This window comes from Seriola dumerili, unplaced genomic scaffold (genome assembly GCF_002260705.1).
Source record: "Seriola dumerili isolate Sdu_G_001 unplaced genomic scaffold, Sdu_1.0 BDQW01000478.1, whole genome shotgun sequence".
NCBI lineage: Eukaryota > Metazoa > Chordata > Actinopteri > Carangiformes > Carangidae > Seriola > Seriola dumerili.
The window spans coordinates 909,774-1,036,862 of NW_019174733.1; the positions used below are offsets into that span (position 1 = coordinate 909,774).

General features: G+C 41.4%; 4 protein-coding genes across 7 annotated transcripts; 2 read left to right on the forward strand and 2 right to left on the reverse strand.

The window, feature by feature from the left end:
• Positions 1 to 10,068: 10,068 nt before the first annotated feature.
• Positions 10,069 to 33,399, reverse strand: LOC111235236 (semaphorin-4G-like). Its single transcript, XM_022763633.1, has 16 exons — positions 33,260 to 33,399; positions 28,224 to 28,559; positions 23,783 to 23,931; positions 22,207 to 22,269; positions 21,988 to 22,086; positions 21,797 to 21,890; positions 21,601 to 21,714; positions 20,406 to 20,560; positions 19,307 to 19,482; positions 17,901 to 18,045; positions 16,906 to 17,128; positions 16,226 to 16,341; positions 15,989 to 16,143; positions 15,563 to 15,621; positions 12,585 to 15,030; positions 10,069 to 11,070 (listed from the first exon to the last, which is right to left on the reverse strand). The coding sequence occupies exons 2-15, from the start codon at positions 28,369 to 28,371 to the stop codon at positions 14,021 to 14,023; spliced, it is 2,706 nt and encodes a 901-aa protein (XP_022619354.1). The 5' UTR covers positions 28,372 to 28,559; positions 33,260 to 33,399; the 3' UTR covers positions 10,069 to 11,070; positions 12,585 to 14,020.
• A 6,588-nt stretch (positions 33,400 to 39,987) lies between these two features.
• On the reverse strand, positions 39,988 to 67,544 carry tp53bp2 (tumor protein p53 binding protein 2). 3 transcript variants are annotated; one of them, XM_022763761.1, is made up of 21 exons: positions 67,480 to 67,544; positions 67,026 to 67,183; positions 56,724 to 56,871; positions 54,961 to 55,074; positions 53,455 to 53,525; positions 52,549 to 52,650; positions 51,225 to 51,399; positions 50,806 to 50,987; positions 50,505 to 50,669; positions 50,222 to 50,260; positions 48,578 to 48,625; positions 47,221 to 47,404; positions 44,619 to 44,741; positions 44,346 to 44,467; positions 43,826 to 44,234; positions 42,165 to 43,012; positions 41,255 to 41,392; positions 40,956 to 41,089; positions 40,549 to 40,715; positions 40,203 to 40,402; positions 39,988 to 40,100 (listed from the first exon to the last, which is right to left on the reverse strand). In XM_022763761.1, the coding sequence occupies exons 2-21, from the start codon at positions 67,050 to 67,052 to the stop codon at positions 40,059 to 40,061; spliced, it is 3,438 nt and encodes a 1,145-aa protein (XP_022619482.1). In that variant the 5' UTR covers positions 67,053 to 67,183; positions 67,480 to 67,544; the 3' UTR covers positions 39,988 to 40,058. The 3 variants fall into 3 exon arrangements, with proteins under 3 accessions (XP_022619482.1, XP_022619484.1, XP_022619483.1); XM_022763763.1 differs by lacking the exon at positions 50,222 to 50,260 and having other exon boundaries at positions 47,221 to 47,401; XM_022763762.1 differs by lacking the exon at positions 50,222 to 50,260.
• A 1,371-nt stretch (positions 67,545 to 68,915) lies between these two features.
• xpo5 (exportin 5) lies at positions 68,916 to 80,657 on the forward strand. Its single transcript, XM_022763834.1, has 33 exons — positions 68,916 to 69,108; positions 69,635 to 69,756; positions 69,848 to 69,920; positions 70,021 to 70,158; positions 70,440 to 70,622; positions 70,783 to 70,809; positions 70,946 to 71,131; positions 71,762 to 71,838; positions 71,925 to 71,969; positions 72,092 to 72,182; positions 72,338 to 72,421; positions 72,527 to 72,652; positions 72,800 to 72,890; positions 72,988 to 73,116; positions 73,333 to 73,448; positions 73,557 to 73,712; positions 73,857 to 73,898; positions 73,992 to 74,081; positions 74,233 to 74,432; positions 74,529 to 74,631; positions 75,370 to 75,551; positions 75,811 to 75,911; positions 76,018 to 76,114; positions 76,227 to 76,363; positions 76,564 to 76,661; positions 76,793 to 76,839; positions 76,982 to 77,088; positions 77,829 to 77,888; positions 77,988 to 78,082; positions 78,166 to 78,273; positions 78,828 to 78,965; positions 79,297 to 79,461; positions 79,752 to 80,657. The coding sequence occupies exons 1-33, from the start codon at positions 69,007 to 69,009 to the stop codon at positions 79,896 to 79,898; spliced, it is 3,663 nt and encodes a 1,220-aa protein (XP_022619555.1). The 5' UTR covers positions 68,916 to 69,006; the 3' UTR covers positions 79,899 to 80,657.
• Positions 80,658 to 103,737: 23,080 nt separating this feature from the next.
• LOC111235383 (EGF-containing fibulin-like extracellular matrix protein 1) lies at positions 103,738 to 121,301 on the forward strand. 2 transcript variants are annotated; one of them, XM_022763831.1, is made up of 11 exons: positions 103,738 to 103,984; positions 104,591 to 104,694; positions 104,895 to 104,940; positions 105,132 to 105,413; positions 116,050 to 116,172; positions 116,317 to 116,436; positions 117,405 to 117,524; positions 117,723 to 117,842; positions 118,753 to 118,879; positions 118,979 to 119,171; positions 120,144 to 121,301. In XM_022763831.1, exons 2-11 carry the CDS (start codon positions 104,614 to 104,616, stop codon positions 120,303 to 120,305), a joined length of 1,374 nt encoding a protein of 457 aa, XP_022619552.1. In that variant the 5' UTR covers positions 103,738 to 103,984; positions 104,591 to 104,613; the 3' UTR covers positions 120,306 to 121,301. The 2 variants fall into 2 exon arrangements, with proteins under 2 accessions (XP_022619552.1, XP_022619553.1); XM_022763832.1 differs by having other exon boundaries at positions 103,738 to 103,974.
• Positions 121,302 to 127,089: the final 5,788 nt, after the last annotated feature.

The window sequence follows — 127,089 nt, forward strand, 5'->3', positions numbered from 1 at the left end:
TAAACTCTGCTCTCCATCCATCCTCTTCCTCGTGACCCTTTATTTTTCTTACGATGGCATCTCTCTTCGAGCATCTCTTTTATTTTGTGTTTGTGTCCACACTGTGCACTTCCCATCAAAAAGCAAAGACCAGGAGCTTCTCTCCCTGAGGAGATGGATAAGGGCGAGCGGAGACAGCAAGGCAGCAGCTCTTTTTCGACAGCCCAGGGTCAGTCAGGGTTGCTCTATTTAATAGCAGAAGGCTATAAAAATATTGAAGTGTTATTACAGTGGGGGCCTGAGAAATAATTCAAAGCATGTGTGTGTGTGGACCATTATTACATAAGAGATTAGCATTTGCAAAGGAAGTAGTGGGGCGGGTCAGAATGCAGAAACAAGGATTGGAAAGAAATGAGGGGAGGTTTTAGTCTCCTCGTTTACTTCTCATTGCCATTCAAAAGGGAGGAAATCTGGAGATGATTTGAGGTCAATCAACTTCAATCACACAACAGTGGCTCATTAATTTAGGAATTATTTAATAGCTGCTGGAATTCAGCCACTTGAACTCTGCTCTCTGTAAAAAGAAAAACTTCTCGCCAAGTCATGCATATGTCCTCCAATTTCAGTATACAAGACACGCTTGTCTTGCTCCTCCCACGTCCTCAACTGAACCCCACAGCTATTTTGCTCTGTTTGCCCAAGGCTTGAAGGCTCCAAGTGGCCTCTCTGGACGACTACATCATTTCATCTTCATAGTACTTCACATGAGATGGCCTGGGAGAGAGTAAAAAGAACATATTCATGTTGTTACTGAAGCCCCTGGGTCGACCCTGGGTTCGTTTCACTGCAATACCACTGAAACTTACATCAGCCATGATCAGGAAGGAAAGAGAAGAAAAAGTCTCAGTCCAGTGCTGCACTAATATCAACCCCAGAGACTGTTTGACCTTCACTTTCAGAGCAAAAAAAAAACACAGTAAAAACACAAGCAGCAGTAACAAGCAGAGTCATTTTTCAGAAATGTAACTTTGGCACATGCAGCCGCTCTGCTCGATCGCATATTTCTCTTCAATCCCTCCTCTAATGTTTAATATGAGCCGCGCTAATGCAAGACCTCCCCGCAGATCCCCATGATTAAAGTTGATAGCTTTTCAGCTTCCTCATAAAATTAGATGAATCTCCAGCGAAGTATGATGGTTGTTCCCATTAGCCAGTTCACTAACTGCATCATTGGTTATTCGACCAGGTATTGATGATATTGCAACTGCTGCAATGCAGATCTCACAGGAACATGCATCACTGAGCCTGGAGTGAAGGTAACAAGTGGATTCACAGGCTCACACACACACACACACACACACACACACATACACACACATACACGAACACAAAGTCATTAATTGTTCCCTGCTGACTGGACACCTGGTACTGTTTCTATTAATCAATCACCAAAGCAGTGATACCCACACAGGTCTCTTCATTATTCTATGCTGCAGTTTTGTGCTTTTGTCTGTGTATCATTCCCCGCTGGTGCTATGCTGCTGTTTTGCATGCGTGTGTGTGTGTGTGTGTGTGTGTGTGTGTGTGTGTGTGTGTGTGTGTGTGTGTGTGTGTCTGAACTGGGTCAAACCCCTGTGTTGCCTCTCAGATGGTCCATTGGGAGATAAACACAGAGAGATGAGCTTTAATCCAGGATTGGAGCTGGATCCTCTAACTCAATTAAACATCTCTGTCTTGCAGGACACACACACACACACACACCTACACACACACACACAGACACACACACATGTGCCTTATAGACATATGTTCATCAAATCTCCTACCTATAACCTAAACCTAACCTTACTAAACTAAGCCTAACATTGCCTTATCTTAACCCTTCATATTTGGTTACACACATTCGTGCACCATCTCACACACTCACACATAGTGTTTGTTGGTCTTCCACTCACCCACACACACACACACACACACAGTCAGTGAGGGTATTAAAACTGATATCTCCATGTCATCTGTGTCCTACTCTGGTGCCTGTGTGTGATGTAACACCACTCTGTCACAGATTGTGTTTTACAGTCTTTTGGTCTAATTCCATGTCCTCAACGCTAATGTCACTTTGTTATAAAGTAAGCACAGCAGTGTTGTACATGGAACAAAACGTATGAGATTATTTAGTTATTTCAAACAAAACCATCTCAACTCGAGGTTTTCTTACTTACTTGTTCTGGAGCTCTTGACTATCTTACATGGTCTTCATTAGCATACTGTGTTTCACTCTCTGAATTTACATGGCCAGAATTCCCCTCTTTAAAATGTTTGTCGGTTTCAAGTTGTGCTGTTTCAAAAACACTCCACAGTGATATCCAACACTTAAAACTGCTTACATGCATGATCTGCCATAAAACTCATTAAAGTTATAAAAAAGTCACCATCATCACCAGGTGTTGCAGGGTTGCTGATGCTCATGGTTTTGGCAAGCAGTAGTTTTCTCTCTTTTTGCTGAGCTACTTCCCAACCAGACTGGACTGTATTATTTGTTGATTTACTGTATAAATCACCTTTTCTCCTGTTGAGCCTCTCAGTCTCGGCTACTGACTGTTCTTATCCTCTCCTTCTTATTATTATTCAATAAATGTTCATGCTGTCTTGGTGAAAACATGTCTTCACTTGGTGATCCAAAAGCTAGAAGAACAACACATTCCACTCTCTAAAAATTTGGATTTTATTACATATTTCCCTAACACCTCATTTAGAAGCTGGACCAAACAGTGGCATAAATACAGTGCTGGATATTTCTGCATCAGGGCTAAATATACACAAGTGGCACGAGGAGAAAGTGGTTAGCACCTGCGACACAGCGGGCAGGTCTGTGGAGTTTACACAGGCTCGCTGTGTTCATGTGCAGGTCACGTTAACTGGAGAATCTAAATGGGCTGTTGGTGTGACTTTGTTTTTGAGTGAAAACTCATCCGGTGTTTTTCATTTTAAGGGCACTCAGAGAGCGTAGACCTCCGCCAAGGCCAATGTCAAACAACATGCATCTGACTTTAGAGGAAAAAAGAAAATTCATAGTAAATGATCCAGATCTGCCCCAAAATATAATGGCTTCTCCTTTGAGTCAGGCCCCATCAATCTGCCAGATTTGACAAAAATCACATTAGTACTTTCAGTGTAATCCTGCTGACAAACAAACAGACGAGTGAAAACACAACCTCCTTGGTGGAGGTAATAATGGATTCATTTAAGACTTTATATGTAACACATAAATTATTATGTAAAATATGATTCCGTGCTTTACTTTTTAACTAACCAATGCTATATTAAGTACATAAAATTGGCCACACATTCACAAATTATGTTATTCAGTATTAATTTCCAACAATAAAATGGATTATTAATAATATAACAAAGTGAATAGTGAACTTTGACTGAAGTACATTTTGCTGATAATACTTTAGTACTTTCACTTAAGTAAAATACTTTTCATATGTATTGTAGCATTATGATAGCATGGTACATTTTACAAATGCACTATTTTACTATTTTATAGATTTGTGCTTAATCAAGTTACCACAAAAGAATCAGTGGGAAATTGATTTTTGTTCTAAATTCAAAGAGAAGTAATAAACACTTGTGATCTAATGTGAATGTGACAGAAGATGACTATCAGACCAGCGTATCCTCCACTCACCATCAGTGTTATTCAAAAGTGTCAGGAGCAAAGATTATTCCAGAGAAATAATTTGACAGCCTATTGACACTGGGAACATGTGCTTACAATGAATGGCGGGACAAAATCATGGAGAGAGGTAGGAAATGGTGTCAGTCAGCAGAAAAGAGACAAACATGCGTGCGCCCACACATGCATGAGCACACACACATACACACACACACACATTATGTCTGACTCCTCCATTCACCCTAAACAAGAGTGACACCGAAACACAGACAAGTGTTCTCGCCGCTGAAGCCTGAAATTGCCTTTCCTTCCTGCTGTTGATTGTGTTTCACACTCAGTGAAACAAGTGCTGGGACCCCATGACAGATTCAATGTGTGTGTGTGTGTGTGTGTGTGTGTGTGTGTGTGTGTGTGTGTTTGTATGTGTATCTAGTCTTACTCATTTGTGTAACGCTCACACCAGTTTGAAAGAATTTGATATTCTGCTTGCAAGATTGAATTTATGTATGGAGGATATATACGCACCATTCAACATGAGAGCTTTCCAGTCAGTTAACCAGCCACCCGCCTAACTTCTCCAGTTAGCAAGGTGGGACTGCACCGAGTCCCGAGGCTGTGCAATACTGCAAATAGGGTTAAACATCATGGCAAATTAATTTGTCTGCAACACTGTGTCCTTACTAACAGTCACTTCCTCTCTCATTAAAAAGGAGTTTTACCTTTATTGTTCTCTGGCTGTGAGTACTACTGGGCCTTCACAGCCACCACACACTTGAAGAAAGACTATGTCACTTTAAAAAGAACAAATAACACGGTTTTTCCTCTCACAAATTAAAAGTTGAATTTATAAGCAATAAAACAAACAGTTGCTCTGTTCAAAAATGCTCAGGGGCTTCGCCAATGTAATCCGATGCTTTTATAAATATCATTGTAACAGATGTTGCCGAGTCTTTTCACTGATTCTTCTCCATGTGTGCTTCTCACTGGTGGAGAGTAATAAGAGCATTTACTCATACAAATTTGATACTTGAAGCATATTTTTGCTGATAACACTCGTGTGTCAGTGTGCTTTTATTTCAGTACATTCCTGAACAGTGAACTTTTACATTTACAGATTGTTTTTACATTGTGGTATTTCTCTCTTTACTTAGGCCTAAGTAAAAAAAAAAAAGATTCATTCTTCCACCACTGGTATCATTGATTCACATTGTTCATGATTATCCTGTAATTGTCTCTTGTGGCAGCTGTTCAGAGAAACAACACGTGTAATTTTTTTTTTGGGGGGGGGGGGTTTCCTTATTTAAATCTTAAATTCTGTGAGTTCCAATTGTGCGTGAAATCTTTTCAAATCCCAAATACAAAACTCAGAGAGTCAGAGATACAAATTTCCCTTGCAGTAACAATGGAATGTTTTAAGTTGATGTAATGTTTAATTTTTGTATTTCCTAAGGGGTATTTTCTATTTGCACAGGAAGGTCAGAGGTCATGGATCTGCTATGGAACAGCGCCTCTGGAGCTGGCAGGAGCTCAGCATCACTGTTGTTCAGTGACACATTCATCAGGGTGGACACTTGCTGACATGGAGGATGGATGCCAGGTTTTCTGGGTCAAGGTCAGTCTCCCACTCACCACTGCCAACCTGCAGCCTCGTTTTATTTTGCCAGATGGGGTTGTGTTTGCCTTATAGGACGGTACAATGAGAGAGTCAGACAATCCAAGGAAATCATTTGAGGCTTATCTGCCATAATCTCAATGAATCTCATGTAGAAAAAAACAAACCTTTAGCTGTCCCATTCAGGTTAAAACAAAGACTTTCATCACTTACTGAGGCCGTTTGATCCACGTCTGCGCCACAATCCAACCCTGCATCAAACATATAGAGAGAGGTAATCCTGCTCCTGCAGCCCAGATGTCATCCAGCAGGCAGCGAAAGCTTTACACGACTGGAAAAAAATCACAGTTAACACTAATACACATATATGACACACAATTAGATCACATACATCTCAGACTGCTTTGTCTCCTTCAGATTATCTCCACAGATGTTTGAGTTCAGACTTCAGACGTGTGTTTACTGACAACATGGAAAATATGATGAAACGTGTACATAGAGGTGAAAAAACGAGCTGAATTCAAAAGAAACTTTTATCTTATATGTTTACTTGTGACTTGTTGTGATTTCATAGGTCATACTGGGAGAATGGAATATATAGTGATATGAGGATTTTCCATAAACAGACTGGCTATGACCTCCAGTGGTAAACAGCAGAAGTACATTTGACATAACTGCAAATAGAGAACCACTAGGTGGCGGCACTGGTGCGAGAATGAAATGTTAGGGTGTGAGATTTATTGTCCAAAGGGTAAAGCAGTTCAAAGCCCTGGAAAATAAACACATACTTAAACCCACACACACACAGAGGAACACACTAATTACTGAGTCTCACATGATGAACATACAACCACAGCATGCAGCACAGCTCCCTGGGGCCCGGTTTAAAATGAGTGCTCTCTTCTGTTTGTCTAGTTTTAAACATCAAAGGCAAACAAGATATGTGCACCAGGCTGGAGGATGTTTACACACTATCAATATTTCAAAAGTCCAAAAGTCAAAGATCAGACACTTTGTCCCCGCCACAGCAGGATATTTGTCTCAACGGCCGCTGGTCTGTGTGAATCCTCTATGCATCTACATACTGCAGGTACACAACAGCTGTGCAGTAGTCTGTGTTTGTCTAAATCACTTTAATTGATATAAAATGAGAAGGAGAGGAGCAACATCACATGAAAGAGCAAGTTTCAGTGTTATTACTCACAAAGTTTCAAGTGAAACTGCAGTGAGCGGCTATCAAAACATCTATCTGGAGTGAAAGTGTAATCTCCGAAACACTTGTGACACTCAGTTGTTGTGAGTAAGCGTGTGTGTATGCGTGTGTGACTGAGAATGTTGTTGTCAAGCTGATTGTCCAGGTGACGTGTCAGAAGGATACAACTACCTGGGTGTGTCTGCACCCTCCCTGGTGGCTACAGCTCTGATTTCCTTCTCCTATTACTTCCTCTTGCGTAAACAGAATGCCACAGGGCATCTTTGAATGTTCTTGTTTTGAAAAAGCTGCCTTTGTATTGATTGTGTCGGCCGCTGTCAGGAAAAATCTGACAAAATTTGCTGCTGTTTAACTGGAAAAGAAAACGCCAAAAGGTTTGTCCTGTTGCTTACGTTACAATTTAAACAATGAGCTTTAAAAGCCAGATGGCCAATTCAGTAGTAATTTTAATCTCCTATAATTAACCCAGTATTTCGGGGGGGGTTCCCAGAACAAAGCTTATAATTCTCCGCTGGTTTATCTGGTTTATCTGCAGCCTGTCTGACTTTGACAGGCATGTGTCTTGTCTGAGGAAACAGTGACATACAGACAGACAGTAAGCTGGTCAGGAGGTATGGAGCAAGCAGATAAAGGGTTGATTGATATGGAAGTGTGGTGTGTGTGACAGCAGAAGCGCGTGGCTTTTTCTGGTGTCAAACCGGTCCGGGAGGAGGCAAAATGCTGGTTGTTTGCCTGAACCAGCAACAGTGTCTGTTTGTTTTGGGGAAAGAAAAGTGCAGTGTGACACATTTTGCTTTGTCAGTTTAACAGACAGGCTTTCCATAGTGGTGACATCCACAAGCCAACAAGCTCTGCACATAGACATGACAGTGTACTCTGAACACCATCAGTGTTTTCATTCAATCTACACACTGAATGAATACAAACTTTTGGTTTTGTTTATCCATTTTTTGGACGTGAGACAACAGTGAAGGACTTAAAGACGACACTGTGTCGCGCTTGTCCCAGCAGCTTTAGCGGTACCGTACTTCACCAAGGCTCCAGATCCTCTTAATTTGTCCAGACTGTCAAAACCCTAATACCACATCTCTGTCTGTGTGATATTTCCAACATCACATGGGCAGCAAAGATTCAGGCATCACATGGAGAGTCGGGTGGAGGCTTGATGGGTAAATGGTGGTGGTGGTGGTGGTGGTGGTTGGGGGGGTTGGAAATTAACCTTTAGACATGAAACATTACACATGAAACAGTGAGAGCATTCAGCAGTTTTGCTCAATAATGGGCAGATAATCATGAGGAAGCTGTTTGCCTGTTCCTCAGTTTTAATGAGCAACACTGTCTTTGCCTCCTGACCCTTATGACATTTGCTGTGACTGTTATTAAATCAGGACACACACACTCTTATAGGTGTGTCTTTTCATTCCTGTTGTTTATCAAACTCTCTCGGACAAACACGAAAGCGCCGCTGCTGACGTGCAAATGAGAATTGAGAACAACTAATAAACAAAACAAAGAAGAGCAGCGATAATAGAGCCAACAAAAGGAAGAACAAGAGGAGTGGGAACTATCAGCCACACAGATATAATTCCTACACCTCCCAACACTTTCTACTCTGTCTCGCTGAAGGTTACCTTGATATATGATTAATGTCTAGAAGCTAAAATCTATTTTTTATCCTCATCTGTCACTGAGGGCCCTTTCATCTGTCTCCCCTGGGATGATATTTATCAAAAATCTACAGCTTGGATTCACAAGGAAGAAAAAAAGAAAAGATGTGAAGTGATTTTTCTCTGAGATGTAAATCTAGTCCAGGAATAGAACAGATGTTTTAATCCCCGATTAAGTTACCTGACAGGATATTTCTGAGATTCACAAAGAGCACAGGCAGTTGAATCACATTCAGTGTGTCTGAGCAACAATAAAACTGTGCAACTCGAACCGATAAGAGACAGCTATAAGCTTAATAATGATTATAATCATTAAAGTTATAGTGTCCAGTACTTATATGATAATGATTTTGCCTTTTATAAGCAATGTTACTGTTGATTGTAAAGTATAAAGAATGTTTGTACAAGTGTCCATTTAAATGAACTCTGTTACTGTTTTTGTTTTTTATAGCTACTTATTTTTTTAATGCAGTATTTTGTCAAGACTATGTTTCATTATATGCAATGAAATATATGTATATAGGTATAATGACAATTAATATGTGAGAGTGAATTCAAGAGACTTGAACCAAATGAGCTTTGGGGATGTTTTGCCCAAAATGTAACCACCCAGGCAGAGTTTTATCTCACCTCCTTCACCTTATCCCCACCCAAATCTAATCTTCACTGGCTAAAACCTAAATAATGGCATTGGTACAGATTGATGGAAACAGTTAGGGTATCTCAGATACCAATCTTTGGGAAGAGATTCATCAATTCAAGGAAAAGATTTAACAAACCCCACAAGATAAGGCCAATCTATAACAAGGATTCCCAACCATTTTGTGTCTTCTTGCAACTCTTTATCACTGATTGCATTTGTCTGCCAAACCTGTTCGCCCGAAGAGCAGATATTTTCCCTGTTTCATTTGAATATATTTCTGAAGCCTGAAGAGGTAAAATTATCCATCAATTCACAAAACAACCGGACTAAGAGGGAGGCTGTGCAGCAGTGCTACCATCTTAGTTTAGCATGCTAATATTTGTAATAAGCACTACACTCAAAGTACACCTGATGGGAATGATGGGAAAATCTCATCAGCGCACCAGCGTTTTATTTAATCTACACATTTAAGTGAATGAAATGTAAATATTCAAATCTGCCACTCATGAGGCAGAACAAGCTCTTCCTGCTGACCCTGATTAAACCGAGGCAGTGTTACGTAAATAACACACAACCCGTGACAGTTTGTTAATCTCATGTCAAGGTGTAGGCACTGCAGGCATCTGGCACTATTACAAATCACCCTTTGGCTGTGCTTCTCTGTGCGTGGCTGTCCTATTTATGGGTGTTTTGTCGTGCTGCTGATAATATAAGCAGCGAGTTATTGTTTGAAAGCTGGGTGTTGCCCTGTCACCCAGGAACACGAGAAAAGGTCATGTGGATGATGGAAAAATCTGTAAGTCTTACGTACAGTGACTGTGGCATTTGTGAAAGATCAGTTCAAAAGGCTCGGATTCAAAGTAAGAATGGTTGCTCTTTTGAAAAAGCTGCATTGATTGAGGTGACATTTTCTTCTTTAATGCCTCCACAGGACACAGCACGTCTGCTGTATGTTTGGGTTTTGTCAACACCGTCCTGTTGGATCTGAACCAGTCCTGGCACATCAACCTCCCAGCAACATTTTCCATACCAGTCTGTGCCGTGCTGCAGGAACTCGGGCCTGCTTCCAGTAACAATGCAGACGCCTCCTTTTTCCTGACTGTTTGACAATATTTACCACCTGATACAGCTCGCTCTGCCTCCTCTTATAACACGCCACAGCTCTGCTCCAATAACTTCACAGGGGGAAGAGCCTGTTTCATCTAGCTATCGTTGTGAAATGTGAGAGGCAAACTGTAAATATACACAAGCAATGATGAGGAGAGGAAGAGGTTGAAGTACAAAGTTTTATTTTAAAGACTGAAATGTGAAGGAACCCACTTCCCTGTTATTTTTTGTGTTAGCAGAGTAAAAGAATTTTGATTTGCTGTGGGCACAAGCATGGTGTAACATGCAAATAGAGATCAAAACTAACATGTGGACATTACAGTGCCAGAAAAGCTGAATGGTACCTAATTAATAGGTTATAATGAATAGGTGAATCGGTGTATTTTACTGTATATCCCATTAGTAGGTTATAAATATTAAATTCTGTGGTGCTGGAAAAGCCTCCGCATGCTTTTGGTTACAGTTTGCTTCTATTTATCACATTGTGTGCAACACAGGCAAATTGTGACCCTCCTATTGGACAGATAGGTGTCTCACAAGTGGCACTTAAACAGCAATATTGACAATAAGTTCCAAAACACAATGTACAAAATTACAAAATAAATATGCCTCTCTTTTTTTCTTTTTTTTTTTTTTTTAAATCCTTTTCTACTGGTTGTGCAATAAAATAGGCTTACAAAGCAAAACATAAACCTTGGCACTTTTCATTAATATCAAGATGAGTCATCCTTGTTATTTCCTTAACTTGAAGAAAAAATAGTGTTGAAACATAAGTCATGCAGCAAGTGTGAGAAAAAGGTCGTATATATACGTCGAGTTTTGGTCTAACAGGTTTGCATCAAACAGAAGCAAGGATGCTGTCTGCACACAAAGGGGCCGCTGTCTGAAGAACAAACGCTGCTCGGTGAGTCACTGCAGCCAACACTTTTCATTCCAGTTGTGAGGAAGCAGAGCTGCGCCGTAGGTGCAGAGACTCTCATGCCGTAGCCCTTATCCAGCCTCTCTTTCTCCTCTGGCGTCGCTGTCCACTAACGATGGTGAATCTAATTTCACTGCTCATTAGAAGAACATCTTCGCAGCCAGTCCTACCATCTGACGCTAGTTGGGAGATGGGTGTCCCCGGGAACGAAATTAAGAGAGGTTCAAACTGACCTGTGCTAATCAGACCTGCAAATGAGAGCGAGAAAGAGAGCGAGAGCGAGAGAGAGAGAGAGAGAGAGAGAGAGAGAGAGAGAGAGAGAGAGAGAGAGAGTGAGGGGGGAAAAAAATATTCAGGCACAGGTGTCAGCAATGTATCTACATTGTAGCCTCGCTTTTGGATGTTACTTTAAAAGCAGTCACACCATCAGACCTGACTATGACCTGCGCTAGACTCAGACACAGCTCAAAGTATTTCCATATTAGCAACGCTCATTAGAAGTATTTTTGCAGGAATATGGAGTGAAAACCTGACAATTAAAACCCCTGCTGTTGTGCTCGCCATGTCTTGTGGTTTGCAATGGGGTCAAAGGGCTTTAATGAAGGCTTTTAACGTGTGAAGTGTACAGCTACGTCCTTCTCCTTTCATGTCTTTGATCAGTGCCACTGAGCGGAAAGCTTAGCTCGACGGCAGCAGCACGTACAGCCCAGCATCTCAAACTCTGACATCACAGGCTGGTTAGATTCGATCAAATGTCCGATTACACAAGCGTACCATAGGATCATGTATGGAAATGTATGATAGCTCGGCTTCATGTGCCTATAAGCATATGGTGTACACTTGAGTTTGGATGTATAGTAATAATTTACAACATCCTGAGTTTTGATGGAATGAGAAAATAATTGGGAGCTCGAGAGTGTTAGGTAGTTTAATCTCTGGGGAGATCTCTAACTCGCTGTCTCTTCTCCCCCTCTTTCTGCAATAAGGTCAGACGTGTCATAAGACGAGTGTTTAATTAATGCTGCCCTCTGACAGAAGAACAACAGTGAGCTGCAGCAAGGGCAAGAGTAAATAAAACAGATGGAGTGTGAGATGGAATGAGATAATGACCATACTATGATCAATAGATAATTTAAGTTGTTTTTCATGCAAAAATGCCAAATATTCTCTGGTTCCAGCTTCTCATTTGTGAGGATATTCTGCTTTTCTCTGGTTTTATTTCATTGTAAATGAAATATGTTTTAAGTTTTGGACTGTTGGTCAGACAAAACAAGCCACTCTTAACACGTGAACTTGGACTATGAGAAACTAGGATGGACATTTTGAAACATTTTACAGCCTGAGATAAGAATTTGCATATTAATCCATAAGCATGAAGTTCCTCTGCAACGACGATTACAAGAAAATGAGGCCTTGCTGTTTTAATGTCTGCTGTGGTTGGGTTGCTCTCACGAATGAATTCTGTTGTCAGGCGGTTAATTTGTCTGAGTGAGTCAGGCTATAGCAGATGTTTTAATTTGGGCATGACTGAACCTAAACTTATCCACAAATTATAAACAACCCAGCAGTCAGACAAACACACCGTTAGAATGCGAGTAGTAACAGTGATAACAGTGCGCTGTCAGTGTTCTGTATGTATCCAGTCTTTAAAACACTGATGCACTCCCCCTGCACTCTTAACTCCATGATCCATTTCTTTAAGTGCTTGTTTGGCGAAGTGCCTGTGTAGGAGATGTGTTGGTAAGATATAAAAACTATTCACCTTGGAAACATTTTCCTGCCCCTCACAGTCAGTCATCCTGTATTATGGTCTCACGCACGGTGTCACTCAGCAGTGGATTCAGGCTCAGTTGAGAGACAATCAATGTTTCCCTTTTAATCCGCTTGTGTCAAACAAGGTCCAGTGGACGCAGCCATGATCTTCACCGCTGCAGCTCTTCACACTGAGAAACAGCCAATCAAAAAGCTCCGCTGGTTGCAGTGCCAAATTCCATAGTAGTGTCCAATAAGTTTTCAAAAGCGCTTTAAAACTGGTAAAGTGCATTAAATTAATACTGTCATATTTTCATCAGGTTCTCTTTTAAAATCTGGTGAAATAATCACTATTTAATATTTCTTCAATAAAGTAAAAGATAAATAACATTATTTCCTTGTTTATTCATTAATATTGTATGAATTTCATATATGATATGAACCCTTCACTGTTTATGTTAATTCATGTTTAATGGCCAGTTGTGTCTTATTTGTAGACATAAGGCTTCAACAGCTTCAACCATTCAGGATGGATTGAGTGAACCTCAACTGTGACTTTCATTAGGGTTCTACATACGTTGATGCTTATTGTGGCAGTATAACGTTTTGATACCACCATATTAATGATTGTTTAATTTTATTTTTTATAAAATAATATGTGACTCATTAATAATTACATAACATACATTATGTCATTAATAATAAAACCATGCAATAAGTTAATAAATCTTCAATTTGGCTAATGATTTACTCCAAATCTTGGTTAATAGTAATATTAAATAACGATTAGTTCACCATTTCTCAGGGATGGCTGGTGTAAAGTGTTACTGTATATTATTTTGTGTTTGTAAAGTCAGTGAAAACCAAATTCCCGTGCTCATCACATCCATTCCCTCAATATTTAAAATGTGTGAATGTTGTGTTTTAAAAATGCATAGGCCATCTGTGCACTTGTCAGTGCAAACAAACTTTGGCTAGCTGCCCTCTAGTTTGAACGGAGCCAAATATGGCCACCCCATAGCAGAAGTCTTCACATGTATTTATATTCCCACAGGGCTCTGCTCCTCTTTGGAAGTCTGTGTATCTGAGCGTTGTGCATCAGAGCTCTTTCTGTGACTCAGATATCAGCCCTGATACAAGGATCAGACTACAGGTTGACTGCACATGTCCATCTGGGCAGTATTGAGGTGAGGTAGATCATATTTTTCTTTCCATTTCATGCTCGGTCCTTCACTGGAAACCTGTGTTGGGAAATTTGGGAATTAAGGTTGACAAAAAGCCCAAAGGTTCAAAAAAGCAGGGATGTCTCAATGTGGAATAAGTAAAGACTGTAGATAAGACTCTCTCATTCCTTTAGTGCGCAACAACAATGAGTCATATGAGAGGCATTTTCAGCACCGGGTAAAAACACAGCAGCTCTCCCACCACAGGGGGAGTTACATCTCTCTATACAGAGCTCTCGTCCGGCCTGGGCAGCAGCTGAGTGTGTTTCCTCTTCTCTAAGATCCTGTTGAGCTCCTCAGCAAAGGAGTAGCAGAGCGGTGACGTGCTTTCAGATTCGCTCTGCCTCAGCAGCACGTAGCTGTTCCCGTTCATCCTCCGCAGGACGCTGGGCAGCGTGGCCGACAGCCCGTTGGGGAAGTCGCACTCTGGAGAGGGAAGTTGCGGCGTGGGAGGGAGAGGAGGGGCAGGGGGAGGAGGCTCCTTATTGGGTGACGGGTGACCCTCGCCGGGGACGATCTGGAGGAAGCCTCCGTCCTGTATGTCGCCGTTATGTTGCTTTGAAACTCCATTGCAAATGCCGTTGCCGTTACAGTGGCTTGAGATGGTCTTCAGCTCCATGTGAGAGGAGCTTCTGTGCTGTTTCTTGTTCCTGTTGTGCTTCTTACTGTTCGGGTAGGCAGCAGCCGCCGCACGTAGTGAGTACTTCCCTCTGTGGCCCACACGCAGGCAGAAGCCCACATAGACAAGGACCACGGTGAGGACCACACACAGGCCTCCGAGGATGGTGATGAGGGACAGGTACATGGCCTCCATGTTCCTGGGGGAGAGCAGCTCTGAGTGGGGGAGGAGAGGAGCTGGGGGTGGTGGCAGGGGCCTCTCGGAGGATGGATGCTCTGTGGGTGCTGGCGGGGTGGCGAAGAGATCATAAGGCTCTTCGGTTGGCTCAACAGGCGGGGGAGGGGGCAGGTCCAGGCGGATGGTGACATTGAACGTAACGATGGCGACCTTGATATTGTTCTCAACAGCGTAGCAGGTGTACAGCCCGCTCTGGTCCTGCCGGGCCTCGATGACCAGCAGGCCGTCTGTGCCGGTTCTGAAGCCAGAGTTGAGGCCGTAACCCTGCAGCTCGCTGCCGTCCAGAGTCCAGAGGGGGGTCGCCAGGTTGGAGCTGAGCTCACACTGTAGCAGCACGTCATCACCCACCCGCACAGAGCGGCTCCGCTGGACAACATCTGAGGGACACATATTAATACGGTGAGAAAGTCTGATTTCACATGAGGTTTAGAAGAAAACTCACAACTTAGACTCTGATTCATTTTATATGTTAATTGCTTAACACCTCCTAAATTTATCAAAGGCTGTCCAAAGTAATTAATGAAGCATAAACTCCCATTACAAATCTCTTAATTCCAGCCATCATATTACCTTGTACAGCGAGAGAACAACGAGGGGGCAGAAGATGCTACATTTTATCAGCCTGAAACTGTGAAGTGAGAGAAGGCAGTTGCCTGCCTTGAATATCAAACAGATTTCTCTCCAGAGATGGTAAAAATGTGATTAAAGAAGGGAGGAGAGAATTTTGCCAACACAGTGTGCATAATCAACTTTCAAAGACGCCTTCGTGCCATCTCATGACACCTATGCATCGTTCGAGTCCTTCCTAACATTCTCTATTTTTAATATTCCTTTCATCATTCACTGTGCTAAAAGTAAACTTTGTTTTTTAGGCAGTAGCACCTAGCAGCAGATGAGATTCATGCGTACCATCTTGTGTGTTCTCACATCCCCTGCTGCCATGCTGGATGTCCTGGATTAAAGTGGATCTGTGGAGAGGGAGAAAACATAATAAGAATATTAGTGCAAAGAATAAACATTTGTTGTTTTTCCTATTTCTATTTTACGCTGTGTTCTGATCTATTCATATATCTCATGTCATTTATTCCTTACATAATGGCTTTCTACTGCGACAGCATTGCTGCACAGGTTAATCAGTACACTTTAAGTACACACCTGCATGCTGCGTTTACTATCACAGCCAACATTATGCAACAGTTCTGGGAGCTGACACTGTGACAGGGCTCCATGACACTTGAGGGTTACTCAAATCAAACACACAAAAGGGCACCTGTAGCACTTTAATCACATGATCGAATCTCACACAGACACACACATGCACCCTACAGCGCCCACCTGTCCACGTGTGACATTATGTTCACGCACTGGGCTCCATTCCAGGCACAGTGAGGGTCCCTGGCAAAGATGCAGTCATAGCAGGAAGTGTATCTGTGGCAGTTAGAGAGTGGCAGCTGCACCACGCCTGATGGAGAGCCCACATACACACTCATCTGGAGGAAGAGAGAAGATTTGAATACCCTAGGATGGAGATTACTCACACGTGTGTATGCATGTGGTGGTCAAACACGCTACCTGTTTTGCAGATATCAGTAGATTCTTAACAGGCTGTGGTTCCTCAAAGAGTTGCAGCTCCTCGATAATGTGCAGTTGACCCTCGACCTCTACAGCTTTGTGTAACCAGCCTTCATCTGAGTTAAACCAACAAAGAGGAGAAACATGGATCTAAAATGCATTTTTGTCGGCCCATCAAAACACATCACTCTGTTTTAGCTTGATTTCCCACTGTTTGGGCAGTCATTGATTTTTATTCACATCAGTATGCAATCTGAATTAACTTGCAAACACTTGAAACTGACTGAATATAGTTAATTCCCTTTATTGCCTTGGTTCAGGCATTTAAGATGTGGAATACATTTTAATACAAGAAACCTATTCATGTTGTTTATATTGCAATTTTTTTCCTCCTGGTTTTGACTTTCTGAAAACTTGCAAAGCACTGCTTTTTGGCAACTGACTCTAAAATCTCCTTGAATACAACAATACAACAACCCAATAAGAATTTGATGGAAACAAATAACAGTGACACAATGATGGGCTGCCATAGTGAAATGAATGGAAGACAAATAATATGTCCACAAATACATGCGACTAGTAATCAACATTCAACAACAATAACAGAACTCCAGCAAGTCACAGCATTCAGACAAGAAACAGTCCAAGACAATTAATACCTGACATGAATTCATACACACCTGTGCCCATGTACAATACATGGTATTTTTGTCCATCTAAGCCTTGGATCATGTGTACAGCCATGTGTGTGTAGTCAGTGGTCCTTCTGAACAAAAGGGGGCGCCTGTCTGAAGGTTGGACGTGCTGGGACATCAGAGGATGCCGCCTGACAAAGTTCAGCACATCATCAGGAAGGGAGGTGGAGACGTTTATGCCCTTGGCCCTCAGAGCGTCAGTTATACACTGCAGGAAAAGAAGCCAAGCAGAGGGATGATGAGCAAGTATCACAGCATGATATGGGCTACAGGAGAAAGAGGGAGACGTTTTTGGTTCATTTGTAATAAAGTTCCTATATATAGGAACAGATAGTGGAAGGGAGAGAAGATGTCATGAGGCTTAGTGAAATGGTCTGCAGGGAAAATTACAGGATCAGGAGGAAAACGCGAGCCTGTGGGAAGACTGTGTCTGGGGAAAACGCAACTTTTCACTTAGACAACAATGAGCCTGTGTGAGCCCAGCAGCCAGTTTGTGCTGACATGTGGCCGACTCAGCTCTCTCTGCACCTGACTAAGGGAACAACTTCCCTTCTCTCTTTATGCCATCCAAATGACTTGAGCCAACTCCTCTAAGAGGCTTTCACGCTCCCAAGTTTAAACCTTTGACCATTCCTCCTTTTCATTTAATAGCAAAGTTAAAATTAAGTCCTACAAAGTGTTGAAGTGACACTGCAGTGGATAATGTCTGCTCCTGCTAACGATGCCACGGCCCTGGCTGCCACACTAAGCCACCGTCTCCAAAGCTACGGGCTGGAGTTAATCGCCATGGAAATGGGTTTCAGTGACATAAGCTGGTTGTGTTTTGAGCCTCATCCTCTAGGCTGCCACTCATCTTCTCTATCGTCTCCCCTCCATCTTTTCCTCGGAGGCTGAAGAAGGAGGAGATGTTTTTTCTGTTTCATCTTGTGCGGTGCCCTCTCTGTGCGCGTGTGTGTATGTGTGTGTTCATGTGTGTTCACCGTTCCAGGTCGTGGGTCAGGGATCTTTCCAGTGTATTCCTTCCACTTAGAGTCAGAGTCCTGGTTCTCCATGTAGGGTCCCTGAAAGGCCTCTTGTACTTCAGACAGAGAGAACCGACACACAGCAGACGCCTTCACATTTTTCCTAAAGACACACACACACACACACACACACACACACACACACACACACACACACACACTCACACACACACACACACACACACACACACACGTGAGAAAGACCAGAGCACAAGCCGCGAACAATAACAGCAGTAAACCCAGTGTTGCCATAGAGACAGCAGTAGAGGTACAGTAGATCAGTGGCTCACCTAGCTGAAACGATGGAAAGAGACATATGGGAGAAACGCATGAGTGGAGGGTGGGGGTTATGAACATTGACAGAGGTTGTAGGAAGCTGATAGGAAATCGTGCATCTCTGTGAAGACTAGGATGGAAGAGGGAGAGAACTACAATGTGGTTCCAGAGAGGTGTGGTTGGAGTGGGAGGTAAGAGACAGGAGAGGTGGAGGTGGAGACAGAGATGCTCAAGATAATCACTGTTTGTTTATGCTTTCTCTGACACAAAACATTTTTGCTTTGGCATAACATTCACTTTTTAACTGATGCGTCCTTGTAGTGAATAGACTCGTTGAAGCGTGGAAACATGTTTCAACCCAGTTTCTACAAAAGGCCATTAAAGTTATAATTGAAAAATTTCCATAAAATTAAACCAGTTGTTGTTACTACTATCTATAGTTGACATTTTTCCTGTAATAACCATACAATACTGCTGATTCAAACATGTCCTACTACTTCACATTAAAAGCATTTACAATGGGCTGGCTTTTATGGTAAAGCAGCCACAGGAAAAGTGTCCAGTCCTTTTTGGCCTGTTTGTCATCAACGGATCATTTTTTACTTTTGCAAGGAAAAGAAAGGGAATAAGAGGAGTGCGTTTGTTTGGTTGCACTGTAAACAGATGTCACCAGTTGCTCTTGTGTTGTAGTTCTGGCAAAGTAGCGGCTCAATGTTTGCTGTAGTATTAAAACTCTCTTGCTGTTACCATGGTAATCACAGGTACTGCTAAATCAACCAGGACTGAAATCTTAGGGATTACAACTTCAGCTTCTTTTAAGTGGATCTACATTTACATCTTTAATTAATATTCTGTCCTCAAACTGCTGCAAATCTCCCCCGCCCAACTTCTTTTTTTTCACATCGTTTGGATAAAAAAAAAAATTCACACTTTGTCTCTCCCCTCTCTTTCATCTCGTTCCTTCTTGTCTTCTTCAACTGTCTCAATATATCGATTGCTGCCTTTCATCTTTGTCTCGCTCATTTACATTTGCATCCTCAAAGCCCCCGTCAGCCGGAGGTCTCGACAACACACAAGTTCCCACTCACCACTCTAGGCCAAAGATGCCGTAGAACAGTGTGTCCTGCGGCGTGTGTCCAGGCATGACGAACACGCTGCGCAGCATGTTGAAGTGGAAGTCATACTCGGGCAAAGAACACATCAGCCTAGCCTTGAGGAAGGACGTCCACCGTTTCTGGAGAGTTAAACGACCTCCTCGGTCCCCCTGGAGGAGACAGGAGAAACAGAGGAGGAGGAGGAGGAGGAGCAGGTAGAAAGGGTCATATTAGGTAAAAGAAAAGAAAAACAGACTGATGGTGGAGCACATGGGAAAGTTAACCTCCTCAAAAGCGCAAAAGATGGCAAGGGGAAACAATAACGGTATGTTCAATAATGTTAACGCCCTGTTGTGATCCACAGGTTTGTAGAGTGTGTGTTTGTCCTCAAGAGGTTGAAAGCACCGACTGTGGAGTGAATATCTTACAGGAGGTGACAGTCTCACGCTCTCTCACTCACACACACACACACACACACACACACACACACACACACACACACCTCAACACCCACTCTCAATCCAAAAAAAGATGCTCTGACAGATTTACAATGGTAAAACTTGACTCAAGGCCACAATTCTTTTGGAAACCCAATGACTGACATCAGCTTGCCCTTTGATTTTCACTTATAAACATATTCAGCCAGTGGCAAATTGAAAATGTCACATATGTCGCCAAAAGGCATTTCGATTGGGATAAAAAAGTAAATATGTTGCCAAACTTTCAGGGAGAGAAGCGGTGAGCTGACTTCACTTTTAGGTGCCACAGGAGAAAACACCAAGGTTATTATACTGTACAGGTGGCTCTCGTGATTCTTAACTCCTTCTTAGGCAGCAGGGAATGTAAATCATTCGCACTTTAGGCAGCAGAGGATGCTAAACATTCTGTCTCTCCCCTGCAGCCATCCATCCCTCTCGCTGTGAGACACACCGACTCTGCAATCCATTCATCAGCAACACAGTCTGCTCCTCTAATCACACTGGGTCCTTGTTACCAATGCATTCCCCCATCTAGCTCCTTCATCTATTATAGTACCCTCCCTCTCACTCCCACTTGCAAAACATTCCCGCATCTCTTTTTAATCTGCTCTCACCTTGCAAACCCGAGCCACCCGTGCCACCCTGCTGTGGCTGTAGGTCGTCGTCTGCTCCTGGCTCCTCTCGGTGAAGAAGAAGTAGATCTTGTCGTCATCGCCATTGCTGGTGCCCAAGCTCTCCCTCACAAGTGCAGAGCCCACAAAGTCTGCCTCTGCACGGGGGAGAACAAGATGCACTGACTCACACTGTGAAGCAACAAAGTCTTTTACAAATAAATGTCAAGTAATTATCCACTGAGAGAGTTTACATCCAGAGACGGAGTCTTATCTAGGTAAGCTGCTTGACATCAGCCTTTGACACCCTGAAACTGGTTATAGTAGCTGCCCTTAACAAAAACAGTTCATAATATTCAACCCGTTTCACCAAAACATAAAATAGTCAGAAATGGAAAAAGGTGCATTATGGCTTTATTATTGCTATCTATAAGTTTTCTCTGCCGGTGAATGTGGTTTCCTGCCGGGAGCAGGTGGTGATTGTCACATGACAAGAGCTTCAGCCACTGTTGTGTTTACAAGACAAGAGGATATAACAAGCCCTCTGAGCAGCACTACTTCTTCAGGGGAGATTGGAGGCTACAGTGAGTCACTATCATAAAAGTGATGAGATGGGCCAGGGCTAGCTGGTTAGCATGCTAACTTCAGTTGAAGAGAAGACGTGACAGAGACAACACTGACAGCTATTGGCAAGTAAAGGAATGAAGTTTGACGCTGAACTTGCACTTGTTTCTTCTAGGCTGGTAAGTAAACAGCTGTTAATGCTATAGGCAATAGCAAAACGTACAAATAGCTCCTTTAACTGAGCGGTTGGCGACCTGCATTATGAGGGGAAAGGTTTGGTTATTACCAAAAACCAAGTTTCAGGAGGGATTTATTAACGAGACTAAGTCTAAAGCCATGCCAGCAGCTCTGTGAGGCTGTACTTAAGCACAGCGGCAAACTGGGACTAAAAACAGGATTGTCTATACAAATAAAACTAAGCTGTACTGCTTCAAGAATAAGTCGAGTAATCAGCCGCAGGTTTAATGACAGTGAAGATAATGCATTATTGATCCACTGAGTACTGCAGATGCTTGCTGATATGGAGGCTTAACCTGGGGTTAGCCGGTTGACGGGGCCAAAGCTCTGACCTCTTGGACCACCCTGCTATCCAAACACATTAAAGGGCTTTTATCATTCCAGGAGATTAACTTACCATTCAACCAGCGAGTGGGGGCATCTTCTGTCTTCAGTGTGGGAGACGGAGAGTTGCGGCGGATATCTGGAAAGCTCCTGAACTCATACTGGGAAGCTGTATACATCTGCTCGTCTGGAGAAAAAAACAATGTATCGGGTCATTCCGTTGTTGAGTGAAGCTCTAGAAATGATTGTTAACTGTTGAAGGGTCTTACCTATGATGAGGGCAGTGTAGCCTGTTGTCGGGCCATAGGGACATTTGTCTCTGCCCTCCTCGGGCTGAGATGACATCACAAACATCTTCTCTTCCTATACAGGACAAAACATTTACGTTATAAGGAAGACATTTATTTAGCATCAAATGTATTTAAGAGCAAGGTCTGTGATTTCTTGTGCATGGACGTACTATGTATGCACAGAGTGGTTTGAAGGCATGAGTCCCACACATGTAGAGATGAGTCGAGTTGAATCTCTGGAGGAAGCGGATGTGGTTGAAACACTCAGTCTGGAAGAGAAAGAAGGAAAAACATTTTACAGTGAGGGAGCGATTATGAATCCAGGAGAGAACCAAACGCAAAAAGATGAAACAGAAACACTGAGGGAGAAAGAAAAACAAAATGCCTACCTGATTGTCTTTTCCCTTGAGCAGACACTGGTGCTTTTGCTCAGGAGAGGCCTCCCACTCAATCTATAACAGAAAACGAAGAGTTGGATGGATTCGTAACACTAACTTGCATAGATTTTTGCAAAATCCCACAAATCTGACAGCAGATAAATTGAGGATAATATCTTTTTTGTTTTAATAATTCATCTATTAGGAATTTTGCCATCACAGCATCTGAATTCACAGTGTTGTTGAACAGCAGAATGTTTTTTTACTCTTATGTAATACACAAAGTTGACTTAATACATTTGTATTTACAGCAGAATACGGAGGAGTGGTTGCGAGGGAGTGTTATGCGCACACACGCGCGCGCACACACACACACACACACACACACACACACACACACACACACACACACACACACACACACACACACACACACACACACACACACCTTATGACAGACACCACTGCTGTATTAACATAATTAGCATAACAGCTTACTGTCAGGTTGTCACCAGGTAACAAACACAGCAGCATGTCAAGTGAAGAGGCTTTTCAGCTTCTATTGCTACTTAAAGGAACGTCCTGCAACGTGCCATAGTTTGAGGACTAGACTCAATCGCAGCAACACTGCTGACAATACACTTTAGGGAAATGGAAACAGTACACAATTTAAAAGTTTTAACCCTAAAGATTTCAATTCTACTTATTTAATATTAGAGTTATGTTTGAGATGAGACGTTGATCACTGGGGGCTGGGCAGCTACCTGTGAGAAATGTGATAGAGGACACTATGAAAAAATACTGTATAGAGAGGTAACTGATGAGTGCAGATACTTTTGATGGTGATTGGTGAATAAATTCCAGCCATAAATAGTATCAATTATTGGGTATGACATGAAGAAAATTGTAATGATTAGAACTTTAACATTGGTGATACGAAAGGGAAAAGGGCTAAATGTCTTCTCATAATAACCAAACCAAGGTATGGGGTCAGCTGTGCAGAAAAGACTGTTCAACCCATAAAATTTATTCGAAATACAGAAGCTCCCAGAGTTTCAAGAGATACCACAGAAGTCAGAGAAATGTGTGTAAAATGATGAATGAGACATTTAGAATTTTGCATGTGGCACAGTTTTTAAGTTTTAATTTAAAAAGTATGGTAAATACTGAGAGTATTGGGTTGAGGTAAATAGTATGCTAATTGCAGCATTAATTAGGAACAATTTCTGTTTCAATAGCTGGATGATATTAACATGAATACTGAATATGTAAAAGATACAGTAGATGGTTTTCCAGTTTTTTCTCATTAACTGTACCATGGCTTCATTTGCATTCTACAACTTTTTGAGGCAACAATTTTTCATTTTGAGGTAAATGTATTTATTCCCCTGCAGCCCCTTGTGTGTGTGTGTGTGTGTGTGTGTGTGTGCGTGCGTGTGTGCGTGCGTGCATGCGTGTGTGTGTGTGTGTGTGTAGCAACAATAACTCACAGTTACACCACAGGAGCGTCTTGCTGCATAAACTTACATATTAAAGATATGGCGGCCGAGGCACGAATACGCAGCAACACAGAAACAAAGAAACTCACAGTGAGAGCAGAGCTGGCTGAGATGTCAGAGGCATTGAGAGCGAATACAGCCCCCCGGGCCCCGACGTAGAGACGCTCGCTTTCAGCCTCCAGCAGCATGGTGCTGTAGTTGACTGCAGAGGATTGGAAACGCCTGCAGCCCTGGAGACCTGAGAGGAGAGGAGAGGGGAGGCCGTTAATGAAGGTGACCTTTTGTAGCCCCCCTGACAGCTTCTGCTACATCTGTTTATGCAAAACAGTTCCAAATGTCCTTAAAAAAAAACACATCATAGACATCCATACACCACACATGCTCTTGAGAGGCTGAATCACTGCAATGGAGGACTGGTGAAATTTGTGACGCACACATCAGCAGGAGCAAAAATGATCACAACAACCTGGTTTAACCCTCTTTTGCTGTTGCATTCGCTCAGATACAGAACGTCCACCGGTGCTATTGATTATGGTCAGCCTCTATGGGAACAACTGTGGGTTAATAAATAACCTTTTTTCAGGGAGAAGCACCCTCTTTTCACATTTCATATTCTCTCAAATACTCCAGGAATTGACTTATTTATCCTCTATAGCACCACTGGACTGATTACTGTATTGTGCACATCCAAATACATACAGGTTCTATTGTCATCTGGATTTTGATGTGATAATTTGAAAAAAAAAAAAAAATCCAGACTGATGGAAATCAGTATACAATAACATCTCTCCCACAAAGCCTTTAGATAGTCTCTGAATGTGCATAAAGCTATTGCCGTCACGGCGCAGCATACATTAACAGCTTTTTCAATCAAACCTGAGAGTATGAGACTAAAGGGAGAAAGAGAAATCTATTCGTCTTCTGTGATGGAGTTCTCGCTGTACGACTGTGGAACGTCAACACAAAGTGGTACAACGGCCTTGCTCTTTGATTATGAGGGACTCATTTTAAAATCTGAGATTCTTTTTATGGACTGCTTGGGAACGAAAACTCTGCTATTAAACTTCATTGAACTGTAGATGCACAGAAAATCTCTTTGTGTGGCTTCACAGTTGCTTATGTTCACGATTCACAATTCCATCCACAGTAATAAAATGGGAAAGCGCGACACCTCATCAACAGCTGCTTTTTGACAGCTGCTTTAGGGCAGACATTTCCTTTAAGACCATTTATCTCCTGATTTTCTCATTTTTAGTACTTAAATTGATTAGTGAGTTATTGATTTGATGATAGACAGTAAATTGTTGCTTAACCTGTTTTGATTAATTATCTAATAACTGTGGAAGCTATAAATGCCACAAATTTGTTGGTTCCAGCATCACAAACATAAGGATTTTCTGCTTTTCTCTGTTATACAGGATATATATATATATCACTGGCAAAAATGATATTACAGCTCCACCATGGACAATAAAACCCACAGGATTATGGTTATCCCACTCAGCTCTGCTGAGGAAGAAGAAGATAATGAAAAGAAGCCCAACACAACATCAGATTTCAGCGATCCACTTCTACTTAATGTGGGTTTCTGTGCTTTGTGTTTCTGCCCCATGTCCACTGTTCCAGGCTATATTGGGAAGCATCTGTTTGACAGGACAAGATACTAATGAGGTTCAGTCATACAAACACTCAGCAAAGAAATACACTGTACAATGTGCGCACACACACAGACACACTAACAAAGCATGTCATAAAGTCGCTTGCTGCAGTCATCACATTGTGGAGAGTTATGTAGTTAAGTTCTAAACATGCGATCTGTCAGGACTCTACTTAGCTATGGTAAACATGACACCGCTGTCAACACACACGCATACATCAGAGACAACCTTTAGGCATGTCATAACCACAACAATAGCTCCGCAAGACTACGTAGGTGTTGTAATAAAACAGTGTTGTGAAAAAAATAACTGCAAAGTTGTAATTTAATGTCTAATTAAAATATCCGATGTGACTAATGCTAAGCAGATTTTACTATAATCTGGGGCGGGGTGGAGTTTTGACAGCAATTAAGCCATACAAACCTGTAAGTGAGCCACTTTTTATGTCTGTTGATGAGTACAGAAGCTCAGCAGACTTTCTGCATCCCCAGCCAACCCACCTCCCCCTGAAGACTGCATGGTTATCAAGTAAGCTGTCATTAAGATTCCTATCAGCTGCTGCAAAACACAATCCACTCTGCTCACTTCAGCGGCGGCAGCGGCGGCAGTCAGTTCCCATCCCAGACTGCTCCTGGGTGAGCAGGTGTCTACTTTTTTCCACCTCATTCTCAGCAGGAGGAAGAAGAGTATTACCTCCGAGGGATTTTCGGAACAATAACTTTTCCTATGTGATTTGAGTGTCTCATTGTGGGCGATGACAATGCATTATAATGGAGACAATGCCAAAGTTTCCTCAGTGTAATCCGAGTATTAGGACAGACAATATCCTCTGTGTGGGTGAGGGCCTGACAGCTGGTGCCAGGTAACTCAAAACAACCTTGCTGAGGGAATGACGCAGCAGAGGGAGATTCATCTGGGTGATATTAACTATATATGACAATCCCATGGCACATTTTAGCCTCAGTTTACAAGATCGTGCATGAAAAGACACTTTGATTTATTCTATAGGGAAAGAAAAAGAGAAAGAGAGGCAGCAAGAGAAGCCCAGAGGATAATATTTACTGAGCAAACACTTGGAGGGACCTCAGCTGATCAGCACAGTACACAGTGTTCAGGGACACGCACACACATGCATGCACACACAGTCGCTGAATCTCCAGGCGTTGGACTGTGACGTGACAGCCTCTCACACAAATTCACACTCGAGCGTCAGGCCTGTTCACAGTTCAGATATTCTGACGTGCGAACGGGCCGAGCAGAATAAACAAAGTTTAAATTCACTGACTGGAACTGATGTCAAAGTGCGGCAAATTTAATACTTCAAAAGGTTAATGAGAAGGTATTTAGATGTTACACTAGGTTTCATTCTTTTTAACAGCCTGCTCTCTCCATGTTGCTGGCTTTTAGCCAGAATTCGTCATATTAATGACCCTTAACAACCTCCTGCAAATCTTTTCACCTAGTCTAAAGGGGAAGTGAAGTTGCAATGAGGAGAGAACACAGATGTGTTTTTCTCAAGTGCATGCATGTAAAATATCAGATCCCAACACAGGTTTGACGGCTTTGGCTTTAGGTTGCTAAGAAACACAGAGATTAAATGGATTAGTTGCAAGTTTGTATCTTTCTCAAATTAAGAAACAAAGACAAGTGGTAACGGCAAGGCAAGGGAATTAAAAGAGGGCAGTGCAACCATGAAAAGCATAAACTAATGAAGAGAAACAGAGCTTAAGTGCAAAGTTAAGCTCTGTGGACGGGAGAGGAGGGGGAGTGGATGAGAGAGTGATGGGGTGGCAGACAAGGAGATGAGTGCAGGAGAATCTGTGGGTTGCAGCATTAACTGATGAGTTACAGAAACTGAGATAAAGGTATCAGGAGAGGTTCACAGCAAGAGGAGTGACTGTGTAAAAAAAGAGATGGGTAAGGAGTGCAAGCAGGTGATGCGTTGTGAGAAAGACAACTGTTTAGAAAAGGAGTAGAGGAGAGGAGGGATGTTGCTCTACAAGTAGATCACATTAGTGAATTTGGCTGCAAGTCAAACTGGAGACATGAGAAAATTTCCTCCACACGTCTGTGAGTCAACAAATAAAGTCCAGGATCAGATAACACCACCACACACACTCTCTCTCTCTCTCTCTCTAACACACGCACACAGACACACACTCTTGCCCACACATGCACAAAGGAAAAATACCGTATACGACCATCTTGCGCCATACTACAACAGTTGTCATGGTTACGGTGCTTCTCAACTACCTACAGTGGTGTCAGTCTCCCTGGATGCTCTGCAGGGATCCCAGTGTAAGCACTTCACTCATCTGCCTCAGTCTCTGTGGCACCTCAGGCTACATGCCAACACTCACACAAGATAAATGAATGATAGTCATAGTTTATATTAAAAAAAAAAAATTCATGGTTAACAGAAGGGGCAGGTGTGAGAATTACCAGAGGCAGGCAAATAAGATTGAGAGGAGTGAAAAGAGAGTGGAGGGCAAAGAGAAAAGAGCTGTGTCAGGAGAGAGTAAGATAGTGAGGAATGAGGGGAAGCAAAGGAAGTAAAAGAAACTGAAAACTAGATAAAGAAAGAGACAGTGGCTGCAACATTACAGAGAGGGGAAGCATGTGAGGAGTTTCTTTCCAAAAGGAGATATTCTCTATATTTAAAAACCTGACAGCTTCTTCCACAAAACGATTGTTAGTTTGAATGTAAAGGACTTCATCAGTATTTGATTTCGAAGTCATCTTAAAGTGTTAAGCTACAAAACAGTTCAATGTTCAAGAGCAAGATTTGAAATTTCAACCACTTGACAGGAATGTGTTGCGCCAGAAACAGAATGTGGAGCAAAACCGTCTGTGTGTTTTTGTCCATGCTTACCGCTGCTCAACACGGTGACGCGCGGAGTCACATCCAGATCCAGGGGAGCTTTAAACGGGTAGCCGGCCGCCGCACACACACAGCAGCTCAGCAGCAGGAGCTGCAGCGCAGGGGATCGAGCTCCCTGCATCTCAGCCGGGCGTCTCATGGGACAAACACACTCCAACCAGGGTATACACACATGCAAAGGCACTCACACAAACATATTCACCTTGCGACAAGCATACACCCCTGCAAATGCACACACACACACAAACACACCCACTCGCTCTGACAAAACACTGGCAGGCAAGCAGGCAGCCTCTTTCACCGTGCTGTAGAGAGGACTGAAGAAACCTGGAAAGATAAAACACAAACACACACAAAACCAACAGTGTTAGAAGTCACGTCTACACGAGAAGAAACCCAAAATGCTGTGCATGTGGGCGCTGTAACTGAAAAAGTGACACCTCGAAAAGTCAGAGGAGAAGTTAAAAAAGAAGGGAAGCTGGTGAAGTTGAACGGCAGAGCTCAAACATTAATAAGCTGATGTGGAGGATTTCACCAGGATGACGACAGAGATACGAAAGAGACACAAAGAGACACAAAGTGCATCTGCTCAATAAAATATTGGCTGTTGTTGTAGATCAATGGCGTTCTGTGAGACTGGGCTGTCTCTCAGTGTTGTTAAGTCTGTAGTGTGTGAGCAGCAGCTGCCTAGTCTAAACACATGACTGAAAATATCATTAACCAAACAATGACTGTCAAATAGAGCTACGTGCTGATATCACGGGCAAACACTTGAGGATTTAACAGCAATGTGGAGCAATCCAGATCAATAAGGTGTGAAACCGTTTCAAACAGCAGACGTACCTGAGACGAGCAAAATCCAGAAGGAGAAAGACTGTGAAATATGATAATCTCTAAGATGTGTGTGTTGTGATGTGAATGCCAATGTTGTTCCCGCAGAACAAGACCCTCTTTTGGAGGAGTGAAGGGAGAGATGGGGAGAGGAGGGAAGAGATGTGTGTGTGTGTGTGTGTGTGTCCATCACCAGTGCACACACCAACCATATCTAAATTTATTTGGGGGAATGGTGACATCTCTCTTTCTCTTACTCTCTTTCCTTTTGTCTCTTTTTCACACACACACACACACACACACACACACACACACACACACACACACAGTCTCTCTTTAAAAACTCCACCTCTGTCTTTAAAATGCTTTCCCAGTTCCAAATGTAAACAGTCACACTCTTTAGCGCTTCCCATTATACAAAGCATGCCACTAGCGCCCTAAAGAACTGAACGTCCTGCTCGTTCCTTCTATCGCACACACACACACACACACACACACACACACACACACACACACACGATAACACAGATCTATTCACATACACATATGGATGCAAAAAAAAAAGGAGCAGGAAAGTGGAGCCATTAGCACAAGTGTTTGTGTGGCTGCACAAGTCCCAGCAGTGCCTCAGGGCTGACACCATGACAACGGCTGGCTGGAGCGCTGCGTAATGTTACGGTCATTCAGCAGCATGCAGGTGTGGATATGAGAGATACTCTGCTAACTGTGATTTAAACAGAATGTTGTGACTGTAAGATTCTCAGGCTCATAGAAGTACTGTACGTGCTGTATACACTGTGATATTATTGCATTTTACCACGCACTAGTATAATGTAAGACTTCAATTGACTAAGTTACATTTTAAACTAATTTTCAATCTTCCTTCTTTCAGCTGCTTTCCCTATAAAGTAAAATCATTAGAAAGACATGGAACCTCTAGTAGATTTGGTAAAAAATCCAGGTGAGATAGGTAAAACATCACAATGGACATTTAGTCCTCTTCATTTTTAATGAAACTGCACAGTCATGCAATTGCGAGGTAGATCATGAATACAATAAGAACAATTAGTCCCCATGAATGTCCAGGAAAGGTGAAGTGAAAACATTGAATGCTGAATTGATTAGTTGATGGACAGAAAATTCGTCATCAATTTTGATTGATTTATCATTTTTCATGGAGCCCCAGCTGCTCAAATGTGAGGTTGTGCAACTTTTCAAGGTTTTATATCGTTGTTGCTTGAGGTTGTGGACTATGGGCAAGCAAAAGCATCAACTTGCAAATAATTTTTTTTTTTTTTTTTAAATCACAAAAATAACCTGTTTATTTTTGCATTTTGATTTGAAGATTCATTGCTTTGACAGAAAGGAAGTTTGACATAGAAGTAAAGTCAACTAAATCTTCACAGTGATGAAGCTCAGGTATCTGCAAATGGATGTTTCTACGGCACTGGAGTGAATTTCAACCATTTGCCAGAAGGTTGGAAATCAACCTTAATGCTTTGGAAAATGTAAAGTGTATGTGCCTTGTAGAAAAATGTGGTACAAAACTACCTTGTGGTCTCCAGGTGTGGAGAAAAATTTACAACTGGGCCTCTAAAACCACACAGTGAAAGCAAGGCTGATTTAATGAGTTCCTGAAATGCAGCCGTTTGGGAGATATTACTTTTTCCCACTTTTTTAAGGTGGCAGAGGAGGCGCACTGAGAGGCTCTTTATAAGTCATTTATCTGACTCATGCCCACCAAATCACTCAAATGGGTTGTCAGGGTCTAAATCAGTCAGCCACAGTGGTCATGATGTGGTCTTATAATCCTGGGAGAAAGATGAGTCTATTCAGATGGAAATGTTTCACAGGAATGTGACAGAAAGAGGAGGAAAATATGAAAGAATAGAGAGAAAGCAGGGAGGTAAAATACTGTGTGAAAGTCCAGCAGCGCAGAGGGAAGAACCAGTAATTGTGACATTCCTAATTCTCTGTCATCTATAATCCATTACTCCTGACTTGCTCTGAGTACCCCGGGCCCCCTAAATGCAGAAGCTTTCAATTGTTAATTGGCCATTGAGCGCACCAGTCGAAACTTTGAGAAAATATAGAAAGAGAGATGTTGAAAATAAAATGAGGTGTACCCAGAGGAAATCAGAGTGACTCCACCACTCACCACCTAACCTTTCTAATCTGTCTTCCTCCTGATCTCGCTGCCAGCTCTCAGTCCCATGACATTCATTCAGGGAAATGGATTTTATCAGGCAATTATAAAGTGTCTATATACCTGCCTGAATAGAAGAGATTGGGGTGCTGTGGTGGTGACAGCTCCATCAACAGACAACATTTGTCCCAAAGGACTCAAAACTCTTTTTTGAGTGGGATGTGTGTGTGTGTGTGTGTGTGTAACAAATGGTAGAAAAGATTACAGTCAAAGCCATTGAGCTGTGCTTCAACTGAGAGACAGACTGCTTTAAAACACAGACACACAAAGGGAAGTAAAGTCAACTGAACTCTACTTGTTCCTAGTACTGTGCCACACTTTGTACAGTTGCTTTGTGAATGTAACACTGGACTCTGTAAACCGACCGTTAACATTACAGTTACTGAAAAAAAAACAGTGCGTGGTCAGTGCATTATTGAAATGTTGTTTTTGTGCATTACACAACTTCAACACAACTGTCAGAATCTTTCCAGTCTGCAGCCGGTTCTCTCTGGGTTTAATGACACTCCAAATGTAGAAATAGTTTAGTGTCTAAAGTCCAAAATTCATGGTGTTTGAGGATCTAGAGAGATAGATTAGACCCTCATGAATCAAATGTAAGAAAACTAGAGGCATACGATCAATTCAGGCATGTACGGAAAGGGTTTACGCCAACAACAACAACAACAAAAACCTCTGGAGTCAATTTTGTCAGTAGTCAGTAAGAACAACAGAGGAAGAATCCCTTCCAGGACAGACAGACAGGAAATAGTGGTTATATGTACAAAGTAGACAGAAATAACAACAGTTAACAATAGATGTACCCAGGGGAACACATCCCAATAGAAACCATGGTCCTTTCACTGATATTACTGACAGACTTAATGTGAGCTTCCTGTTTTCATTAAGATTTATCATAGATAATGAAAGGCTTCAGCAGAATATTGAGTTACTATAGCTAAACTAAAAGCACCTGTGAAGTCATTATAAAAGCGCCATTATAAATGACCAAAACCAACACATGATTAAGGGATGAGTTGAAAACCACTGAACCTATCCTTTGAAGAATGGGGTGAAATAAATGAGAGAACATCAAGGACTCTCTCTACATAACAGTAACATTATCTTGTGTTAAATGGCCACATCTTTGCATATCTTAGGAGCATTTCCTTCCCACTTACCATACAACAAAGTCATGAATTTTTAAAGACTAAACAGGCAGATAAGTGGGTTCACTAGGTTTACATGGGTATCTCTACAGGCCTAATGATTAGATCACAGTTAAGACCATCAGCTTGGACAGTAAATGGCTGATTACCCATCTTTCACAGATCAATCATGCTCCTCAATGCACCTTGGGCATCATCAATGTGTGTTTACTGCTCATTCACTGTAATCAGAGCAGCTCAGATGGCACCTTCCCATTTGTTTCCAATTCCAGAATACAGCTTTACTTTGCATGTTGCCCAGTTCTTCCACATCCATGTTGATATCTGACTGATTGAAAGTCACTCCACCAATGCAGCCCCAGATGACTTATAACGCAATAATGCAGTAAAGTGAAGCAGGAAGGCACATAATGGGCCACTGGGTATTTTTATTGCAGCAATTAGCCAATTTTATACATGTTTATCAGTTGGTTATATATTTCACTTGCCTGGACTGGGCTACAGAGAAACAGGTAAACAGCTCACAGGCAAATATCCCACAATAAGACTTGAATAAGGCCTTTTTTTAAAAAAAAAAAAAAAAAAAAAGGAGGAGGATATAGTAAAAATATCACAGGAAACTGTAGAACCATTACATAGGCAATTGTTGTAATGAGATTTTGGGAGATTAAAAATACAACCCGGCGACACAGAATTATACATCACAATTATCACTGTAGGACCATTGCAGAAACACCATAAAGGCACCACAGCGGAACGAAAAAATTAATATAAACTCACAACAAGTGAAGGGGTTTTTCTTGTATCTAAGCAGCGGTCGTGTAATGTTCAGTGTGTCTTACCTGAATCACGCACAAATTCCTCGAAGAGAAGGACGTGTACGTTTCCTTGAGCACAAGATAATCCAACTGGACTTTAAACGCCTGCACACACTCTCAAACACACAAACACCCACTGGATGTCACACACAGTACACTCAGCACTAGCTTCTCTCCGTCACAGGTGGCCCGCCCTCCCAAAGCGCTCCTCGCTTCTTTTCCTTCTTCTTCTTCTTCTTCTTCTTCTTTTTCTTTTTCTCTCTTCTCTCTCTCCACCAGCCTCCTCTGACTCAGGTAGTCTACACCGGTCCGTTTGTCACGAGCTCATTGTTAATTCATGATGTGACGGTTCCTCGTTCGTTGTCTCACCTTTGTTTCAGGTGTATCCTGAGCTGCAGCCCGCGCAGGGGCAGTTACAGTTATGATGAGGCCAAGTGAACAACCAAAAAGGTGCACAAATGTAACCTGTCCCGTTCAGTGCTGCAGGGTGGCGTCACACTGACACCTAGCGTGCATAGAGGGAATTACAAGCTACCAGGTATTTACCGTTGGTATTTATCATTAACTTTTTAAATAACACCACTATTAAAATGTGTATCAAAAACTGCTTAAACGGAGCTTAAAATGATAAATGTACATATTTATCACTGTGTGTAGTGCTGCTTAAGGGGCCCAGACCCCCAGGTGCAACAAAAGCCCCTGGTTCACTCCATATCATTTCACCATAATTTGATTAATCAGAAATTGGTTGGAAATATACACCAGTGAAGTAGAATATTAACTACGCCAGATTATCCATCCTCCCTCTGCCAAAATCTAGTTTTAAGATTCTAACTGTTTTATAGTTTATATTGTGACTGTTTGTCACAATAATGTTGTGTCTCTGGTTCCATCAAACTGCTTCCACTTTTTCTGTGTTTCGAGCCTCAGGCTGGTAGAATAACTCAAATGGGAGAACTGTCAGGCTGCAACCAACAATTATTTTTATTATCAATGCATCTCACAATTATTACTAAAATTGATTGATTGTTTAAACTACAAAATGTCATAAAATAGTGTAATCATTATTTCCTGAAGCCCAAGTAACATATAAAAAAAAAATCACATAAAGGATTAATCAATCACCAAAGTTGGTGACAGCCAACTTTCTGTTGATCAATTGATTCAGTTCTAGAGTACTAGTTGGTTTGTAGAGATGTATAGGGTGGGGGTTAATATGGGCCCAACAACAAATTTCTAACTTGGGGGCCCCTTAGGAGGTTAATCAAGCAAAGGTGTTTAATGTCTTTTTCTTTAGTCTCTCCTGATAAAAGAGAGAAAAAGATAAAAACATGACTCTCTAGAGTTTTGAGTGTTTGATGCAGCTTTGTAAATTCAATCAATAACTGTTTCTTTCAAACCTAAAAGTTAATTTTCAAATCTTAGACTTTTTTGATAATATGACTAAAAAAGCAACAATCAAGTTAAAGTTTGGGGACAAAGCGTCTTATGGTATTATTTACCAGGAGTTTAAACCTGCAGTAACTGCACTTTGGTGCAGCAGAAACAAGCTGTGAACAACACTGATATTATGACCTGATAAGCTGATCTGGTAAATCTGAAGCAAACATGGAAGTATCTTCTTTGGCTATAAATGCTCATATTAAGGCTAGTTGCTAACTTTTCATGTCTGTTGTTTCTGGTGCTGGACAGGTGATATACAGTTGGTGTATCCAAGCTTTTTCATGATCCACTTTCAAATTAAAATATTGATTATAGCAGCTTTAAGTTTTTGTTGATAACTTTAAATAGTCAAAGCGAAACTAAACACACCAAAAATGCAAAGTTCTTCTTTAGGTATTTAAAGAAAACTCTCAAAAACTCTAATCTGCTACATTACGATTGTGTGGGTGTGGTTTGATCAGAAAACTACCCACCAACTGTGATCAGATTTTTGATTCATATATTGCTAGATTTTGGTTGTCGAATTTAAATATAAGCCGGTGGCTAGCTCTGCTTGCTGGGCGCAATGCCTGTGCCGGGGGGGGGGGGGGGCGCCGGCGGGCCGCCATGGGTCATCTCTCATATGCTGAGGTGCCACACCATTAAGACTAGTGTGAATGTCACAACGGAAAAGTTTGTCCAAAGTCCACAAGTTTGGTGTCTACGGACTCGGCTCGTCACGCTGAGTTACATATGTCAGCCCCAGCCTTCTGAGTCGCTCCCTTCCGAAGGGCCGCCATGGGTCATCTCTCATATGCTGAGGTGCCACAGTTGATACTAACTGCAGGTTTACAGAGGACAATGGATGTTACACTTAAACTAAAGATGTCACTGTATATTTTGCTTTAGGTTTTTTCTTTATTAAAACACCTTTCAGTTGCTTGTGAAAGACTCACATTACTCAAATTCAGGCATGCAGACATAATTGCACCTGCAGCTCCTCATCTGTTTTCCCACCTCCTTACTTCCTCCACTCAAGACCCTCAGGCAAAAATATTATATTTTGATTTCTAGACTAGGTGAGATTCAGGGTGAGGCTGATCTTATATCCCAGTAAATGTCGAGGTTGTGTATGAAGGAGCTCAACACTTAACAAAGGTGCCTGTGAGGAAAACTGGCTCCATCATTCTCCACTGTTCCTATCCCCAGAGATACACAAACCCAATGAAATAACATGCCCAGAGGGCCAATACATGAGATGTGAGTCATTATTTTGTACAAGGAAACAGTAACAACATAGATCAGATCTTTATCTGTGTGCATACACCCTATGGGTCCTCACACTGTTCATGAAAACACAAAGTGTGCAGCAGAGATAAATGAGAACTCTGAATTTGATGGGATACAATGGCAGCTACCTGTCATACCACATATGACTGCTTCTCTCATTTATACAGAACTTTGAATTCATTATGAATCTACGCATCAATTATAAATGCAGTCATGTTCGGTGGGCAGTGCTGATGTTGAATTCAGCATTTTATCTCATCTCCCTCTTGCAATCCAGCAGGGGATTTGTGCAGCGTAGGGGCTGTGTCTTGAACATTCAGCTCCATTAACCCCATAGAGCTCACAAAGGGACACAACAAAAGAACTTCAGCAGAGTGAATGGAGGAAAGAGCGTCACAGCTGCTGGTTACCATGGCAACAGTGGTACCTGAAGAAGGAGTGGCGTGGTTAGTTCATATGTGGTCATACAGACATATATTGTGGTTACATCACAAGATTCAGCACTTGTGTTTCTCTCCCAGTGTGTTGTAGCTAATAATAACAAGAATCCAGGACTGGGAACTGTTTCACTCTGCCTGTTATTCTGCTACAGAGAGATCTGCAGAGACCTGTACACAGCATGCAGAAGGACTTCACACCAGTCTATTTAAATTCCAGTCATGCATTGTTTTTTTTGTTTTTTTCCTTCTTCTTCTTTCATACCACATGTATCTAGATGTAAATAAAGTGTATGTTATTTGAATAAGCTTACACAGCACAATCTAAGATGGTCATCATAGTAAACATTATACCTCTGTGGATGGAAATCTGCCAGTCCACCACTTTGGTCCAGCCTAAAATTTCCCTAAAATTTGATTTTGGTGATCCCATGCCTTTTCCTTGAGTACCACCATGAGGTTGTCATTTGTGGTTAAGATTGAAATGTCTTCACAACTTTTGGACCTATTTTCGTGAAGTCTGGTACAGATAGGCTATCCATGGTGACCAGAGGATGAATCCAAACAAAATTGGTGACATCTAGCACCGTCATCTGGTCAAAATTTTAATTTGCCCCTTTTGACCAAATACTTGCAAAACTAGTGAGATCCTCATGCGCTTGTGTTTAGTGCTAATTAGCAAATGTCATGGCGAACATGGTAAACATAAACTCAAAGTCTCACAGAGCTGCTCTCATGGCTGTAGATGCTTAGTCTTGTTCAAGCGGTAATTTATTTTGCCTGCAGAAAATGGAGCACCCCAAACATTCATGATTACAGATAAAGACAAACACATGCACAGTACTTAATACACCAATTATTTTGTTGTTTCCTTCTGAGAATGTTGTCTTCCACTCCTAATTCATACTGATGCTGTTTAAATTTTAAATTGTTTAATTTCTGTTGGGACCATGCTGTTTGTTCTCATTTGGCGACTGAGATGATTAAAAGGAAATGAAGTTATTATTCTGCAACGTTCTGTAATTATTTAGTCTCGGGACAGTGAGGTAAAATTGAAATGGGAACATTCTTTAATGTCCTGCCTACTCTCCTGCAAAGAAAGAAAACAATCTCCATTGATAATAGGTTGGTTTGAGCTGGCTTTGACAGAGGCTCAATAATATGGAGCACCCTCTCCTGCTCGTACTAATACTGAATACATAGGCCTACAAGTATACAAAAATATCCAAATAAAATAAATCATGGCTCAGTGTTTTTTTTTCTTTGTCTATAGTGATGTCTTAATGACAGTGCAGTAAAAACAAACAGCGTTACTTCACAATGTTGTTATGTATACAGAAAGGTCCTAGATGCATGACTCAGACAAGGTGAGGATTTATTATGGAAAGGTTTAATGGATTTGGAAAGGCTGGTATAGAGTTGGGTGACTGGGAATGGGGGAGTGGAGTGCGGCCAGTGTGGGTGGGGAAGGTAGGGGGAAACGTGGCTGGTGCTGACTGGACACAGCAGAGAATCAGATAGAGGAGCAGGCTGAAGAACTGGCAGGCGAGTAGTGATCCTGAACATAGGGAAAGCAGTATAGAAGCGCAAAGTCAGCAAAACAACAAGTATTGGCCTGAAACATTGACTACTACAGTAGTGGTAGTAGCAACAATGATCTGGCAACGAATGCATGGGAAAGCAGGGGTAGATATGCTGCAGCTGATGAGCTGATTCTGGAGCCAGGGGAGGGGAGCCATGCCAGTACAGTGTGGTATACAGCAGAGTGCTACTAAATAATATGCTCAGATATCTTTTTTCATGTTTCCAGATTCAAGTTTCATGTATGGCATCACCTAATCAACAAGATCCACATATAGTTGATAACTTGCTCCTACTACAGACTCCATATTCTAATTCTTGCCCTGGGAGGTGAGAGAGTCACCTTCTGTCCAGCAGAGGGCAGCAAATGTTAATGTTAAAATTAATCTGGTGTCCATTCCCTGTTATGATAGTGATAAAAAAAAAAACCGGATTAAAGTCTGCATCTGTGGTTAGTAACAAGAAGACGATATAAACGTAGTACAAAGTATTTTATTGTAAATGTTTGAAATACTACAGTACATTTGTGGTTATAGTTTTGACAAAAGGGCTAAAGAAAAAAAGTAACAAAAATAAATACATCTGCACTGACAGATATGTGATGAGTTGAGTTTTGGGAACATTTGGGAATGTAAGTTCCATTTTTTACTTTTTTGCTTTTAAGACATGATTTGACGTAGAAATTCTTCTCTGACTGTACAATATAATGTGTCATCTCTGAGTGGTTGCTACAAAAAGTAAAGGTTTCTGGTATTAGGCTTGTCCTCTTACATTACTGTACTGTCATGGAATGGCTGTAATAAAACATTAAAATTCATACTGCATGACCCCTTCTTGATCAAAGGGCTTCTTAAGAGTCCATTTTCATAACAACATCATTCCTGCAGTAACATTTCACTAGTCTGTGAGACAGAAATACATGTATACACAGTATCTATGGCATCTTAAACATGTGCCAATGCAGGAAAATTTCTGGGTATCATAGACCACAGAATGAACAGCAATAGATCAATTAGAAGCTTTAATCACCGTTTTTCCACTAGTCATTACCAGCTGCAACTTTACAGGTATGTAGTTGAGATCCAAATGAAGTCTGAGTTTGAAGATGTGTGTGGTTTGACCCATGAGTACTGAGTACTCATGAAATAATGTAATAATGACTACTGAGAACTCATTGGTCGACGTCGCAGCTGGTGTGATCCCATCGCAATGTTTTCCATTTGTTTGCCAGAACAGTGGTGGTCACAACTGAAACTTTACATCTCCAGTGCAGTTATACGGAGGCACAGTCACTCAACATAGAAGATGAGAAACAAGCCCGCAAAGATTGTCATGGTAACAGCATTTCAAAAACATCATCACCATTATCATCCACTCATTCACCTCATGCAATGTAGAGCCCCACGTATGTTAGAACTAACAAATATCACAGAAAGCAAATTGTAAAAGACTGTTGAAAAGTGTAAAAATCACTTCCTAGAAATAAAAATACTGCTTGTTCCATTTACATCCCAACATTTGAGTTTCTGTCACTTTAGAGATAGTAGTTCAGACAGTAATTACAAAAAACAACAAAAACAGTGGAATAAAGGAAAACAATGCCATTAGTGTCAGAAGTACAAAGTACACTGTGTGGCCTGGAAAAATAAGTGAGACAGTCCCCCTGTGGTAGATACAGAAAAGTGCCAGAAAGAGTTCATAGCTGATCCTTCATATTGTTTGGTCTGTCCTTGTCTCTTCATTTCAGCAGTGTCCTTCTCTTCTCCAGTCTGTTAAAGCCTGTGTGTGTGTGTGTGTGTGTGTGTGTGTGTGTGTGTGTGTGTGTGTTTTGGAGAGTTCTGGCAGACTGGAATGCACAGGAATCTTTGTGTTTTAAGCCAGGGTCCTCTGTCGTGGCTTTATTCTGGGGTAGAGCTGTTAGGGACAATAACGTGGATATGTCAACANATATTGTTTGGTCTGTCCTTGTCTCTTCATTTTATCAGCGTGTTTGTCTTAGCCTGTGTGTGTGTGTGTGTGTGTGTGTGTGTGTGTGTGTGTGTGTGTGTTTTGGAGAGTTCTGGCAGACTGGAATGCACAGGAATCTTTGTGTTTTAAGCCAGGGTCCTCTGTCGTGGCTTTATTCTGGGGTAGAGCTGTTAGGGACAATAACGTGGATATGTCAACATGACAACTGTAGATAAATGCTTCTGCATGAAATAAACTTATTATTACAATTTCATTGACTCATGTCTCACCCCGAGGAGGTTACGAGGAATGTAACCCTCAGTGTCGCCCATACGTGCCCACCACCATTCGATCTCGTCTTCGTCTTCTCTGCGGATGATGGTCATGCAGTCTCCCTCGCGGAATGACAATTCATCAGGATTTTCACCACTGTAGTCCCACAGACCATAGACCACACCCCTGTTCATGATGCCCATCTTCTCTTGTACACCTGAGGGTAGACCGATTTAGAATAACACATATCAGAGCAAGAACAGTTCAGGTATAGTGTGTTTTTGTCAAGTAAAAAACAGACGCAGGACATAAAAAAAGATGAGAAAGTAAAAGGACATATAACAAAAAACAGCTTTCACTGACCATAGAGGAACTGAGAGCACTGGGTGTAGCCCTCCTCCATCTCTTCACATTTATCAGCTGCTGTCTGCATGTCGCTGTAAGTCATAGCAAACACTGCAGCACCGGACTCCACCAGGAACTTGCAAACTTGCACATTGTTGCAGGATGCAGCACAGTGAAGAGGTGTCCTGTGATAGAGGGTGAGTGGGAAAGGAAAACAGAGTAAAGAGGAGAAAAGAACAGGGGAAAAGAATTAATTAGAAATATGAAAAGAAACACTAACTACAGTCAGAATGAAGTACACTAGTTTCCGGTTTTGTTGTCAACCTACTAACACTGCAGGTTAATATTCTAACATGACAGACTTCAGTTTAGTCTGAGGGTCAGATCCTAGAATCTATTATCAACCATCTCAGCATTGAACTTACCAGCCGTCGCTGTCTGCAGCATTGACATTGACACCAAACTGAACCAGAAACTTGACGATCTCTGTATGTCCAGCGCAGACGGCATTGTGTAGAGCTGTGATGCCTTCATCATTGGGCTGACTGGGATCCTCCACCTGTGATTAGAAATTACAAGACAGACTAAATAAAAGTTTGATTTTAGTTTCAGCAAAAAGTGAAATACAATGACTACTTACTTTAGATATTTTAACCTAAATAGCTATGATACCATGGTAGCTTACTAACACAGCAGAAAAAGCCAGAGAAACCACATTTCTTACTTCATAGATGATTCGCTGGACCAGGTCAAACTCTCCCTCCAGAGAAGAGTCCAGCAGCAGAGCCAGTGGGTTGAACTTCACTCTCATGCTGTGATCGATGCGTTCAGAGCCAGGCTTGCGCAAATTGGTCCTCTTTCCCTAAACGCACAGTCATAATTGTGAATCACACAAATGATCTTAAACAGCCATTACAGCATAAAGAAAGAAAAACTTAGATGTGAGACTGCTAGAGTCTCATCCTGATGTCTGTCCTGCTGAAGTGGAAGCGTCCACTCTCTGTTGTGCTCAACCTGGACTGAGAGCAGAGGAGGGACTTGTTTTTCCAGCTCTAAGTGCTAATCCAGTTTATTGGCACAAGCGGTAAGACACAAGTTCATTTCTCTAAAACCATTGATTATGCAACCTGATTAGGAACAATTACCCTCAGTGAAGTAAAAAATGCTTTCTTCAGTTCTTAAAAGGGTCTTAAATGGGAACGGGACAGGGGGTAAAATAGGTCATAAAACTGAAATTTCATTGGTTTGCTCTTTTTGGGTACAACACTGTCACCTCACCATAAAGACTCACATTAAGAGCTTAACAGCAAGAAAATATAAACTGGTGTTTATTTTCAACACAGATTGCATCGAAGTAATTGGGGGAAAGTGGGGTGGCTATCCGCTTAGTGTAAGCTGAATAAGGCCCATTTTCAAACAATAGCAGTACTTACTAGGGATCATTAATTATATAACATCAGACCAGGTTACTGCTGTTGAAAAGCAGAATGTGCATTAACTGTAACTCATGATCTGGCCCCTTGGAACTAACAAACAAACATGTGAGGGGTTTTAAGAACACAGGTAGCATAAAAGCAAACAACTGAGAGCCACATAATAATTGTGATTCAGCAGTTAATGTTGGTGATTCATACCGGTGGCAAAGTGACCTGGCCAGTGACCTCAGGTGCCTTCATGTTAAACGTGTCCTCTCCCAAGCTGTCCTGCTCTGCGCCACTGGGGTATGGGGGTGGTGGGTAGGGAGGGAACTCTTCCAGGAAGCCTTCTGGAGGCGGAGGGGGCAGGTTGGGCATTGTTTCCTCCAAGCCAGCAGGGGGTGGAGGTGGGAAAAGAGCGTCATCTGGCCTTGGGGCTGGGTGGGATGGGGGAGGAGGGGGGATAATGTCTTCGCTCTCTAGGATGCCTGGAGGTGGTTTCATTTGTTCAGCAGGGGCTGGAACGGAGGCACTTGGGATGTGAGATGGGAGCTGTCCGCCCTCCAGAGTCTGTCCTGTCTCCGATGGGTGGTTCTCTGCACCACTCAGAGGGCTTGGGACATGTGGCCCCACAGATCCCTCTGTTGCCTTCTCTGCTTCACCAGTGTAGGTGGGAGTGCTTGGTGTAGTCACAGTGGTCTCCATAGCTGCCAGTGTGGTCTTCTGATAGAGGAGTTTCTGAATGTTGGGCCCTGCAGGACCCTCTGGTTCAGTGATGGAGCTGCGTTTCTTCAGGGGCCTTGGGGCATTGTAGAGCTTCTTTCTCAGGGCTTCCAGGTCACCCTCACTCTGATGTCTGTAGGGGTTGGAAATGAAAGGAAGCAGCTTGGTGGGGCTGAGGGGCCGCGGGATGCGCTCTGTTTCTGGTTGGGGGCCCTCGGATGAGCTGGGACCCACATTGTTAGATCCATTATGGTCAACCTCAGATTCTGGAGCAGGGGAGCGGCGGTCCATGTAAGGGTTCTCTGGATGAAAACCTCCACTGGGGATCACTGGTTTACCATACACTACAAACAATGATAGTAAACAAGTGTTAAGACACTTGGCAACAGCTACAGAACAGCTACAGAAATACAATCTTGTGTTACTTGATGTCACATGGGAGAGTAGGTTATGGAATGTATCGCTAACAAATTAATAACCTAAGTCTGAGGCCTGAGTGGCCCTTTACTCTCATTGCTTATTGTATAAACTACCTGGCCCAGTTTCACTGCTCCTCTCCCCACTGCCTTTCATATGTCACTTCTCAGTGTAGTGAAATGGATTTGTAAAACTTGCACATCAAATTATGACTGAAAAATTAGTAGCATGCATTACAAGAAAATCCTTAGAACAGACTTGGGGCAAGATAAACATTCGTCCCATTTCATTTCCACACTTCCAGTCAGAAGCAGCAGGTACGGTTGCCTGTGATTCTGTTTGTAAAGGGAAGATGTAACAGATGGCTTAGCCTCTCTATCTGTTCCTCTGGTCATTGGAGTGTGAATATTTTCTTGCTGAAGAAAACTGCAGCAGGGAAGATTTACCTTACAGTGAATGTATCTTGAGTGACGTAAGATACTACTTTCCATTACCCTTGTTTATATCTCGACTCACTCATTTGGATTTGACATGAAATTGTTTTTTTACTCCAGCATTAGTCTTCAGATTTAAGATTGTTCTGACACAGCACCCTCTCAGATGTAAGGTTAGATTAAGCAGTAAATCTATACACAAAGCACAGACTACCACTATTGAGTCCATTAACCAGGATCATCTGGGTCACCTCAACGACACTGTTCAAACACTAAATTTAAGAAGTTGCAACTGGATATTCTTACCACTGACAAATCCATTGGTGCGGTTCTGGCCCCTGTTGAGAGTGCCCTGCAAGCCAGGCTGGAAGGGCTTGCCTGAGCCAGGTTGCTGTGTGTACATGGAGTATATGGAGCTGGCTGCTAAGGTCTGGGGTTTGCTCAGGCTGGCGTCTTTGGAGGAGGGCAGCTCTGGGGTGAAGGGCCGTACTGTGGCCGCAGGTGGAGTGTCCTGCTTGGAGGGTAGCGGGAGTGTCTGGCTCTGTGAGGGTGTGAGAGGGCTGCGGCTCTGGGCTGACTGGGGTTGCTGGCTATGAGGCTTGGCTTTAGGGAAGGTGCCTGTGTTGAGGCCTGGTTTGCCGTAGGGCACAACACCAGGGCCTTTCGGTTTGGTGGGGACAGGAGGAGGTACCTTGACTGGACCCTTGGGAGCAGACTGGAGATAGGCGAAGAGAGAGATAGCAAATTAAATGCCAGGGTATATTCTTGTGGTAATAAACAAATCTAACTAGTGATTAAGCATGTAATGGTTTTTGTTCCCTCTCACCTGTGCGTCCCTGACCAGGTCATCACTGCTCTGGTTTTTGCGGAGGGAGGTTGTGGGAGCCTCTGTTGGCTCAAACATGGAAAATGGACGCACCTTCCTGTCCCTCTTCATTTCCGTCTCATCTATTCACAGACCACACATAGAGGCAATAATCAGTATCATCTCATGTTCAGATAGAGTGCATTTCTAAAAAATGACCATGACAAACAAAAGCCTATTTGGAAGCATTTGTTCTGCCATTTCAACTGTAACTGTTGTTACTGTGTACCCTACCCTGTTCTGCGTTAGAGTTGGAGTGAGAGGTCATTCGTGGCAGTGTTGAAGAGGGACCATGACCGTTGGTGTTGGATTCTGGACCTGAAGAGCTCCAGTCTGCCAGCTTGGATGGCTGAAGGCCTAGGGGACCCGCAGAACAGGAGGGAGTGAAGAAGGGGAAAAAAAGAGGCAGGGAGTATTTAAATGTTAGCATGTACCATAGGACTGTATGTAGAAATAAAGAAACAAAGCACCAATACACATAGTGGAAACTAGCTTCATTATCTATCCAGAAAGACGTACACAGACCTATGTGCTTCGCAGAGTCACACAGAGCAGAAAATCATGAATTTTTGAAAAACAACTGTTTGTAATATTTTGCCTCCCTCTCTACTCATCACTTGTTTTTTTGGTTTACTGACTAAGATCCAGCCAGTGGCCATGCATGTCCACTTACATCCACAGTCAGATGAGCCACAAAAGCATGAGGATCTTGTAGCTAGCAAGATCCGCATCACATCAAAGATGGTAAAAGCATGATGATTTCCATCACAGTGCTCACAGACTGTAGTTAGACACTCCCTCTCAAGAGGTGCTGGACAAATACACCAACAAACACACACATTTCTTGAACAAGACCTGATTGGGTTGGTCAGAATCCACACAGAATGTCAGTTCAACTGAAGGTTATGTGTTTGTTCCAACTGACCCATTTAAAGCAGCAGAACAAGAACAGGAGAAAGCTCAATAAACGCTTTAACAAACAGCAGCAAAACAAGCAAAAAGGACTAAAGATCCAGCAAAGAAATTATGAAAATATCTAAACAAACACATCAAAACAAAGCTGTTGAGGTACGCACGCGCACACACACACACACACACACACACACACACACACACACACACACACACACTCTCACACACACACACACACACACACACACACACACACAGGTGTGTACCTTTTCTCTTAGCCCGCAGCTCTTTCAGAGGCTTAAGCAAGAACATGGCTTCTGAGGAAGATGCATTTAAAAGACAAGAAAAACGAAGTAGTCTTAGAGCTCCTGATCTCCCTTCTCTCTAGACATGCTGTTGGCTGGGCCCAATCAGGGGGCCCCCCTGAGGGGCCACGCAGAGACCAGCACAACCCTCAGGTGCCTGCCTGGTACTATGCACAACGTTCCTGCTATAGAGGAGCTGTGAATGTCTGTACACCAAGAGCAGATTCCTCAGCGTCCCCGCCCATCCCTATCTCTCTTCTTTCCATAGTGCACATCAACTCAGCATGCAGAAATAATTTTGTGTAACATCATGACAGACTGGGAAAAATCTGTTACTGTTACTTCCTGTATGCAGGACTGCTTTAAATAGGAAAACATGGGCTGATGAGGAGATAAGAGAGGCAACAAGGGAGGGGAATCCCTTCTGCTATTGTTTTGTAATGACTAATTTTGGTGTCGGATCATTCATTTTTAATAACATGAAGCTCACTGCTGGCCCACCATCTACTGGGGGACTGATTTAGGCTGGGAAGAGTGAGTCAGTAATGAAGAGCATGAGAAAGAATTACTGCATACAGGATGGCACAAAGAACATCCTCAAATGGGATATGTTGCTCTGCTCCATCATCGGTTTGCGTGGACTTCCTTCCCCTCCATTACACTGCACACATGCTACTGCAGTGCAACAATAGCCTATTCTGTGTAGTTATTTGGTGTTTACTTTGAAGTACAAAGAAGAGATTTGAAAAAAAAAAAAAAAAAAAAAACTTTTAGATCCTGTGTGTTCAAAATAAATGTCAGATAAGCATGACTGTGTTTTTCAGTTTTCAAATCAGGATCAGTAATTAATTCAAATAAACATTCTGGAGTGACCCTCTGAAAGATGCTCAGTATGAAGAGTATTAAGACCACCTGAATGCTGGAAGCTACGTTCATATTTCTTTTCAGTCCGGTTATTACAATAAGCACTCATTTTAACTCCTGCTAATTTGCCTGTGTATAAATAACCCCTTACGCACATTTGAGACCAGCACAGTGTGAAGTGATATGAAGAATGGCACAAAGACACACACCATTGCAATAAAAACACTGGATCAAAAACAGGTTCACCCACTACAAAACATATCAAAAATTCAGAAAAGTGGAAAAAAGATTGTGATGTTCAGGCTCAGCAATAGTAGGTCACAACACACCATCAAGGAGGTAACTAGCTACCTTCTGAGCTCAGAGTGACATCGCAACCAGCAGGTGTCCCAGACTCCTCTACTCCTGCTGGAGGCCATACAGTCAAAAAACAAAACATAGCCAGCTCCATGATGACATACATACAGAAACAAGGAACAGCAGTTGAGGACTCTTCCCTATTGGTTTCCTTAAATATTTGTGATCTGAGAATTTAAGCTTCACTTTTTTTTTTAACTATTCTGCAGAGTGAGATGTTGCAAACTCAGAAATAGCCACATTTAGCTGACCAAATCATATGTGAAACAATAAAAGGGACAAAGTTATGGCCTGCTGCTGAGCCAGCTCCAGCAGAGATCTGAGTCATGGTCAGGAACCAAAAGGCTTGAGTTAAGAAGTGAAAGGCTTCAGACAGCATGTTGTCTTTGGTTGCTCACCTGCACCGGCCTTGGTCTGTGGGTCGTGGGCTGGCAGGGTGGCAGTGCCGTCAGGGTAGGCTGGTTTTACAAGCAGGTCATGTCTCACTGGGCCCCGGGGCATGGTGGATGACTGGATGTATGGGCCGACTGCTGCCACACGAGATGGACCTGACTGCTGTCCGGCTTGGCCATCAGAGGGCTGCTATACAGCAGAAGGGTGGGAGAGACAAAAAAACAAAGAGGAGGCTGTTAGAGTGGCAAAGGTCAGTGAGAGTACTTTGAATTATCTTGCATTACAGTAGGCAGCAGAGTGAGAGAGAACACATTATTTAGACACATAAATATATAAATAACAGAATGGTAACCAAAACTTTATCTGATGTTTTGGTAATGATACAAAAAAAACAGTTGAGATTGAGATGAGTCACAGAGAGCATGCTAAAATGATTGTTTATACTGAGGAACTAATCAATAACACTGTAAGTCTATAACAGCCCTATAACAAAACCATATGATGGATAAAAAATGGTGAGATAACTTTAATATTCTTAGATCCTTGTCACTAGAGAGGGAAAAGTATAAACATTGGCCGCGGGTGGCACCACAACAGTGTTCAAAAATTCTTCATTTTTCTGACCTGTGGGTGGTGCTAGTAGAGCGGTCATTACAGAGAGACATGAGGGTTTTTGAGGTATAGTGTCATGAAGTGACATCTGAGACAACTGGAGACTTAGACACACTCGAGGGGCTTGATGACAAGCCAGGGAATCAAAGTAATTAAGATTCATTCTGAGGACATTGAATGTCTATGGATGCAATAAGCTGGCAATCAACCCAACAGTAACTGGGATATTTTACTCTTGACCAAAAAGTTGTAATGACAGTTTTTACGTTTTTTTAGCACTCATTCTGTTTAGTTATTACTGAACAGCTACATTATATAATAAACAGTTACTGAGTAAAGAGTTCAATTGTGCAGCTTAATTTGAAGCTTAATTATACAAAACCTTGATGTTAGCAGAAAGTAACTTTGTAAGACGCAACATCTTACAGAAGAAATTGAATGCCTTTATGCTTTCCAAACCCCACAAACAGACTCATTAACTTTCACTTCAAACTTAATACTGAAACCAGCTTTAATATTTTCCTGGTCTGTTCAAAATATAGCTCAACCCTTGGACAAAAACTTGCAGATGATGTCATTATAACAAGCTGTCCATTCAAAACAAGATGAACATGGTGCTCATTGTGGCCTTCAAAAGTCTGAAGCAAAAAAACAAAAACAAGAATTGATGGAATCTGGAGTCGAAGTCAAGAGATAAAAATCAGACAGAAAAGAGAGACATATGTTCAGCTCCAATACTAGTTTAATTACCTGAAGATGAGTGTCTTTTGAAGCCCTCTCTTTACCAGGATAGCCATTCTTGAGAAAACAAAAGCACAAACATGCAACAGCAGTTCAAAATACCAAATAATCCCCTTTTTCCAACCTAATATTAGCCTTTTCTAAGTGTTTCCTGGACTATGTGACCAAGGCGATGCAGGATGACTGGGCTGGCAGCTCTCAGACTACCTCTCTTCAGTCAGTGTGGTTATACGTGCTTGTTGGGTGATGTCAGCCAGACACTTGCTGTTTGGTTGGAGGAGAGAGCAGCTTGGTTGGAGTGCGTCTTTGTGCTGGTGTGAAAAAGGCCCACTCATTATGATTCCAGGCAGGGTGTGGGTAAATCACCTCCTCACTAGGGCCTATTCAGGCCTTCATCTCTAAAACACACGCATGTACACATGCAAACACAAACACGCATCCATCTGTCTTTGTTCTGTTTCTTATTTATTATATATGTCTAGAGGACATCAAAAGAGAAATTGGATTAGAGTGCAAGTTGCTCATTTAACTAAAAGACTTTGACCAGAGATTGAGACGGGTATATTAAATCTCCATCATAACATTTATTATTTATGTTCTAACTTAAAGGCCACTTTAGATCTTGTACAATTCATTTGCTTAGTGCATATTGCATGCTGCATAACAAAGCCATTTTTTGTATCTACAGCACAGAAAAAAAAATTATGAATAAAAATCAAATAATAAAAAACAATAATTAGGGTTAACTGGTTGAATGTTAATTTGGTTGAAAGAAAGAAAGTTAATGTTGAAGGCCAATGAAACACCCCAATTATGTCTGAGATGAAATTGACCTGATAGGGAAAAAATTTAGAGAACTATGTAGAGGACAGAGTAAAATAACTCATAATCTCAGGAGGTGAAAACATAAAATCATCCATCATCCAATCAGGATGATTATTTTTTCTTTTTGGCCACCCCTCACATCCTTGCTCTCCCTACACAAGCATTCAATTTCAGGCAGTGAACGTGTTAATTTTTCTTCCTCACAGTCTGCTTCATAGACGCGTCTGTTGACTCTTATTTACAGTCCCATGGCAACTGTGTTCAAAACAACTCCTGCAAAGGGCAGAGAGGAGAAGAGGAGCAGGGAGACACCAGGCAGAGAGCTTAGAGCCAAACCCTTAACACCCATTAGGGCTAGAACGAAGACTGTATTATTCAGCCTGCTGATTTGTAGTATGTTTTGAATCCTGTCATTTATTTTATCCTAAAATGTGTTTTGAAAAGCCAGAGTTTTTAGCAAGATAGTTGTTTACCTTTAGTAAACTGGTTATTCGCCCTTTCCTGTTTCTGTCAAGAGAGCAGCCAGAAAAGATAGCATCTCCCCTGACATTCCTGCCTGTCTACGATGTCAGCCTGCACTCATTACTCCTCTCTCATTCTCTGGATTTGTTTGCGCCAAATGGGACTGAAAACACAGCTGAGTGAAGAAGTGGGAGTGTAAAATCAGATGCAACTCTGTGACATGATCAAAACAACGATCAATCCCCACCAGCTATCTCAGACAAGAGAGATCAAAGAATGGAAAAAGACAGATAAGAGCTGACTCCTTCAAATAAGGAGGTCACTAGATTTTCCCACACAGAGGATAGCAAGTTTGAGGAGCCTTACGTTGGCATGGGTGAGATCTGAATGCTGGGGCATCTGAGGCTTCCAGAGGTAAAGACAGATACAAACAGCCTTTATCATGAGGCCACTAGGGGGAGCTCTGATCAAAACCATTTCCATCAATTATTAGCATATATAAATATCACTGTCCTGACAAATAGTGAGAATGTCACACTAACAATTAAAGATATGTCAACACCTTTCACAGAATATAAATTATATGTAAGGGTGTTCTGTATCAGTTTATGTGAATGTTTTTATGTTGCTGTAGTTTGATAATACTTACGGGCAAGTTCTCTTTTTGTTGCAGTGCTGCCTTCTTCTTCCACAGCCGATCTCGGAGCTCATTGATTCGTTTGTCCATGGCAGCCACCTCTAGGTTGCGCTTGTTTAGGCTCTCCCTCTGCTGCTGCAACTTAGAGTTCTGGTCCTGGTTGAGCTTGTTCCTCAGCTGACCACCAAGAAGGAACAAGACACGAGGATAAAGAGAACAGATCAACATGTATGCTCATTTAAAACAAATAATGTCTTTGGAATATTCAATATATGCTATTGAATTTAATTTTATAAATTTTGTTTCTGCACACCTGTAGCTCTTTGTAGAGGCGGTCTAATTCAGCCACAGAGCTCTGATTGTCATGGAAGTTGTCCATCTTGCCATTTTTTAGCAACTCTAGCTGTCGGCTGAGCTCCTCAACTTTGGATGCAGCCATCACTAGTTCTCTCTGCTTCTGCTGGAACAGGTTGTTCATCTGCTCTATCTCCTCCACTGGAGAAGGAGTGGGATGAAGAGGAGGGGGAAGTGGAGAGAAGGATCAACAGGCAGAGAGAAAGTGAGTGAAGATGATGATGGAGGCAAGGGGGTGAGAAGAAAAGATGCAAGGAGAAACAAAGAATAACATGAAAAAACAAAACAGACATTGTGTCATAGTTAAAATAAAATCTTCCATGCCTCCAGTCATACAATACTCTGAGCTGGCATCCATTCATGAATTCAATAGCTCACCCAGCTTGCCATTGCTGAGGCGTTTCTGCTCCACCTGGCCCTTTAGGGCCCGCACCTTCTTGAGCCGAGTTTCTTGGTTCTCGATGTTCTCTCGGAGGCGCTGCAGCTTCTCCTGCTCAGAGGCCTGCTGCTGCTGACGCTGCTCCTGCTGCTTCAAGTAGCGCAGCCGCTGCTCCTGCAGACAAAAGAGAGGAGAGAGGCAGCACAGAGCAAAGGTCAGAAACATGATTAAACAAACACTTCCATGTTACTTTCATTTATGAGTAATCCATGGCTGAGTATACTTTCCTCAGCAGCTACTGTCCAAGTGTCCTCAGGCAACAAACTGAACTGCATACTAAGGTGTGTAGGGACTTGCAGAACTGTTGGTTGTTTTAAAAATAAGATTTCTTCCTGTTTTTGTTTCTATAAGCAGGAATGCATTTCATGTCAACATGCCTGGTTAAATATGGGTTAAGAAAACAGAATGTGGAGCTAAACAGTGTTAAACTTTCAAATGCGTTCATCACTCGTTAGCTATGGCGCAGTGTGCTATAAACCTGACAGACCTCTCCCAAACAGGTTACCAAGATAAATACAACATAACCTCTATTTGGAAGTGCTGATGGTAATGACTGTTTGTTTACTTGACTGCTTCAGGTTACATTGCCTGGCTTTCTATATCATCCCCAGGCATACACAGTCCTTGGATCTGAATGCTAAAGTGGCTCAGAGGCACAGGTTGCAGCCTGAAGCAAAAAAAAGACACAAAGTGAAGTTTTTTTGTTATCTTAATACAGTACATGTGCCTGGATCAGCAGAAGGGAAACATTTCAAGATGCCTTTTCTATGACCAGAAATGCCCAGGAGGAAAAATCCTCCAATTATTTCATCATATAAATACCTTTTTTTCGTCAAATGTCTTTCTTGCTGTCACTAAGTCCTGAGCAAACTGAGAAACAAGTCCCAAGCAAGAGAAAATAGATCTTCAAATACCAGATGAGTCCGGCGCAGTGAGAATTCAAGGCAGGCGGCTCTCTCAGGCGTCTCGAATTATAAACACTTTACCTGCAGCCATCTACAACTCATCTCACCTGTCTATCACAACCTCCTAATCCCCTCTATTTTAGCACCTTCATTCCTATAAGTGCACTAAACTTGTTTTACCACCTCTGTTTTGTTTACCATCTCCTCACTTTCTCTCAATAACCTTCTCCTTAATCTTGCTCTTCTACTCTGGCTTTTACTTTCATCTCCACCACTTAATCCCTTCACCCCCTGTGTATCCACCCATCTCTCTACCAGTCCCTGTCTCCGCTTTCATCTCGCACTTCTTCTTATGCACCTTGGAAGCGAGGAGCTGTTGTTGAGCTTCTATCTGCTGCTGCTGTCTGGCAGCCATCTCTTGCAGCTCAGCCAGTGTCATGTCCATCCGGGGTGTCACCACCTAGACAGGGATGAATACAGGGACAAAGTGAGTCAGTACATGTACACACAAATGCTTTTTCTTATTTTGTTATGCTGGGGGAAGTCTATTGACTTTAATTCCAGGTCAAGACTGCAAGTGAAGTCCTGAAGTCAGAAAAGTATAAACAGCTCCGAACTGTCAAACGAGACCAATGTTACCCTTTTTGTGATTCCAGGAATTGTAGAGCAAAAGAAAAAATATTATTTTTAACTAAAGGAGACATTCTCAACTTAAAATCATCTTAACAGTCATATCCTTGTTATGATACACTGATTAATTTCTAATTACCATTTACACACTGCAGGGTGTTTCTGAATTTAATTAATTAGTACTCCTTGGCAAATGATCAAGTTGGCTTGTCGTGAAGTATAAAGAAACTTAGCAGGACTTGTTCATACTTAAATATACAACTTGCAGGGGGGTAACTAAGTACACATGACAATGTCTTGATGACTATGTATCAAAACATCTTCTATCTGCAATGATCCATGGAAGCTATAACTCTAATTGAAATGTTATTCCAATGAGTTGCGGTAAAAAGCACTTGTAAATAATAACACAAAGGTTTTTTCTTTTAACATTTAAAAACTAAACAAATAATCGAGTAATTGAGATCAAAGATATAAATAACTCTTCTTTCATCAATGCTAAACTGTCAGGTATTTCCTGAAATTATACCTTCTTATCCTCTTTTGCTGACCAACAAACATGTTTTTTTTTCTTAAAAAATGAATGCAGCTGAAGGTATTTCAAATTATCTAAAAAGTAAATATAGAAACGTACCCCATTCTCCATCCTTCTGTCTGGGGGACCCTTCACTCCATTTCTCTTCGGCTCAGAGCCTCTTGAGCCTCCTGAATAACCAACACAATAACACTCCGTCAGACGTCACAAACTAGTCTCAGTTTAGCACTACCTAAGAAACAGCAAACTGAGCAAACTACTGGCCTTTACAGACAGCTGTGAAAAATGATTGGAACTTCTTCTTGTCTTTTCCCTGCTTATGTCTCTGACAAACAATGTACAGCTTTCTGTGGAGTGCAGCTGAGGGTGTAGCTCTTAGCTCCTCTGGGAAACAACTGGGATCAGTGCTCTTTGTGACTTGCAATAATCTCAGGATTTAACCTAATACATAACCGTCTGTGGGTGGGTCCCACAACTGTGTGTATGTGCTTGTCTGTGTACATGAATGCACTTATATCCAACCATGCTACTGGCATTTGACAGCTGAGGGGGAGGGTGGTCTGGGAATCCAGATCCCATCCTTAAAGCCTTGGCCTGTGACCAAAGCCCTTTAGCTTGCATAATAGTTTTAGATGACCCTTGACATACTGTATGCATGTTAAACACATTCACTGGTGAAGTGTTAGTGTGAACATAAGATCATGCTAAGGTACAATAGGTGACATTAAGTTTGAGATTGCTTTGCTAGCTCAATTCACCAGAGAATAACTTTTGTCCTCTGACCTGGAGAGACAGAACATGCCTGCACAGCATCAGGGAAGTTTAATTGACTGCATACTACGGGTACAACTGAGTACAGTGGTATTACCATGAACAATATGAACAACACAGAAACAGGTGACCTAATTTACCCATCCTTAGTAAAAATACAGTAACAGCAATAGGTAATACAGAACCGTTTTGCAAAGACTGAGTAGAGCTACAGTAAGCTAACAGTGTGGGAAAACAAGAGCAGGCTAAGATAACAGGAAGGGAAAACAGCCATCTAATCCCTGGGCCAGACTCAAGCTGTGAGGGGTAAAAGGGCTTAGTTACGCAACTGGGGGCTGAGAGGATAGCACAAGACCAAAATACTAGAGTTTTCTGTATTCCTAAGAAAACTGAAAAGTAACAGGCTTATGACGATGTGACTGGGACACCCTGCTTCCAGCTTGGCCTTCAACAGTACAGCTAAATAAGGTTTGTTCAAGGATTTTAGGCCTGCCAATATAAAACCTTTCCTGGATAAAGGCAGTCTTAAGAGTACCATTTCCAAAGCTCTGTAGCGTCGAGAGGGGAATAGTCTGGTTCATTCTCAGGTTCAAAATAGTTGTTAAAGTAAATTTCCTTTCAAGAATGCTAAACTCCGGAGTACACGTGTGCATTGTTTAGAGGCTGAAGGAATTTCTGGAGTTTATTACGTTGGTGTCAAATGTCTTTTCTCTGTGGACTGACATCATCCAAACTGTGACTCTTAAGTGAGTGAAGTGACCATAGAGAATAAAGCTTCTGCTTCATTATATGCTGGATGAGTGGTTGGGTTGTGTGTTGGAGGTGGACACCTACCCGATTCCCTGCTAGGGGCTCGGTTGTGACGCAGAAAGAAGCGAACCTCTGCCCTGTGCTGTCCCCATCGTTGGAGCACATCCAGCATCCTCTCCCCCTCACCTACAGCTCGCTCTGCAGATGGAATACATAAAAAACATCAGCGCTCAGGTGTTAGGTAAAAATACAGCCATAAAGTTAATATTGACAAAAACTAATTATATTAAGCACCACAAGGTTAAAACATGTGACAGAACCAATGTAGGTCAAGTTTGTGTGAGGTTTGCTTTGTGAATCCTGTCCAACCACTAGCCTGACACTACTGACCTACATTGAAAGGATTCATCCGCATCTAGTTGATCTTTCTGAGTAACGACCTCAGGGAAAACAACTGTAATGTGTTGTCAATTATTCTGGCTGTTACCAAAGGGCTCATCATCCATTCCTCAGACATTTTCTTCAACCTGTTTACAACCATTTCATTACACAAATGGACTGACATATTACTGCCAAGTAGAGGTCATTGAAACTGTTCTCTTGTAATGGCATTACTGCAAAACAAATCAGTTAGTATTATAACATACAGATTATTAATAGCTTTACATCTAAATTTGATGCAAAATGTCACTGCTGTGTTTTCAAGGAGAGTCAGCAGGAGCCTGCAGTAAGAAATGGCTGTATATGAGATTTTTTTTCTTTTCAGCAGTTAGCAGTCTCTTCTTAGACTACTTGTGGAAGTACTCAAACACAATAATTGGCACTTTATTCACTCTTATGGCAGCATCACCATGGAAACAGATACTAAGCCTGGCTCCTTGAGTTGTGATTCTGAATACTTCCTGACTCTTAGGCCCTGTTCAGACCTGACATTAACATGCGTCTTCGGTGATCCGATCACAAGTGGACAGCTCTAAGCACATCAATTCACATCTGGCATTAAAATGCGTCTCCAGTAAGCACTTGTGATCAGATCTCACTTCCCCGCTCTATATGCAAATAAACACATATGCTTTGTTGGTCTGTTGTCAATGTGTTTGTGTGAGAGAGAAAGATAGTAAGAGTGAGTTGGGCAAGAGGGGCTGAGCGAATCATTTTACTGCGCACAGCTCTAAAATGAAATAAGGTTTTAGCTATTTGAGATATACTGAGTAATATAGTATTATTCTTGGTTCATTATAGACTAATTAGACTGTGGCAGAGGACGTCACTTGAGTAGGCGGTCTTTCAATGTGGCCCAGGACGGATTTGCATTCACACTGCTACCACCTCCAAATGTGGTCTGAGTGATCACATCTCAAATGCATCCTCAATACATCTTGTGTGCATTCACACCTATACTAAAAGCTGTCCACTTGTTATAAGATCACCGATGGATGTTAATACCAGGTCTGAACAGTGCCTTAGAGATGGGGAAAATGGGGAAGGCCTGAAATCTCATCCTCCTCTCCCACCTGAGAGATGTAGGAGATGTCTTGGTGCCTGTGTTTGTTACAGGGATTATGGGCTCTGCTTCATTTGAATCGCAGACACAAAGAGATAAGCCCTTCAAAAAGAAATCACAGAGCAGTTGACCACACAGCTAATCTCCATAAATAGTCTACTTCAGAAAAGCAATTTGCCTCTAATTAAAAGGAAGAAGACAAACAAGTGTCTCCATACCAACTCCTGTCCCTTAGGATACAGCCATACTCCACAAACAAAACAGAGTGTTACTGAAATCTAATATTCTGCATGGTGTGTAGATACAGAAGCATAACACTGGGTAACCTGGCACTGTCACTCACCAGATCCATGCCACATCTCAGACAGGTGGCAGTCTGTCTCCCCTGGCTCCTTGCACAACTCCACCACGTCCCGGCACAGGGTCTCCGGGGTAACGGGAACCTCAGTAAAATGCTGGTCATTGTTACTGAGGTATACTGTCAGGAACATCTGGGGACAACAGGAGGGAGAAAGGGAAAGAGAGCAGAGGCGAGAGCCAGGCAGATTAGATAGTAGAAGTAGAGAAGAATCCTGACCTCAGGAGAAGCAGAGTGAACACTTAATTCATACAACATAATTCTCTGTAATTGGTGTTTTATTTTCCTGTGATTCAGTAGGTGTGTGTGAGTGATGTGTGCTTCACTGATCCATGCAGTATCCATTTCCCAACCCTCATTCCTCTGTGTCAAGAGAGAAATCAGAGGCCAGCTCCCAGAATTCCATTTCACCCTACGCCATTTAACTGCTAACTAGTGCTGTCACCACTGTGTGAGATCTCTCTCTACACACACACACACACACACACACACACACACACACACACACACACACACACACACACACACACACACACACACACACACAGAAGGAGCAGACCACCGAGGACTCCAGAGAGGCTGGATTTGTATGTCAGTGTGTGACTGAGAGATGGTAGAGACTATCAGGACTATCTAAAAAGAAATGGACTATCTCAATGAAGCTGTCACTGATAGAAGTGGAATGTGAAAGCCTTCAGCTATGGCAGAAAAAAAATAAACACACTGAAACTGCAGCCTGCATCCCAAATGCAGGCATTCCTATTATATCCCATACTCTGATTGCTACTCTATTGCTTACAAACACTTTAAAGGGATTCTAAAATCCCTATCTATAAACAATATTAATCTTTATTGTTATAATACACATTGGGAGACCAATTTAATAAAAGTAAAATAAAAGTAAGATGTGTCAAACAGTCAATTCAAAAATTCTAATCTGGGAGTGACATGTCATATTCTGCCCGTGACACTCTAAAACCTGTACAAACACTGAGAGTAAATATCAAAGTGAACTAGAATTACCACCATGTGGTTGTATGTCTCCGCCAACCAGCCAAATTGCAGGAAATATGGTCACAATCTCCTCTCCCTGAGTTACAGCATTGTATAATGGCCAGAAGAGTTTTTGCAGAACATTATGATATGAAGCTGACCTTTGACTATTTGGATATAAAATGTTGTCGTTATCCTATTAGACATTTGTGTTACATTGTGTCATTATTTGTGTATGAATTTGTGAGTGTTTTGTGAGGTCACAGTGACCTTGATCTTTGACCATCAAATTCGAATCAATTCATTCTTGAGTCCAAGTACTTTTACAGCTGGAATATGCTCCAATGTGTAACTTGAACTCGCGTTAGGTGTGACAGCTTTGATAAGACCATAATAAAACCAATATTATAACACAGGTGCCCTAGGGCATGGCACGACTTGAAGTTATTGAACCATTTTGTTTCAGCCCCAGGTTATGGCACAGTGTAATGTCTTCAAAGTGACTTAAATGGTGGCACAATAGATAAGCAACAGCCCAAGACCTACAATGACCTGGAAAGTGTATAATTGTCAGAATGGTATTGTTGCTTGTGTCCTAAACCTCCAGATTATACAGTCAGGTTTTTCTATTCTCAGCACACTGCTGTGAACGGACGTGCCTACAGGGGCCATGGTGGGAACATCAGGTCAGCAGGGTCACAGGCACAAAGAGATTGGGGGGTGAGTATACAGAGCAGCTGCAGCCATAGTGCAGAAACAAAGGTATTTTGGTTGCTTTTGAACTATGGGGTGCACTGAGCAAAAGTATAACAGCCTTAAGATAAGTGGCTTTATCCTCCCTTTTCTTCTTCAAATGAGCTTACTGAGTGACTGGGCAGGTGACATGTTTCCTCTGAAAATCTCCTTAGCAACATATACAAACAGAGGAGGATTGTTTTTTTCACAGTGATGAGGTGAAGGTGGAAGTGAGGGGTAGTGGTCTGACTCAGAGGACCTGACTCAACTGGTTGGTTCCATAGGGATGTAAATAAAAGATCCCCATCAATAGAGCGAATAAGCAGTGAGTCATCCTCGTCACTAATCTACAGTACAGAAAGCTGTAAACAGACATTGCTCGTTTTATTCACTGGCCATGGAAGACCTAACAGCTCTGTGGAGGAAGACCACCCCAGAGAACAAAGCTTGTCCTTTCCTGTCTGCTAATCAGAATAGTTTTAGTATTTGTGGTTCAGAACTCAACTGGAATCAGTTAACATAATAAATGACACTGTCAGAGCTGGTAATTAAAAAAAAACCTCAACTGGCAGCAATTTCATGTAGTCTGCATTTAGCAAAGGATTCCAAAGAAGCCATTCAGAGATGAGTGCAGAGCAGCTGACATCATCACAACTTCCCAGCAATGTAGGACATTCAAATGACCCCGTTAATATTTGGAGAGTGAAAGAGAGACAACAGAGTGAGGGGGGTGGAGTCTGGGACGGGACTGAAAGAGAGTGAGAAGACAGAAAAACTAATGGGAGGTGAAAGGAGTCTTGGGGGTGGCAATGCCCACACCGAAAGCAAATTCTCCTCAGCACTAAAGTTAATGATCCAGGGCCACCACTACCCAGTCCTACCCTCAATCTAGATGAGTTAGCATTTCACTGCTGACCTTCATCCACCTAATGCCTGCGGTTACTGCTTATGGGCTAGGATATTGCACACGTGCTATATATATATATATATATATATATAATTAATTAAGCTAACCAGGCCAATTTTCATACATCTTTACATATTAATATTTCATATTGAATATTAATATTGCTTTGGGAACATTAAAAGATACAAAATGGGGTTAGGTATACATTATTATTTAGGTTTTTTCTATCTCCTATCACTTTACTCATATTGACGCATTTTTCTTAAACACTACTTATGATGATACATCATATGACTGTCTGAATAAACACAGCAGAAGCTGACGGTGTCTGAATATGACAGGTCCTGTTTGACTTTCCATTATCAGCAGAGCAGTGAGCGTAAACTAGACGACTTAACACGTAATTACTCATGCAAAAACAGATACTGTGTTATAAAGTCAATATCAGATAGTCTTCTAGTGATCATAATATAATATTTGATTTACTCCATAATGGGGGCTTTAAGTGGTCTAGACAGAGACAGAGAGGTGAGAATAGTGTCCTGACTACACGCTTCAACTCAGACAACTTGAGAGTTCATTAAATATTCATAAATACAATAGCCAGTCAAATTAAACAGCTCAATAACAATATGATAGGCCTGTTTCAAACAGACATATAGCAGCAACTACAGCTAAAATAGAAAGTAGAAAGTATTACCTTAGGTAGCCTTAAACATCCAGGAAGCTGAGGGGTACCAATTTGGATTCTATATGACAAAGTTTGATAAAAAATGTGCTCCACTTGCCTTCTGTCTATCAGAGTGGATGACAGAAGCAATTGCTGAACTGCACTTCCTTCTTACCTGAGACAGGGCAAAAAGATCGCCGTGGGGATGGAGAAGGGGATGTGCTGCCTCTGCTGCTCTATTATAGCGATAGATTTCTAATTCCATCATGGCAACAGCTAAGTCAGAGCTGTCTCCAAGGGTTTGGGACTGGTGTGACAGCCCAGAACTGCAAATTGACAATTATAGGCAGTGCAAAAAAATGTGGCTGTACACTGCAGCCTGCACTGTAGATATTCTCAAAGCAGAGCAGCTATAAGGCTAGGTCATTGGGGCTATATCTCAGGGATTAAGTTAATCCGCTATATAAAAATATAGCCTTTCAACAGACTACTGGCTCAGTATTACAATAGTAATCTTAAATTCAATAGCCTGCAGCCAGGCCATAGTTACAATGCCTTAAGATGAAGAGAGCTATCCTTCAGGGTAACCAAGGCCCAGCAGTATAGAAGTGTTCATTCTTATGAGCAGATTCTCTGTCCAGTACCTGGTTTAAGATGTTTAAATCCATAAAATTAGGTACTGTAGTGACTTAGTTTGAACAAAAGCCACACAGTCTTAAGGGTCAACGGTACATGATTAAGACCCTCGGTTCTAGACACAGAAACACAGACAGGAGTGTGTGTGTCTCTCAGAGATGAAAGGCTATAACACATCAAACCCTCAGACAAAAGACACACTGTAAAAAGAACACATCTAAGAGGAGATGATTGACTGCACCTGGCAGCACTTATTTGACCTGCCCCACTGAAAAGGGCCAAGAGGTTGAGAAAGACAGACTGAAAAGAAAAAAACAAAGAGATATACTGTAACAGCTGTTCTGGGTTACTGCATGGAAACTGTCCTGGATGAAGTTAAATAAGCCGCAGTGCCTATAGGGAGGTGTGGGGCTATTCTTTGAGATACTTTATACTAAATATATCTGCTATAAAGCTTACAGCCCATAAAATGCTAATTTGGCTCTTAACTGTATAATTTGGATCCCGTCTCCCATCAAAGCCAGAAGGACCCTGAAGTAGGGGAACAGGCTTTTCAAGCCTTTCCAGTTGTTTATACAGAGGACACTGAGATGACTTAAGTTGAAAGATCAACACTGTACCCGTAACAAATTAAAGGAAGGAATGCTGTGTTGATGTGTGTGGTACTCCCACTGATCGTTTTGATAACGTACATGTACACTCCAGCAACTGAGTGGTACACATAAACAGAGCAGGAAATTGTTGATGCAACGGTTTTCATGTCGAAGGAAAATAGAAATCAAGTAAGAAGAACAATCTTTTGATGATGTATTTCTAAACAATCCTAACAGCAAATCAATACTGGTGTCCCACCTTGAAAATCCACTCTCTCCTTGTGAGGGTCAAATCTATTCCATTAGTCTCTCAAGAACATCGTCCAAATACAATTGGTCACATATTGAGTTAAGAGTGATCAAAACTGTCGGCCACTGCAGTTTCCCATTTCCAAGAATAGACATATCACAAGGGAATGTACTATAATGGAATTACTCTGCAACATCAGGATAACTAGAAAATGAAAGCCAAACACATCACAGAGAATCCACAGCGATATAACTACATAACACACCCACAGTAAGCTCAGAGATCATTCATTATCTTAATTTGGTGTAAAATTTCCTATCCTGTATACATTCCAGCCTGTATACATGCATAAAATACCATGTTCCTATGGTCCCAGGTAGACCTGATTACAACCTCCTGCTGACAAAGTGAAGAATAAACAAGTGGAGTCAGTATAAATTTAAAACATGAATATTAAAATCAATTATGGTGATCAGTTTAGCAGAGTAAATCATGTTAAATTATTTTGATGTATCAGACAGGTTTGATAGCATAAACTGGGATTGAGTGCCACAGACACACAATATCTAATATAATGCCTTGGGTAGGGGTGGGACAAATGGGAAAGTGGACAGCGTGAGGCAGGATGACAGCAACAGAGGATAACGGGGGCCATATCTTTGACCATGCCTGAGGGGTCTCACCTTAGGGCTGCTGGTCCTTCTGTCTGCACACACTTTCAATTACAGATATTGCTGTGGTAAGCAAATGAGTCAACTAGGTCTTGTTGAGGGAGTCACCTCTGAATCTGATTATGGCAAGTTTGTAAGACACTGCAGCAGCATCTTTCATTGTGTGTGTCTCCCTGCCACAGCTTCAAGAGTTGACACAGTTCCAACATAGCAGTCCTTCAAAAAGGCAAGGCAGCAGAAAACTCCCGGATGTCTTTATGCATTATTCCTCTTCATCTCTCATTCACTCTCTCACTTTCGCTGTGCTGCATTAGGGGGTGAGGGAGAAAAGGTCAGGGGTAACAAACAGCACAACGCATAGGGAATCAGAATGCACAGTAGCCTCATTCAGCTGCAACATTCAGAAAAAAAAATGAGCAGCTTTTACAACACACTGAAGTTGCAGCAAGCTGTGACTCTTACATCAGGACAACCTCTTCTCTCTGTCTGCAATGCAGTACTTAGCCTATCACTTCATAATCGGCACTCTCAAAATACTCTTCCATTCCTAGTCTACGTGATGAGACAGTTCCTACTTCGTGCTTATCTGAAAGATAAGGGAAATGGGAGTCAAAATTAAGCAGAAGGGAGAGGATGTATTCTTTTTTTCAGAGCCATCTTGACGGGTGGATGAAATAATTCAGAGAAACAACAAGGCCAACAAGGCCAACCTGGAGATAATGTACACAGACTTAAATTACCTACAAGTGCTATAAAAATAAATGACTGAAAACTGTAGCATTCACAGAATTGTGAAAACAGCCAGCCTCTTGTGCAGGAATTTGCTGTATGCAAAATCATCTTTTATCAACTCTTAGCTTATGAGGGAAGCTAACAGCCAAAAGGTAGCAATTCGAAATGTGGCAGACACGCTAATTGGCTTCCTTAAAAAAATGCACACTGAATGATGTCTTTGTGGTGTTTAATCTGTCATATGCAAAATAGTCTGTGGTGAAGCAGGAGAGTGAATGACTGGAGGCAAAGTTCCACTGCAGGAATTTTTTGGGGACTCAGGAACATTAGCCACATTTAGATAAGTGGAACAAGGGTCTAAATTTAGTTTCTGGACAATAGTTTGGTATCCCCACAAAAGTCTGTGGACAGAGGTATTACTCACTCAGCAGCAAGCACTGGTTGTCCCGTAACATATCCCTTTTTTTTTGCCCATTCCATGCTTTATTTCCAATAAATTCTTAGAATTATACTGTCTGTGGGATTTTAAAAAAAATCATAATGTCATCAAAAAAGGACAGAGACAATATAAAGAGATGACAACATAAAAAAATAAAAGAGTGCATCAGTGCTAAAGTTCTTTCAGCTTTGAGTTGTATTTTATTAACCCCAAGCTGAGTAAATGTAAAATAATAACAAATCTTACCATACACAGTATATCCTTAGACATGTGTGACTGTGTCTGATCATTTCTGTAACTTTCCAAAACCAGTAATAAAACATTTCACACCCACTTCACACCATGACTGACCAGTTGTGCGCAGGTGAGAGAGGAGCCAGGATTTGAACTTTTCTTTCAAGTTCTCTTCTTTTATTTGTTACACAACTGTTTCTGTCACTTGTCACGACTAACGGAGTGAAACACTATGGATGTCTACCCGGACAAACTGTCTGAAAATGCACATCATTATCCCCCCATTTAAATGATATATTGTCACAATTTCCTCACTGTGTTAAAAAGAATCTTTCTGGAATCACACCACTTTAAGGTGTCATTATGCTTTGCACATGGATTCCTCATAGATCCAAGTGACTCAGTTTTTCAAGGTGGGTAAGTTGATACCTGCTCAGGTGGCTCCGGTGTGCTATCTTGCAGAAACCAGGCTAATGTTATGCTGGTATTGTGGCCATTAGTGCACTGCACAGTCTAACAGACTAAGAAAATTATTCAAGAAAATATTATTATTATTATCAAGAAAATTATTCTGTTTGTTTATGAGATCATCAAGTGTGGAATAAATCACAAAATAACATAATACAGAAGTCAGTCAGTCATATGATGATATTACATAGATAAACAAGTTGCATGCTTGGAAACAAAAGTGTCATTACTATCCTACAGTATTTTTGACATCAGTTTCCAGCTAATACAGTCATCCTGACAACTCCTTCTTCTTCAGACAAAAGTCAAAACATTGCCCTTGAATGTTCTCGTCTACCACTGATGTGACTGTCTGCTTACGTAACCACCACATACTCTCCCACAGAGTAAACACAAAGTCTGTGGTGGCCACAGAGAAAGCCTACTCAGGTTTCTGTTGACACATGCAGCAAAATCAGACTTCCCAGAGCATCACCTCATTTTCCCACCATCATCACACTGCCACAAAGTCGAGCAACTGTGAGATTTGTTGTGGTCTAACCAAGACATTGTACAAATGTGTGTGGTCAATGCACACAATACTCAATAATGCAGGTCGGGTGCACTAAAGTTTATCTGCTTGAAAATCTACTCAGCAAGCAACTCGAATATGGGAAAGGAATGAGGAAGTGATATGCGATTTGTGTCTGCAACATTTGAAATCCAAACTCATGCAGATACTTATTCTGACTGACGCCAACACGTTTTTCTTCCCTGTTTTTCGGATTCTGTTCTTTTAAGCTGCCAGAACAGTCTACTGACTATAATGTATCTTAACAAAAAGCACACCAACATGAAATATGGGCTAATAAAATAGCAGACAATCAAAACTTAAATATGGCATTAAGTGTCTGCAGAACAAAGACTGGTTTAAGCATAGACAAGAGTAAGTCAGGGGAAAATGAGTTATAACATGCTATGGTTCAATAAAGGATGAGCATCCCTTATCAGGATGCTGCCACAGCACAGGCACACAAACAATGTTCTCTTCACAACACACTGTTAAAGAGTCGCTGCAGCTCATTGTGTTCGAGAAACAGTGACCCCCTATTTACCATCCCCGGCTAGCAATTACGACATTACATTCTCACTACCCCCATGAGCCTCTGGTCTGTACAAGTAGGGTCATGGGCTATGGGTGTAATTTCTAAGACAATACCTCACATCAGACATGGCCCCATAGAGGCCATTTTGTGTTTATCAGGCAAATAGCAGAAGCTGTATCTCATTCAAACACACACACACAGATATATTCACAGGTTAGGGTACAGGGGAAACCATGGTCTCATATGGCGTGTAAAAAAAATAGATCTTGTATGACAACATGCAAGGGTGATATTGGTGTCCATGAGAACTGAGCTTGGTGATAACAAATGACTATGTGCCAGTAGCAGACTGAGGTCACGCACCAGACAGGAGTTATCCAAATACAACTCTGCCTCCATTGCTAAGATGATTAATTCACTGATCAAGGTGTTTTAGTGGAAGCACAGGTCTGAGTTGAGAAGAGCAACATTAGTATAGCCTGAGCATACTTACAAAAAGGATTACACTACAATTTTATCCGTTAACATCAATGTGAACAAAGCATAACTGCGTATGATTTCACATATTTGATCATGGTCCACAATTAATCAGAGAAACTGAGGCAGCTAAACAGTTAATACTACAATATTAACATTCTGATAAAGACTGTCCATTCCACTATGAACTAAACATCCTGAAAACTATTGCTGAAATCGCCCTGGTTTTGAAAAGGTTACTTGCTTCAGTGATCAACAGAAAATTAACCAGCAACTATTTTGAGAAGACAGATTAATCATTTGAGTCAGTAACCTAGACAAAATGCCAAACATTCTCTGTTTTCAGGCTCTAAAATGTGCAGATTAGCTACTTTACCCTGTTGTGTATATTCATAAAGGGAATACTACAACAATAACTATGTCACAATGGGCTCTGGGAAACTGTCAGGGGTATTTTTCAATATTCTATGACATTTTATAGAATTTATGTTTATTGAAAAAAATTATTCATAATAAATTCATCATGAAAATATTTGTACTTGCAGCCCTATTTGCCATGATTCTCAGGTAAATAAAACTCTAGCCATAAGATTTTTAGCTCATGCTCATTACCACTGCAGCCATTAATTCTTTGACCTTTGCTCCTTTACCAGCAAGTGAGCGGGCTCAAAACAGAGAAGTAAATAGGCATTATTAAAAAACATGTCTACTATTTCTCTTTGCTGAGAAGGTTATTTCTCTACAGTGAGCACATGCACCACTGTCCGCTGCCCTCTCTGCACACATCAAAGAAGTGCTGAGAGATAGAGGCTTGCTCTGCAGCAGTGGACCTCTGATGAGGATGATGATGATGGTGATGACATGGCAGAAGTCCAGAGCTGATGTTGGCATAGTGCCAGCAAGACTTGGCAGGTGCCTTCTGCTTGTTGTGTGTCCGAGCAGAATTGTTGTATTTATACTAACAAAGCGTAGAAATGAATAGAATGAATTTAAAGTTAAGTTAATCATGCCAGGTAAATGTTAACTGATCCAATATTGGAATATAACCAGGCATTTTGACGCAGGGGACTTTGACTGGTTTACATGCGAGACTGCCGTGCAGACGTGGAATAATATGCCAGAATGCAAATAAATTATGTTATTTACAGTATAATCACATGCTCAGATCACACACACAGCTGTCACTGATAATAAACTTCACAACACGAGCCTGTGTTGCCATAGTAATAGCACAAAGTAGCAACCGCATCAACTTGCCACGTCAATTTAAATGTCCAGGTAATTCACAGTGTGGTAACATTTCGGGGTTAGTGCGGCGATATAATGTCGAAAACAGAAATATGAATCCATGGGACAACGTTAAAATTTGAAGCTTTGTAAATAAAACATAAACTCACCGGCATCATTTTAGCTTCGTACCGCATTTAGCTAACCAACACTGCATGAATCCCCTCTGGCAGTTTTCGACGAAAGCGATGGGACTGGCGATCACTTTAATCCCAGAGCCTAAACCCACGACGGGCAAGGCTACTTTCTCCTGCTTGGGGGTCCCGTCCTGAATTAAAAAAAACATAGCATATCGTTATTCCATTAATTTAACCAACATTTCAAAAAACAAAATATACAAATGTTGATACGTGTATCCCGCGGACCTGTTGCAACAAATAACAAGGCCTTCACGACAAAAGTTTCCGTTGTAGTTGCGTGTGAGGAGCATCGCTTTAGAACTTTGTAACGTCTCGTCGCGAGCACGCAGCACTGCTATAAAACTCATATTTTAGGGGCAAGCAACGGAAAAACAACTTATAAATATGTTCCGGTATTATTTGATATTTTCTAGCTTTTACTTACCCGAGAAAGAGATGGAAATCAGCCCGAAACCCCGATGACTGACAGTGTTGCTCGGTGGCTCGCAGCCTATCCCAGAGTGACGTATCGAGAGGAAACTCATTCCACTTTGGAATTCAAGCTCCGCCTAGTTCTAGAACGGAAAACACCCCCACCGGCCAGACCTGTCCGGTGTAAACATGAAACAATACCATCACACTTTGCACTCACTTGTTGCACGTAAAAGCTTATTTCTTTAAACATTTGGTTCAGGTCAACATTACGTACGTGGATAACAATAGTCCTGGCGACGCATTAAACTTACATTAAAGGTAGGAATTAACCAGAGTTGAATCGGACCATTGTAAGAGGTCTCACTGTAATCATTTTTGAAAAGCTGAAAGCTGAAGTTGGAGTAGAGGCCAAGCAGTTCACAAACAATAACCAGTGGTGGAGAAATATTAAGATACTTTACTTAAGCAAATGTACTAATACCACACTGTTAAACAAATTCAATTGCACGTAAAAGTCATACATTCCAAAAGTATAATCAGGAGAGTGAATTTAAAATACTAAAAGTAAAAGTACTCAAATCAAAATATGGCCCCTGTGACTATATTATATTAGAACCACAGATTATCATTACAGCATTTTACTGATGTAGTTGCAGAAAGTTGCAGTCAATTTGCTAATTTAACAAGCTAATTTTGGCCAACATGATGGCAACAATGATAAGTTTTGCATTATAGATTAATCTCCTGGTTATTTTCATGATTTATCAGGTGGAACAATCAAATGTATGGCATCTTTGTGTGAAAAATGACTTAAACAATTATCTAAATAGTTGCCAATTAATTTTCTGTTTGATTAAATGTTTAAGCTCTACTTATATGTACTATCACATAGTTTGATTTATAACACAGCATCATATTTTATAAACTCTTAATATATTTTGTATGCAAAAGTATTCATTTGTAAAGTAATTAGTAAGTCAATCTGTGAAATAATTGTTAATCAAGTTCCAAAAAATGAAATAATAAGTGAATGAAATAATTTGATAAGATGAAAGGTGAGAGGATGTTGACTAGTGACAACTCAACTGTCATGAAAAGGAAGAATAAAATTATGGAATAAAAACAAACTTTTGAAAAAAAAAATCCACAGAATGTTATTTCCACAAAGAAATGATAAAATAATATTTTCTTATAAATTAGTTTTTGTCATTTATGAAATCATTGCAGAATGTATTGAATCGTTATCTATTCATATGAAATAAGACGAACATTTTTATCAGACTTAAGGCACACCATTTTTTTAAGTCAGGAGTGATTTCTCTGTCAGGACATAGACGATCTTTCAAAAAAATGGCGCTTCAACTACTACTCCCAGAATTCAATTTCAACGGCGAGCGAAAGGATCAAACACGCAGGCAGCACATTTCTTGCACGTTGGTACCTCCCTGAGCGTACGCAGCTTGCTGCTGTGCAGGTGTTTTGCATAAGGGAGCTCCTTGCTTTCGTCTTAACAGTGTGCCAGACGCTACCTGAAGTCATGGCTGACCAGGTGGCTGCCATGTGTGATCAGCTTATCAAAGCTGTGAATGTGATGATGGATGCGGAGACAAGCCAAATTTATCGACTGGAGGCCCTAAAGGTAGCATCGTTATGGGTTGCTAGCTAACTGCTATCTAGCCGAGCTTGTCATTTATGTGCAGCTGTTGTAAAAGTAGAATCAAGTCCCTGCGAGGCTGAATAAAAGGGTAGTTTTCATCCGCAGGGTTAGCAGTAACAGCACCGCTCATACGGTTCATTTACGTTCGTTAACGTAAGCTAAATACGCAAGGATGATGGCCAGATGCTTTGCGAGCTAGCCGGTATTCCATGATTAACACCTCACCACCACCTCACTGTCGACTCACCTTCATTCATTCATAGAAATGGTAACATTGGATTGATTACTGATTTCCCTGCGGAGGCTAACAAGGCTAACTAACATGTTTCCCATTGCACCTGGCTTGGCTAGCTGGAAGGTTAGCTTTATGCTATTTAACTATTTATTGTAATGTTGCTGAGACAGCTGTTGGCTGTAGCCTCTAGACAATATTAAATTGATTTAAGTATCATCTGTTTTAAAAACTTTGAAATGTCTGTAATGTAACAGGCTTTATTTTTCACCACAGTTTTGTGAAGAGTTTAAAGAGACAAATTCCTTCTGTGTCCCATGTGGCTTACAATTGGCCGATAAAGCCCAACCAGCTGTAGTGAGACACTTCGGTTTGCAAATCCTGGAGCACGTCATCAAGTGAGTGAAATATAAAAAGCATCAATCAATTATAACAAAGAATAACATGCTAAAAGCTAGATATTTGAAAGAAAGCGTAATTTTCTCGCAGGTTCCGATGGAACAACATGCAACAACAAGAGAAGGTCCAGTTGAAGGAGTGTGCCATGCAGCTATTATCAAATGTAAGTGTGATGGTAACATGCTGTTAACAATATAACCATCTGTTTTATGGTTAAAATGTAACTGAAACACTTGTCTGATACTTGCTTTGGGTCTCATCAGGGTACCCATTCTATCCTGGAGGAGGAGAGCCATATCAAAGATGCCCTCTCACGAATCACAGTGGAAATGATAAAGAGAGAATGGCCTCAGCATTGGCCAGATATGCTGAAAGAGATGGAGGCTCTCACTAGCCAAGGGGTGAGTAACTTGCACAGTGCAGCTTTCATGCAATTTGAGTACAGTTATGTAATAACACACATGGAAATAAGTACCGGACGTCATCATGTCAACTTGGCCACTGGTCAATATCTACATCTTTCAACAACTATTGCTACTTTATTGTTTTATCCATGCAAACTAAGTTCTTGGCCTTTCCGAGCAAACTTTCCAAAAAAATTCAGATATTTGTGGTTATGGGCTTTTTTAAAGTGAAAACTAAGTGAATACTGAAAATTAAAATTCACCTGTGCCTTTCACAGGAGGCACAGACAGAGGTGGTTATGTTGATCCTTTTGAGGCTGGCAGAGGATGTGATCACCTTCCAGACGCTGCCCACTCAGCGACGCAGAGACATCCAGCAGACACTCACCCAAAACATGGAAAGCATCTTCAGTTTCATGATGGCAATTTTGCAGCTCAATGTCGAGGACTACCGTAAACTGGTCAGTGGGGTCTCATCTTTTATTTTGTAGAAATAAGTAGTATTAAGAGAAATTATTCAGCATTATAATGATTCTTGTCTATTGATATGTTATTACATTGTTATTTATGTTGCTAAAAGAAAAACTTTAACAGTGAAGTTTTTTTTTTTTTTTTATTCAGAAAGGAATGCCCGGACATGAACTGCAGGTGCGAAAACACCACGGCATCTTTGCTCTAAAATGAACCTCTTACAAACTTGATTATTTTGATCACCTTGGTGTCACGCTCCTCGCTCATCCCTTCGTTTTCCCCTTTTCGTCCACTAATTTTTTTCTACGCTCAGGCCAGAGCTCACTGTCGAGTCGCTGTGGCTACGCTGAATACACTTGCAGGCTACATTGACTGGGTGTCTCTGGTGCACATCACCTCCGGAAACTGCCATCTACTGGAAATATTGTGTCTGCTGCTGAGTGAGCCAGAGCTGCAGCTGGAGGCGGCAGAGTGCCTGCTCATCGCTATCAGCCGGAAGGTGAGACACAGGGAAAACACGTGTTGAGAGGCCGTGGTTAAGTCATAATGCTCGCCCGATAGCTGTAAAGACCGTTTTTTTCATCTTTGCTTGTCACATAGTAACTACTGCATGCGATCTTAAAAACATCATACCAGATTTTAATGGAATTTGTTGGAAAGTTGGTCTATGGATCATTGAAGGAAGTGGTGCAGATCCAGAGCAATAGCGCTACCATGTGGCCATTCAAAGCACTTATTAACACTATTAACACTATTATTTTATAATTTTATAACATCTTTTTCTCTGAATTCCTAAACAGACTCAATTTTGCAATTTTTCTGTTCACAACAACTCCTACAAATTTTATCAAGCCTCCAAAAATCCTATCCACCATGAGCCAATGAGCATGACTGTCGGTTTTTGTGTGTCGTTGATACTGATCCAAATGTTGACAGACATTTAATGACATATAGAGAATAGTGCAGCACTGAAGGTTTGTGCTTTCTAGTTAGAATATGAAACTTTCCATTATTGATTATGGAACCATAGAAATGGTGAGGCATGCTACAGTACAGTTTATGAAAATGTAGGTAGTAGTTGGATATTTGTCATTTATTTGATCATAATAAGCTGTGTATAACCAAACAGGGCAAGCTGGAGGATAGGAAGCCATTCATGCTGCTGTTCGATGATGTGGCCATCCACTACATCCTTTCTGCAGCACAGTGAGTACAGCCGCTTCCCCGCATCATTCCTCTTTAACTCACCTTTTCCCGCTGTCACTGAATGGTTTGTGTCCGTCTGGTTACAGGTCAGCAGATGGGCTGGCGATATCTAAGAAATCCTCTGAATCACAGTAAGTCATGTGAATCCTCTGTCTAATGTGGAGCACAGTAAACCGATGTAAAACAGTTATTAAACAGTGTGTTCACTACATCAGGCTGTGTCACTTATAGTCCTGTGTATATATATGTGCAGAGCAGTGGAGGTGGTGGAGCGGCGCTACATCTTCCTCAAGAGGCTGTGTCAGGTCCTGTGTGCTCTGGGAGGACAGCTCTGCTCATTAGTGGTGAGTTTATCCCGATTTGACCACAGATTGAATTCCTAAATTCTTATCTTTTATCTGGGCTTGGTCTACACACGCACGTTATGTAAAATAACAGGAGCAAGTTTTTACTTTCTGTTTACAATTGATCATAGAGAAATATCATGTTCTCTCCACAGGGTTCAGAGGTTGAGGTTGAAGTACCTGCAAATCTCAGCAAGTACACGGAAGCCCTTCTAGCCTTCACTACACATTCCAGTCAGGTGAGATGACAAATCTTTTTGTTAAAGACTGCATTTGAGTGAACATAATATGAATCCCTCATCTGTGTTTGAACATCTCTTCTTGTGGATCCCCCTTTTCTTTAGTTTTTGAAGTCGTCCACTCTGGCTACATGGGGAGCTTTGTTCAGACATGAGACTTTGTCGAAGGATGCGGTCGTTGTGGAGATGGCCGTCAAATACCTCAGAGCGTCTATGACCAACCTAGTCAAGGTGAGAGTGATGTCAGTTGCCGGTGTACACGGAGAGCCACACAGGGTGATACTAAAGGTCTTGCCTTGCTTCTGTCTCTCTCTCTCTCTCTCTCTCTCTCTCTGTCTGTCTGTCTCTCTCTTTCTCTCTCTCTCTTTCCCACACCAGACTGGGTTTCCATCTAGAGACGATAACCCAAGTTGTGAGTACTCCCGTGTGGACTTCGACAGCGACGAGGACTTCAACTCATTCTTTAATTGTAAGTGTTATGGATTCAGATTTACTGCGCTTATGATGAATACTTTTAGTAATCTATCCGCGTGATGTTTTTCATGGTGCGTTTTCATGCTTCACAGCTTTTCGAGCGCAGCAGGGAGAGGTGCTGAGGAGTGCATGTCGCATTGTTCCTCTGGAGGCCTTTCAGATAGCAGCAGAATGGTTACAGTATCAGATTGCCAGCCCTATTGACATGGGGGATACCACATGTAAGTGCCTCATCACAGAGGGGGATTGATAACTCTGAACCTGTGTGTTTTGCTTCTTTGCTGGGCTGGATGTTTTTCTTGTTTTTTTTTTTTTTTGTTTTTTTTTATCAGATCACTCAATTTCAGAGCAAGCTGAGTGGGGTGAAAAAAATCCAGTTTAGATAGTCATGAATTTTTTATAAACAGCGAATAAACTTCTCTCCAACTCCTCACCAGCTAAAACTGCAGAGGGCCTGTGCTCCCTCCTGTCTCCATCTGTGGTCCAATGGGATGCGATGACCATCTTCATGGAGTGCATGGTCACACAGATCTTCAAAAGTCTGGAAGAGGAGGTAACACAAGCTAGGTTTTAGGCACACAGAGTAAAACTGTGTAAGAAAATAGTGCTGATTGTAGTGATGCGAGTTCTTTGCGTCCTCTTTCTGCGTCTTTCTTTGCAGAAGTTGCCCATCGATCAGAGCATGGAGCTGCTGCAGGCCGTGCTGAACTACGACACCAAAGACCCGCTCATCTTGTCCTGTGTGCTCACCAACGTCTCTGCCCTCTTCCCGTTTGTCATACACAGACCACACTTCCTGACACAGGTCCTATACAAGGTCAGATGAGTCCTCATTGGTTGCTACATATTGTATGTGTGTCTACCGTATACCTACCGGCTTTCTTGATTGTTAGATGTGGAGATTTGGGTATTTGTGGATATTAAAGTTTGGATTTGCTCTTCTCTTGTTTTGTCTCTGCAGCTCTTTAAAGCCATCACGTTTGAGATCGGTCAGGACAATAAGGTGAGTTGCCATCACAGAGCTAAATATCAGCACTCTTCTTCATTCTTCATGTCCAAGACCAAAAAAAATATATCCTCCAACTACCATCTTCAGGCACCTCGGACCCGGGCCGTAAAGAATGTGAGGAGGCACGCCTGTTCTTCTATCATCAAAATTTGCCGGGATTACCCACAGTTCATCTTGGTAAATGTCCTAACATCCTATTTAAAGTAAAATAGCATGACATAGATTTTGCACAAAATATGTAACTGAAGCACACAGTGCTGATGAATAGACATGAGTAATTATTTGAGACCACTGTATAATACTTTTTTTTTTTTCATTTCCTCTCCAGCCTTGTTTCGACATGTTTTACAATCATGTGAAGAAGCTGTTCTCCAGCGACGCCACATTGACTCACATGGAGAAATGTTCACTGATGGAAGCGTTGGTGCTGATCAGTAACCAGTTCAAGGACTTTGCAAAGCAGAAGGCTTTTCTAGACGAACTCATGGCGTCAGTGGTGACAGAATGGACCTCAGATGAGATGAGGCAGTGCGTTTGATTTCTTTCTATTTCCCTCGAACTATACATGACGTATTTAAATATCATGACGGAGAATTTTATTGTTATGGCGTCTTTGTGTTTCAGTGTGCTGTGGGACCCTGCCGTGTTCCTGTCCTTCGTTGGAGCGGATCAGGTGGTCACCGAGCAAAGCGCAGATTCAGACACAACAGGCCTTAATAGGGGACGGGTAAGTGTATAGTTGTAAACTGAGTTAGTATGTGAGCTCTAAGGGCTAGTGTTTTGTCCTGACTGTGAATTTCTGTCACTAGGCTTTTTCAGACGTTGTAGACATTTTTTTTTTCTGCTCCGCATTGCAAAGGGTTGCGTGTGCAACCTGCAAAATAAATTGCACTAAAGTTCAGAGCACTGCAGTTGAAAATAAATAAAACACAAGTTAACCACAGGGTGCTGAAAATTTGAAATGCTTTTAACACTGCTGGACACAGAGGGGTTTTCAACTTTTGAAAATGCCAGAGACATGTAAAGTTTCCAAACCATTAGGTGAACACATTAGGTCCAGCATCTCTTTTCAGGAGCTACTGTCAGGTCCGTGTGACCAATCAGATCAAATAAACAGTCAAAGACAATTCCTGTCAGTAACTTGCCAGATAGAATATGTCAGTCATCATTTTTTTGTGTCAACCTCAAAACCTCACATTTTAAATTCTGAGCCACTTTTTTGGCTTGGCCTGGAGTTTATATTTTATTAATAAGAGTAGGAGTTTACAGCAATGCTAGCAGCTCCCTGAGACTATATTTAGGCACAGGTGATTGTTACCATATCATCCAAGTTTTTGTGTGTTAGCATGCTAGCATTTGCTAGTTGGCACTAAGCACAAACTGCTGAGGCTGATGGGAATGTCTGCAAGTATCTGGTGATAAATTATTTAACAGTTTATCCCTCTTTTTTGTGACCTTTCTCTAGTTGAGTTTTTGTTTGTATGCCATGTTGGGGGTGGTGAAACGTGCACGTTGGCCTGCAGACCTGGAGGAAGCCAAGGCCGGTGGCTTTGTTGCGGGTTACACCCCTGCTGGAGCCCCCATCTACAGAAACCCCTGCACAGCCCAGTTTCTGACCTTGCTGCCCAACCTGTTGGCTCTCATCAGGTACACCAGTGGATTGATACTCTTTTACCATAATATCCCCATATCAGGGAATGTTCACATGATAAGGGTATGGTATAGTGTAATGTGTGAACAAACTTTTTTTTTCGGTTACATTACATGTTATAGACGGAGTCTGATCTTGATTGTTTAGGTGGGACATGTACATGGGTTATTGGTGTAAAATGGTTATCAGTAGGTTTAACAGTGTCTCAATAATAATTCTAATTTATTATATTCTTTTATTTACTCCTCACCGCAGGACACACAACAGTCTGTTCATGCCAGAGAACATGGCGCGTCTGAGTGAGACCTTTTCTAGGGCCCATGAGGTGATGGATGCAGAGAAAAATGTGGTTCTTGGTAAGAGGAGGCTTTTGTACATGCTTCCCCCCACATTACGCCATCATCTGGAAAAAAACAAAAAAAAAAACAAGGGTTAAACCTTCTCTATATGTGTGTTCTCTAGGTCTCTCTCAGCATCTTTTGGATATTTATGACTCTCCAGTGTACAGAACCAACCTGGAGCGCATGCAGGGATTTTTCACCACATTGTATGACAACTGGTAAGAATAGTGTTGTAGTTTTGCCCCAGACTTTAGTATTGTTTATACCACACATACTGTTGAGATGCGATTCTACCTCCTATTCTCTCCTCTCCTCTCTTTACCTCTGTAGCTTCCATGTCCTGGGGAATGCAGGTCTGTCCCTCCAGCAGGAATTCTACACCATTGAGAGGTTGGCTCAAGAAATCGCTGGCTCTGCCTTTGTCTCCCTCGACCATGTGCCTGACCACAGACTTCGCCCTATGATTCATATCCTTATTTGCTTTTGCTTCATTTCATTTACCTTTTTTTTTTTTTGTATAACCATGCTTCAGTCAGTAATTTGGTGATATACAGTACACATGTGTAAGAGATCTTTTTATATGATTAATTTGGGATGGATCCTACTCTACATAAACAAAGCTTAGTTATTGCTTTATGTTAACATTGAATTTCCTTAACAAGTGTACGGGTGTTTTTGAGGCAGCTGGTGCAATCATGTCCTCAGGAGTACCACGAGAGTCTGCTCTGCCCCCTGCTGGGCCCTCTGTTCGCTTACATGCAGCAGGTCAGGATGTCCACACTTCTCATTCTGTAAAACGTCATCCTTAATCTCACCATTAGATACACTTAATTCACTCAGTCACAGTTGGTTTTTGTTGCCAAATCTCATGACCTCGCTTCTGCTTCATACTACAGAGACTCAACGTCAAGTGGCAGGTCATCAACCAGAGGACCTCAATAAAGTAAGTTATGGGATAGTGTATCCGTCTCCATTGTAACTTTAAAGCCTCTATTGAATATAGTTTAATTCTCGGAGGGTTCACCGTGTCAAAGCTCTAATTGGATATGTGGACTTACTGACAACCTGTTTATTGTGTGTTTTAGTGGCGAGGATGAGGAGGAGGTGGTGGGTCAGGAGAGCCAGGTGACGCAGGAGATGTTGGAGGAGCAGCTGGTGCGCCTGCTCACTAGGGAGGTGCTGGATCTTCTCTGTAAGTCTCAGCATCTCTAGTAACTGCTCCCATTTCAGTTTCCATACATGTGTGGCAAACATTTGTTGTCTTACAAAGAACCTGCAATATTTATTTCAAATGTGAATTATCCATAGTACAATAATGTTAAAGGTGTTTTCTGATAGCAATATAATGTCCCTGTCTACACTGACTGTAAATCGAGGTGTGAAGCGACGCTCAGGGCTTATTCCTTAATACTGCTAATGCACTTTAGTCATGTGATAAGGTTGTGTTTCTGCCAGCTACACAAGCTAAAAATGGTTTCAGCCCACATTAGTGCGAAGTGCAAATACCAGCTATAATTCCTAGATAAAGCTACAACTTCACATTATTGTTGTAGATGAGACCGTCTTCCTTCCAGTTTGATGGGTCTTGGTGACTGACAATCTAATGCCTGAGTTTATCCTAAGAGACAGTTGGGGGAGTCCAAAATCAACAACTCACTGAATGTTGAAAAATGTTTTTTTTTTTTTTAAAGTACCTTTAATTGGATTGAATTGCACTTTATTGTGAGATTACTCTGAAATTAATCTTGCATCACAAGGCGAGATCGGTTTCATGTACACGGAGAAACGAGAGTGTGGTTTTTATGACGTGTATTAAGAAGGTACTAAAAAATATGAGTAGTGGGATTTTCAGGATATGGCATACAACTGCCTGATCAGCTTTTCCCGGGTCGAGTTTTTATGGGGCCATAATACTTCTTTCTTCTCCTCTAGCTGTGAGCTGTATTTCCAGAAAAGTGCCTGAACATGCAGCAAATAAGGAGGAAGTAGAAGGTAAGAGCCAAATGAGAAAATTTGAATCAGTAGGTGGATTATGTTTGTTTTTTCTTCTGAGAAGCATTTCATTGTTTTGCCTGAAATGTTCTTGCGTAGAGGAGGACATGATGATGGAGTCAGTGCAGACAGCGTCTCCTGCTCAGCCCACAGAGGAGCTGACTGAGCTGGGAAAATGCCTGATGAAACACGAGGTCAGTCTGAGATACATCACAGAACACTTGGTAGAGTCACACATTAAATGTTGAAAAATAAACTTCTTTTTTTCTTTGCCCAGAACATCTACATGTCCCTGTTGACCCTCTCCTTCACCTCACTGTCGTGGAAGGACACCACCAACTGTCACCGAACTGCTTCCATGGTCTGTTGGACCCTTCTGCGGCAGGTAGTACACTCAATACAGAAAACTTCTTTTTTTTTAAATTCTCATGTCACACACTAAAGCTTGCTATATTCTATATTTTTATTACTGTCCACAAAACCCCTGAAAAGACCAAAGCCAACCGTGCGTTAGTTCGTATGCATATGTTCTTCATAATGAAGGAGCATCCATCATCCTTTTTAACAGTGTTTTTATTATTATTATTATTAGTGTTATTATGAGTTTTATTGTCATTGGTGGTGATTATAATGGGGTTTGTTGAGAATATAAAAGTGGATGCATTTGAGATATTTGTGACCCACCCCATCAGATCAAGCTTGATCTTCTCATGTATTTCCATGTAAACCTTTGCCACTCAAACCTTTCTTACCACTAATGTATTTGCATCCCTCTTTAAAGCACTGTTTTGCCTTTTCCATGTCAAGCTTTTCTAACTAATTGAATGTCTAAATTGATGCTCGGTCACCACCTGTGACCTGGAAGGTTGCGGTAAAAGTATCTTAAATTTCTACATGTTTCTAAAGTTTTCCTCCCACATTCACTCTGTGTCTCTCCAGGTCGTAGGGGGTAATCTTCTTCCTGAGGCGGTCACGTGGTTCTATACCAGTGTTCTTAGGGGCCTTCAGGTTCATGGGCAGCATGAAGTCTGCAACTCTACCCTCTCTCAGCTGGCCATGCTCATCTATGAAAACCTGGTGAGGCCAATGGAAATCATTTCTGCCATGGATGCTCTTTATTTCTACCTTTTTGTTTGATTTATTTTTCCCTTTGAGAGTTACACTCTTCTCTTAGTCTCTTTTACTGCAAGTCACCTAGTGCTGCAAATAGCAATCAGCCAGACAATAAATCAATCAATTATAAACTAATATATTCCCATTCTTTTCTTGATTATTGTTCTGTCTGTCAGATTTTTTTTTTTAGTTTTAGGGATATAATATGTGCTCAAATTTGAGTTAATTCCTGAGAACTCATCTCTCTTTTAATCTCCTTGATTGTGTGTGCATCTGTCTGTCCCATCTGTCTTAGCGGCCTCGCTACATGGAGCTGAGAACAGTAATGACCCAGATCCCAAACATCAGTGTGGAGGCTCTGGACCAGTATGACCACAGGCTCATGGACCCCAATGCCCAGAAAGTTGGAGACAAAAAGAGAAAAGACCAGTTCAAGAAGCTCATTGCAGGAACTGTTGGGGTAATGTCACATTTAGCCACTGGAGGGCAATGTTTCTCTATTATATCACAATGCAGACAGACATCAGAAGTGACCAGAGACACTGGCCTTAATAGTCCACGTCAATACTCAGCACTGTGATTCGGGCTGTGTTGTAAATCTTCTGTGGTCGGCAGCGAAAGGAAAAAAAAAAAAAAAAAAAAAAAGGAAAGTGCAGCAGCTCAACAGGGCTGTGCAGTCTAATGAAATTCTTTCTGGTAGATCTGGGATAGCTCTGTTTAACCTCCCCTTTCTTTGTCCCCTGCCAACAGAAAGCTCTGTGCCAGCAGTTCAGGAAGGAGGTTCATATCCGGAATCTTCCATCGCTCTTTAAAAAGCCGAAGCCAGACAAGGATGTACAGAACAGTGAAGCATTGGGCCTGGCAGCTCTTTTCTCCCCAGAGGAAAACACTCTGTAGGAACATACAGCGGTTCTAACGGACTCCATACTGACTGAAGACAGGAGTTATGTGTACAAACCGGGGTTTCCCTCACCATCCTCCAGCTGGGGCAGTGTGGCGCTACCCAACATATCTGTCAACACTTTTTTCAATTAGTCATCTTTTATTTTTACCCATAATGTGCTGCAACACCACTCACACTGTATAGTATAGTACTGTATAGTAATATCTTCCCACAGTCATTTGCACAGGCGAGATTCACACAGAAGATCCCTTTTTTAAATCCCATTTCACACTTCTGCTCCATTTCTTGTGCATACCTTTAAGGAGGTTGTAGGAAATATTTCAGATCAAAGAATGTTTTGTCTGTGTCAGATTTTGTGAAGGGACGATCTAAAAATAATCATTAATATTTGCTCTACAGCAGAAGCTCTGCTGAGCCATAAACAAACCTTGAAATAGGTAAATTCTGTGTTTTGTCATTTACTTTGGGCCTTTTAAGGGGCAATATTTGCTAATGGCCCAGCATCATGTTCACTGAGAATGCCATAGACATATAAAACGAGGGAATCAAACTGAGAGCCCAGCTGTGGTTCGATATTCACCCTAGAAATTGGCATCGAAAGATATCCACACAAGCACAGCCAGTATACCCAGTAGCTGCAGGAGTGGCCTGTTAGGAAGGACTGTGTGTGTGTGTGTGTGTGTGTGTTTGTGTGTGTTCTGGCTCGTATGGCTTATGAGAGGTGGAGACCTTTTGTACTTTAAAAAAAAAAAAAAAAAAAAAAAAATCTTAATTTCAGAGGATAGTGTTGGCAGATATGTTGTGTGAGCATGCTGCTACTGCTGCTGCTGCTGCTGTCAAGTCCTGGGTCGAAAAGGAAGGAAGACTTCTGGTACACATTTCTCTATTTACCGTAATTTCCTTTTGACTGGACGAGCTTGAATGCAGTTTCTGATTCTGAAGCATGTGCTAATGGTACCTCAGGTGCAACGCTCCCTATGATGGAGTGAAGATACTTTATTGAAACCAACCCTAAGAGAAAAAAAGCAGCTCGATTGTGTTTTCATGAATGGTTACTGTAGATTTAAGTGTGAACAACAGTTTTCTATTATGCAGATATTACTAAGTCATTGGGTAATGCAATGATGGTTTGCAGTTTTGCCAGATCTTCATATCAGCACAATTTACACGACAGTTAGGAATTATGTATTTCATGCAGATCACATATACTACAAATAATGCAGCCACATTTTGTGCCAAAACACTCACAGTAGACTTGACAAACGTGACCAGACAATTGTGTCTGAGAAGCAAAACCCAACAACGTAACTTTTGATTTAAAAAAAAAAAAAAAAGTTTAAAGGTGGACTCAACAACGTAATGTGTAGCGTAATCCAAGTGTTTCTATTGTTTCCTAGCTATTCAGTTGGTGATAATATTCTGTTTGTCATGTGGTCTTTTTGTGTTTGTACTGGTATTGCCAAGATGAACCAGCACTACATTCCTTCATTGTTCAAGGGATTGTTTTTGAGAATAATTTGTTGGATGTATTTTGCTCTTATGGAGCTATCTTTGTGGAGAAAGATTTGTTTTTTTAAAATATGTGTTGTGTATATTCAGACCAAAATAAATGGGAATTATTTTGGCTTGGAGTGAGCCCCCTTTAAATGCACATAGATGGGTCTGCATTTCAGATGCTGGTTTGCTGAGAACAGGTTCACTATATACTCACCAGGGAATAGAAACATACATGAAATTAAATTTTTCCAGTGAACTGTTTTCCCTGTCTTTGTGATGATTGTTCACATGTGGCCATTTTTAATAATGCGTGTTCAACACTAAAATGTTCTGTACAAAGAAGAAAATAGGCTTTTTAAAAGTGTAGCGTGGTTTATATTTTGTTGTTTTTAAATAAAATCATAATTACAATTTGTCTAGAATTCATCTTTTGCTTTTCCACTTAGTATATAGATAAAAGTAGTTTAAATTGTACAAAAACATTATTTAATTGCTATATGTGGACATATTTTGGTCTTATTAACTATTATTTTTTATTTTGCATATGCATCATATGAACAATTTTGCAAAATTACCAATATGGTGATATAGTTGTAAATATAAAACAACTAATATGTAAAATAATCTATATTTATTAGTATTATATCAGGTTCTTACTGTCCTTGAATCTTTACACTTATGTTTACACTAATGTCTAAATAAAAATGTGTGTAAGGATACTGACAGATCTGCAGACAGATTGGTGTTTTAAAATTGCAGTATTGCAGTATTTAAAAACAAATTGTGCAATGAACATATTTCCATCCTTAACACTAACACCAATGTATGTTATATAATATTGTTTGGACTATTTGTTTGTTTTCATTATTGTTACCCATCTGCATGGTGGCATTTTTCCCTATGAGGTCATACTCCAATAAAGATTTATAATAATTGGATATCTATTATAACCTTTAATTTCTGGATCGAATAGTTCTATCCTGTATTTCTATATTAGTGCCTGTCATTAGTGATGAAAAACTATCATGATTTTGATTCATAGGTGTCCCAAACCTCAGTTTACTAATCACAAGAGTTTACCTTTTGAGGGGTACCCTATATTATAACGTAGGGAATAAATTAATTTAAAATTAAATGAAATTAGTGAACGGGCGAATTCGGGGGCAAGTTCGGGTGCATATTCGCAAAAGCAATTTTGACAGCAACATCTGCCTGAGGAAAATCCGTTCGTACTCCGAGACGGTGGGGGCGCTAAGGCGGTATTTATTATTTGCCAACTGCCGTAAAATACTGTAATGAGCTGCGAAGAAGCGCAACGAAGAAGAACGGTGTCTAACCATGGCTGCGTAACGTTTAATGGTGACATGGTATTATTTTGTTCTTATGAAAATATTGGGATTGAATAAATGAATGCCTGTAGGTTTGATATATTCATAGCCAACAGAAACTAAAACTTTAAATGTCAGCAAGAAAACATGCCGGTTTATTAATGTGAACTGCAGCAGAGCAGCAGCTGGCTGTGGGACTACTGCTGACAACAGAGGCGTTTAATAGAGGTACATTTATAGTTTGGTACAGGAGAAAACTGCAATTCCTTGTGCCCTCGTACGTACATTTACTCAAGTACTGTCGCTACGTAAATACATTTTTGTGGTATGTGTACTATTTCCATTTTATCTTACTTTATACTTCGACTGCTCTACATTTCAGAGGCTAATATACATATTTATCTAAAAAATATAGTTAGTTCACAAATCAAGATTTTATGTACGAAATATATAACATCACAACTATTTGTACAATATGCTGCAATGTTATATACCCATAAATATGCAAAGTATATTACCTTCACCTAAACAAGTAGCAACATTAAAATGCTGCTTGCATGTTGTATCAGTAATAATGATCCAATATTCTACCAACGAGTATTTTTACTTAAAGTACTTAAATGTACCTAGAAGTACATTATGCTTACTTCAGTAAAGTTTTGAATGTTATATATTTACTTGTAATTGAGTGAATTTATGGTGCTAATTGCTGCTTTTACTAAAGTAGATGATCTGATTACCCATGTGTCTTTGCAAAGCAGCTCAAGCTCTGTCAGGTTGCACAGGGAGCTAATATCCATTTTTATGCCCTGCCACTAATTTTTAAATCGATTCACACCTTTATGTTTCGGGTAGTTATCCTGTTAGAAAACAAATTTCAAACAAACATTCCAAAATACTTTTTTTTTTGCAAATTGAAACAGGTCTTCTTCCAGGATTTCTCTATGTTTGCAGCATTTAATTGATCCTCTGACTTCTTCTACCACTGCCCTTATCTAATGTACTCTCAGTGCTATTTACATACAAGAAACCTGATATTCCCCTTAAATTTCAGTGGTCAAAATATTCATGTCCATTAATGTCACATAGCTGTACAGCATATTCTGTCTGATTTTTACTGTGATTAATGAATGAAGCCAAGTCCTGAATACTCAAACAGTAAAACCCAGAGTATTTTCAAATGGCAGCACCCTTATATCAAATGGAGATGTTAACCAGCTGAATATTGTTCATCAGGTTATGGATTCCTGGGATTCTGAATGAATTGGCATTTGATATCTCTGGAAACTATACTTTCTACAAGAATTTCAAGTTTTAAAAGCTCAAACAGCTCAGCTGCAAAACATATTTGTAGAAGTTGGTGCTGCAGGGTAGAAGAGGTTTATTATGATATTTATATGCCCATGTGTACATTGAAAGAGAACTGAAACAATCGTTGATAGTCAATTAATCAGTTAGATGGTCAACAGAAAATCATTCTGCAATCATTGTAAGAAGCGATTATAAAGTCATTCATGAAGCTAAATTGCTAAACGTGAGGTGAGACAGTAATTAACTGAGAAAGTAAACAACAGATTAATCGATTATTAAAGTAATAATTAGTTGTGGCCCTACTATAATCATTCCTCCTGTCTGTGCTAATATTAAAGAAATTGTTTCCTACTGTGAAAACAAAACTAAAATTCTGCACCCACCTTCAGTATGCTGTGTCCCACCCACACTGCACAGTGTCTCAGGATTCTGGTTCACCAATGCTTTGAAGTACAACAGAGGAATGTCTTTTATGTTTGTTTTTAATGATGGGGGACTATGACAACGTTTCCAAATTTAAATACAAAAATACAAACTCTGCCTCTGATTTCTTTCCATTAATACCAATTTTCCTTCATGTCTTTAGGGTCCACTGCCCATCCAGCAGCACCATGCTCCTGCGTTTCCGATCACTGCTCGCTGGCTCCTCTGATCAGTGTGACTCTTGATGAGATTTACGAAGAGACAATATTTGCAGTTTCAGTCCCTAACAAGAATGACTGAAAGCGGACCATTTTTCTTGATCATACATACAACCCTGCCTAAACCTGTAACCTGATGTCACTCTCTAAATGATAAATATTTTAATTCAGAGACTAACACTAGACAACGAATAAATTGTAGTTGTTAATATTTTCTGATGCTTTTCTGGAATTAAAAAATATTCTTCTCTGAGGCAATGGCATTTATTGTTAACATTTGTTTCACTGTAGGACAGAAATTCACAGATTTGGAGGAATACTATAAAGATGATAAACTGAGAAAGAAAGAAAGAAAATCACTGCCTATTAAATGTATTCACCACTTTTTGGCATATTTGTTTTCAACAGCATTGCCTTTAATGTAAAATATCTACATAGTTTGCATGGATGGATCAGTGAATTCCTCACGCATCTTTGTGAAACTGCTCTGACTCCGTCAAGTTGCATGGGAAGTAAATATTTTCAAGTCCTGCCTCAGAATTGCAAATGGGTTAATGTCTGGACTCTCATATGGCTTTATGTTTGGGCAACTTGTCTTGTTAGAAAAACATTTTCCTAAATGGTGGTTGTACATCCTGAAGAAGGTCTTCCTCCACAATTGATGTACTTTGCTGTATTTATTTGATCCTCTACCCTCACAAGCCCTTTGGGCCTGCTGCAGTGAAGCATCCCCACAGCCCGACCTTGCTACCACTAAGCCTTCATGGTGGGGACGGTGTGCTTTTGTTAATGTGCAGTGTTTGGTTTACACTAAAGTTGCAGGCTGGCTCAATGCAGCAGTAGTATTACAGCAGTGCTATTTGATAACCCTATTACAAGGGAAATTCAATGCTGTGTTGTCATAGCCTATCATTCCCCTGACTGATACTTTTCACTAGCCCTGTCATGGTTCAGAATATTCATTTGACTTTGTCAGGAAATTTACGAACCAGCACTTGGACCATGTAGATAGAGAAGTATTTAAAGTAAAATTACTTGTCACACCTTGACTACACACAGGTGTCCTCCATTCAGCTTAATTATGTGACATTGAAAAAACAATTGGCAATATAGGTTATTGTTTTGATATGTAAAGAGAGTGGAAACCTTTTTGTTTTGGATATTTGTTTATAATTTAATTTAATTTAGAGCTAAATTTTAATGTTAAAGTATTTTTTGTGTGTGTTGATCAATGTGGGAAAATACAATTACATATTACAAATACTTTGTCACTGTAGTAAAAACAATAACAATTGGCCATTCTGTTGCTAATTTGTTATTATCTTTTCTTTGATTCTGTAAATATTTTTTATGAATTATCAGGAGAATTAGGATGAATGTCAATCGTGCTGTATTAATTAATGATCAAATAAGGGTCACACCTGTGCTTGATGTTTTATCATATAAAAGGATTATTGTTGTAGCCTGTGAGAGGTCACTGTAGCCCGAAACAGTGCTTCATTTCTCTTTAAAAAAATATTAAGCGTTAGTCTAATACCTCAGATTTGATGTATGTACTTTTTAAGTGAGTTAACACACATTAGTTTGTTTTCCACCAGCAGCACCAGCTTCACGGCAGCTTAGCAACGCGGTTGCCGCGCAACGCAGAAGTTTCTGGTCGGAGTGGTGATTTTCAGTTCGGACGTGTTAGTCAACAGATAGGAAACAGGTGTGTGTTTCTACTCAGCATAATTTACCCCGCTTTGCAGGTGAACTCGCCCAGAGACGAAACTCGGGACACTCGAAGCAACTTGTTGGGCTTAAGATGTTTGTCTTGTTGTGTATTTTCGTCTGTGCCTCGGCCACAACCACTGGACAAGTGATGACCGGTCAGCCTCACAAAGTTCCAGTAAACAACACGAAGGTTTTGGCGGCAGCACGATTTGCTGTGGTTGAATTCAACATAGACAACACAGAAGACCAGCTTGCCTACAGAATTGTGAACATAACATCGGCCAAAATTCAGGTAAGACTCCATATTGGAGTCATATAGCTAAGCATCATACATTTTCAACCATAAACAGTGCCTATAATATGTCCTATTTCTTGTAGGTGGTCGCGGGAATAAACTACATCTTGGAAGTACAGCTGGGACGTACAGTGTGCAAGAAAAGTGACACGGCTGACAGTGAACCATGTGATTTACAATCCGATTCCAAGGCAAGTTCAACGTTTTAGGTGGTGCACAGCACATACTAAGTGGAAAAAGGGCACCTAAAAGTCTCGGAGTTGTGCACCTTACTTCTCTTTCTCTGCATTTTGTCAATGTGTAAATATGTTAAAAGGATTCGCTAATTTGCTATTAATTTCAGGAACTTCAGTGCAACTTCATCGTTACAGAAATTCCTTGGGAAGATTCACGTGTACTTACTAAAAAGAAGTGTCGCCTACATAATAATGCATGATATACTGATGTAGTCCTGCTGATGGTGCTGCTAAGTAAACAATTATAACTGAGCTGTGTTTTTAGTTTGTGTTCATCTCCAATTTCAGACATGGTGCTTCTTGGTAAAATGTGCACACCCTGAATTTATAATGGCATGTTCATAAACCAGTGATTTTCATTGGCTCACAGATCTGCCACTTGTTCTAACACTGAGTTGAATAAGTTCAGTGACCTGCACTCACTCTGCATTGTATAGGGCGAAAAATGGCATAATTATTCCAGTGAGTGACCAGGACAGCTTTACTGTGCCTCATCTCTCAGTGTGTGTCCTGGCAGCTGTAAGGCTCTGGTTGCGTGTCAAGCTTGGTCAGACACATGGCTGCTAAACGGAGACGAGGCTACACCTCTCTACTCTACAACCACAGTCTCCAGAAGGGCTCTGTATGGAGGATTACAGGCATTTTCAGATTACTGCTCAGCAAGACTGAACGGTCTGCTGCTCTGACCCCCTTTTTAACAGGGGGAAATAAACAGCTCACTGATGATGTGCCAATAAAGACATGCAGCATAGGGGGGAAATTGTCAACGGGTGTAGTTTGTTTGGGGCTGTGGTGTCTGCGGCTATCCGATTTAGTACAATTACTGGGGTGTTGCCTGTTTCAGCCACATTTTGATGTAACTCCTTTGAGAGAATGAATAAAGTCAGATTGGTGACTGATAAAATGTGTCTTCAATGATGGAATAAGAGATATTGCTAAGTGGTGTGCAGGCAAAAGGGTATGCATCTGTTTGGCTTTGATTACAGTAAACAGACAAATGGATAAGCGGTACACACACACCCTGCCCATAATGTCTCTAATCATGGATGTCTTAATCAAACTGAGCAAAACATAAAGAATTGGCTGGCACTGTGGATTAGGTAGCAGGGGTTAGGAATGTGGGGGAAGGGGGATACTCCTTAATGTGGGATGACTAACATCGACAGTCCGGTGCCAGGAGTATGCCCTGTCCATCTGCCATTCCACTCACCCACCCACCCACTGACACACTAACAGGTGCGTGCATGCAGATACACGTGTGTTTTCTGTGCACACGCTCAAATACTCCACCCTGCACTCTGGCCCTACCCCTGTCCTCACTTAGCCTGGGCAGCAGATGGTGAGGGGTAAGGCTTGTAGCCCCCCTCCCCACTCCAAGCCACCAGCCCATCACCCCCTATTTTTTTCCCCCACGAACACCACCCCACCCCTCTTTGTGTTGTTGAAGAGCCTGAGTGTTGAAAGGCGAGCCCCAGCTTGTCCCCCCCCCACAAATCCTTGGCTGACTGCCATTGGCGGGACTCAGTCAGGTGTCCTAATGCTTCAGTTAGGGGAGGAAACGCTGGTTAATCTGCCCATCGCGTGCCACCGGCCATGGCCTGGCCTCTTTGTGTCTGGCACCCCTCTGATCAGTCCCTCCACCCCTTCATCTGTCTTTCCCCCTTCTCTTCCAACCCAGTTTCCCTACCCCAAGACAGTGTCATCCTTTCTTAAAGATCAACCCCTCTTCCTTTTTGGGATGTATGTTAACTATATTCTATATTGGACAAATCCAATTGTTTTGACAGTTGTCCTCCATCATTGTTGATGGATCTGACTATTTTATTGTCCTGTTCAGTCATTAAACCCTTCTTCAGTTTGTGCTGACTCAGCATACTAGCAAATGCACTGTATAGGAAAAATGTTGCAAGTGATTATTACACTATTCTTCTTTATAACTTCTCTGCTGCCTCTCACCTACAGTACCTAGTCAAGCTAAGATGTATAACTCCAACCATTACTGCATTTTACTGCTCATCTTCCTCGTGCCCACGGCTCTCTTTGTCAACCCTAAGTTAGAGTACATCACTGCAAAATAATGTAGGGCAATTGTTATATCAAAGTTGCTTCTAATGGAATACTGAAGCAATTAGTTAATACAAACTGCTGTACTGTATTGCTTGTACCGTAAATGTGTTAAATGTGTCATCTTTTGTGTATCTTCATCATCATTTCTCATTTTTTCACAGTCTTCTCTCAGTCTTTAATGCACTTTCACCTACCTCATTATACAGAGCCAGTATCACCTCATACTACTGGAAGGTGCACTGCTCTGATTAGGATGAATGATGCTTAGATGCTACTTGGAGGATGTTGATATGGTGAGGTTGCGTAACCAGAGTGGGGTCATTACCATCTGACCCCTGCTGACCTTCTTTTTCATTGACCCCTGGGTTTGGTCACTGCTTCAGAGCACAGGCAGGAGTATAAGGTCAGAGTTGAAAGTATCCTCAGCTGTGCTGTCATGGAAACAGCAGCATTTGCTCTTCTTATCGTTAGTTTTAGTCTAAGGATAATGGGCCACTTAAAACCATATTTTCATTTGCTGTTATTTTGTCTCACCTTTTGAAGGTTTTCTTTTTAAAGCTTTCAGGGGGCATGTTTTTATGTAGCTACTGCCTAATATAAGATATTAATCTTTTGTGGACTGATATTGGAAAATATTGAAATAAAGTCGTACGTAATGGCTCCTATTGTGGTACTGATGCCTCCTGGTTTGTTTTGAAGATAATGTGGGTGCAAATTGTTTTGAATTGTTAGTTACATTTGACCGATTAGTTCTTTGTGTTTTACCTGCTCTTTTTGTATTTGACGTGCTGTATTGGGGTTTCCATCACATTTTATGTGCAGCAAAGCATAGATCCCCCTTCTTCAGTGTTGTGGCCAAAGCTTCAGAGTCCGCCATTGTGGTCAATCGAAACACACCCGTGGTTTGTTTTTGCACTTCCTGTTTGTGACCGTTGTGAAGGGTTTCCTTGCAATCAGTGCTGCGGCAGGGGGAGGGGGGGAATCAATACTTTCAATGTAACGTGTGGCCAATAGAATAAGGGAGTGATTTATGTAGGAATGGCTGCTCCCCGAATCAGATGGGATTTGTGTTTGGTGGCCGGATGAGTGGAGGGGAGGAGGGGTGGTGGCAAAGCGACCCAGAGCAAGAAGAACTATAAAAGGTTAAAAAAAAAAAAAAAAAGTGTGCTTCGGTGCTGTTGGTCATGGCACCACTCCTCTCCTCTTCCCGCTGTCCTCTCTTCTCTTTTCATCTCTCAAACACACCATGCTCTCTGACTGTCCCGCTTAATCTTAGTGCTGTAGTATTATGAGACTAAAGACCAACGACACACATACACACACACACACACACACACACACACACACACACACACACACACACACACACACACACACCAGGAGTTTAGCAGGTTGTGGACCACCAGCCAGAAACAGCATATGTCCCTCTCCTCTCCAGATTAATGAGAGCATGTTAATATTACCATACAGTCAGAGAGGAGGGGATAGGGGCAAGGGGTAGGGAGGGGTGGGAGATGAAAGGTAGAGGGAGAGTGTAAGAGCCTTACAGACAGACTAAGATTCAGAGGGAAGCACGAGGCGAGAGGAATGAGAGCAAGTCTGCGAGAGAAGGAGGGAAAGAGCAAGTCTTGGAAAGAGACAGAAAGATGGAAGTGTGGAGGCGGGAAAGAGCGAGAGAACCGAGGACATAACAACCATAGAAAAATGTGTGTGTGTGTGTGTTTGCTTTATTGCAGTGGCCCCACCTACCCCTCCATCCTGTTAAGGAGGCACAGTCCTAAGGAGGAGGGGTAGGATCCCCTCCCTCAGCCACCGACACGCACACACACATACACTCTCTCTCTCTGGCTCATACACACACTGTGCTCCGTGAGGGAGCAGTCGCTGAAGAGCTCTGGATAGACCATGCAAGGTTCTGCAGGTGTCCCACCCTTCTCTCATCACATTGATGCTTTAGAAGGTACTATTTCAATTTGTTTCTTTCTCCTTTCTGCCACTCATCCAAATTCTTCTTCAGTTTTGTTTGGTTTGCGCTTTCTCCTTCTTTGCTCGAAGATTTCCTCTCTTCATGTGTTAGAGTAATCTGTGAGCCTCTGCTGCTAATGTGAATGTGTTTGTGTGAGACTGCATGTGCGTTTGTGTGACACTGAATGCATGCTTGTATGGTTGTTTACAAGCTCTACTGTAGCCGCAGGTCTGCCAACTTTAGCAGAGTGGATTCTATTAGCTACATGTGTTTCAGCTCGATTTGATTTTATTATCCTGTAATGCCTTTTTTAAAACTATTTTTGTAGGGGTCATGGCTTTGGCTGCTTGTTGCATTATTTAGTCTGGCATTTTATTATTTTTATTGGTGTTCAACTCTTAAGGGTAGAGGGAGACAAAGCGCATTATGTATGCCCTGTGTACACCCTCTATATGCGTATTCATGATGTTTGGGTAGCGGCTTTCAGTCAAATCAACTGTAGTAGAAATAGATGGAATCATCTTTGCTATAATTTTGTTTTTTTTGGATGCAATAGTGATGATGGTGGGTGTGAAAGAGTTGGAGATGTGCGAACTGTGAATTTTGGGAGTTGTTTTTAGTCTTGTAAAGGTTTTCACATTGCACAAGATTCTTTGAACTGTAACACACAAAAAAAACTACTAGTCAGATGAGTTTTTTTTCTTTTCTTCATAAAAAGTAGATTTGTGTGTCACACAAAGTCTCAGTTCGTCAAAAGCAAAGCAGATGATATGTTTTATTATCGAAATAAGGGAGATGGCCGCAAACATAGCTAATAATTCTATAACGTGGAGTGTGTGTGTGTGTCTGTGTGTGCATTTGTGTGTGTGTGTCTACGTCTGTGAGAGAGAGAGCACATGTCTTGCATGTAACGTGCTGTATTGGCGAACACCCAATACACCCCTTTTCTGCTCACACTAGAGAGGGAGGTACGGTGTAAAGCAGCACTCCTAATATATCGATAACAATATTCACTAAGGACATTTTATTTCTGTATGCAACACAATCTTAAGTTCTATATTAACTATAATTCTACATTTTAACATATCTTCCATGTTATTTGAAATATTGAGTTTCAGCATGATTTTACTGGGATGACTAAGCTAAAAATGTTTTTATTGTTTTTCTGGGGTTTAGTCTAACCGAGAATTTCTTAACTGAATTAGATATCTGGCTCACTTTTGCTAATTTTGTGTTTTTTCGTGGCACAATTATAACCATACTCAGCAAATATTGCATAAAGCATATTTTTCACAATGCTGAAGTTTTCAGGACAGCCCCACTCGTATTTGTCCGGGTCTTTACATCCTTGTTTGGAAATCAAGCTGGTGACCATTTGTTCAAACAAACCTGACGAATAACCTCCAAATTCATTCTGCAAATCTGTACCTTCCACAATATGTCCCCCTCATCCCTTTCTTCTGCTCATCCTTTAGGTTAAAGCAGCGTTTTCTCCCCCCTTTTTTAGGCTTGTATTGACCTGTTAATAGTATTATCCACAGAGCGTGTGGCAGGGCCAGGGTCACATCCCTCTAGGGTTTGGATGGTCAGCCCTCTGGCCACAGTTTGGTCAGAGAGCGACCAATAGGACCTAAGCTGTGGTCATCTTTCAATCTAGCTCCTTTCACAGCAGAGGTCACACGAGTCAAAGGGTAATAAGTTTAACCCCTCGAGGGGTGAGAAGTCAGAGGTCACAAACAAGGCTATAGGGAGAAGGTTTGCATCATCAATCAGTGGCACTCCTGGTTATATCTATGCATATCGATGACACATACTCGTTTCTGCCAATCTCATTTGCATGACTCGCCAAGCACAAAGGGCAGCGATTATAGTCATACAAGTGTGAAGGAAAGTAAGTTTTTAAGTAATGTTTAGCTCATATAATTTCACTTTTTCTTTTTTTTTTACCCTTTCTTTGTGTAATTTTAACCCTCGTCTTGATTAATGCCATCCACTTTTACAAATGATAATGCTGCTCATTCAATCTCCCCAAAAAATACTTGTTAAGAAGAAAATATATCATCTTTGCAGCAATCAGGTGTTGTCATGTATTTTTATTACTGCCTCAAATGTTTATACCAAAAATTACAATGAGACAATAGACTGCTTTTTTCAACATTCAACTAAATTAAACCACTAACCAATTCATCCAGCATGTAAACTGGTTATCTGTTTTGCTACACCTTTAATACAATGCTGCATTGAACAGAAACCACTAAAAACAAGGTCTATATCAATATTTTGGTCTGTTTTTCTTGTTGGGGAAAACAGTAACCATCACCAACAGTAACTGTTGGTGATGGCTTTATGTAAATGATGATACATTCATCTGAAAGGGTGTGGCCTTTTTAGTGCATATCCACAATTTTCTGCCAGTGTACATCGTCAGGGGCTTACGGGTATCCTTTTAAATACATGTAATTATACAGCCTTCAAAGGGAATTTTATTAAAATAATGTCCCACAATGTTAGTATGACATTTTCTTAAATTCTGCTGCAGATGAGCAAGTGTAACCCTCCTTGTAAATCTGAAATGGTGCTGTGCTGATGTTTCCTCTCCCTGGCTGATGTTAGCGATGTGTCAGCATTAAGCTAGGCCTGCCTGCTAGGCTGCTTGGGCCGTGGTGGCGACCAGCCCAGTCTGGCCAAAAGCCAGACCAGACATGTCTTGGCACCAGACAACAGAGACGTGACGGGATCAAGGATTGAGGGAAATATGTTCATACTGTATGCAGTACTGTTGATCCATGGTATCGACAAAGTATAACAATCTGTATGTTATTCACATTTCTTAAGGATTATGATGATTAAAGATTTTTTCCCTTTTCTCTGCTTGATTCAACAGTGTACCATGATGGGAGAAAGACATAATAGACGAGATCACGGGACGAAAAAAGAACATGCGACAAAGATCCCAGGTCGGTCTCCAAACCAAAATGTCGCCGTTAACATGGTATGGTCCTTCTCCAAATGAGCCACCATGATGGGCCTGATGTGTATTACTTTAAGGGAGGCTCCACATGCACATTACATGTATGGGTTGTGGTGCAAATATGTTGAGCACACAATAGGATGTGTGCATGCCATTAAGTGTGTGAATAAGAGAGATGTACATGTTGCTCAGTCAGCTATTGCACAGACAGAGACCATCAATCACAAATGCACGGTGAGCCGCATTGCTCTTTTGCTGGTCCCTCAAGTCCTTTCTCTGGCCTGGAATTACACAGCACTTGCAGCACTGCATTTTTCTGGACTTTGCCTTAACCCTGCACCGTAACTCATGCAACACATTTGTGCGGTGCCATGTCTTTTTAAACTATGACAAGAGGTTAAATTTTATAGTGTAACTGAGCCTCGTATACACAAGTCAAACACGAATGATTTCCCCTGTTTCTATCAGGTTTTGATTCTCTAGTTGAAGTAATATCAGCACAAAGTGAGGTCTGTAATGTTTGTGGCTTTCATGCTGTTTAAAATAAGTTAAATGTACACTGAGGGACAGACTGTTTCTTGCATTTGCAATAACATCAGCCCTCAGTACATACATTTCTGTATGTACTGTAAGCAGTATAAGTACAACATGTGTTACTGAAGGTGCCTCCCTCACTGTACCTACTGCATGACGTTATTAGGCTCACACAGATGCTTCTACACGCCTGCTTGGCATCTTGTTTCCCTGCATGTACCTGATGTCAGCTGTTAAAGAGCTCTGCATGTGCCTCATCCTCATATGAACCACCTGCGTCTTTTGTCCTTATGTTTGACCACTATCATTAACGTGCAAACTCTTCTTTTGCCTCATGTTTTTGTCTTTTACCATTGGTATAACTATTTTTGTTCCGTTACATCTTATTTAAAAAATTCCCTCATTTGCTGTTTTGAATTATTTTAGACTAAACTTTTAACAACATATTTCATTAAACTATGCAAGGATGCCATCAAATTATCCATAGCTCTATGGTATGGGCAGAAGCCAGGTGTATTTGAGGGATGAGTGTAAAGACCTTGGGTTTTGGATAAGAGATGAGGTTGAGTGTGCTGAGGGCTCTATGCATTTTGCAATACTGACGAGGGTTTTGGAGAGCGCGTGTGATAAGCAGCAGGTGGACTGGTTATTGTTGTGATAAGAGCTGGTGATCGATCATGTGGTCAAGGTCTTGTCTTTCAGACATAGTTTGATCAGCTGAAAGTTTCACTTCACATTTATCTCCTGAACTGCAGCAGTAGCCAACTACTTACTTGTGGAAAAAAGCACACCATACACCAGTACTTAACTAGATTAAAAATGTATCCGCCTTCCTAAAACTATTCATTTATAGGTTCAGTATATTCTCTCTCTGCTAAGTGTGGACGCAATCTTTTGATTCTACTTTGTCCCCTCAAAATGTGTAGAATAATAGGATAGAAATAGAAAAACATTTATCAAAGTAAGTCAGTGTTTAACTGTATTGTGCAGGGGGAAGAAGTATCAATTAAGACACTTTTTTCCAGATTAATGTAGAAAGAAACCTGCCTTCTGATGGGGTCTTAATGAAGTGATGTGGTGCCCATGTTGTGAAGATATGCTCTTTGTAAAGGTCACATATTACTGCTTGCTATGTTGTGATGCGGCCAATAAAACAGCCAATAACTGACCCTGTGAAACATGCACTAATGAGAATGTTTTGTCAAGGGTTTTATCCTCGGGATTGAAAACATGCCTTTTTAAAGTAATAAAAATAATCCTTCAGCCTCATTCATGAAACTGTGAAACTACAAACCTCATTAATGGCTTTACCTTTAACCCGTAATTGAATAGTTACTAAAAAACAGACTTGTTAAGCAAACTGAAGATTAGATATGAAGTTCCTTCTGCCTGTGTTGGGGACTGCAGGTTTAAAAATATACATCCTCGTAGCCTGAGGTGAGCCATGTGCTCACATTGTTAACACCGTCATAGACACAGTAGGTAACACACACAATGATGCAGTATATGTTACCACACTAATAAAACTATGGTGTTTTTTCTTCAGCTCTGAGAGAAGCAGAGAAGACTCAACATCAGAGGAACATGTTTTTATGGTCCATTCCTAAACATGACTCAACATTTTAAAAAGCAATGCCTTTTACGTACAGGGAAATCTCTAAATTGTTCAAGTTTACAAGGCAAGTTCATTTTAAAGATATCTGTGATTTAATATTACATCATGACTATGTATTTTTGAGTCAAAAATAATCATACCACGGTAACTGATTTACCTTTACCTTTAAATCGGAACTGGTTCATAAATGAAGTTCATGTTTAAGAGCAGAGGGTCCATAATTCTTTTGAGGAGATGCCTTAACATTAGTTCCTCTTGGAAGTTTTGGAAAAAATGAGTTGCTGTTTTATGTAAGATTGGGTGATACTGTATCTAGGTAAGGAGAAAAGTTGATAAGATGGCGGGGCCGGTGCCATTTGTTAAATCAAGGTGAAGAACAGGGACCTTGAAATGACCAGAGACCTATAACAGAATGCTCCCCGGGAAAAGGCCAGTCCTCCAATGGACCACAATCGACTCCACACTCATTTACATGAGACATAAATTCACATTTAAATGGTAGAAAATTGCTCGGGTGGCTGATACACTGGGGCATATGAAATTATAATTGTAGTCAGCCGCATATATGTGTGTGTATGTGGGTGATATAAGATTGAAGATGTGTGGAGAAATTATGTGTCCAATAACTGAGATGGGATGTAAATATGGTCAGGACAGTCAGTAGTCTGATGTGCCATCGGCCCATTTCATCTGGGACTGCAGTGCAGGGGCTAAATGGCAGCCAGTCCCACACTGAACAACTGGCAAATTAAAACTGGTCTCCACAGTCTTACACTAAGTGTTTTATGTGAAATTAAGTATCTAGTCTAAATGGAGTGTTTGCCTGCTAGCAGATCATTTTTGTATAGGTAAGATAAGTAGGGCTGCAACTAACAGTTATTTTACTATTGATTAATCTGAAGATTACTTTCTCATTTAATCGCTTTGTCTATAAAATGTCAGGGCAGCAGTTCGAAACCCAGATATTTAGTTTACAGTGATATAAAACACAAAAGCAGCCAATCTTAACATTGAAGAGGCTGGGACAAGAGACTATTTGATGTTTTTGAAAAAAATTTTTTTTACTGATTATCCAAATAGAATTTTATGTTGATCAATTTAATCAACCAATCATTGCAGCTGTGTAGTAATCGTGGTGTATAAAAACACAGTTAAACAAATGACCACAGACAACAACCACTGAGGGAAATTTATCACAAGATGAATCACTGAGGCAATGATAAAATGTGTAGTTTCATATAATACACATTCTACCTGTTTTTATGTGCATGATTTATTGTCCTTGTATTTGACATGGCATAAATGGCTGCGCAGTAGATGAAACTACCCTCAGATTCTGTACAGCTTGTACTGTTGCAGGTTGATTTTTTTTTTTTTTTTTTTTTTTTTTTAATACTCTTTCAATCTACCAAAAACCTCATTGTGCCCCTTCCTCATCCCACTATCCCTTTTTCCCTCCTTTTCTTCATGCAGTTTTTTTCTTTCACCTCTACAGTAGGGTTTCTCTAACGGAAAGACCGGGACAAATACACATGTCACATCAGTTCATGGAGATCCCAATTGTTTTTAGCCAATGTGCACCTCAGAGGTCTATGGGTTGCCTTCATTTCTCAGCATGGCTTTGTATACCCAAATGCAACCCCACATCATTTCACACAACTCGCGCACACCATGCTGCACATGCACTCACATTTATGGACTCATATTTTGTACATCTCCATTTCTCTGTATACATTCTCACACACAGCACTGTTTTCTATCTGAATGTCACCACATGTCATTCAGTCCAAACCGGACCATCAACAAACAGTACAATATGGCTCACCAGGAGGCCCCTTACAGACCTGTTTCATAATTTGGGCTGCTCTGTCCATTGTATCGGCCTCCTTTGATAAATTTACCTCCAACTGATACAATGCGTCAGTCTTTTTGTTAGAGGAAGACAATTGCTCGTACAGTGAAGGTCCAGGGCCTTAATGAAGTGCTAAAGCACACACATTGGCTGCAGGGCAGAAAGGTCGTTTTTTGCTCTTAACATTAGATGACAGCTAACGGAGCAGACAACACTGTGAAGAGATGGAGACTAAAGTTTATATGGTGATATCATTATTTTATTGTTCAGTGCTTTATGTGGAAGTCAGCAAAGCGTAAAATGAATTTCTTCAAAACTGAATTCAGAATAGCCATTGATGAGTCACAGTGAGAGACTAACTGAAGAAAACAATGACTTGTGGTCTGAATAGGTTGTGAGTGTTAGACCAGAAATGTGCAGCAGGAGCTTGACCTTCCCAGCATAAGGCTCAACCGCCATGTTATCTCCAGACCTAAAAAAAACAAAAAACATAAATGGTCATATAGGGGGGACGAGTAGCATTATTTTCAAAATCAAAACTTTAAAGAAATACATTTTTCCTTAATTTGAAAGGACTTGTTATTTGTCGTAATTTATACTAAGTAAAGCAAAGACTCTATTCAGGACTCCACCTGGATTGACCATTTCTTCCCTCTCAGTCTTTTCTCACTCCCCTCTTACTGCAGTTAGAGCTGTTTTGCTCTTTATTTTAAAGTTTACCTGTACATCAGGGCTAGTATATGCCCAAGACCCAAGCTACACTTATTAAATAAAACACTCACAGCAACTTCCATTAAAGTCTTCAAAGAAACCCGTAGTGCATTTACCTTGCACGTTTCCTTTTGAAAACCAAATCATTTGGATTACAAGCGCAGCTATTGTTTGCAAAGCATTTAACCTGGACAGCCTGAAAATGTTTGACTGAAAACTTATCCTTTACTGAAGTATGATTTTGAATTTGGGGACTTGATACCAGATGAGAAAAATTATCTGTGTTTTCCCTTTAATAGCAGTATTGAATGATTTTTATGCTAAACTGTTGAGGGACAGGTTGGGGGGGCCTCATGATGTTGGGACAGATGGCATTTAGCTCTAGCTGTGCTGAGCTCAGTGGGACCCGAAGCTTAAGAGGTTAGGCCTGTCAAAACCACTCTGTTCATTCACTGCCTAACAAAGTGTGGACTGTCAGCCTGTTCCGTTTAATAAACTTAAGATTTTTCTTTTGTCAACGCCTGAGCAACACTTTGCAACTCGATGACCTGAATATCCCAATATGCATCCAGGCTCAATGGAAAAGATGGCACCTCTGGCGAAAGATTTTCCAAAATGTGTGGACATATGTCTGGTTTGGTCAGTTAAATTCCAATAGCTGATGGTGTTTTGTTAATTAAACATAATAAGGGTCTAGAGGCTTTTTCAGCAAGATGTGTGCACCGCCATGATGAGTTTGTGGACATATTACATTTCAAGTTATGTGTTTGTTAAAACCCAGCATGAAATCACTGTGAAAAAATGAGGATGAAAGGCTGTTCAATATCATGCGTATCTCATATTTTTGATACACCACTTCAACAGTTCTCAGCATAAATATGACATTAATGTTTTGCCATTTTACCCTTTATTATATAGTTTACAGTGCAGATGTAGGCAGGAGACATTGGGTGAGAAAGGGGGATGAAATGGAACAAAGGTTGAAATGCCGAATCGTATTGTATGAGTCACTAGGGCACCAAGATGCCCCATATTCTGTATTTTTCTGCAACACTTTGAATCAAGTTCACAAAATGTAAAATTATTCAAAGCATCATACTTCACCACAAGAGGGAGACATACTGTAACATGCGGAGATTCTTCACCTTACTGTGCATTGCCCACACAGGACTACACTGTAAATCTGCGCTCAAAAGGCCTGAACCACAACAGAGACCATGTTGGTCAGAATATCCTCAGCTGTCATGTGGTCTTGGAGAACTGTCAAGTAAATATGTTTAATTTTGTCATTTCGTCCTTCTCTCTCCCCCCATCTCTCAATTTGTTTCAGTGCTTGTTGGGGTCAAAGGCTGAAGGCTGGTGAGTGGTGACCTGAGTGAGAGGCCGGGGTGACATCTGACCTCTAACTGGGTGTGCGGCTGACCCTAGAGGATACAGCTCAACAATGGGAGGCACGTGCCTTGGCCTTGTCACCATGGTAACACAAGACCTTTTGGAACGGTGGGGGTGGGGGGGGCAGGGTCAAAGCTTGGTCTTTATCCTGATCTGTGTTAACCATCTGCTGCCAATTGACTCTTATAGATATAACACATACCCACCACAGAACAGTGTGTATGTGTGTGCGTAAGTGTAAGACACACAGCATGAGTGAGGAATCTCTGGGCTGACTGGGTAATCTCTGCAGGCAACTGTGATGGTGCTTTATATTCTCACAATCACCTGGAGAGATTCTGCAGTTTGTCTAACATGCCTTAGAAAAAACATAACATAAACCCTTAAACTGTGTATTTATCTCATATCCATTTTCTGTATCACAAACTATACAAATTTTTCATCTTGATGTTTTCTGCAACATGTTAGGAGGAGACCCAGTTGTTTACCAAAGGTTGGCTCAAAGCGGTCTGCCTACCTGAAACGGTGATCAAAGAGGATTTCACACTGTGGCTTAAGGTAATGATCACTGCACAAGAGAAGAAATGTTGCCATGTGACAGTTTTGCTTAATCTTTCTATGCCTGAGTGTTACAAGTCAAAACAGTTAGTGATTGGTTAAAAGAAGAAAAGGGGAAGATTATTGAATTACAGTCCTGAATAAGGGCCAACAGGTGCAGTCCACCTGGAAGAAAACGTGTTTTACACTTTATACTTTGCCTCTTTGATGCTGTGCAAGCTGCACACTCACTACCACCCTGATCCTGCAACCATCCTGCCACCCCCCACCACTCAGCAAAAGACCTATATATATATATATATATATATATGTATATGTGTGTGTGTGTGTGTGTGTGTACACACGAAATGTTACTCTCCAGATTCGGTGTAATGTAATATTTGGCACATAGGCATTTTGTTCCTCATTAGCACTACCAATCCTCCTGTCTCTTGCCTGAGTCCTTTCTCCACTCTTACCCCTCCTCCACCTCTGATTTTCCTACCTCATCCCCTTCTCCTTGTGTTCTGCTGTGTTTTGGTGAAATCTCAGCTGGCAACTGTGAGTCGTTCACTAGCTGCTCTCACAATGGCCTCTGGGATTATGCTAAACACAGCGCCTCGGCTGCTCTCCCCATCGACCAGCGTCAGCGACGCCCTTTGGAGCACACAGGAAAGAGATGGAGGGCTCTCAATGAAGATGTCACTGCAATTACACAAGCGCATTTCACAGACACCCTCTCTGTCTGCTCTTCCTCCTCTCGTATCCCCCTTCCCCACTTTTTAAAATTTCTTTTCGACAGTCTTTTGAAGTGCAGCCTCATCTCTTGCAGCTCTTTCATAATGCATGCCCATTTTGAATTTGCATGAATTCACTTTCCAGATGCTTCTGCTGCCATCTTGACTTACAATGATGTGTACTGTACAGTACTGGCTATTGTATCATGGTAGTATGAAAAGAATAATAATGGCTTTTTATGAGTTTGAGTTATTTTTGCATCATTCCTTTCACCTTTAGGAGATATTGCAGAGGGACCGAAATGTTCTATAACCTATCCGGCGTTTATTGCCCCTGCGGTGATGTTGGGGTGAAGAAGAGCTTTCTGATGTGGATGATACTGCATCAGGAACTGATTGGCTGATGCTCAATAGCCAACAGTACCTGATGCATTGCCTTCAGCATCGAAAGAAACGTCAAAGTACTGGCTCTGAAAAACGTGCTTCACTAGTGTATTAAGTTTACAAGTTTTAAATTTGTATTTTTGATTCTAGGACTGTTAAACAGTAATAATAAATAGATTCCCATCAATCACTTTACACACTTGCAACATGCTTACTGAATGTGTGTGTGTGTATGTGTGCATGAATGTTATTCACCATTGTGACCTGGGGGATTAGGTCATAATGATCATAGAGATGTTGTGAAACTCAAAGCAGCACTAAAGTTAAGCTACGGTCCAATCTATCACTCTGACATTTAAAAGTGTTCATGCTATCTGGTGTCTTATGTTCCTCCCTTGTTCACTTAAATCCAAATGGGACACCAGGGTCATTTGAGGTCATATGTAAGTGCGTTTTTCTTGCTTAAAGTATTTTTGCAGAGATGTCCAGTTGTATTGTATCAGTTAGACCAGTGCGTTTGTAACATCAGTGTGAGAAGGATCATATGCTTTGACTTCAGTAAAACTGGTGCGGAGACTTTCTCACACCTAGAGATGCACCCAGGAGACACACCCACCTCAGCCTCGCCTTGATTTGCTTCCACTGAGAAATACGACCAAGGGGAACATTCGCTCATCCTCTCTTTGATTAGTCTTGGATAAAATCTTCTATTAATCTCTAAAAACGGTTTCAAAATGTCTTTGATTCATCAAGTGCTTTATCTAAATGTTTCTGCCTTTATTGTTCATCTGTTGAATAGCTTGCCAAGTAAAATAAACTTTTAGTGAAGAGTCACGCCTTTTGCACACTTATTTTGTGGGTAACCCATGTTTGTACGGTTATTTACTTGCATATTCTATAGTTTATTCCTATGCCATATTTTGTATTGATTCATTAAGTCATCATGTGAACAGACATGAATATCACTACAGTGCAGGACCAGAACTCGGCCCTTAAATTCCCAGTTGTAATGTGTTTAACCTGGTAAACTCATTCTGATTACACAGAATTAAATACTGACATTTAAGATTAAACACTGAATTTGAATCTTGGAAGAGAAGGTTCTACTTTTTGCCAAGAAAAGTTTGAGTTTGACTCTGCACCTACAGGATATAGCACCATGCAGAATCTATCTGCAATCCTCTGTCATCCACACCCTGTGAGGAAAGGTCAGCAATAAAGGAGGTGGTGCCAAGTCCATGTCTATCCACTCATATCAGCAAGCTGTTGGCACATGTACATGAGTACACACACACAAACACAATCACTTGCTGTCTCTTCACCCATGGGAAATCCAGGAAGCCATGCCAATTCCAGCAGATGTTCCTGAAGCGCAGGCATCTTGTAAACACCATGAAATGTATTAGAAGCTAATGTAGTGGTTGCTGACGGAGGTCTTCGACACGAGTTGATTTTACCACCTGCTGCACACACATAATGTACATGTACATATATTATATAGACAGGCACCGGAATCTATCACAGCTTGATGGGGTCAACATGTTACAACCCCAAAAAGTGTAGAGGCATATTGATGAATAGAAATGGAAATAAAAGAATTAAAAGAGGGTATAAAGCCAATAGAAAACTATTGAAATCCTACGAAAATAAGGACAATATCACTCCAAACTCCTTACACTTTGCTACAATAAGGACACATTTTATTAGAGCATAACTCAATAATCTATTATTTGTTATTAAATCAATAAATTCATGGTTAAAGTTTTACAGAACGTGAGACCAAAGTAAAGATACAGTTAACTCTTTACTTTGGCTTTTTAGGCTGATGAAAGTCTTTTTCCCATGAATAAAATGCAGCAGTAGAATCAGTTTAAATTCTCTATGATATTCTGATAAGATTTTTTTTCTTAATGATGATATCTTTTTTCAATCATCAGTCTATAGAGGGAGCCACTGTAGTCTGCTGGTCGCTCACTGAACCCCAGTGAGAGACAAACCCGGAGCTCAACCTGCCCGGTACACCGCCCCCAGCATGTCATAGAGTACGAACCGCATGTTCATCACAAGTGCTGCTTGCACTCCGGCAACCATCTAACATCCACTGCACCGTCTGCAGGATTTAAAAAAAAAAAAAGAAAAAAAAAAGGGCAGCTTGCTTCGCGCGCACAAACATACACAGACACACACACACACACACACACACTCGGATCTGCAAGGGAACATATACCGGTGGGGGACCTTTTTCTTCTTCAGCAGGCGCCAGGGGAGCTGGAGATCCGCAGGTAATTGCAGGTACGTCGCAAGGGCAGCACAGGATGGCAAAGCTACTCCACACAGCGCTGTGATCAGATAACAGTGAAAACAATATTCAGAAGAGCTTGAAACAAGTGAGGACGAAAAGAAAAAAAAAATGCAGTAGCACTTGTCTCTGATATCGTTCGACTGTTTCAGGGAATTGTCCGGTAACAAGTGTCAAACGAGGCTGGGATGAGCGGAACTGAATCACATTATATTTGATTGGACAGCTTGTTAGGTTAGACATGTGTTGTGCAAATACAGACTTTTAATCAACACGAGCTCTGCATGGCTGATTAACTCGTTCATTTTCCCTGACACTGACTGACACTCGAGGACGTGTTTACGCACGATCTTTTACGCGTAATACGCACTAAATCCTTTTGGAGAAAAACAGCAGAAAAACACTTGAGTGAAGTCGCAGATTTAGCTGGGGCGGTGCCAACATAAACATCACGCCAGCAGCGGGAGACGTTGGGACTCGTTAAGCAATGCCATCAGTGATGTAATAACTGGTATTAAAACTTGTAGGCTTGTCAAGCAAAAAAAAAAAAAAAGATCTTGCACGCTCTATCCAGTTAGTTCCTCTGCATCTCGTTACAGTGTTCCTCCGACGTTTGGCCGACATGCTGGGGATCTGCGTGTGTCTGTGTGTGGTTTTCACGCATGTCCTCTCTCAGGAGGCTGAGGAGCCCGTCTCCTACACAGTAAGTCAGCGATTTCTACCTGATGGTGTTTTTGTTTTGTTTTGTTTTTTTGTCTGTGTGCGTTTAACACATATTCGTCGTGTTTGAGATGCCGTATACTTTCATTTGCTGAGGGTTCATGTTTTTCCTCATAATATGATGTTAAACACAGAGGGCAGTAAAATGTGTATCATTTCATGGTCATTATCTGTCCTTCTCAGTGCACAGAAGGCTACGAGTATGACAGAGTCAGAGAGCAGTGTAGAGGTGAGAAATGACAAATTGACTTAAATGTTAAGCATGGATTACTACCCCTTTGTGCAGCTTTTCATGCTTAATGAGTATAATTCTGCCATTCATTTTCATCTATTTTCACCTAAGCTTAATGTTATTTGTTTAAATGATACAGGAGCACAGAAAATGCCACATCTAATGCCTTTCTTTCCTCCCTGCGTCAGACATTGACGAGTGTGCTCTGCTAGCTGATGCCTGCAAAGGAGGGATGCAGTGTATCAACCACTTTGGTGGATACCTCTGCCTCCCCAAGAGTGCCGTCATCTATATTAGTAAGGAGGGCGAGCAGGTGCCGCTGCCGGAACCCGTGCCTCACGTCCCTCCTGTCCTGCCAAGCCAGCCTCAGCCCCCACCTGTGTTTTCTGGCGGCCCCAGAGGCCCTCTGCCCAGCTGGACCGTCCGCTGTTCACCCGGATTCACTGCAGATGAGCAGAACGTCTGCAGAGGTGAGATCAGCTGCCTGGGCTTAAAGCTGTGAGATGATATGAAGTACCATCAAAGTACCTTGAAAAACTAGCCTTTCATTTCTCTTACTGCTTCACGCCAACACAGACAGTTCCTCTTATCTCAGCAAGTGGTGCCGACAAGCTCCTCAGGAGAGAAATCGGACTCTGTCAGCAGGAGCAGAGGTGGGACCACAAAATATGATCTACAAGTGCATGGATGGCAGCCACACTCTCTTCATTAAAAGATATATTTCAAAAATCTTCCACAATACTAAAGATTAGACTTTTGGCCTTCACGAAACAGATTACACCCTAAACATGTGGTTGCAGATTGGAGTTCCACTGCACTGATTCTGCAGTGCACTGTATACTGGCACAATTCAGTGCTGATAGTGAGAAGTGTTTTTAAACTCCTGAATATCAGTAGTGTGCTTTTGTTGCACTTGGTGCTGCTGCCTGGAGGAATGTGTCTGAATGTGCAGAACTACGTAGGTATTTGATAATTACTCGCTAATGACTTTAGAGCCTCAATAAGCAGCGCTCCAGAGGTGAACTGTTCATCCATCTGTCTGACAGTCATCAACAGCTAAACCATGCATAACTGCCAGATGTGTTGCAAGCTTCTCGCTTTTTCTCTCTGTGATGTCATGTTCTCTAAACTCTTTGGTAGCTCGCAGCGTGATGTTTTTGGCCGGAGATCATCTTCTGAAAATATAAGAAAAAAAAAAAAAAAAAAAAGTTCTTGTTTTGGGTTTTCAGGTCCTCTGCCTCGGGGGCAAATGAAGAAGATTTTTATAACATTGTGTCAAGCTCCGTGCTCACAAATAGCCTTTAGACCTACAGTAAATATTCCCTGGGCCTTGACAAGCTTGTGATTTTGGTAGCTGCGCAGCACTATGTGGGTGTGATCCTGTGTTTGAGCGAGACTCTTTGATCCTCTCAAATGGGGAGTGGTTTAAAGATTCATTCTTTGTCTCACTAACACACACACACACACACACACACATACAATGGTGGCCAGATGTTCATAGCTGCACCTGAGGGACAGACATCACTCGCTCGTAACCTCTTATTTATTTTAGCTAGTGTGTGAGAGATCAGGGAAGGTAGATGTGGAGATTTAGAATTAGCTCTATAAATGTAATGTGAGGCAAAGTGCATTACCATACAGTACATGTGTTCAGTGGTTAGGGGGCATGTGGTGAGGCTTGCGGTCGCAGAGCTCCGGTGAAAGTAACAAATTTGATTTTACACCTGGGGCGAAGATATGTGTGATGTGTTTTATGTGTTTCTCTGAATTGGAACCCAATTAGGTTTTATTAGAGTGTAAAACATGGCAGCATATCAGCTAAAGTAACCACATAAGCGAGCTGGCGTGGGTATAATACTTAGTCATTCACTGGTGTGCTGTTCCAGTGCATGGGCTAAACAAAGATAGGCTGTTGCTGTCAGTGCTGTTGCTTTGAAAGGACTGGAGCTTTAACTGGAGGGCATCTCGTGCCGTAACATGGGTGTATATTTCTGTTGGTGGAGTGATATAATCTTTGTTTACATCAGTCTCTGGTTTCTCTGTCATTACCTTTAACTTGCTACAATGTGCCAATTGTTCTTGGACGCAGAATTGTCGTCTCTTTTCTTTTTTTCTTTTTGTTCCACAGTGGCTGTTTTGTACAGCTACGTATCTTGCTAGCGAAGGAATTCCCATTAACTTTCAACGGGGGGAAACCTCAGTGTATCAAATAGCGCTTACATCAGGCTCCTTTTCCTGCTAACTCACCACTCTGTGGAGGAAACCCAGGGTGCAGAGTCAGGTAGGGCAAAGGGGAAGATGAAAGGCTGACACTGACCAAATAACCGCAGAAGTGCCGGAGCACTGACCAAGCCAGGTTGTACCAACGTCATGGGTTGTTCTGCTGCTGAGCCACTTTGGTGATTTACTGCTGAGTGTGTGGCAGTAATAGTAGAGAGATCAGCTCAATGCTCGGCAAAAAACGAAGCCAATTTTCCAAAGCACAACTTAAATTGTTGAAAAAACGTTTCTAAAACAAAATAGCTTCTCTTAAGTGCACTATTCTTTATGCTGATTAAAAGTGAAACAAACCACAAATTACATAATACACATCACTCTGGTATTTTTCCTTTTAAATGTAGCTTTAATATTCGTTCCCATGTGCATAACTATGGCAAATGGGTAATAAAGCCTTTGGCCCCGAGTGTGAACCCGAGCCTAAGTGTGTGTTGTTGTAGTGACACATAGGGGAAGCTGGCTCCTTACTCGAGCCCGGCCACACAGAGAAACTATGAACCTTTACTGTAAGTGTGACAGCTTAATGATGCCCCTGCATTTCCATGACCCCCCCACCCCCCCACCGACCCACCCTCCAAACATACACACACATACTTACTGTGTAAAGCGCCAGGAGATGCCTACAAGTGGCTTGTTGTACTCATGTGTACGCGTATTCTCTCACTCTTATTTTCATCAGAGGTGAGATCACTTCCTCTGAGAAATGAAGGTTGTTCATCAAAAGTAGTCGAATCATTCATTAAATCTGATGAAAAGTGGAGAGCAGTTGTTTTATGATTCTCATTTTGCAGTTGAACACTGTTTGAGAGCACAGAAATACTAACTTAACTGTGCTTTCAGTGGCTTCAGGCATGTAACATTGGTCAAAGAGAATGATAAATATCATGTTTTACACTGTGGGTTCGGTCGTTCTCCTCACAAGTCTTGAGTTTACATACTTTAGCTTCTGCCTATTTATTTTTCATCTCTAAATTAGACACTCATGCGCTGCAGTATGGGACATGAAAGGACATGCCACTCCTGTTTACCTGTCTGGTTTCCTGAGGTCATGTAGGCCACATTACCACCTACGTGCCTGACTAATTTCAGCTACGTCTGGATGCTCTTCACCTGCAGTTGCTGGAAATCTTTCCTAAGTATGTTCTATTAAGGCCGTTAAGCCCTCTGTGACAGAGAACTTGTGTACTTTTCCGAACAAGGCCGAGTGAATGCAATAACATTTTTCCATGCAGATGCAATGCACTTGGGAGGAATATCTCTGGAATGTCAGTGGTGGTTGTTTTTTCCGTTTGTTCCCATCTTTTGTGATGGTAGGAATTACTCACCACCTTGACAGATAAGCATCGGATCGATCTGCGAGGAGCAGGAATGCAGAGAGCAGAACGAGCACAGAGAGAGAGAGAGAGAGAGAGAGAGGGAGAGAGCCCGGCGGTTGCAAAGCACAACATGACGCTGCCAGCGGGCTTCATGATTTGACCTTTACAGTTTAAACTTTACAGCTCCACTTGTTGTTGTCTCATCCTGACATTTGCATTTGAAGAAACAAGCCCCAGAGACCAGTCTTTGGTGTTCCACAGTCAATCTAAAAAGAGGATACACAGAAAGCGACAACAGTTTTTTCAGGAAATTCCTTCAGATGTTATCCTGCTCATGTTTGTTTCTCCTAAACATCCATCAGAGATAAGCAACACAGATTTAGAAATCTGCGCCGAAGACTTCAACGCTGAGGTGAACACGATACAGAATATACAGGATGTTAAATTAAAACATTCTGCAGTGATTTTGTTGCTCGAGGGAGAGGAAGTAGGATCAAACAGAAAGCCTCTGCCTAATGAAAACTGACCCACTTTATTTAGGGCGACTTAAACAAGACACCTGAGGCACACCTTTGTGCCTGCTGAAACCTCCTATTACCAGCTAAGCTCTTTTCTCCCACCTGTTCTCAGACTGACGTGTCTTATATGCGACCGTCCTGGTGCCTTGTGATTTTACTGTCCAGCTCATTGCACCTGTTACACTGCAGCCTCAGCTGTAACAACCACTGTTTCATCTTTGAGCCTGTGAAGTGTACATGTCGTCCAGGGAAGGCAGCGTTGGTCAGTGTGGCAGCTCACCACTTTGGTCCAGACTGAGATATTTCAACAACAGTTTGTTGTTGAAATAAAGTATTTGGATGGATTGCCATGAAATTTTTTGATATTCAGAAGGGATTTGAACAACTTTGGCGATTCTCCAACATTTCATATGAAGTTCTTTCAAAAAATGTTCTCACATTTTTGTTTTGCTGCAGAACTATGGATATTTCCAACAGGTTAATTAATACTTTGTATTTAGTGTTTATTGTTTAATTAGTTAGATCCAGCCGCATGCGAACATGCTAAACTTGAGAAGTTGAATGTTAGCATGCTGACATTAGCATTTAGTTCAATGCATCACTGTGCCTACTGTAAGTACAGCCCTGCTGTAGACTTTTGTTATTATACAGCTTCTTGTTTTCTTCTTTCTAAACTTACTATATTTAACTTATTAAAACCGGGTTCCCATTACAGATGTTGTCCACCAGAGAGCACTGACAAGTTTATTTTTTAACTGTAAAATATCAGTATCTTGGTCAAAATGTTTTAAATAACCAAATTTAGTGATTCCTTGTCAAACACTTTTGGTTATGTTTTGTGTGTATATTAAAAAAAAAAGTAATATCGACCAATACACCATTACATTTATCAGCTTCTGCCTCAGACATCCTGTATTGGTCATGTTTCAGTCAGTAACTAGTGAATCAACATTGCTGAGATTTCTGGCTTTCAAAACTCACTTTCCATTTGTAAACTGTGCCAGAACCCTGTAGATGTCGCAACTCCTCAGTTACTGATAAAAGAAAAAAAAAAACAAGAATCAAATTCTTTAATTCTTTAATTACTGGATGTATTTTGACATCTGCATCTCTATGGCAACATGCCTTCAATCTCTTGATTTTAGTAACCAAGAAATCAAGAGTAAAACAACTACAATTGAAACAACTTTAGCAATAACAGCTTGTAAGAAAACCAACACATTACATGAGAAATCTTAAAATCATTTAGAGAGAGTGACTTCTAGCACTCCTGCCCCTCTTTTGGCCTGTGCAGTCTTGCTGTACAGTATGCTGTTATTGCTTGTGGTTTGCTGGCTGGCTCCTCTCCGCCATCGTCGATGTGATGGCAGAGAGAAGCAAGAGGGAAGCAGCTTTGTCGTGCCTCCTCTGTGAAAGTGCTTAATGTTGTTGTTAGTATTCTCCCAGAGGTCGGTGCCTGTCCAACGACCAGCTGCTTCCTCCTCTGATGTGCTTACACGTGTTGATCTTTCCGTTTACCTCATGATGGAAAGGGACACAGGGCTGCTATAAATCACTATTGCGCTCAGCTGGGTGACACACATGCGAGCGCAGAATTCGTGTTTCTCACCCTCTTTCTCTTTCTCCTGATTCTTGTTATGGCAGTGATATTTTGAGCATATTTTCAGCGTCCGTGTTTACAGGCTTCATTCCTTCCATGCCACAAATTTTCTATGAAGGCTGTAAATGTCTACAGCCTGACTATCAACAGGTCGGATGGGCAGAGTGATTGATCTTCTTCACGTTGAATAGCAGGAGAGTTGCTCCGCACTTCTTTTTTTTGTAGACTTTTTCAGAGTAACAGGAAGGATTATTATCTGTCGGGAATGTAGCTGGCACACTGGACGGATTTTCAAGAACGTCAAGACTCTGCCCGACCTTTAGAAGAGTGTGGAACAAACTCACAAATCAGTTAGTAAGTGTCAACATGACTAAAACTCCTGTTCCTCCTGAACAATGAGAGCGATGAGAGGGGAATCTTGGGAGTGGTGCGAATAGCCGGCACATGGAAATATTTCATGTCCTAATACGGATGGAAATACACTGAATATAAAGTTTGAGTGTCTTGAATTCTTTGATTTCTTATCTGCTTTGTGTTTGGACTTGCATTGAAAGGGAAACACTACCGCTCCCATTTGACCTGAGGTCGTGTTCAAGCCAATGATAGCTGCATTTCACATTTCAGTATTATACACAAATGAAACAACATGCAGTGCAGTGTTTGCCAGGAGGGGTGATATTAAGGTGATGAGGTTAAGCAAAAACCAAACGCTCGGGGGCTGGTGTATGACACGCTGATAAATTTGACGCTGTGAAATTTTATGGGCTATTAACATTGCACATCTTGCCCCCTGCTTTCCCAAAGATTGAATTATCCAATAATCAGAGGGAAACAGAGATGCTGTCCAACAGCAGGATGGCTCCAACTGTTCTTTGGAACAGCTCCTGCTTTCCATTGCAGCGGTTCAGTGAAAACAAGACTAAATGCTCTCAAGTGATAATTACAACAGGCCCTATCATGTCAGTATAAATCTGGAGCAAATAACACATTGTTCTGAATTCAAGCCAAACAATTTTTCGTCCCCGTTTTGGACAAACATGTTTTTTTTTTTTTTTCATTCATATGCACGCACCAACACACATAATGCACGCATATCAAACATGCATCTCTTCACAGTGTATCACCCCATTCGATAAAAGGTTGATATAAGCTCTGCAAAAAAGGCCATTTAATGTTCGAGCACCTCAAACAGGACCTCTGATGCACGCACACACATCCCACTCATCCAAACACACACACTCACATTCTTTGAGCTGCCGCCATCCCCGTTACTCCCCCAGCTCCCGCAAGGCATTTAGTATTAATCTCCCTGAAAAGCAAGGAGTTTTTAACTCTGACATCACATATGCACACACGGTTGTAAATCTAACTTCAAATCTTAAAGAGCCCTTTTTTTTTTTTTTTTTTTTTTTTTTGTTTAAAAAATAAAAGCCCCCACCCTTTCTCCTCACTCTTCCCGCCCACATCTTCCACTCTTCTGCTGGACAGCCTTATCCTTCCCTGTGACGTTACAGCAGGCTTGCTCTTAGCGGAAACTTGTAAGTTGTGTTAAATAAATATTGGGGGAAAAAAAAAAAATTGACCTTAGGGAACAGTCACTTTCCTCACATGCAACACATCATCACGTTTGATGGCGTGTTGCAGTTAAAATCTGTTTTCCTGTGTAAACTGTATGAACTGTACTGCATGTGAACTAAGAACCAGCTAGTGTGTGATGCCCTCCCAACACGCACACGCTCACACACGCACATTTGTACACACGCACACACTTTTGTGTAACTTTGCATTGGCAGCCTCTTAAAGGTTTAGCGACAAAGTAACAGTTACCACAAGATATTCCCGTGAATGAACCTTTGGATTGCATTCAGCACATATGCTTTTATTTAGAGCTCTCCGAGCGCTCTTGAAGGGAGTGAGGATGACTCGGGCTTTTCTGTACACATAAACTTCTTGGGAAGCGTCACTGCATAGAAACAATTTACAGTCGTGTGCAGTTGCTTCTTTCTCTAACAGTTAGTGGTTTCTACACCTTATGTAGGAGAATGTTCGAACGTGATCCAGCCGCAGATGTCTGCCCTGCACCTTGTGTAATGATTCACGCAGTCTCCCAGGTAGTCAGGACCACTCTGCCCAACTGTGGCATAAATGTTATCGAACTCATGCGAGGTAATTCAAACTCATTCAGGGTCCACCTGATTTCATTCTGGTTGGCAACAATGGCCTAAAAAGAGGGCAAATGCCGCTATAAGGAGCTGATCCGTAGCCCAAGTCTTGAAACCATGTGTGGACTGCCTTTGGCTCTGATTTTTGTCCTGAATTTATTCTGAACAAAGTCAAGTGTGCCAGCTGCAATCTGTCAGATTCTGCTGCCTGTCTGAGCTGGCACTAATCCTGTCCAAGAACATAAAAGCTTAAATCAATGGATTGTCCACTGTGACCTTCCTGTCTCCATCAGGAAGATCTGTTATAACTGTGGTGATCTCCAGACGTTTTATTGCCACTGTCAGGTAAAAATGTGAGTGTGTCCACTATTTTGATTTATGATCAAATAACTGCAAACATATGACATTCCCATCAGCTTGTGTGCAGTGCTAATTAGCAAATGTTAACATGCTAACATGCTAAACTAAGGTGGTAAACAATGTAAACATTCGCAAAGGCGTCAAATTTAGATTTCTGTCACGAAAAAACCTTAACGCTTCACTGGCGTCATAGTTGTGTTGTCTGTTTCTTGGCACTGTGACAGCATCAACAGACAGGACTTTCTTTTATCAGGAGTCTCAGACTTATGTTGTCTGAATCCACTGCCAGAAGGCAGGGCATTTCCAGTCTCAATGAATCACCAAATACCTCCAGGAAGTAGGTGTGGCTGTAATTCACAGGGGCTTCATCCCGACTTCTTACTGTTACTGTCTACTGTCTAACTATTTGTTGAGACATCCATTCAGATATTTTAATACAGGATTTCACATGCAAGATTTGTACTGTCAACCAGACGGATGCAACCTGGTAAACCTACTCAGATCTCTTTTTAGATGCACTTGCTTATCTGTGTTCGTACATGCCACATGGGGAAATGTATTGTTCACATCCAGGTTAGGTAGATCTCTTGACCGAAGAGGCTGGATCCGGATGCTGCCGGTCCACCACCACCAGTGTCAGAAACTCTCTAATGCACCGGGGCTTCTTTTTTTTTAAAGGCAATGTTGTGAAGCTTTCGGGCTGTTGCAAGTAGGTCAGTACCCCACAATGTGATACTGATGCAATCCAAGCATTTGGTTTCTCACTGACACTTGGTGCTGGTTGCGGATGCACTTTCCCACATAACTCTCAAGCCACATCAGAGCAATGATTCTCTGGGACAACGCTGCTTTTATCTTTGTCCTTTACAAAGAGGGTCAGTGAGCAACAAGCCTTGTCTCAGCATTCCTCCCTTTATGTAATTCGCACCTGTTGTCTCTCAGGTGCACCTTTAGATAAGCCCTGGTTTTGTCCCTAATGTACTAAGCTCGTCTTATCACTGTGCCCCCGTAGAGTTGAGAACACTGTGGCCCTCTTCCCTTTCCTTTCTTTAAGGTTTGAAGACAACTCACCGTCCAACTTTAGTTTCATGGGCTCTTCCACAGCAAATCAAGCCAATTTCTCACTGGCACTAGTCCCACTGGATGGTGGAAGCTGTGGGATTGACACATAGGGCATCATCACATTAATTATTTCCAAGGGAATATCAGTTAAAGATATCTGCAGCTATCTTGCAGCAGCAAGTTGTGCTTTCTTGTACTCATTTTAATATTTTGATTTATCAGTGTTACATATTTGATCTTGGTGTGTTTTAATAGGGGCTACACAGTTATGTTACTCTTTATCTCAGGTGCATTGAATTTAAATCCTGCAGGAGGGATAATACCAGCATGTGTGTGTCAAGTCAGCACAGTCAGCAGAGGACAGACTGCAGCTTTATGTTTTCCAGTCTCCTTCCAGTCAGGTTCTTCTGATTATTGTTAGGCTGCACACGTGTCAAATCACAATGCAGTAGTAGTAACCCCTCCTTTCCTCTGTGTGTGTGTGTGTGTGTGTGTGTGTGTGTGTGTGTGTGTGTGTGTGTGTGTGTGTGTGTGTGTTTGTGTTTGTGTTTGTGTGTTTGTGCGTGTGGTATTGAGGATGACTGCCTGTCATGCTGTTAAACTGATGCCCACTGGCTGTCTGCATATGATGGGTTGTGTCAGACCACCCACGAGGACTGCTGGTGGGCCCACAGGGATGAGAGTATACAGTATGGGCGGTTTTGTAGGTTGTGTGTGTGTGTGTGTGTGTGTTTGTGTGTGTGTGTGTGTGTGTGTGTGTGTGTGTGTGTGTGTTTGAGTGTGTGAGTGAGGGGGTGGAGGGTGGGGGGCATAGAAGTTCAGAAAAAAAATGAAGTGAGGGGGTTATAGTGAGAAAAGCCGTTTTTAAAAAGCTGTGGTTCCAAATAAACCAAAATTGAGAACCTGTTTGTAGGAGAATCTTTCCACTGATGTGTCATGTATTTAAGCCCAAACTGGGGAAAAAAGGGGAAAATTTTTTTTTTTTGAGGTTTAACCAGTTATTTAAACATTGCCAGAAACTCTTACACTGCTGATTGTATGTACGGAACAATTTATCTCAAACATTCTGGTCCTAACTTTAAAATCTGAGAAGTTAATCATGTTTTATGAATTCATGTTTATCATAAAATCACCGTCAGTGATAACTCTGCAGGTTTACAGTATAGAGGTTTTAAAAATGGTTTGAACTAATTTGGGAAACGTAGCATCTTTCTGGCAGGAGCTTTGTGTTTTTAAGCTTCTTATACTAACATCAAACTACTCCTTATCGTGTTATATAACTTACTAATGATGGGTGAGAGATGGAAAAGTGAATGCGTTTGGATCTGTGTGCTTTGTGGCCTGATGGATGTCTGTTGAGAGAGAGCGAGGTGTTATGGTCGAAAGCACATGACTTATCAGTTGAGCTCTTTCTCCCTCTTTTTTGTACACACACGCACGCACGCACACCCACACACACGCACACACACACACACACACACACAAACACAAACTTCCCCCTTCAAAAAGCTGTCCTGTTAGTAGAAGATATGATCTGTGTTTTTCCCTTCACCCGGAGCTGCTGAATAAAAGCCTTCTTTATTTAATCGCCTGCTCTCTGTGTGAACATGTGCGCGTATGCCCACGTGTGTGATGTGATGGTCTCAGTGATCACAGATTTTTCTGTCGGTGGTAAACAGTTCACACATCACAGATCACAGAGTGCATACAGTCCGGACATGTTGCTTTGCTTTGTCTGCCATATGTTCCTTCATACAGCAGGCATTAAGTTCGTGTAGCTTCATCTGAGCATCTTTGTGTGTTTATTGCAGACATAGATGAATGTGCGACGGGTAGACACACTTGCGGCCCTGAACAGACATGCTACAACACCAGAGGCTCCTACACCTGCCAGTGTCCTCCGGGCTACCAGAGGAGCGGAGACCACTGTGTAGGTGAGTCATTATCATTCGCAGATGCAAAACACACTCTCTCTGAAAATGAGCTGCTTTAAAGAATTTGCCGTTTGCGATGTGTCTTGCTGCCCATATCTCCATGACTCCCCCTATACATACGTATGTGTTTGTGTTTTCCGGCAGACAGGGACGAGTGTGCCCTGACCCACTACTGCATGCACAGATGTGTGAACACCCAGGGCTCGTACTACTGCGAGTGCAACGCAGGTCACAAGTTGGCCAGCAACAACCACAGCTGTGTTGGTAAGTCGCCGAAAGCCATGTGTACTCATGTGTGAGTGTGTGTTTGTGTGTTCAGCATCGAATTATAAAAACATTTTTGCTTTAGTGCTTTGTTATTCGGAGGCAGGCTATCAGACATTTCGTGTTGGAGCAGATATCCACCAAATCTACCCAGTTGCCAGGCTGACTTTTTAAATATTTTTGCATACCTGTTGCAACATGCATGCTCAATGCAAAATGCAAGTGTGTATAATAATGATAATTACCTTTATTTATATTTCACTTTCTAAAAACTGTGTTTACAGAGTACTTTACTGGAAATACAAGTAGAGCAAAACCACACACCAGGCCAACAGAGAATTAAATGTATACAGCACATGATGAAACATTATAAGTAAACAAAAGAGCATTAACAAGTGCAGTTCATAAAAATGCATGAAATAAAAGTGACTTATTAAATACAGTTATAATCAGGTAGATGAAAAGGAGAGAGGTGTTAATACGTGGCTCAGGTTTAGCTTAGCAAAGTCTGGTGTTAACACTCAGTGTGTTTCTCTCATCCCCCAGTTTTCTCAGGATGCAGATATTTTGAGGTCAGGAATGGCTTTAACAAAACAAATGGTGCACAAGCTGTTGCTTTGAATGCCTGGAGGTGCAGAGCTATCATGCGATTGACCATGCAACCTGAACCCACACAGCAAATCTCCCGCTGAAGTCAAAGGAAGTTATTGAAAAGGTTGTGCTGCGATAGAGAGCTGCTTTATCTCTGAAACATATTTAGAAATCTATCAAAACCCATGACTGGTTCCCAGCTATGCTGAAACATGTGTATGTGGTTTGTGCTGAATGTGCGCATATTGTGTGTGTGTGTGTGTGTCCTTCTGCTTCCTATTGACCTGCAGTGTGGTACAGCTTCCCTAAGGGAAATAAATAAGCCAGTCATGATCCTCATTATATCCGTATATGTAAAACAACTGCTTTTGTTCCAGATGTGAATGAGTGTGATGTGCAGAGTCCCTGTCAGCACCACTGCTATAACCTGATTGGCTCCTTCCTCTGCCAGTGTGACCAGGGCTACGAGCTGGCACAAGACATGGTCTCCTGCCAAGGTGAACACACACACACACACACACACACACACACACACACACATAAATGTGTACATAAAGATGCATATTTTTAAACGCCTATCACATTCCCATTTTCAACGTGCACTGCCCTGTATTCATTCTCTATGTGTGTGTGTGTGTGTGTGTGTGCGTGCGTGCGTGCGTGTGGGTGGGTGCTCTTGCATATTTTCTGTACAGATATTGATGAATGCAGTTTCTCCAGCTACATGTGTCAGTACCAGTGTATTAACAGCCCAGGAAGTTACTCCTGTGAGTGTCCAGAGGGATATCAGCTCCAGGGAAACAGGTTGTGTCAAGGTACTGCAGTCCTCTTTTTTTCCTCCCCCTTTTCCTTCTATCAATCTTTACTTTTTTAATGTCTTCTAAGTTTATTTATTTATCTATCTTACCCTCCTCTCTGTTTTCACACACAACAAAGTTCCCAAGCGAGTCCTCTTCTCTCCCTCCCTTCCTGCTCTCCCTGAACTCTTTGAAGATAATTGTTAAAGGAAACTTGATCATTCCTGCTATCGTCCACTATTCTACCTCTCAAGCAGGAATGAAACCCACTCTCAACCAGTACTGTCATGGAAAGAATGCAGAGGTTAGGCAACACAAACACAGCAACGCTGTGTTGCCCTGCTAAGCCACCTCTGTGAATTTATATGCATGATGTTGGTTTCTTGAAGTGGTTTTATTTGAAGCTCCAGCGTTCTCCCAGAGGGTGAGCTGTTATTTTTTCCTCTCCCCCTCGGTCAGGTGCAGGCTTAATAGGGGTAGCTATGAATCCGGCCTGTTGTGTCAGGGGGACCTTTTGGTGATGAATCCGGGTTGCTGTGCCAGAAATAGCCCTGTGGTTTGGGGCATGTTTGATGGGGCTATTTTCATGGTGCTGCAGGGAAAGAGCTGCAGTTTGGCCTGTGTGGGGTTGCATCAGGGGCTTCCCTCTTGTGTTTCCTTGCATCTTCCAAGCTGCTGGAAGTGCAGCTACAACCCTAAAATACCATTCCCAAATTGTACATGTTCTGAACTTTCAGTGTTTTCACAGCTCAGTTTCATGAAGCGTGTAGAGTTTGTGTGTGTTTTGGAAGTGGAGGACACTAGCATTGTCATCCAGCTATTTTTGACTATTCAATACTTTTCTCTCTCTCTCTCTCTCTCTCTCTCTCTCTCTCTCTCTCTCTCTCTCTCTTTCTCTCTCTCTCTTTGTCACTCTGCCAATCACCAGACATAAATGAATGTGAGACGGGGACCCATAACTGCCAAGATGATGAAATGTGCTGGAACTATTATGGAGGCTTCCGCTGCTATCCCAGAAACCCCTGCGAGGCGCCTTATGCCAAAACCTCTGAAAAGTCAGTAAACATCATCCAGTTTTTTTTTTTTGTTTTTTTGTTTCACTATCATCAGTTCATTTTACTGAGATCGTGATAATTGTTGTGCGTTGTGTGCAGTCGCTGTATCTGCCGCTCTCAGGCTGAGTGCCAGGGTCTCCCACCATCAATTGTCTACAAATACATGAGCATCCAGGCAGACCGGACTGTGCCAGCGGACATCTTCCAGATTCAGGCAACCAACATCTACGCCAACACACACAACACCTTCAGGATCAAAGCTGGGAATGAGGGAGGAGAATTTTTCCTGCGGGTAAGAGTCAGTGGGAATTTTTGTCTGGCATGAAGAAGCTGCAGGAGGGTGATAATCAGTTAATTAAATGCTAAACTGCTGGTGTCATGATGCTCTCAAAATTTGTAGTATCAAGCTAAATCCATTTAATTACTCACATTTTGACACTGTTATCGCCCTGACTTCACCTTATACAATTACCCTACCTGATATACAGTATATATAACATATGGCACCTGTAACACAGTAGTTACAGTTATACTGTGTTCTCCCCATTTCCTAGATATTATCTAGCACTCTAAGCAAACAAGACTCAGAGTCAATAGCCATGCAAGCACATAGGCAGTGAGCCAAAGGCTAATGTCAAAATGCTAACAAACGCACCATCACAATGCTAACATGTTGTTATTTAGTATAAAGTATAAAGTGTTCAGCATCTTAGTTTAGCTTGTTAGCATGCACATGTACAGCTGAGGTTGATGGGAATGTCAGTTGGTCACAAACCAAACAAATTAAAGGTTTGACCTGTTGATGGCACTGGTTGGGTTCACCAAAGTTACTACAGTTCAACCTGAAGGCAACATGAATGTGTGTACCAATTTAAATGGCAATCTATCCAATAATTGTTGAGCAGTAACTAAAAGCAAAAAAAGTGCGACCAAACTCAGTAGGATTCATCTTCTGGGGATCATATATGTCTGAATGTACAAAAAAATGTCATGACAATCCGTCCGATAGTTGTAGACATATTTTAGTCTGGACCAAAGTGGTGGACCGGCTGCCCAACACACTGACATTGCCATCCATAGAGTTGTGCCACTAGCATGGCTAAAAACAACAGAAACAAATCTGATAATGTAAACTAGGTATGCCAATGTTAAAATTGTGTCAAAAAAGATACATGATAAATCTGTATTCACGTGCTTACACATTAACTGATCAGGGTTTTCTTTTTCTTTTTCTTTTTTTTTTTTTCTTTTTTTTTTTTTGCAGCGTTCCAGCAATGTTAGTGCCATGCTAGTGCTAACCAAGCCTCTGTCAGGCCCTAAGGAGTACATTGTGGACCTGGAGATGATCACTCACCATCTGACCATGAACTACCGCTCCAGCTCACTGCTGCGGCTCACCATCATAGTCGGGCCCTACGCTTTCTGAGCACTGCAATTCCCAGCAGCCCACATACTGGTTCAGCAAACATAGCAGTGTAGCACAGCAGATGCCTTTATCAGCATAAAATACTGTACATTTTCATACAATACATGCATACAACATATAACATATAACATAGGCTGTCCCAGACTCATACAGACGCACAGCAGTTCCAATAGGCTTGCTCAAGACAAAACAGTCCATGCTGTAACCACGTGACCACTGGGCATCTTTTTCTCTCAAGGTGCTGGGAAGCATTGTGATAAAAGGTTCAAGTGTCCTAAAGTATCAGGCACTGTGTTTCAGCAACTGCACTTAAAAACTAAAACACTTTTCATCTTTAAGTTGAAACATTTTGGACTTTAAGTGCCTGAAGTGGACATAAGAAAGATGCTGTATGCAGCATTTTCACCTGCAGTGGTTGTTTGCTACTTCCACACTAAAAACAATTGGGAACAGAGCAGTGGCACATAGGAAAAGAGGCCTAGTGGACACACATCTTCTCTCTACTGTGATCAATCTTTGATGCGACTGTACTTACATTTATCACTTTGTCCAAATAAGAACCGCTTGCAATAACCAGTTTGTGCATCAGTGAAGCACTCTGTTGTAAGAAAGAGGAAAAATCATATTTTCTATATTAATGTACATGACAAATATCCAGTATGAGCATCTTTTGATATTTAAAAAGTAATTTGTAAATCACAGCTTTTGTTGATACATGTTGTAGGGGTTAGTACTGCTGCGCCACGCTATTCGTGCAAGTTTCTGTATAATTTTACTCATGAGTAATAATTTCCAGAGAAGTGCAGAACAGTTCAGAAGTCTAAAGGGAGGGAATTTGCCTGTGAGTTGAGAGAGTGCTAAACTTTGTATGACAACAGGCTTCATGCTCGTAGACTGTACTCACAGAAGTTAAGTCGTGTACATACCTAGGTAACAAATCTGTGTGTGTGTGTGTGTGTGTGTGTGTGTGTGTGTGTGTGTGTGTGTGTGTGTGTGTGCGTGCGCGCGCCTCTGCCTGGCTTTGTTTTTGTATGCAAGCGATTGAAAGTGTGAAACACAGAGGGAGAGAAAGGGAAAGAGTGAGAAAGAGCTTGTTCTCTGCCCTGGGTTCAGTGGATGTGGTTGAGCTGTTTATGCGTTTCTTTGATGCCATCCTAACAGCCCTCGGTCACAGAGGCAATAACAGAGATTTTTGAACTCGACAAACACGCACAGGAAATGACGGCTTTCATAACACGCCTCGGCCAATTGACCGCTCATTGGTGCCACAGTGATTCTCCAGAGGAACATCTGGGCTTTCTAATGTTGGTCCCAGTCAAGAAGTCACACTGGCACCAGGCTGGCTTGCGTGATAAAGATAATTACAGTGCTTTGCCAAGTAGCTGGTTCATGTGTGAAACAGGGGATTATTAAAGTGTTAATACAATGCCACCACACTTTTGGCAGAATGAGAAATCTTTCACTACCTGCTTTGCCTTTCATGACTCCATGTGTCTGCTCTGGCTTATTGCTGAAACACTGTACACTGTAGACACACTGCACTGAAAACCACATTGAAAACCAACATGTTGTCACCACTCTGTAAGTGTAGAAAGTTATCCATCCTTGCCTAAAAGTCTTTCATGTGGTTTCAGCAGTGATCATGCCATAGTGCCTTAGAGGTATAAACTCAAAAAATGTAACACTAATCAGTCATGCTGTCAAGACTGTTAATCATTGAAATGCCTTAATGTTTTTCTCTTCTATTTAAAATATATTTTGTCATATGTATCTTATATTGATTGTACTCTGAAGAGCAGAAGTTATATTGAATATGTTGAATAAAATATGATGGATAAATGGGGCTAGGTGATTGTTTCTTATAGCCACAAGAGCAGAGAAACTGTGGAAATGTGTGAAAACTGATCATAAGAAATGCTGTTCTGCACTGTGCCTGTACCAAAGTGAACAAGATCTGACTTCACATACGGTGTAATGGAAAATGCAGTGGTTGTGTGAAACGCTCCACTGCTCTTCTCATGCTTTTGGGAAAACGTGAGGATGATTTCATCTGAATGTAACAATGATAAATTCAGTGAACATGATGCTCTAGCCATCATATCTATCTTATTTAAAGGGATCCAGAGGGGATATAGTAATATAGTATGTTCAGTCAATGTGTGCTGAGGGACAAATGTGAAGCCTGCACACACACACATACACACACACACACACACACAACATATTTAGATCTGAAATTGGTTGGGAGTGGTTTTATGGTAAGTTGTTACTCAATCATTCTGCTGTCTAGAGCTTTAGTCAGAGCAGCGCTGGGACGTGTAAGATGATACATGATGTGTCATTGTTCCCCTAACCCCATCTTCAGCTCCCCGCTCATTGGAGCCGTGTTTTTGCTGTCCATGCATGATTCAACCCCCAGGAGAAAACATTGCTCACCCACTTTTTCTGTGACGCAACCATGTGCTGAACTTCTTAAAAAGAGCAACATTTCCAGGTTCTTGTTCTTGATTAATATTCCACTCAGAGTAACGCTGAACATAATTAACTTTATCTCCCTGCATATAGCTAGACATACCATTAATCACTGTTAGATTTATTAAATAGATCAAAGCCCAAGTTACTGGCTGAAGATCACAGAAAAGAAAAAGAAATCGTGAAAGTTCAGTAAGTTGGATGTTTGTTACCCTCTGTCATCTCCTTGCTACAGTATCCCAGTGATGCAATAATATAATCTAAACTTGTTTGAGGTCAGATTTTTGTTACTGTTCCACTAAAAAGTCATCTATCCCAACTGACTGTCAAACTCCAAAAGCAAGTGGGTGTATCAGTATCAAGTAATGTTTTGTAACAACAGTCAGTGAAGATGATAGGCTGGTTGAGGTTAGCTCATCATCAGTATACATACTTTTTACTACTCTATAATATCTAGAGGGCAGATTCTTTTTTCTAGTTGGGGAAGAAATACAGTCCACCTGCATTACAAATACCTACAGTATCAGATACATTACAACCAGGGCCGGGTGACAGTAATTTGATTAAACAGAATTTCATTTGAGCATGTCATGAAACATTTGCAAAGCTGTTTTTAAAATATTTTAAATCATGGATAGTTTAGCAGGACCTCAACAGCGGGGCCAGCTCTATGATTGCAAATATCCATGAGTAAGTGAATGAGTGAGTGGTCAGAGATGAGTGATTATATTTCCACCATTTTCAGCCGAATGCAATGTGACAGAGTTGGAGTTTCCCAATTGGCCATTACTTTTTCAAAATGAATTTGCACAAACAGTTTCTATTAGGGAGCGTTTACAACCTGCAGTGTTGCCAACTTAATTTGTTGGTAGATTTAGAGACTTTTTTTTTTTTTTTACAAAACTAGGTATAAAACCAGTATATGGCTGGACCGTGTATGGGAGCCAACAGTGGGCTACACCTCTTGTTACGGGCAGTCATCCAGCCACTCTGATTTCCCGGCTGCTCAGGACCTGCAGGGAAATGCAGTAGCACCTCCAATTCACTGAGCCTTGCCTCCATTATGGCAAATAAACTACTTTCATTACATGCACCCTTATTACTAAAGGTGGCAGAGGAATAACTAAACATAAGACACAGCAAACAGAGAGAGCAGAGGAGAGGGAGAGAGAGGGTAACTACTAAGCTAAAGAAACCGGCAGATTTGAATAGCATGTAAACAACAGAAACCAGCAACCGGAAATGAAACAATGCGCTTACTGCAGTGCAGCAGTAAAAGCACTGTTAAGAAATAAAGGGTTTCCATCCACTGAAACGCTAAAGGGCTTTTAATTTTAAACAGTTATAGGAAGTGTTGAGTTTGCATTAACATGTAATGCAGTAACACAGGAAATTGGAGTGAATGAAAATGATACTAAAACACTATGACCAATTGTACATATGAAACACAGGGAATTTGAGATAAAGACCTGCCTCTAGTTGAGGTCAGTAAAGTCCCTGATCACTTTTTGAGGAAATTCAAGCTAAGAGTCTTTGTCTTCCTGTCCTTAGTTGGTACATTGCTACGTTTCTTTGAGTGGTTTCTGGTACAAACAAAATGGGGACCCACTCACAAAAACTGCTCCATAGCGCTACTTGTGGTCAAAAACTCCACAAGGTATGTTCCACTGTATGAGAGACAAAATAAAAAGATAATTCTGTTCAAAATGGTGCATCCTACAATTTCCATAATGCAATTGTTAAATGCTCTCATCTTCAAAACACAACAGCTTTATAACCACATTTTAGCTCAAGCCCTTTCACAATACAGGGCCTCAAGGTTGGGCACTCTTTTGTAACTGTCATTTAGTGAACCTCGGGTCTTTGAGGCCCCCAAGAGTTTGCCCAGTTTGTATTCCAGTATTTATTCCCTTACATTTATTGTGTTTTTCCTTTATATGGAATGCCCAAGAATGAGGTTCCAAAAAGAAACATAAAAAACCCACTAATAGGAGGGTTAAATAGTGTTTAAGATGCAGCAGAACTACATAAACTCAGACATCCACTGGCTCCAGAGTTATCCAGGTTTAAACTCAGGGTCTAAATCACATAAATGATGTTGAAACTCAAGCAATTAATCACTTCTCACAGGGAAATCACTCACAGTCACTTCATACTGAGCAATTATTTTATGTCGTCCCTAGCCTGTTTTGAGCTCTTTAGAGTGGGAGAGAGGGAGAGAGGTAAGAAGTGTTTTAATGGCAAGAAAAAGAGAGTGCATGAAGAGGTGAGAAATGAGTAGTTTATTGGATGGCATTTGAGATCGGAAAGACATAATGGGATGAGGTCACTTGTTAACACTGGCAAAAAGTGCCACATGAGGGTGGCATAACCACACAAGGGCATTCACAGGGAAACACATACGTGCATGCCACTCAAGAAATCACTAAGCTAACAAGAATATATACACGTCAAACAAATTAGCGGTACCACCCATCCGTGTGTGCATGTTTGTGTATGTAAATTGTGAACTCTGCTGGTATGGTATACTGCTTGGTGCCACTGCATGTGGCTGTTGAACATGTGCCAGGTTGTAAACACTCCCTGCCTGGTGCCCAACCACAGATGTCGTTTCAATCAGCCTTCAGTCAGGCTGAAAAATAAATCCTGGAGGTCCATACCTGTGTGATTACATTCTCTAATTATAGTTTGGAGCAGTAACTCTAAGAAGACTAAACGAGACGGGTCCTCGGGGTGTTGTGAATGTAATTATATCCTGACAATTAATAGGCCCGTTCCTCAGAGAAGAGTGTGTTATATGATGACGTACCTGACTGTTTTTAGATCGCCGGGGAAGCCTTTGAATTATGACATAATTACAAGGGAAAACATGATATACAAGCATGATAATTATCCCCAAGTACAGTAACAGTAAAGGCCTTTTATGATACAAGTTCATATCGGGGAAAAGGTTTATATTTCTGCTACGCAGTGTATCATTCACTGCTGGATCAAGAGGAAATATCATGGTAGGCCACAGCTACAAGTCTCTGAAGTGTTGCTTTATTCCGAGGAGGCTTGATCTATAGTATCGAGTATGCACACACACACTAGCAAAGAAATACTGTATGTTACTGAGAAAAAAAACAGGTAAAGGCTAACAGGCCATGTATGCAAATAGTGGAAGACTAATTAACGCACTTCTTCGCAAAGCACATTTGAAAAAGTCAGGCCGTAAGAAAATGCCTTACTTTTTTTCTTTTTTGGGGAGTACTTCAATGCAAGTTTTAAAGAGGTGATTAAGATGCACAACCTAGCACTCTCCAACTGCTATCACACTGTGAGGATGGAGTAGCTTCTCTGCAGTGTGGGCTAAATGGTCCCTTTTGTCCACCCACACAGGTGTTTTCACTTACATTGCCTAATTAGTCCTCTTCTCAGGACAGTGTAGACATGCACAGGTTGTCCTTGATTGGCATCTCTCTCAATCTTCTGTTAGTTTTGTTGCACCTTTACGAGTGAGATGACTTTCACCTTTATCGCAGTTAGCAAAAATTTCACATTAGTCCCAAATCATTTTGTTTTGTTCATTAATAAAGCCTTTAGTTATTAATTTTATAAGATATGGATAGAAAGTGTAACTGACTGATTCTGGGGTGAGGGACGGTGAGTCTGCCCACTGGGCTCTGATTGGCCCAAAGTCAAGGTGAGCCAGGAAATAGTTCAAGGGAGACAATCCTAACAGGAAGGTCGCTGCTACAGGGGGGCTTCCTCACACACATGTTCAGGTCTGTCTTAAAACAGTTGTCAGGCACCCATCTGAACACTGAAATAAGTTGTACTTTCTGTAATCATTCCTCTTGCTCATATTGGCCATTATGAGATCCATTCCTAACATGCTTTCACTGTAAGTGATGGGGAACAAATTCCAGTGCCCCTGCTCTGTGTGAAAATCTGTTTAGAAGTTGATCTGAAACTAAGGTTGACGGATGATAAATTGAAAGTCTTTTTAATATAACATCCCCTGCCACACTCAACAGTGTCAGAAAACTATCCAACACAGTTCTGCAGCTAAATTTTGAGATTCTCACTCACTCCCTTTGCTCCCAGTCCACTTCAATCTCTCCCACCCTGTCAGCTCACATCTGCCCTGGATTTTCAAGCCTTTTCATATTTTCCACTTCCCTGCCATCCCTCCCAGTGCAAGTTGGGAGAAATCGAGAGAGAGAGAGTGAGTTCCATGATGTGTGTGTATTGTATGTTGCCTGTGTGGGCGTGAGCACATGCATCGTATGACAGCAATGAAGACAGGCAGGTGAGGGGAGGCCAAGGG

Bases quoted from the DNA above. Each gene is read 5' to 3' on its own strand.
- LOC111235236 (XM_022763633.1), bottom strand. From the start codon at position 28,371: ATGAGACGCCCGGCTGAGATGCAGGGAGCTCGATCCCCTGCGCTGCAG. The intron at 23,932-28,223 runs GTAAGCATGGAC...CTCTCCTCTCAG, and splicing joins CGTCACCGTGTTGAGCAGCG to GTCTCCAGGGCTGCAGGCGT. The intron at 19,483-20,405 runs GTGAGAGCAGAT...TGTCTCCTCCAG, and splicing joins GGGTGGCTCGGGTTTGCAAG to GGGGACCGAGGAGGTCGTTT.
- xpo5 (XM_022763834.1), top strand. From the start codon at position 69,007: ATGGCTGACCAGGTGGCTGCCATGTGTGATCAGCTTATCAAAGCTGTG. The intron at 74,632-75,369 runs GTAAGTGTATAG...ACCTTTCTCTAG, and splicing joins CAGGCCTTAATAGGGGACGG to TTGAGTTTTTGTTTGTATGC. The intron at 76,115-76,226 runs GTAAGAATAGTG...TTACCTCTGTAG, and splicing joins ACCACATTGTATGACAACTG to CTTCCATGTCCTGGGGAATG.
- tp53bp2 (XM_022763761.1), bottom strand. From the start codon at position 67,052: ATGCGGTACGAAGCTAAAATGATGCCG. The intron at 43,013-43,825 runs GTAAGAATATCC...CATTGTTTGTAG, and splicing joins CACCAATGGATTTGTCAGTG to TGTATGGTAAACCAGTGATC. The intron at 40,403-40,548 runs GTCAGTGAAAGC...GTCTACCCTCAG, and splicing joins GTGCTCTCAGTTCCTCTATG to GTGTACAAGAGAAGATGGGC.
- LOC111235383 (XM_022763831.1), top strand. From the start codon at position 104,614: ATGCTGGGGATCTGCGTGTGTCTGTGTGTGGTTTTCACGCATGTCCTC. The intron at 116,173-116,316 runs GTGAGTCATTAT...GTTTTCCGGCAG, and splicing joins GAGCGGAGACCACTGTGTAG to ACAGGGACGAGTGTGCCCTG. The intron at 117,843-118,752 runs GTACTGCAGTCC...GCCAATCACCAG, and splicing joins GGGAAACAGGTTGTGTCAAG to ACATAAATGAATGTGAGACG.